We start from the raw sequence: 135,348 nt of genomic DNA, 5'->3' as shown, positions 1-135,348 counted from the left end.
CAAGTTTCACAACATCCTTCTGATAGGAAGGAGATCAGAACTGCATGCAATATTGCAACAGTGGCCTAACCAATGTCCTGTACAGCCGCAACATGACCTCCCAACTCCTGTACTCAATACTCTGACCAATAAAAGAAAGCATACCAAATGCCATCTTCACTATCCTACCTACCTGCGGCACTATTTACAAGGAGCTATGAACCTGCACTCCAAGGTCTCTTTGTTCAGCAACACTCCCTAGGATCTTACTATGAAGTGTATAAGTCCTGCCAAGATTTCCTTTCCCAAAATGCAGCACTTCACATTTATCTAAATTAAACTCCATCTGCCACTCCTCAACCCATTGGCCCACCTGATTAAGATCCCGTTGTAGTCTCATGTAATTTTCTTTGCTGTCCACTATACCTCCAATTTTGGTGTCAGCTGCAAACTTACTAACTATACCTCTATTCTTTTTTTGAGAAATTCAGTTTTCAGTTTTTTTCTTTCCTAACCTTCCTTGGAAGAGACATTAATTTCATTCCCACTTCCATGTTGACTGATTTTAGACTCAGTCATACAGCAAGGAAACAGATCTGTTCATCCAACTAGTCCACGCCAACCATGTTCCCAAACTAAATTAATCCACCTGCCTGCATTTGGTTCATATCCTTCCAAACCTTTCCTATTCATGTATTTATCCAAATGTCTTTTAAATATAACTGCACCCTAAAAATATGCCCCTTAGTTTTGGAGTAGGGAAAAGAATATTGCTATTCACCTCACCCTTGCCCCTCATGATTTTATAAACCTCAATAAGGTTGCCACTCAACTTTCTACGGTCCAGTGAAACAACTCCCAACATTGCCAGACTATTTTTATAGCTCAAAACCTCCACTCCTGGCAACATCCTGGTTAATCTTTTCTGAACCCTCTCCAATTTAATATCCTTCCTATAACAGCATGACTTGAACACAATTCTTCAGAAGAGGCCTCACCAATGTCCTAGGAGAAAGTGAGGACTGCAGATGCTGGAGATCAAAGTCAAAAAGTGTGGTGCTGGAAAAGCACAGCCGGTCAGGCAGCATCCGAGGAGCAAGAGAGTCAACATTTTGAGCATTACCTCTTCATCAGGAATGTGGGGGAGGCCCAACGGGCTGAGAGATAAACGGGAGGGGAGTGGGGCTAGGGCAAAGGTAGTTGGGAATGAGATAGGTAGATGAGGGTGGGTGAGGGGTGATGGTGATACCCTACCTGTTCATCTTCTTGCCCACCTATCCACTCCACCCTCTGCTCCGACCTATCATCATTTATCTACATTACATTTACCTCAGATTTTTCCAAATTAAACTCCATCTGCGACTCCTCAGCACAATGACCTAATTGATCAATATCTCTTTGTAATCTTAGAAAACCTTCTTCATTGTCCACTGTACCACCAATTTTAGTGTCATCCACAAACCTACTAACCACACCACCTATATTCTTAGCCAAATTGTTTTGACAAACAAAAGTGGACCCAGTACCAATCTCTGTGGAACACCAATGTTCTGTGGGCAATCTCTGTGGACCTTCAATACAAAAAAACAACCTGCCACCACCCTCCTCTGTCTCCTACCATCAAGCCAATTTTGTATCCAACGGCAAGCTCACCCGGAATTCCATGTGATCTAACTTTAATTTACTTTAAATTAGCTTACAAAACCATGCCGACTCTCCAAGTGTATATAAATTCTACTTTTCGGAATCACCTCTAAAACGTACCTACCACTAATGTCAGGCCTAACAGGCCTGTGGTTCCCAGGCTTCTCCTTACAGCCTTTCTTAAATAAAAGCACAACATTAGTCACCTTCCAGCTCTGCTTATACAAATATTTCTGCTAGGGGTCCCGCAATTTCTTCCTTAACTTCCCAAAATGTCCTGGGGATTTATTCATCATTATTTTTCCTAAGTCCTCCAGAACTTCCTCTTCTGTAATGTGAACTGTTTTCAAAACATCAATGTGTATTTCCCCGAATTCTCTAGCCTCCATTTCTTTCTCCACAGTAAAAGATGCCACGAAATATTCATTTAATATCTCTCCAATCTCCTGAGGTTCAACACATGGACAACCTTGTTGATCTTAAAGGGACCCTATTCTCTCTCTAGTTGCTCTTTGGCTCTTAATGTATTTGTAAAATCTGTGTAGAATTATTCTTAATCTTATTTGCCATATTCCCTTGTTGCTCTCCTGATTTTCTTCTTAACAATGCCCCTACACTCTTCAAGAGATTTAGTTGATCCCAGTTGTTTATATCGAAAATGGGATTTTTTCTTATTCTTGACTAGAACCCCAATATCTTTATTCATTCATTACTCCCCCCCTCTTACCAGCCTTACCCTTCACTCTAACAGGAACATAATGTCACTGAACTTTTGTTATCACACTTTTGAAAGTCTCTCACTTGTCAATCATCCCTATATCTGTGATCGGTCTACTCTAATTAACTTTTGAAAGTTCTTGATTAGTACCGTTAAAACTTGCCTTAATCCAATGAAGCACTTTAACGTAAATGGAAGACTTATCCTTTTTCGTAACTATTCTAAAACTATTAGAATTATGATCACTAGTCCCAAAGTGTTCCCCGGCTTACACTTCAGTCACTTGCTCTGCCTTATTCCCCAAGGTCAACATGTTAATATTTGCTTTAAAAAACGAATAACACTTCAACATGAACAGGGGGGATTTAATTTCTACTTCTAACTTTTCTTACTCCAAGCCTTATTCCCAAAGTACATCTAAGAGAATGGTCAAAGCTTGTGCAGTTGCAATGGGATTCTGAATCTGCCTCAGTCATGAAATTTGTTATGACGTGTGATTGATAACATGATTATGTTTTGATCTGTTTCTTTAACCCAGGGTAAAATGGAGCAATGAAGAAATTCACATGATGTGTTGAGTTCTGCCGAACAGGCTGCATGACTTGGATACCACGGAACAGAGTTGTCAACATTTAAGTTGTTTAACTGCATGAAGTAACAAATAATTGATTTTTTTGTGTTCTTAAGAGCTTATGATTAAAATTGTGCACTTTTTAATTTCAAGAATATACTTTATTCATAAAAATCTTTGTATATATAATTAGCACAAAAGCAGTTCAGTTCTGCACAGTTGCACATCAAGCAAACAAATAAAACATTGTACTTCAACTATCCCAAAAAAAATCAAAGACCTCTCTTACACATACAATACTAATATTTGTGTATACATGAGGTGCAAGGAGGGTCCAATAACTAAACAGACCCCCATTTAACTTCAGCAGAAAAACCTTAGACTGTGGTCTTTCCCCACTGTGCCTTGGTGACAGCTGCTCCAAGCTTTAATGCATCCCTCAGCACATCATCCTGGACCTTGGAATGTGCCAGTCTGCAACACTCAGTTGGGGTTAACTCCTTGGTCTGGAAGACCAACAGGTTTCAGACAGACCAAAGAATCTCTTTCACCGAGTTAATGGTCCTTCGGGCACGGTCAATGTTTGTTGCAGTATACGTTCTGGGGAACGGACCGTACAGTACAGAGTCCCACGTCATGGAGCTGCTCAGGGCAAACCTCGTCAAAAACCCACTGCATCTCTATCTAGACTTCCTTTGCAAAGACACATTTCAGAGATGTGTGACAGCCTCAACCATCCCCTACACCCATGCAGTGGCGCAAACTGACCACGTGAACATGACGGATCTCACGGGTAGTGACCTTCTCACCACCAGCCAAGTGGTGTCTTGGTGTTTGTTGGAAAGTTCTGGTCATGGGGCATTCTGCCAAATGACTTTGACAGCCTGCTCAGGGAACCACACACAGGATCCACCCTCACATTTTCCCTCAGGTTCTCGAGGACACCTGTTTTTCCTGTCCAGGAGCGGCCAGAGACAGAGCGGAGGTGACGTGGAGACCAGGAGGGTGCCAAGAAGGTAAGGACTTTGTATATTTGGGCAGTGGTTAAACCCAAGATACTACGCATGTAGTATCTCCCTCCCACTCTCCCCTCCCCCTCCTCTAACCAGAAGAAAAAGTCTCTATAAGGTAAGATTTTTTATTTTTTCCTCTTTATTTTCTTTCATATATTTAAGTGCATTGTTTACAATGGCAGGGGACCTCACACCTGTGGAATGTGCCTCTTTTTTGATGTGGGAGCTCAGGGAAGTGGCTGACATTCCTGACTCTTACACTTGCAAGAAATGTGTCCAGCTGCAACTCTTGTTTGACCGCATGACGGCTCTGGAGCTGTGGATGAACTCAGTGTAGAGCATCCGCGATGCTGAGGAGGTCGTGGATAGCATGTTTAGTGAACTGGTCACACCGCAGGTTAGAATTGCTAAGGGAGACAGTGAATGGGTGATCAAAGGGCAGAGAAAGAGTAGGAAGGCAGTGCAAGTATCCCCTGCGGTCATCGCCATCCAAAACAGGTATACTGTTTAGGATCCTGTTGAGGGAGATGGCTCACCAGGGGAGGGCAGTAGCCGCCAAGATCATGGCACTGTGGCAGGTACTGCTGTTCAGAAGGGCGGGAAAAAGACTTCTAGGGCCATAGTCATAGAGGATTCTAATGTAAAGGGAGTAAATAGGTGGTTCTGTGGCTGAAAACGAGATTTTCGGATGGTATGTTGCCTCCCAGGTGCTCAGGTCAGGGATGTCACCAATGGCAGCAGAGCATTCTAAAAGGGGAGGGCGAACAGCCAGTTGTCTTGGTGCATATAGGCACCAAAAATATAAATAAAAAACAAGATGAGGTCCTGAAAGCAGAATGCAGGGAGCTAGGAGAGAAGTTAAAGAGGAGGACCTCAAAAGGTAGTGATCTCGGGATGCTACCTGTGCCACGTGCTAGCCAGCGTAGAAATGAGACAATAGGCAGGATGAACATGTGGCTTGAGGCATTGTGTAGGAGGGAGGGGTTCAGATTTGGGGAAGGTGGGATTATGACAAATTGGACAGTCTACACCTGAACCAGACTAGAACTAATGTCTTTGCGGGGATTTTGCTATTACTGTTGGGGCGGTTTTAAACAAATGTGGCAGGGGACTGGGAACTAGAAGCAAAGACAAGTAGACAGCAAGATGGAAACTGGAGACTGTAAGAATCATGAAGTTAGCATTAATAAGTGGAAGAGTAGGCAGAGAGCAGATGAATGCAAAAGAACTGGTGGCCTGAAGTGCATATACTTTAATGCAAGGAGTATAGTGGGTAAGGCAGATGAACTTAGGGTTTGGATTGCTGCCAGGGAGTATGACATTATTGTGATCACAAAGACTTGGTTGAAGGAAGGGCATGATTGGCAACTAAATGTTCCAGGATACAGTGCTTCAGACAGGACAGGGAGGGAAGTTAAAAAAAAAGGGGGGGTGGGGTAGGAGTTGCATTGCTAGTCAGAGATAATATCACAGCTGTGCTAAAGGAGGACACTGTGGAGGGCTTGAGTAGTGAGGCATTATGGATGGAGCTGAGAAATAAGAAGGGTGCAGGTACATTGTTGGGACTGTATTATGGGCCTCCTAACAGTGAGCGTGAGGTAGAAGAACAAATAGGTAAACAGGTTATGGAAAGATGTAGAGACAACAGGATGGTGGTGATGGGAGATTTTAATTTTCCCAACATTGACTGGGATACACTTAGTGTCAGCATTTGTAAGAAGCATCCAGGAGAGTTTTCTAGAACAGTATGTTAACAGTCCGATGAGGGAAGGGACCATATTGGACCTGGTGTTGTGGAATGAGCCAGACCAGGTGGTAGAATTGCAGTGGGGGATTTCTTTGGGAACAGTGACCACAATTCTGTAAGGGAAGAGTATTAAACTGGGAAAGGCCAATTATATCAAAATTACCTGGGAAATGTCGAGTGGACACAGCTATTTGAATGGAAGTCCACATTTGATAGGTGGGAGGCTTTCAAAGACAAGTTAAAGATAATGCAGGATAGGCATGTCCCTTTGAAAGCAAAGGATAGGAAAGGCAAGATTCGTGAACTGTGGGTGACAGGAGAAATTATACAACTAGCCATGAGGAAAAGGGAAGCATACATAAGGTCTAGGCAGCTAAGAACAGAACGGGCCCTGGAGGAATATCAGGAGAGTAGGACCAGTCTTAAATGAGGAATCAAGCAGTCTAAAAGGGATCATGAAATAGCTTTAGCGAGCAGAATTAAAGGAGAATCCCTAAGCCTTTTATTCTTATAAAAGAAGCAAGTGGGTAACGAGAGAAAGGATTGGTCCACTAAAGGAGAAGGAAGGAAGGCCCTGTGTCGAACCTGAGAGAATGGGTGAGATTCTGAATGATTACTTTGCATCAGTGTTCACTGAGGAGTGGGACATGATGAATGTTGAGATTAGAGATAGAAGTTTGATTACTCTGGATCACGTTGACATAAGGAGGTGTGTGTTGGGTAGGTTAGAGGTTATTAAGGCGGACAAATCCCCAGGACCGGATGGGATCTATCCCAGGTTGTTGAGGGAGGCGAGAGAGGAAATAGCTGGGGCCCTGACAGATATCTTAGTAACATCCTTAAACACAGGTGAGGGGCTGGAGGACTGGAGGGTTGCACATGTTGTCCCCCTATACAAGGGCAGTAGGGATATTCCAGGTAACTACAGACCAGTGAGCCTGACATCAGTGGTGTCAAAGTTGCTGGAGAAGGTACTGAGGGATAAAATTTATTTATATTTAGAAAAGAATGGGCTTACCATTGATAGGCAACATGGTTTTGTGTGGGGGAGATCATGCCTATCTAACTTAATAGAGTTCTTTGAGGAAGTGACCAAGTTGATAGATGAAGGAAGAGCTGTAGATGTCATATACATGGACTTTAGTAAGGCGTTTGATAAGGTTTCCCATGGTAAACTAATGGAGAAAGTGAAGTCAAATGATGTGCAGGGTGTTCTAGCTAATTGAATAAGAACTGGTTGAGCAACAGGAGACAGAGAGTGGTGTTTGAAGGGAGTTTCTCAAAATGGAGAAAGATCTGGAAGAGGGCACTGTTAGTATGATCAGCAAGTTTGCAGATGACACCAAAATTGGTGGAGTAGCAGAAAGCTTAGGGGACTGTCCGAGAATACAGGAGGATATAGATAGACTGGAGAAGTAGCAGATGGAGTTCAATCTAAGCAAATGTGAGGTGATACATTTTGGGAGGTTTAATTCAAGAGTGAATTATATAGTAAATGGTAGAGTCTTGGTAAAGTTGATGAGCAGAGAGATCTGGGAGTGCAGGTCCATTGTACCCTGAAGGTTTCTGCACAGGTGGATAGAGTGGTCAAGAAGTCATATGGTATGCTTGCCTTCATTGGACAGGGTATTCAGTATAAGAGCTGGCAGGTCGAGTTAAAATTGGACAAGACATTGGATCAACCGCATTTAGAATACTGTGTACAGTTCTGGTCGCCAGATTACCAAAAGGATGTGGATGCTTTGGAGAGGGTGCAGAGAAGGTTTATGAGGATGTTGCCTGGTATGGGAGGTGCTAGGTATGTAGAGAGGTTGAATAGGTTAGGATTGCTTTCATTAGAAAAAAGGAGATTGAGGGAGGACTTGATTGAGGTCTACAAAATCATGAAGGGAATAGACAGGGTAGATAGTAATAAGCTTTTTCCCAGGGTGAAGGATTCAATAACGAGAGGTCATGCTCTCAAGGTGAGAGGTGAAAAGTTTAAGGAGGATACACGTGGCAAGTACTTTACACAGATGGTGACAGGTGCCTGGAACGCGTTGTCAGCAGAGGGAGTATAGGCAGGCATGGTAAATTCATTTAAGATGCATCTGCACAGATGCATGAGTAGGTGGGGAGCAGAGGGATACAGATGCTTAGGAATTTGGCTTCAGGTTTATACAGTGGATTTTGATAAGCTCCGGCTTGGAGGGCCGAAGGGCCTGTCCCTGGGCTGTAAATTTTCTTTATTCTTTGACACTACATGCTGACCACTTCCTGATGGACTTGTGGTCAAAGGTGTTTCTCTTTGTAAATTTCTTTACAAAGGACAGGTGATATGGTATGGTCTAACTACTTGGAGCATTCCACAGCAGCCAGTCCAATCCCATCTTTTGCAACATCAGGGATTGGAGAACCTCAGTACATAGTGACACTTGGTGTTTATTTATCGAGGGTCTATGCACAGCTCGATGCAGCCACACAAAAAGGTGGCTGTCAGGAGAGCGACATTGGGTACATTCGTGCCCCACTTTTCCAGAGTTTTGTCATGGAATCCCTACAGATCTGGTCTATCTTAGGCTTCCAAATGAAACGGAAGATGACTAAGGTGACTGAAAGAGCAGTTTTGGGGAATGGGCCAGACTTGTGCTACGTACAACAACAGAGAGAGCACTTCACACCTGATGACCAGCTTTTTACCTGCAATGGAGAGAGTGTGGTGCTCCCAAAGGGGACCAGTTGCTGATTCACTTTGACAATGCACTCCTCCCAAGATTTTGTGCAGGTCCCAGCCCCTTCGAATCATGTTCCCAGCACCTTCAGGTAATCTGTCCTGATGGTAAAGGTAATGAAGGATGAGTCAACCCAGTTCCCAAAGAACATGGTCTCGCTCTTGTCTCGATTTACCTGAGGCCAGTTGGAACTGATTGCAGATGCTCACGAGTCTGCGCACTGACAGTGGATCTGAACAGAAAATGGCGACATCATCGAAGTACAGGGAGGCTTTGACCTGCTGGCCTCCGCCACCTAGAATAGTCACCCCCAGCATACTAACAGACTCTTGGGTCCAACTGACTAGATATCCTAAATAAATCTGGTCCCATTTGCCAGCATCTGACCCATAACCCTCTAAGCCCTTCCTATTCATATTCCCATCTAGGTGCCTTTTAAATGTTGTAAATTGTACCAGCCTCCACCATTTCCTCTGGCAGCACATTCCATACACATACCACCCTCTGCGTGAAAAGGTTGCCTCTTAGGTCCCTTTTAAATCTTTCCTCTCTCACCCTAAACATGTGCCCTCTAGTTTTGGACTCCCCTACCCCGGGGAAAAGGCCTTTCTATTTACTGGATTAGTGGTGCTGGAAGAGCACAGCAGTTCAGGCAGCATCCGAGCTTGTCTATTTACCCTATCCATGCACCTGATGATTTTAAGTCCATTCTATGGTAATTAGGAAGGAGAGCAGATGGCAGGGGCAAATCAAATCCACTTAATTGGCATTGCTATTACAGAGGATGGTGACATGGATACTTCTGTGATGACAGACCATTTGAGCCAACAAAGTACATAATGTTGAAAGATCAGAAATTGATGCTCTGTTTTTCTGGAGCTCACGTTCTGTGAATAAACACAAATGGTAAAAGAAGTGCTTAAAAAAAAAGGTTACATTCCTCATTCTACAAACAACCCAGCTGCATAAAAGGTGCTGGAAGAAAGTGAGGACTGCAGATGCTGGAGATTAGAGTCGAGAATGTGATGCTGGAAAAGCGCAGCAGGTCAGGCAGCATCTGAGGAGCAGAAGAGTCAACGTTTCAGGCATAAGCCCTTCATCAGGAGTGTGGGGGGGCACCCAAGTAGGCTGAGAGGTAAGTATTGAGCTGAGCTGTTGGTGTTGTGCTGGGGCGGGAGGCAAGGGAAGTTAGCTAGGAAGGTGGTAAGTGGGTGCAGGTGGGGGTTGATGGTGATAGGTCAGAGTGGAAGGTGGAGCGGATAGGTGGGAAGGAAGAATATCAGAAGTTCAAGAGGGTGGTGCCGAGTTGGAGTGTTGAATCTGGGATACAGTGGAGGGGAGGGGAGATGAAGAAACTGGTGAAGTCGATGTTGATGCCATGTGTTGGAGGGTCCCTAGGTGGAAGGTGAGGTGTTCTTACTCCAGGTGTCAGGTGGGTTGGATTTGACAGTGGAGGAGGCCCAGGACGTGCATGTCCCTGGTGGATTGGGAGGGGGGAGTTGAAGTGGTAGATTTGTCTCTCAGACCACTTCTGATAAAAGGGCATAAAAAGATGCTGCAGAGACGGTACTAATTCTGGTGTCTTCAAAATCAGCCATCAGGTCTTTTGACATTGAACATAAAATCATAGAGTCATAGAGATGTACATCATGGAAATATGCCGACCAGATATCCCAACCCAATCTAGTCCCACCTGCCAGCACCCGGCCCATATCCCTCCAAACCTTTCCTATTCATATACCCATCCGAATGCCTCTTAAATGTTGCAATTGTACCAGCCTCCACCACATCCTCTGGCAGCTCATTCCATACACGTACCACCCTCTGCGTGAAAAGGTTGCCCCGTTGGTCTCTTTTATATCTTTCCCCTCTCACCCTAAACCTATGCCCTCTAGTTCTGGAGTCCCCGACCCCAGGGAAAAGACTTTGTCTATTTATCCTATCCATACCCCTTAATTTTGTACACCTCTATAAGGTCACCCCTCAGCCTCCAACACTCCAGGGAAAACAGCCCCAGCCTGTTCAGTCTCTCCCTGTAGCTCAAATCCTTCAATCCTGGCAACATCCTTGTAAATCTTTTCTGAACTCTTTCAAGTTTCACATCTTTCCAATAGGAAGGAGACCAGAATTGCACGCAATATTCCAACAGTGGCCTAACCAATGTCCAGTACAGCCGCAGCATGACCTCCCAACTCCTGTACTCAATACTCTGACCAATAAAGGAAAGAATACCAAACGCCTTCTTCACTATCCTATCTACCTGTGACTCCACTTTCAAGGAGCTATGAACCTGCACTCCAAGGTCTCTTTGTTCAGCAACACTCCCTAGGACCTTACCATTAAGTGTATAAGTCCTGCTAAGATTTGCTTTCCCAAAATGCAGCACCTCACATTTATCTGAATTAAACTCCATCTGCCAGTTAGCCCATTGGCCCATCTGGTCAAGATCCTGTTGTAATCTGAGGTAACCCTCTTTGCTGTCCACTATACCTCCAATTTTGGTGTCATCTGCAAACTTACTAACTGTACCTCTTATGCTCACATCCAAATCATTTATGTAAATGACAAAAAGTAAAGGACCAAACATTGATTCTTGTGGCACTCCACTGGTCACAGGCCTCCAGTCTGAAAAACAACCCTCCACCACCACCCTCTGTCTTCTACCTTTGAGCCAGTTCTGTATCCAAATGGCTATTTCTCCCTGTATTCCATGAGATCTAACCTTGCTAATCAGTCTCCCATGGGGAACCTTGTCGAACGCCTTACTAAAGTCCATATAGATCACATCTACTGCTCTGCCCTCATTAATCTTCTTTGTTACTTCTTCAAAAAACTCAATCAAGTTTGTGAGACATGATTTCCCATGCACAAAGCCATGTTGATTATCCCTAATCAGTCCTTGCCTTTCCAAATACATGTACATCCTGTGCCTCAGGATTCCCTCCAACAACTTGCCCACCACTGAGGTCAGGCTCACCGATCTATAGTTCCCTGGCTTGTCTTTACCGCCCTTCTTAAAAACAGTGGCACCACGTTTGCCAACCTCCAGTCTTCTGGCACCTCACCTGTGACTATCGATGATGCAAATATCTCAGCAAGAGGCCCAGCAATCACTTCTCTAGTTTCCCACAGAGTTCTCGGGTACACGATCAGGTCCTGGGAATTTAGCCACCTTTAACTGTTTCAAGACATCCAGCACTTCCTCCTCTGTAATATGGACATTTTGCAAGATGTCACCATCTATTTCCCTCCAGTCTGTCTATATCTTCCATATCCTTTTCCACAGTAAATACTGATGTAAAAAATTCATTTAGTGTCTCCCCCATTTTCTGTGGCTCCACACAAAGGCCGCCTTGCTGATCTTTGAGGGGCTGTATTCTCTCCCTAGTTACCCTTTTTTCCTTATTATATTTGTAAAAACCCTTTGGATTCTCCTTAATTCTATTTGCCAAAGTTATCTCATGTCCCCATTTTGCCCTCCTGATTTCCCTCTGAAGTATACCCCTACTTTCTTTATACTCTAAGGATTCACTCGATCTCTCCTGTCTATACCTGACATATACTTCCTTCTTTTTCTTAACTAAACCCTCAATTTCTTTAGTCATCCGGCACTTCCTGTACCTATCAGCCTTCCCTTTCACCCTGACAGGAATATACTTTCTCTGGATTCTTGCTATCTCATTTCTGAAGGCTTCCCATTTTCCAGCTGTCCCTTTACCTGCGAACCTCTGCCTCCAATGAGCTTTCTAAAGTTCTTGCCTAATACCGTCAAAATTGGCCTTTCTCCAATTTAGAACTTCAACTTTTAAATATGATCTATCCTTTTCCATTACTATCTTAAAACGAATAGAATTATGGTCGCTGACACCTCAGTCACCTGCCCTGCCTTATTTCCCGAGAGTAGGTCAAGTTTTGCAACTTCTCTAGTAGGTACATCCACATACTGAATCAGAAAATTGTCTTGTACACACTTAAGAAACTCCTCTCCATCTAAACCTTTAACACCATGGCAGTCCCAGTCGATGTTTGGAAAGTTAAAATCCCCTACCATAACTACTCTATTATTCTTACAGATAGCTGAGATCTCCTTACAAGTTTGTTTCTCAATTTGCCTCTTACTATTGGAGGGTCTATAATGCAATCACAATAAGGTGATCATCCCTTTCTTATTTCTCAGTTCCACCCAAATAGCTTCCCTGGATGTATTTCCGGGAATATCCTCCCTCAGCACAGCTGTAATGCTATCCCTTATCAAAAATCCCACTCCCCCTCCTCTTTTGCCTCCCTTTCTATCCTTCCTGTAGCATTTGTATCCTGGGAGAAACTGAGGACTACAGATGCTGGAGATCAGAGCTGAAAAATGTGTTGCTGGAAAAGTGCAGCAGGTCAGGCAGCATCCAAGGAGCAGGAGAATCGACGTTTTGGGCATAAGCCCTTTTTCAGGAATGAGGAAGATGTGCCAAGCAGGCTAAGATAAAAGGTAGGGAGGAGCGCAAAATCCCTACCTTTTATCTTAGTCTGCTTGGCACACCTTCCTCATTCCTGAAGAAGGGCTTACGCCCGAAACGTCGATTCTCCTGCTCCTTGGATGCTGCCTGACCTGCTGCGCTTTTCCAGCAACACATTTTTCAGCATTTGTATCCTGGCCATCCCTGAGCCATGTTTCTGTAATTGCTATGATATCCCAGTCCGATGTTCCTAACCATGCCGAGTTAACCTGCCTTTCCTGTTAGGCCCCTTGCATTGAAATAAATGCAGTTTATTAGTCCTACCTTGTCCCTGCCTGCTCTGACTGTTTGGCTTACTTCTGTTCTCAGCTGTACCCATCTCAGATCGATCTCTTTCCTCACTATCTCCCTGGGTCCCACCCCCCCCAACTTACTAGTTTAAATCCTCCCAAGCAGTTCTAGCAAATTTCCCTGCCAGTATATTAGTCCCCTTCCAATTTAGGTGCAATCCGTCCTTCTTGTACAGGTCACTTCTACCCCAAAAGAGATTCCAATGATCCAAAAAATGTGAACCCTTCTCCCATACACCAGCTCCTCAGCCATGCATTCATCTGCTCTATCCTCCTATTCCTGCCCTCACTAGCTCGTAGCACTGGGAATAATCCAGATATTACCACCCTTGAGGACCTCATTTTTAAACTTCTGCCTAACTCTCTGTAGTCTCCCTTCAGAATCTCAACCTTTTCCCTTCCTATGTCGTTGCTTCCAATGTGGACAATGACCTCCTGATGGCCCCTCTTCCTCGTGAGAACATTCTGCATCCTCTCTGAGACATCCTTGATCCTGGCACCAGGGAAACAACACACCATTCTGCTTTTTCTCTGCTGGCCACAGAAGTGTCTGACTGTACCTTGGACTAAGGAATCCCCTAACACAATTGATCTCTTGGAAGCCGACGTACCCCTCATTGCATTAGAGCCAGTCTCAATACGAGAAACTTAGCTGTTTGTGTTACGTTCCCCTGAGAATCCATCACCCCCTGCATTTTCCAAACCAGCATACCTGTTTGAAATGGGTAGATCCACAAAAGACTCTTGCACTAGCTGCCTACCTTTCTTGGAGTTAACGCATTATGTGACTGTATCGGAGACTTCCCCCCTCCTATAACTGCCATCCATCACATACTGTTGCTGCTGCAAATTCCTCATCGCTTCTATCTGACTCTCCAACCGATCTGCTAAGATTCGCATGCAACAGCATTTATGGCAGATAGAATCTGCAGTAACCCTTAAACTCTCTTTAAACTCCCACATCTGACAAGAAGTACATATCTCTGCAAAGGCAATTTTTGCTCCTTCACAATCTACAGACCCAGAAAATAACACCATCTTATTCCTCTACAAACACTGTACCAGGTTAAATTAATATCTATGGCTTATATTTTAAGTTTAATCAAGAGACTTATCTCCAAAAACATATAATCAAGAAAGAATCCACTATACTCACTACTGCAGCCTTTCTCTTGGACAGACTTAAAACAACAATTGACTTATCTGATTCTGTGCTGTGAACTTCGCCCAAACCGGTTCCTCCAAGATTAGTTGTGAATTTCACTGTTTGTTAATTTTCCCAGATGCACTCCGATGTCCAGCGATACATGAATTCTGTTGAGCAATTATCTCAAAGTATAAGGAATGGTTGATTTAACTATTTTCCGTCTCAGGACCCTTCAACCCCAGGGCATCAATGTGGACTTCAACAGTTTCCTCATTTCTCCTTTCCCCACCTTACCACAGTCCCAACCTTCCAGCTTAGCAGTGCCCTCATGACCTGTCCCACCTGTCAATCTTCCTTCTTACCTATCTGCTCCACCCTCAAGTTTACCTGCACTTAAATCCACCTATTGCACTCTCAGCTACCTTCTGCCCAGCCCCACCCTACCCCTCTCCCATTTATCTCTTCACCCCCGAGGCTCCTAGCCTCATTCCAGAAGACGGGCTCTGGCCCGAAATGTCGATTCTCCTATTCCTCAGATGCTGCCTGGCCTGCTGTGCTTTTTCAGCAATACACTCTCAACTCTGATCTCCAGCATCTGCAGAACTCACTGTCTCCTAGAATAAAACTGTGCACAATACTTCATATGTGGTCTCACCGAGATCCTGTATAATTACTGTAAGGTATCCCTACTTCTGAACTCAAATCCTTTTGCAATAAAGGCCAATATATCATTTGCCTCCTAATTATTTATAAAACCTGCCTGTTTACTTTCAAAGACTGGCATACAAAGACATCCAGATCCCTTTGTACATCCACACTTCCCAAAATATCAGCATTTAAATAATATGCTTCCTTTCTGTTTTTTTTTCACATAAGTGTATAACCTTATATTTAGCCATATTGTACTGTATCTGTATATGTTTGACAATGCACTCAATTTGTCCCAATCACCTTGATACCTCCTTGCATCCTCCTCAAGACCTCCCCCCGTTTTGTCATCAGCAAAATTGGCAATATTTCATTTGATTTATAAAATCATGAGGGAAATGGTTGGAGGGAATAGCCAAGGTCTTTTTCCCAGAGTAGGGGAATCCAAAAATAGAGGGCATAGGTTTAAGGGAAAGATTGAAGAGGGACCGAAGGGCAACTTTTTCATACAGAGGGTGGTGTGTGTATGGAACGAGCTGCCAGAGGTGGTGGTGGAGGCTGGAACAATTACAACATTTAAAAGGCATCTGGATGAATACATGACTAGGAAGGATTTAGAGGGATATGGGCCAAATGCTGGCAAATGGGACTAGATTAATTTAGGATATCCAGTCGGCATGGATGTGTTGGACCAAAAGGTCTGTACGTGTTTATGACTATATGGTTCCTCATCTAGGTCAGAGTCAGAGTCAGAGAGATGTACAGCATGGAAACAGACCCTTCGGTTCTTAGTCCCACCTGCCAGCACCTGGCCCACATCCCTCTAAACTCTTCCTATTCATACACCCATTCTGATGCCTTTTTAATGCTGCAATTGTACTATCTTTTATATATATGTTGTAAATAGCTGGGCCTAAGCACTGATACTTGCAACACCGCATTAGTCACATCCAGGACACAGCCACGTTGATTGGGGTTTATTTTCTGTTGATCTTTATAAATTCCAGCCTAGTTATAGGCGTTAATAAAGGAATAAAAGGTACAACTCATCAGATTTGGGAAAAAATACCAATTTATTGCTAACCTGTGTCCTGTCTGTCAACAAATTCTTGATCCATGTCAATATATTATCTTCCTCTCCCATGTGCTTTGACTTTTCCACTAACCTATTACAAGAGAGATAACAAACATCTTCTGAAAATCCAAATTCACCACATCTACTGCTTCTCCCTATCTGTTCTACTGGTTACATCCTCAAAAATGTCCAGTAGATTTGTTAAGCATGATTTACCTCTTGCTGGCCTTGTCCAATCCCAAATTTTCAAATGATCTATCATCATGTCTTTTATAATAGAGTCTATCATTTTGCCAACTAATAATGTTGGGCTAACTGATCTGTAATTCTGTTCTTTTCTCCTTCCTTTTTTAAATAGAGGGGTTACATTTGCCATCCTCCAATATATAGAAACAGCTCCAAAGTCAATACAGTTTTGAAAGATGACCATCAATGCATCCAATATTTCCAGGGCCACTTGCTTTATTACTCTCTTTAATGGGTCAATTTCTGCACCTCCAGCACAAATGATATCAAACATATCTTCCCCTCATCACAGCATTATCTCTGAGATATCCTAGTCCACTCCTCAGCCAACAGCAACACCATGTCCTCTTCCTATGGCATCTTTCTATACAAAAGCAAGACATGCAACACTGCTCATTTACCTCTTCTCTCACCATCCAAGGCCCAAACACTCATTCTTGGTGTATTCGATTTAAGTGTACTTTAAACTTTATCTACTGTATTCACTACTCACTATGCGATCTCTACTCTGGGGACACCGTATGGAGATTTGGTGACCACTTCATGGAATACCTCCGTTCAGTCTGTCAGCACAACCCTGAGTTTCCAGTGGCCTGTCATTTGACATCCACCTCTCACACATCTCTGAACTTTGCTAGCTGCAGTGTTCCACTGAAGCTAAATACAACCCGAGGAACAACACTTCGCCTTTGGACTCAGCCTTCCAGTCTCAATGCTGGGCTCAGACTCTAATCTCTTTCCCAATTTAACTTTATTTGCTTCTTTCATTTTTTTTCCAGTCAGCATCACATCTATTCTAGGCACATCTTCAGTTCTTTGTTTCTTTTCTTGCACCATCACCAATTTCTTTGACCATGGAAGACTTTCATACTCTGCGGTCTCAGAACTACCTTTTGTCTTTATCCCGCCCAAGCCTTGCTGAGAGCTTATTACATCTGTAATTTCTCCTAGTTCGGATCAAAGATCACAGACCTGAATGCCGATTTCACTTCTCTCCGCAAAAGCTCTCACAAACTTCAAAGTATTTCCAGCAGTTCCTGCTGCTATCTCTATTTACAAGCAGAGAACTATAATTAGAAGGATCTACATCATTTATTTCAAACGCAGAAGATTGGTGTGGAATGGTGAAGGTAAAAACGCTGGGAGTCTTTTCAAAACAGGGTTGAGGGCATGTCCTTGATGAGTAAATGAGAAATTGGGTCGACTCACAGAATTGTTACAGTACAGAAGGGAACTTATTCAGTCCACAGTGTCTTTGTCTGATCATTTAAATCATTGCCATTTTCCAGCCTTCTCTTCTTAATCATGAAGTCTTCCTTTTGAGGTAACAGGCAAACTCTCTTTTGAATATACTGTTATGGATCAGACCAAATCCCCTCAAAATATATTAAGAAGGTAGCCTTGGTTCTAACCGCTTCTTAATTTAAAGGTAAATGTCAGGTGTTGTGTTCCAGATGCAATTTGATTGGTCAGACTATTCAAAGTTAAGCAATATAAATTTATTCAAGCACTATTGTCAAAATACAACAAAAGAAAGAAGAACTTGCAATAACCTAATACTGTTGGAAAACTTAATAGAATAATAGATACAGTAATAGTTAACTGTTTCAATATAGTAACATCTCATGAACACACCCTTGGCAATTGGGCAAATTCAGAAACCAGACCATTCGAAACATTCTTAAGCAGGTAGCCCAGACGATAACTTTGCAATTTGTTTCATTAAGTGTACAGCGAAAATTACCTGGATTAAATTAGCAAGGTTGACTACCAGGTTTAAAACAGACAAAAACATTTATTCACTAAATTACACAATCGAACACGAAGAACAGAATAAAGAACCCCGATAGAACTCAGTCTATCCAAACTAGACTTAAGTAGGCTGTTCCAAATATATGTAACAGTCCCAATAAGCAAACCCCCTTTAAAACACAGTAAGAATAAGGGTCAAATGCTTACAGGTTGAAGTTAGAAGGACAGGAAGAGAGAGAGAGAGAGAGACTGTACACACAGTCCACTGCTAAACTTCCCAACCAGTTCTGGACTGAACTAAACTGTTCAGTCAGACAGCTGACCACTCCCTTTTCATTCTACAGGTCACTTCTAAAACATGACCACTTTGACCTGAAGTCTCATCTATTTACAGATAAACAAAAGGCCTCTCAAAATCCTTTTCATCTCTGTACCAAACCAGTCTGATCACAGCCTGACCTGATTTATTACCCCCTGAAAAGAAAATCAAGGACAGAGTATCCTTAAGCCAAGGAACAGCTTTTAGAATAAAAAAAAGTCTAGCCTTGTGACAGTAGTTATCAAAAGACAATTCTGAGAGATGGTGCAGCAGCTGGGAGAGATTCACTGCCTTCCAACCCTGCTAAAGCCTAACAAAAAATCCTGCATTTGTGAGAGCTTGACTATACCCACTCAGGCTGCTCCTACTGTTCCAACTTAAAAAAAACCCCAAGGCTTCACAAGTTGTTTATCTTCTCATAGACTGCTTGCCACCTATCCCCTATTATCTCTCTAAAAGAAACCAGGACTAAACACATCTCTTAAAGCCACATTATCATCACAATACAAATCAGAACCTGCCTCCGTCACAGTTTCGGGCAGCATATTCCAGATCCTGACTATTCACTTATTTCCTTTGTCAATTACTTTAAATCTGTGTCCTATCATTCTTGATGCTTTCAAGAATGGGTACAGTTATTCCCTGTCTACTCTGTTCAGACCTCTCACAATCTTGGACACGACAGATCTCGTTTCAACCTTCTCTTTGACAAGGCAGTCTGAATATCCTAATGTAATTCTCAGAAAGTCATCGCACTTCATTCCCTACTCTACTCCCTTAAATTAAGATCAGTAGTGGGATGCTGTTGAACATGGTCATTCTCCATCTCTTGGGAACACACTGTCGTCTTAAGACATGAACAGTGAAATTCATCATTGTCCCCAATATGCTAGCTTGGTTCTTCAACAGACTGAAAAGAAGAATATTTGAGAACCTGGTTTCTCAAACCAATGACTGAAGTCAGGGTCTACCAGACAGCAATGATTCCTGTATGCTTGTTTAAGTTAGATATTTGACTCTGAGTGGGCTGCATGTATTTTTCCTAATCAATCTGATCAAAGATGGCATGACACACCTCTCAAGCACGTGCAACCTGGACCCAGACCTTCTGGCTAAGGGTGAGGACATTACCACAACACCATGAGAACCATAATTCAGACTTTTGAACAGACCTCTCATATAATAAAGTTGACTTTTCCCTGTGCTTATCAGTAGTTTTCATACAATATTTAGCACGCTGTTCTTTTACCTGGATTTACTTATTTAAGGTGTGATTTGCCTGGATAGCACACAGATAAATACTTTTCACTGAAAACAATAAATACTGGAGATCACAGTGAGTCAGGCAGCATCAGAACAGAGAGAGAACAATCTAATGTTTCGAGTCTAGATGGCTCTTCATCAGATTCACTGTATCTTGATACATGGCAGTAATAAATCAAATCAAAAGATATTTTTCTAATCAGCCCGTCATGACATAGCTCTCGAGCAGGTGGGGCTTGAAACCAAGCCTCCTTGACCAGACGTAAGGATATTACCACAGCACAAGAATTATTTTTCAATATTTTTTCCTGATGCTATTACACACTTCTGACGCAGCTGGGACTTGAACCAACCTAGGCCTCCTTGTTCAGAGATAGGGACATTACCACTGCATAAGAGCTATTATCCGTTTTTTTCTGATGTATTACACACATCTGGAGCGGATGGGCCTTTAATCAACCTATGTCTCCTGGATAAGAGTCAGGGACATTACCACTGCACAAGAAGACCGATTATTTGTTTTTTTTCTGATGTTATTAGACACTTATGCAGCAGATAGGTCTGTAACCGGCCTAGACTCCTTGTTCAGAGATAGATACATTACCAGTGCACTACAAAGACCCCTGCTGCAGAACAAAAGAAAGTAGCTTCACCAGCATGCCTTGGAAAAGCGCATGCGCGGCCACACCTATGCTGATTGGGGCGCATGCGCGTCCCTCTCCCTGACGGGACAGGAACGCATGCGCGAGTCCTCCAGGAGGCGAGGATTTCAAGGCGCCCCGGCTCTCCCGAGGCGGGACTTGACGTCATCCCGCAGCCGGTCCTTGACATCGATTGGCTGGAATGCCGACCCATGAGAAGGCACCTTACTGCGGCCTGGTCCGTGCCTCGGCTGGTGCCGGCCCAATGGGTGCGCGGCTGTTTGGGGGGTCGGCGAGTGGGTAGTTCTCTCTCTGGATGCTGGTCTCTGTGTTGACGGGACCTGTAGGGGGGGTGGGAGGGAAGGAGGAGATCGCGGATCCTGTTCAGCATCAATCGATGAAATTTATGGCTGTGTGAAATTAACGTTGCGGCAGTGACCCGCGGGATGAGAGCGGTTGGGCCGGCGGCCTGACGGAGGCCGGTAAGGTGTGTGTCAGAGTGCGGGGCCCTACGAGCCTCGGGCTACCCTCAGGGGGCAGAGGGAGCCTTGGCATCATCCCCGGGCCCGGTGCCACTCTATAACCCGCTGTCATTCATTGTGCCGCGGTGTTTCGAGCTTTACCTTCCCCTCCCCGCCTCTTTACAGGGTGTTTGGTTGACACCCAAACCTCTCTGTTTGCTCAGTTATTGTACCGTCGATTAAACGAAATACAAACCAGCTATGCATATGTTTTTGAGAATTTTCTCACACGGCGCGTCTGAAATCGATCTGTCAATTCAGATCACAGCGTTTCTACCCAAGTGTCACATTCCCTTGTTCGGTGTTAAACACAGCTGTAGTATCTTTAATTTCTCTAATAATCCGGAAGGAGACCTTCTGACCTATTATGCCTCTGAAACAAAATCCCCAGTAAGTCCTTAACCCTCCTCTCTTTTCTCATTACCCCTGCCGGAGTCACGTTTTTCAAATATTTATCCAATTCATTTTTGAAAGGTACCTTTGGATGGGCTTCCATCATTCTTTTGTACGAGTACGAATGTCAGTTTTCCTTACTTGTGATCGATATGATTATAATCAAGTTATTTGCTTTGTTCTGTTCGAAGAATGCAACGATGCTAATTCGTCTGTCATGTTAACTACAGTTTAAATTTACTTCAATAAATCTTATATTGCATTTTCTGTTGAATTCAATAGTTAAAGCACATAAATGTTTCTCTATGCAATTGCACAAATGGGGTTACTTCATCTTTTGTTAAATACGTTGTTACAGAAGTTATGTTTAGTATGATTGTGTACTATATATTACCTGATATAATTCTATTTTTCATCAAATTATTTATCCTTTATAAAATGAGTTATTTAATGTTCTGTTTTTAGTAAATCAGTCTTTCTGGTGGGATGGATTTAAACCTATAGAAAATAAATTGAATGTGACAGATGTGTTTCCAGTTGCTCCCAGAAACATGCTTCAAGGGTGAAATAAACTGTTTCACTACAAACCAGTTTGATTTTTAAATTGTGCATTGAAAATTTTAGTTAAGAGGCTCAGTGATTGCTATGCATGAGATCCATTTAAACAGCTTTTCTATCTGAAAAGATGAGTATAGAAACTAGTTATTGAGCATGTAATAACTTACTGTTTTTACAAAGCATATGCTTCAATGTAAACTCTGTCAAGTATTGGATGTAGATCTCTCAAGTTGATTTTTCAAAAATAATTCTTGTGGGAAAATTTTATTTTCCTGTGACACTAGCTGAGAAATGTGTTGGTGTGCAAATAGGCCCTTTTCAATGGTGTTGATTTTTACTTTTACTTTGACACTGACACTGACCCATTACACCCAGCTTGCAGTGTCACTACATTTTTATATGTAAGCAGTTGAACCTTGTTAAGATAGTTGACAAGTTCTTCTGAAGTTCAATCAGGAGTATTTCTTAAAATTTTCTTTCATGTTGTGATTTATTCTGCCTTATTAATTGTGCTAATGCAGAAGTTGCTGGTGTATTAATCAGTAACCAATGCCACACGAATGCAGGATAAAATGCAAGATTTTAGGACAAAGTTCTTCACATTGTCTTGGTTCACACTGATTTATTGGGGCGTAGGTCCTTCCGCTGATACAGTGAGATGCTGTATTGGACTAGAGTCATAGAGTTACAGCGTCATAGAGATGTACAGCACGGAAACAGACACTATGGTCCAACTTGTCCATGCCGACCAGCTATCCTAACCTAATCTAGTCCCATTTTCCAGACTTGGCTGATATCACTCAAAATCCTTCCTATTCATATACACATCCAGATGCCTTTTAAATGTTGTAAATGTACCAGCCTCCAGCACTTCCTCTGGCAACTTGTCCTATACATGCACCACGCTCTGCATGAAAAAATTGCCCCTTCAGTCTCTCTCAAATTTTTTCCCCTCCCTCCTAAATCTATGCCCTCTAGTTCTGGACTCCCCCACCCCAGGGAAAATTGTCTATATTCCCTATCCATGCCCTTCATGATTTTATAAACCTCTACAAATGAACAGAAACATACTAAAATGGTGGCTTCTCACTGGCACAGAATATTTGTGTGTATCCCTCATTACACATTTGTAATTCTTAGATCTTGAGATTCTGTATTTTCAGAATATTATACACAGTACATAATTTTATCAGGTTGTAAGTTTGCTTGCTGAGCTGGTAGATTTGTTCTTGGATGTTTCGTCACCATGCTAAATAATGTCATCATTGAGCCTCCAGTGAAGCATTGGTGTTCTATTTATCTGTTTGCTATTTATCTGTCTCAGTTTGTTGTGGTAGTTGATATTACTTCCGGTTCTGTTTCTGAGAGGTTGGTAAATGGGGTCCAAATCTATATTTAGATTAGATTACTTACAGTGTGGAAACAGGCCCTTCGGCCCAACAAGTCCACACCGACCCACCGAAGCGCAGTCCACCCATTACCCTACATTTACCCCTTTACCTAACACTACGGGCAATTTAGCATGGCCAATTCACTTGACCTGCACATCTTTGGACTGTTGGAGGAAACCGGAGCACCCCCACGCAGACACTGGGAGAATGTGCAAACTCCACACAGTCAGTCGCCTGAGTCGGGAATTGAACCCGGGTCTCTGGCGCTGTGAGGCAGCAGTGCTAACCACTGTGCCACCGTGCCGCCCAATATGTTTGGTGGAGTTCTGGTTGAATGTCAGGTCATAGAGATGTACAGCATGGAAACAGACCCTTTGGTATAAACCGGTCAATGCCGACCAGGTATTCCAACTCTATCTAGTCCCACCTGCCAGCACCTGGCCCATATCCCTCCAAACCCTTCCTATTCATATATCCATCTGAATGCCTCTTAAATGTTGCAATTGTACCAGCCTCCACCACATCCTCTGGCAGCTCATTCCATACACCTACCACCCTCTGCATGAAGAGGTTGCCCCGTTGGTCTCTTTTATATCTTTCCCCTCTCACCCTAAACCTATGCCCCCTAGTTCTGGACTTCCCTACCCCAGGGAAAAGACTTTACCTATTTATTCTATCCATGCCCCTCATAATTGTGTAAACCTCTATAAGGTCACCCCTCAGCCTCCGACGCTCCAGGGAAAACAGCCCCAGCCTGTTCAGCCTCTCCCTGTAGCTCAGATCCTCCAACCCTGGCAACATCCTTGTATATCTTTTCTGAACCCTTTCAAATTTCACAACATCTTTCCGATAGGAAGGAGACCAGAATTGAATGCAATATTCCAACAGTGGCCTAAACAATGTCCAGTACAGCCGCAACATGACCTCCCAACTTCTTTACTCAATACTCTGACCAATAAAGGAAAGCATACCAAACGCCACCTTCACTATCCTATCTACCTGCAACTCCACTTTCTAGGAGTGAATAGTTTGCAAGGGTTATTTAAAGAACATATAGTTGAAAAGAAAATACACACTTTCAACATTAAAAGTGTTGTTGTTGGGTTTTAATAATGTCTACTTATGAGCATGTGAGATTATTGACAGTATAGTGAAAGAGAAAAAGTAAGGATTGCAGATGCTGGAGATCAGAGTTGAGAGTTTGGTGCTGGAAAAGCACAGCCAGTCAGGCAGCAACTGAGGAGCAGGAGAGTCTATGTTTCGGGCATTAGCCTTACATTAATACAGCAAATTATACTTGTTTTCCTCCAATTTAGTGATAATAAGAGACATTCATTTGTTAGGTAAAAACAAGGACTGCAGATGCTGGAAACTAGAGTCTAGATTAGAGTGGCGCTGGCAAAGCACAGCAGTCAGGCAGCATCCAAGGAGCAGGGAAATCAACGTTTTGGGCAAAAGCCCTTCATCAAGAATAGAGGCAGGGAGCCACATTCATTTATTACGCAGTTGAATTGTCCTTTAGTACAGCTTCATCTGGTTGATTTGATGTTTAATATTATGTTATTTAAAAATCCATAAATCAATCTCTGTAAGCCAGAGACTGATGGAAGCATTCTATTGCATATGGGTATTAAGTGAATATCCGTTTATATTTCAGTAAGTTGTCACATTCAGTAAAGCAGTTGCGAAAATTATGGGAGATACATCTCATTGATGTGAACATTTTAGTTCTCTCACTTTGATACTTGCAACTTCGGAAGTAGTAACTTGTCTCATGATAAAGTCAGTGTTGTAAAGTCATAACCTGAACCTGAACTTGATACAGAAGTAGGTGTGAGAGTTGATACTAAGAGATACAACACTAAATTGTGGAGTTGTTACCAATTCTTAAGCTTCTTATTTATACAAGGCCAAGAATGAAACAAAAAATAAACCAGTGTTGTTTCACTATTTACAGTTAATTACTTTCACTCATCAGCCAGATCTTCGACATAATGGTCTATAATCCCTCTAATGTGGGGGAATAATCATCTCAGCAGCAGGTTACTTTGAAGAACAGGTTCATTTGTTTTTCCATATGCACAAACTTTTTTCAGGCAGACTGTTATTTATCATTTTCTGATAAGTATTAAGTTAATGATTTTCATAGAATTCCATGCTTCTAATTCTAAAACACTAGTTTCTAAACTTATGAAACAGATTTAGAATTTGATTTATTTAATTAATTTATTTAAGTCAGAGGCAAGGAAATATTGGATTGAGAGAGAGAAAGGAATAAAAATGACAAAGGAGAAGTAAGAAAAACTGGCTTCCCCTTAAGTTTATTTATGATATTTTACTCAACTACTCCACGTGTTAATAAGTTCCACATACTAACCGTTCTCTGGGGAAATAAGATTTTGTTTTCCTGAGTTCCTTTTTGGATTTCTGTGAATATCATTGCACTTAAATTCTCTAGATTTAGATTTCTTACAAGTTGAAATGTCTCCATATCCACCTGAAGGAAGTTTTTAGAATATGTACGGTCTCAGAATTCAGAATGAAGAGTCATTGGACTTGAAACGTCTTCCCTGTTTTATCTCCACATGCTGCCTATCTAGTACTTTACTGCTTCATTCAGAACTTAAAGGCTCAATGAGCATAAAGACAAGGCAAGGCAGAGATGCTGTATGCATTAAAGTAGGTGCAAAGTGAATGAGTACTGAGAAAGCAAGCTAAGAGCCCTGAGATACAGCCTATGCCAATGCATGAGATTGGAGCCTTTCCCTCTGTGCAAAGCAGTCTGGCAGCAGAATTAAAACGTTAGATGTCGATGAGTTCCAAAGTGTAGTCCTGAAGTCAGTGAGTCTAGGATATACTAAGATGATATGCTGCGGCTTGTGCTTGGCTGTTGCAAACCTCTGTCTGTGCAGGGTCCAGGCTCTAACTGTCCATGTAGGTGTTGTGGAATGCTGGTCAAGATAGAATCCTAGAGAAGACACCAGGAAGTTGCAACTGCTAGGTATCCTCTCTGACTTCTATGTTGGGAATTGCCACCAGCTAGTTTCTCTTCACTCCTGTGGAAAATAGCAACCTGCATATAGATGGGACGGAATTAGGTTACAATGATCTGATATCAATGCATGCAAGTAGATCCCTCAATGCTCATGTGAGACTCTTATCTAGCCATTGAAACCCCCTGCACTAAATTGCATGTTTTTTTGTCACCAGGCATCCAAAACCATACTGTTTTCATTCTCTCTGCATTTTCCTAGTTACCTCTCCATTGCCCACAGTGTTCAGGATATAGCAGAATTCAGCCCTGCATTAGTTGGGAATTTAACACAAATTGTGGTTATTCCATTGTATTTTGAGAGATCCATCAACAGGTCAAGCAGCATCTGTAGAGAGTAGCAGTGTTAAGATTTCAAGTCTGTTGAATATAGCCAGCATTTTTTTGTTGTTTTTAATGTCCTATTTCAAGCTTCTGCAACATATTGCTTTGGTAATAGCGATGTCATTTCTTTTTAACTCTAGGCATATATCTTAATGATAAGTCCTCAAGAAACCTAAAGAAGATAAATATATAATAAAATGTTGAATTTTAACTTACCTTCCTTCACAATATTTAGAATCTATCTATATAGTTAGTTGTGTGCTATTCTCTAATTATAGGGTGATACAGCATGGAGACAGACCCTTGAATCCAACTAATTCACACCAACCATGTTCCCAAAGTAAACTAATTCCATCTGCCTGTGTTTTGCCCATACCCCTCCAAATGCCTTTTAAACGTAACTGTAGCTGTATCCACTGCTTCCTGTGACAGTTCTTTCCACACACTAACCACTCCCTGTGTAAAAAAAAACAAAAAGGTTGCCCCTCATGTTTTTTTTAAACTTTCACCTCTCACCTTAAAAATATGCCCCTTAGTTTTGAATTCTGTCCCTTTCTCTCCCCAGGGAAAAGACCTTAGCTATTCCCTTTATCTATGCCCCTCATGATTTTATAAACCCCTATCAGGTCATCCCTTAACCTCATATGTTCCAGTGAAAAAGGTCCCAGCCTATTTTTATAACTCAGACCACCCATTCCCAACAACATCCTGGTAAATCTTTTCTTTTCTGAACCTTCTCCAATATAGCAATACCTTTCCTATAACAAGGCGACCAGAACTGCACACAGTACTTCAGAAGAGGTCTCTCCAACGTCCTTTACTACCGCACATGACATCCAACCTCCTATACTCAAAAGATCTGAGCTATGAATGCAAGCATGCTAAATACCTTCTTAACCATCCTGTCAACATGTAATGCAAATTTCAAAGAATTACGTACCTGGACCCCTAGGTGTCTCTGTTCTATAACACTACCAGAGCCCTACCATTAATTGTATTAGTCCTGCCTTTGTTTGTTTTACCAAAATGCAATACCTCACATTTATCCAAATTAAACTCCATCTGCTGCTCCTGAGCCCATTGACCCAATTGATCAAGATCCTGTTACACCCTTAAATAACCTTCTTCACTGTCCACTATACCACCAGTTTTGGTGTCATCTGCAAACTTACTAACTGTGCCTTTATATTCTCATCTAATCATTTATATAAATGACAAACAAAAGTGGACCCAGTATTGATCCCTGTGTAACACCACTGGCTTCCAGTCTATAAAAAACCTGCCACCACCCCACCTCTGTCTCCTACCATCAAGCCAATTTTGTATCCAATTTGCAAACTCATTCTGAATCCCATGTGATCCAACTTTACTAGTTAGTCTACTGCGCCGAACCTTATCAAAGGCTTTACTAAAGTACAAGTAGACAACATCTCCACTGTGCTCTCATCAATCTTCTCGGTTACTTACTCAAAAAAACAAATCAAGCTTGTGACCCAAGATTTCCCTCGCACAAAGCCATGCTGACTATCCTGAATCGGTCCTTGCCTCTTAAAATGTATGTTAATCCTACAGTTCAGAATCACCTCCAACAACTTACCCACCACTGACGTCAAACCCAGGTCTACAGTTGCCAGGATTCTCCTTACAGCCTTTCTTACATAACGGCACAACATTAGCCACCCTCCAGTCCTCCAGCACCTCACCCATGATTATAGATGATACAGATATTTCTGCTAGACCCCTGCGATTTCACCCTCAACTTCCCATGATGTCCTGGGATACAATTGATCAGGCCTAGAGCTTTACCCACCTTTATTTTTCTAAGCCTTCCAGCAATTTATCTTCTGTAATGTGAACTGTTTTTGAGACCACAGTTGTTAAATTACTTGCATAAAAACCAAAAAGAGACATTTTACTCAGAACTCTGTAAATGTGATATTTTCACTAGTTCCATTCCTGTGACATGAGATATATAGTGAACATATCACTGCAATGTTAGCATTATGTTTTATTCCTGGCTGTAATTAGCTACATAAAAATGCATAAAGACAAGATATCGCCAAACAATTTGTACTTTCTCTCCTTCCTGCATTCAGTATTAAGCTTATGAGTTTAAAAGTTGTAGTTAAGAAATCAGCAAGTTTCACCATGCTGTCAAATGCAGGTACAATCACAACATTTAAAAGACATTTGGACATGTTAATGAATAAGAAGAGTTTAGAGGAATATGGGCCAGACTCCATCAAGTAGTTTAGTCTGGGAAACTTGGTTGGGATGGACAAAATCGACCAAATAGTCATACAGCATGGAGACAGACACTATGACTACGACTTTCCAGCAATTTCTGTTTTTATTTCACAAAGGTAGGTGGGTGTTGTGTGTGTTGGTGGTTGTTCAGTTGTATAGTTAGACATTAATGGGAAAAAAATGGCTTTACATTTTCTCAAGTATTCAGATATGCAAAGTTTCTGACTTTACCTCAGAATCACCAGATTTTTTCAGAAGGTATTGGGGAGCAGGGGAATTGCCTGGAGGAGGTTCAAACTTCTTGAGCATTTCTAGCACGGCCAGTGTAGTAGGGCTCACCTGGGATCCTGATACACAACTCTAGTCATTCTGTAGTATCCAGCTTTAAGATCTGGGCCAACATCTTTGGATATTAAATGCTAATTCAAGAGAATCGCATAGCCTTGTTTATAAAGTAATTTCCCCTTGTGTTTTGTCATCCACTGACCCAGAACAGATAAATGCTCTGCTCCCACAATTTTTCTATTCTTAAGTGGTCCACTGTTTACTAGGTCAGGTTAAGTGTGACATAACTTTGCTCCAAGCCACCACCTTCACTAGTTTTCACCCCCAAAGAACTAAGCATGCTAACACCCTTAAGTGAGAGATTTTATTTTTCTGGCTAGAGCAAAAGAGCTCAATTGTAAAATCATGCAACGTTTAGAATGCATTCAGAATGTTATTTTGTGAAGTATGTTTTAGAACTAACCATGGAAAAGACCACTGTGGGTTTAGTGATGAGCAACAAACCAGAATTAGTTAGCAATCTAATTCGTGACTAAGTGATTGAATTTGTTGTTAGATTTGAGAGGGATGCGAAATGGTCATGAACTGTGAGGAAACTTCAACGAGATGAGAAGTGAATTAATTGCATTAAACTCAGATGAACTATTAACGGTGAAACTATAGACAAGCAGTAACGAGAATCTTTGGAATTCTCAACTCCAGAAGCCTGTGGATGTTCAGCTGTTGAATATATTCAAGAGTATTCACTAGGTTTGTTTTTAAACTGAGGGAATAAAATGATATGGTGATTTGGCAGAAAGGAGGAACTGAAATCAGATCAGCAATGTTGGAAGAATGTTGAGAGGTGAAGGGCTGTATGGTCTACTTTTGTTTCTTTTTGTTCTTATACTAAATTATTGCTTTGAATGCATGAAACAAAATCCATGCATACTCAGAAAAAGCAAAGGTTCTATTCAAGTAGTTAATTAATCACAGTCAGCAAATGCAGTAAGGACTTGAGTGAAGGCTTAACAAATGCCACAAAATCTAGAAGACCAGAAGAGATATAAGAAGCAACCAAGAGACATTTTTTTTACACAGGGTGGTTTGTGTGTGGAATGAACTTCCCTGAGGAAGTGATATTTGGATAGATACATGAATTTGGGAAAGGTTTGGAGGGATATTAGCCGGGGTAGGCAGGTAGGACTAGTTGAGTTTAGGATTGTGTTTGGCATGGACTAGTTGGGTCTGAAGGATCTGTTTTCATGCTGTATGATTCAATGACTGTATAAGCAACTAAGAGAAATGAAAGTAATTTGATGTGAAGAGAAAACATGAAAAGAATTTGCCAGATAACAGCAAAATACATTAGGAGTATATTGAGAAGTGTGGTAATGAGAATTGTGGGCCCATTCAGGACAGATACAGGCAAAACTCCAATGGATAGTAAAGAAATGACATTCTAACATAATAGGTATTTCTTGTGTGTTCACAGGGAAGGAAGGCAGTACAATACTAATGCTACAAGGAAATGTAAAAATAAGTCAAGGGGAGGAACTAAGTGGATTTACATTCAAACTGGTAGTGGAGAAAATAATGGGGCATAAGAAAAGAGAATTAGTCTAATTGCTCAAATTGCAGATTTGTTAGTCATAACTTCAGCTTCAGAAATTATGCTTTTTTTTTGACAGTTGCAGAACTCAAACATTTGAGAGGGAGACACCAGTAACTTTAGACCTGTCAGTTTAATATCAGAAAGTTTCTCAATGAATGGCAAGACAGGAAGCTCAGAGGAATGGAGGGTTTGCAGGGTGCTTGTCCACAATCCTTGAAGGTGGCAGGACAGGTTAATAAGGTGTTTAAGAAGATATACAGTTCACAGAATCCAGACAACACAGTTTCTGCACTAATCCTCCAAAGAGTAACCCACCCAGACCCAGCCCGTAATCCTCCAATTCATCATGGCTAAGCCACCTACCCTGCACTTCCCTAAACACACCGGGGCAATTTTAGCATGGCCAATTCACCTCCCCTGCGCATCTTTGGGAGGAAACCGGAGCACCAGAGGAAACCCTTGTAGACACTGGGTGAATGTACAAACTCCACATAGACAGCCTCCCAAGGCTGGAATTAAACCCAGGTATCTGGTGATGTGAGGAAGTAGTGGCTTAATCACTGTGCCACCATACTGCCTACTTGGCCTTATCGTTCGAGGCATAATTCAAAAGAGCAAGGATGTCATGTTGGAGCTGTACAGAACTTTGGTTAGGCCACAGCTGGAGTATTGTGTACATTTCTGGTCACTGCATTATGGGGGGAATGTGATTGCACTTGAGGTGCAAAGGAAATTTACCAGGATGTTGCCTGGGATAGAGGACTTCAGCAATGAAGGGAGGCTGAATAAGTTCAGGTTGTTTTCTTTGGAGCAGAAAAGGTTATGTAGAGGTATATAAGATTGAGGGGAAAGAACTGGTTGAATAGAATGTAGCTGTTCACCTTAATTGAAGGGTCATTAACAAGGGAGCATAATTTTAAAATGAAAGGTAGGGGATTTAGAGGGAATTTAAGCAAAATACTTTTTCACCCAATGGGAGTCTGGAATGCACTGTCCAGCTGGATAGTTGAGGTGGGAAACCTCACAGAATTTGTAGGGCTAAAGTGGAAGGTGAGCCACCTCCAGAGACCTGTGTTAATTTATTTTGATCAGTTCAGTACTCAGACTATTACTCAAAAAAGGCAAAGTTGGTATAGAATTAATTCAAAATTCTGAACAATGATTTGCTGTCTGATTTGAATGCATTTTTCAGCACCTTCAATGTTAAGGGCTCATACAGGCAGTTGAACCTTTTGAACATTATATTTTTCAGCATCAACAATTTGGCTCATATATCAAAATTAAAGGGACAAAACTCAATTTTAACAAGAACTCAAATGCTTTTCATAGTGCCTGCCAACTAAATCATATCAAAGCAAAATACTGCAGATGCTGGAAATCTGAAATGAACACTGAGAATGCTGGAGAAACAGAACAAGTCTGGCAGCATCTGTGGAGAGAAAAAGGGTTAACATTTGAGTCTGGTATGACTTTCTCAAAACTGACTCTTCTGGTAGACCTGCTGAGTTTCTCCAGCATTCTCTTTTGTTTTTGTACGAAATGAGATACTTGGTCTCAAATCCACTCACCCTCTAACTTGTGTAAAATGTGTATTTTCTGTTAGGATTTTTTTTCAACTGTTTGGTATAGTTTTATTTAATTGTTCTTGTGATATAGTAACATTGGCAAGACTGTATTTATTGCTCATCCCAGTTTCACTGGTAAGATGGTAATTGAATGACACTTAAGCCATTGCAGTCCAGGTAATGATGGGTGACCTCCAAGTAATATTATTTAAATAATGCAATTGTCAAATGAAGGATCAGGTCTGCATCATGATTTTTATCTGTATGTAAAGGATACAGTTCTGTGATTTTTCTTTTCCTTATTTTCCTCTTTTCTTTAAGAGGTATTCTCTACATCCTAAGGTGAGAATGATCCTAGGCAACAATGTTATTTATAGAAAAACTTTCAAGACTTACTTTGACAACTGGGATTGCTGTCTGTACATAATGTTTAGCACAGTTTTTTTCCCCTGGAGTAAGATTTCATAGGCTAGTGCTGCTCACGTTTCTGAAGAATCATCAAAGCCATGTTAGTGAACAAAGATCCAGGTTTATCTTCCCATTCGTAAAAGACAAAAACAAGAGGGAACAGTTTTGAAGTCATTTGTAAAAGAAAGCAATTGTATTATGAGATAAAATGTTTGCGTAGCAAGTATTTGGATCCCGAATTAACCTGGTTCACAGGTTCAATGAAGACATTCAAGCGGGCATTAGGTGATTGTTTCTATTCAAACAATATGCAGTGTTATGGGGAAAAGGTAGGAGAATGACACTAATTCATGATGTTCATAGAGCTATTGCAAATGAATGGGCTGAGTGACCTCCGTTAGCACAATGGCAATATTAGAATTCTGAAATATCAATCACAATGACCATGTAAGTGTGGGATTGTTGTAAAATTTTATCTGGCTCACTAATATCCTTTAGGACCACCATCACCTGGTCTGATTTCAGGCCCACAGTTTGACTCTCAACTGCACTCTGGTTTGCTAGGCTTTTTTCATTCAGCTAAGGGCAATTAGGGTTGAGCAATAAATACTGGCCTTGCCTGACTACTATAAGCATTTGAACAAGTTTTTAAATGTAAGACATGAATCTGGAGCTGTAGGCCGAAGAGTTAACCTTTTACAGAGCTTTCGAGCTTGTATTTGGAGTTCATGCAGCTGGGCGCATCATGTGAATTTCTGCTACTTGATGTGTGGCTTGTGTGTATTTACTTGTTCTCATTTTTCACGCAGCTTGTTCTGTGGCTCACCATTTGACATCACTCTGAAACATTGAAAGAATAAATCCAGATGACTTCTCAAAACTAGAAGACATGCTTGTCTCTATGTGGTCTACAACTATTGAGGAAATGGAACTGGAATTGGAGTTGGGGAAGGATCGTCTGGAAAACTGGGAGGACGATTTTACAGTTTGGATAGCTTTCAAAGGGAGCATGAAGGATGATGATTTTGTGAATAAGCTAAACACAATCATTGATAATATGTCATGCCTTCTGGAGATGGGTAAGAACTCTATTCAAAGGATTAATGTTTTCAAATTATGCAGTCAGAATTAATTGCATAGGAAAGTACATAGATTTTGAATGTTACTTCTTCCCACCATTTTTAACTTGTTTCTCTTTATTATTATGGCCTAGACCAAACTCCCTCAAAATATATTCAGAAAGCCTAAACCCTACTTTTTTTTTATTTTAAGGGTAAATGGAAGGCTTTGCGTTCCAGCTGCAATGTGATTCGTCAAGCTACTCTATTTTTAAGCAAAACACTATTTTAACAATAGTGTAAAAATAGACAAAATTAATATAAAATAATTAGCTTAACAGTAACTCTATCAAAATGCTAAACAAAATAATGTACATGTTAAATATTACCAATTAACTGTTCCAATATAATAACATCCCATAAACATGCCCTTGAGAAAGGCAAATTCAATAAAATAGATTGTCTCACATGCAGTTCTAGCAACTGGAAGAGAGCCCTAACTTTAGCTTTAACAGCGAGGACAAAGAGCTTCCACATCCAGCCTTAAGACCCCAGCAACGATAGAAAGCTAAAACTAAAAATCCTGATTGGGTGGGGTCAAGCTCCCATACATTCAGGTTGCTTCTATTGTGGCAACATTTTTGAAAAAACAAGGCCTCACAAGCTGTTTACTCTATTGGCTTTGAGCAGACTGCTCGTCGCCTCTGAACCTTTCTTCACAAAACAAAACGAACAATATAGACATCTTAAAGCCATAGTATCATCAAATTACCTTTTTAAGGTTTAAATATGTTCATTACTGTTTCCAGTCATTTTTATTTCAACGTGTTCTAATTAATCCTTTATTCTGATATGAGCTCCTTCATCTGGTCAGTCAACGAATGAAGAAGATACCAGTGTAGAGATGTTTGATCTAGCCTGTCCTGCAATAAAGAAAATTTTGTAGTAGTCAGTCTCTTGAAGGCTCAAAAGTTGGATTGAAAAGACTACAAGTACACATTGTGTTCAGACTGAGCTGTGATTTGCTAGCTTTGAATACCAAAAACTCTGCTTCTGAGATGCATCTAAAAAGGCCACTTTTTAATTTTTCAAGTCCCGTATTAAACCATTAACCTCTGATCAGACCCTCTTTTTTTTAATTAACCATGGTTAATGGCTTTAATAGGGCATAATCTCCACCTTTCTGAAATGGCATTAAATTAAATCATGATACTTGCAAATATTTCTTTTAATATCTTGAATAGTACTTTGGGAAGCAAGTACCAAATATCAAATATTTACTAACATTTCAACCAGATTCAGAGAAACTAAGGCCAGAGAAAGTGGAACCATGGAACAGTGTCCGTGTAACGTTTAATATTCCCCGTGAAGCTGCAGAGCGATTACGACTGATGGCTCAGAATAATAATCAACAGCTCCGAGATTTGGGCATTCTTTCTGTTCAGATTGAAGGTATTCCATCTATTTCTGACATTTTAATGAATGCTTCATTGGATGAGTGGACATTCTAGTTGAGTTGTGCACAATTTCATCTAGATACTACAAATGGGTGAGAAGTCATCAAGTGCAACGGTTAATGTACTGCGCAAACTCTGTGGATAAATTCAGTTTCTACAATGTTAGCAGTGATACTTGATTATCAAAAATGTTTGCTTTTTTATGGAAATTAAGATGAACAATTATTAATCCATATCAAACTTTTATCAATAAACCTGTGACAGGTTGAACTGAGAGCTGGAGGAGGAGGTACTTCAATGTGGTTTGAGCAAGTTGAGTAAGTGGCTAAATGCATAGCAGATAAAGTATAATATGGATAAATGTGATGTTATCAACTTTAGCAAAAACTGGAAGGCAGATTATTGTCTGGTAGGATGGTGCATCAAGACCTGGGTGTCTTTATACACCAAATGCTGAAAGTAAGCATGCAGGTGCAACAGGCAATGAAAAAAAAATGTTAGCCTTCATAGTGAGAAGATTCGAATATAGGAGTCGATGTATCTTGCTGCCTTGGTGAGACCATACCTTGGAGTATTGTATGCAATTTTGGTCGTCTTATCTGAGGAAGGATATTCTGACAACAAAGGGAGGGAGTGCAACAAAGTTTACCAGACTGATTCCTGGGATGACAGGACTGACGTGGAATTAGAAACTGAATCAATGAATGCTACATTCACTGGAGTTTAGAAGAAACCGATGAATTTCTAACAGGACTTGTCAGGGTAAACTCAAGAAGGATGTGCCTAATGACTGGGGAATCCAAGATCAAGGGTCACCACGTAAGGATATGTATAGGCCATTTAGGATTAAGTTGAGGAGAAATGTCTTCAGTGGTGAGCCTGCAAAATTCTATACCATAGAAGGAGATTGAGGCCACGACATTGAATTTTTACAAGAAAGAGTTATTGTTCTTTGACTGAAGAGTTGAAAGGGTATGGGGAGAAAGTGGGGCAGGATTCTGAGGTGGAAGATCAGCCATGTCATATTGATTGATGGAGCAGGCCGAATGGCCTACTCCTATTTTCTGTTTCTATGTAGCAAACTTCAAAAGTCTGCAAGTTTTTTTTTAAATATGTTCTATTCCATTTCAGGTGAAGGAGTCATTAACTTGGCTCTGGGGCAGCAAAGAGGCCAAGAGATCAGAGTAAATGGCCCAGTGAATCAGATTAGAATGGAATCAGGATTTTCTTTACAAGGAGGCCAAGGTACGGAAAATATTCTACCTCTATGCACTTCTTGCAATGAGGTGATTGTATTGTTGCATTTTGAAAGAAATGGCAAATTAGATTCTGAGAAGTGCATTGTTGCTTTCTATTTATGAAGTGAGACATATTTCCATAGGAGGTGGGCTGGGCAGAGTCTATAATACAGTCTGTACAGAGGAGTGATTATATAAGATGTAAAATCACAGTTATGATGAGAAAAAACATCTTTACTCACCTGTTCAAATCCCTTAAGCATCAATTGTTTATTAATTTATTTCTGGGGTTTGTATTCAGTAATTACACTGGATGTTGATCCCTCTTCTCCACTCTTGCACATAAGTAACATTGTAAAGTGCACTATTTAATTAAAAAGTCTTCTGAATTAACATAAATAAGCAGTGTGACTGTTGTATCTAGATCCCAATACATGATCAGTCTTAAGAGAGTTGTAGTTCAAATGTAAAGTGTAATCAAAGAAAGAGATTGTCGCTTGGTTAAAGGACTAGACTAGGTAATAAGAGAGAGAGTAATGTTACTCTTTTTCTTAGACTACAGGATGCACCAGGATCTTAACAAAAAATATTTAGGCATGACCTTTGGATCATAAGGCATTTGGTAATTTTAAATGTCTTACTCCAAAAACAGTGAGTCTTTTGGTCAAGCAAATAACTAGGTGGATTTTAACTTTTCTCAACAAGGATAGTTCTTGGCTGTATTTATACATCTTGATATAAGAATACTGAGTTTTAATCTGAGGACCACATGGTATGACAAAGTGAAATTCTGCATAAAGAAGAAAATTCAGAGGCTTGCAAAATTGAATGCCTATTTGGCTATGTTAATAACCATGCATTAATGCTCATTAGTATTCAAAGTTATAAAATTTAGTATGGATCAGGATAATAATGTAGCAGAAGTGGGTGATGCCAATTGCAATTATTAATGAAACAATTATAATTCCATGTTTTGTTTTGGAACAAGGTTTGATTAGAGTGAACAACCCATCGGCTTCCATGGTTCCTTCAAGTAGCAACATAGCAGGTTCCTTAGTTAGTAGTGGAGCAAGTTCAGAGCTACTACAAAACCGAATACCACATTCCTCAACTCGAACCACCACCCAGCCTGGTAAGGAGGGGATTAAGCATGTTAAAAACTTATTTCTTACAGAGGCAATACATGACGGAGAGCTTTCTGAAGGATGTGCATCTTTCCCCATCCTAGGCTAGTTCAGCAGTGGATTTGTTTTGTACATGTATTCGAATTAATGTACATATTCCATAAAATACATTACATTTTTTCTAGCTCTTAACTTTGCTGTTACTATGCACTAACAATTTGAGTGGTTTTTGCCACTAATAGGATGCTGCTGTCAAGACACAAAGGTATTTTGCCTATCACACAAATGAATCATGTGGTATGTGAACTTCATTGCCCATGTGTGCCAGGTATGTAGGCTATACGTCACACAAACTGGCAGATTGTGTCAAACAGCATATCCCTTCAGTGTTCGCTACGGGCCAGTACCTAACCAAATTGAACTTGCAAAGCTTTCAACCCAGAGCATTAGCTGTGGTTCTTCAGTTGGACAACATCAGCTGGATATCTTGTATGTGAAGAATTATGCTGACTGACAATTTAGAATTGTCAGTCAGGCTCACACTGGCACACCTGTGTATACTGGAAGCTGCATACATTAATGCATAGGGTGCTGTTCTTTGCAGACAGGCATGTGCAATGAGACTATTTCAACCCAATAAAATTGGTGACAGCCATTTGCTAGTTCATTTCTCTGGCAATGCCATGATTAAACAGTCAGTTTTCCTGGTTTAAAATGTAAATAAAGCCTATCAATTAATCATCAATCATTATTAATTGGTCCATACCATGGTGTCACCTCTACAAATCTGAGTTTACTTGCTTACAATCAGTATTCTCCTCATACAGTATCAATGTAGGCTTTCCTATTTAATTGCAGAGTTTGCAAATTATCCTGATGAATACAAGATGAAAAGTTTCAAAGAAATCCTTTGTTTTTAGCAATTGTCTTCAGTTTGTAAATATACACATAACGTTGCCTGAATATAATGTCATAGAGATGTACAGCATGGAAACAGACCCTTCGGTCCAAACCATCCATGCTGACCAGATATCCCAATCCAATCTAGTCCCACCTGGCCCATATCCCTCCAAACCCTTCTTATTCATATACCCATCCAAATGCCTCTTAAATGTTGCAATTGTACCAGCCTCCACCACTTTCTCTGGCAGCTCATTCCATACCCTTTGTGTGAAAACGTTGCCCCTTTGGTCTCTTTTATATCTTTCTCCTCTCACCCTAAATCTATGCCCTCTAGTTCTGGACTCCCCGACCCCAGGGAAAAGCCTTTGTCTATTTACCCTATCCATGCCCCGACGCTCCAGGGAAAACAGCCCCAGCCTGTTCAGCCTCTCCCTATAGCTCAAATCCTCCAACCCTGGCAACATCCTTGTAAATCTTTTCTGAACCCTTTCAAGTTTCACAACATCTTTCCGAATTGCACGCAGTATTCCAACAGTGGCCTAACCAATGTCCTGTACAGCCGCAACATGACCTCCCAACTCCTGTACTCAATACTCTGACCAATAAATGAAAGCATACCAAACGCCGCCTTCACTATCCTATCTACCTGCGACTCCACTGTCAGGGAGCTATGAACCTGCACTCCAAGGTCTCTTTGTTCAGCAACACTCCCTCGGACTTTACCATTAAGTGTAAAATTCCTGCTAAGATTTGCTTTCCCAAAATGCAGCACCTCACATTTATCTGAATTAAACTCCATCTGCCATTTTGCTAATTGGCTCATCTGGTCCAGATCCTGTTGTAATCTGAGGTAACCTTCTTCGCTGTCCACTACACTTCGAATTTTTGTGTCATCTGCAAACTTACTAACTGTGTCTCTTATGCTCACATCCAAATCATTTATGTAAATGACAAAAAGTAGAGGACCCAGCACCGATCCTTGTGGCACTCCACTGGTCACAGGCCTCCAGTCTGAAAAACAACCCTCCACCACCACCCTCTGTCTTCTACCTTTGAGCCAGTTCTGTATCCAAATGGCGCTTTCTCCCTGTATTCTGTGCGATCTAACTTTGCTAATCAGTCTCCCGTGGGGAACCCTGCCGTACGCCTTACTGAAGTCCATATTGATCACATCTACTGCCCTGCCCTCATCAATCTTCTTTGTTACTTCTTCAAAAAACTCAATCACGTTTGTGAGACATGATTTCCCATGCACAAAACCATGTTGACTATCCCTAATCTTTCCTTGCCTTTCCAAATACATGTACATCCTGTCCCTCAGGATTCCCTCCAACAACATGCCCACCACTGACATCAGGCTCACTGGTCTATAGTTCCCTGGCTTGTCCCTACCACCCTTCTTAAACTGTGGCACCATGTTAGCCGACCTCCAGTCTTCCGGCACCTCACCTGTGACTATCGATGATACAAAATGTCCTTGAGTTTTAGATCATTTCTCAAATTAACTTGAACTCTGGTCTTCCAGCTGTTCAGCAGAGAAGTTTTCTACTTTTAATTATTACGTAAAGAGTTTTGAGCAAAGTACTGAACAGTTGTCATCGAATAGTTCATAATTCATGTTAACATAGTGGATTATTTAAACTGACACTACACCTGCAGGTTTCTTGTGGAGCATATTCATGTATTTATTTAAGTTGTTCATACTAGCATAATGTGCTGTGGCATAATAGGATGCACATTCATGTTTGCATATCCAAAAATATAAGGTCTCATTTTGTTGTTGTGTGAAAGAGAGGTGCTTTACAGAAGTGGCAGAATGCACATTTTTCTGGCCCAAATAGGAAATCATATGGAAGGATGTAAGACACATCTAATGCAAATTAATAACCTTTCATATTTTGAATAGTGAATTTGCAAAGCTGAATGCATTAATGCCAGCCAGGAACTATTTTGCATGAGACGTGTGTTTCTTGTTATTTTTTCTACTGATTACAGGCATTTTCATTTTCAGTCATATTGTCACACTGGAATTATTGGATATGTTCCAAATTTGTGGATTAGATATTTTCATGGGATCAGTTCACTGGTCATTCCCATAAGTAGAATACCTATCCATTATGAGGAGGGCATCTTATTCCAAGATATAGTTAAATGATGTGAGCTGGTAAATGGAATGTCAACTGTTTCATCCATTGTCTAAGGTCATGTTGCACTATTTAAATTCTTCTCCGCATGAAAGATTGATAGTAAAGCATTCAAGCTAACTGATGCTGTATTTTCACATCAGCCTGGTGTCAGAGGGTAAGTGAGCTCAAGCCCTCTGATCGTTACTTGTTCCTGGGAGTTTGACCTCCAAGCTGTCAACAACCAAGGGCACTAAATTAAATTAACCATGAGAAATAATGTACAGTGAATGAATGTTGGCTAATTGTTCAATTTACAACTGGTGATGCAGTGATATTGTCTCTACCTCTAAGCCAGGAGACCAGAATTCAAGTCCCACTTGCTGCAGAGATATCTAAAAATATCTTTGAAAAGGTTGATTAGAAAATATGTGCAATTGATGACTCAAAACTTTGGAACCTGAATAAATGCGGATGGCAAATCTTTTTCAAAGAGCTAAAAGCCATAGAAATTGTAGTTTCTTCCTGCAATTCTAGGTTAATATTGGGTCAAAATGTGCTGTATTTCATTGGAGTTGCACTGTAAAAGCTGAACCTAATTGTTCCAGCAACATCAAATTTAAAACTGTAGCCGGGTAATACAAATAAACCACAAAACTCTACAGAATCTTAAGAGGAGTCATACTACATCTGAATTGTTAATAATATTTATCCCTGCAGATGCTACCAGACCTACTGAGTTCCTGCAGCATTCACTATGTTTGTTATATATCTACAGGTGTTAATTTCAGTATTGAAAGTATTGTACTACTTATCATATTATAATGTTTGAAATTAAATGCATTTTCTTCTTTTTAAACAAGATATGGATTCTGTTTTGTCAACGCTAAACATTCAAGCATCAAGCCATCCCTCTGGATCGTTGCCTTCACAGACTAATATTGTGCAAACGATGTCAACCAACAGGCAGATTGTCCCAGCCAACCTTCAGCCTCATCAACTGCAGGGGGTGCGGCCTCCATTTAACCGGGCTCAAATTTCCATAGCTGCCACATGGAACCAAGTCCCAGCTGCAGCAATCCAGTCATCTACACAGGGGGCCTTAGGAACCCTCGCAAATCAGATCTGGAAGAAGGCTCCAATGCCTGGACAAATGCAGCCCCAGCAACTTCAGGTCAGACCATCCCTAGCAACTGTGCAGACACCAGCTCACCCTCCTCCTCCATACCCATTTGGAAGTCAACAAACATCACAAAGCCTTCAAACCTTTTGTCAACCTTGCAGCTCCCCCCAGTTTGCATCACCACCCCCTAAGAACCATCAGGGAGGACCTTCTCGAGTACCTACGCCCTTGCAACAGCCTCACCTAACCAACAAGTCTCCAGTCTCGTCTCCTTCCTCTTTCCAGCAAAGCTCACCTTCTTCTTCTCCAACGGTGAACCAGCCACAGCAGCACATAGGACCCAGGACGCCTCAGAGCAGCTCCCTCCCTCAAACGTTCCAGCCAGCTGTGTGCCAGAGTTCTCCAAGTCGTGGTCCTGTAGTTCAGCAAGGAAATGTGCCTGCTGGGTTTATGATGCAAGCAAATCAGGTGGCACAGAGTTCCCATTCTGGTATAGGAAGTAAGTGTTGACATATTTGGAAATAAATTGCCAGTAAATAAATAATAATGCATTTTTATTTTGAGGGATCAAGTCAAATGCTACGGGGAACAGAAATCTGAGGAAGTGTGAACTGTCCTGTGCATTGTGCACTCAATCACTATGAAATACTTGAGTGTGCATATCTTCCAATTAACCCCAAAGCTAATTAAAATAGTTAGTTTTGCTTCCCTCATGGTTAACTTTTTAAATAAAAGATTCTATCCCAATGCCCATTTTTAACATAAAACCAACATAATGCCTTTAGTCTTCATACTTTTTTATTACTACTGCCATTGTCTTTGTTTTGCAAGTATTTGTTTTAGTTCATAAAATAAATGTTATCGTTACTCAGAATATAATTCTTCCCCCCCCACTTCTGGCTGCTAGTTTCAGAATTGATAGCTTTATACAATGATCCTTTACCCACAAAACAAACTGATTGGAAAAGCCCAAATTCATCTGCCAGGCTGTTTTAAGCTTTGTTTTACTTACAGCCTTGTAGCCAAGTGATCAGTTACACTTCCCTCCCATTCTTCCGGTGATAAAATTTTCAATTGGAACAGATCAGAAACTTTACAGAAGAGTTATATGCACTTCACCCTATTCAGAAAAGCACTGATATCGTTTAGTGTATGTGTTCACTGTTTGAGTGGAAGTATTGTATTAGTTCTGTTTTGGTGGAAACTAGACTGATTTGTGTGAATGATTTATCATTCTATTGTACCTTCATCAAATGTTTAATACCAAGATTTGATCAGAATTAGTCAGGTAATCTTATTTCTTTAAGGCTCCTTTCTCAAATGTAAATATTGTGAAATGGGAATTACTAGCGTTTAAAATTTGCCATGGAAAGGCAGGGTATCGAAGGTGATGCAGAGTGCATCTACTTTTAATGTTGTTGGTTATTATTGGAAAGAATTTATTTATTATTGGTTCTGATTATTTAGTGTTAATTTTCATTTAATTGATCAGCCATATGATCTCCTGTATTTTAAAAATACACTCACTAAATTCTGATAGCTATTCAGAGGTGACAGAAATATTAACTGTGTACAGTCTGGATTGAAATCTTAATTCTCAAAGATGAAAAGAAAATGATTTTATTTTACATCGCATACCTGTTAGGCGATCGTGTTTTAATTGTCAACCAAGGAGCAGTAAATTCCCCCAAGATTGCAATATGCCATTTCAGAGTTCTGAGCTCATAATCTACTTGGGCAATTCATTGCTCCACTGAAGTAATACTGCACTTTGATGTGTTTTTTTTTTGGGTACAATATGGTGAATGAGCTGGATGTAAAAGATCCAGCGATAATACTTGAAAAGCAAGGGAGTTTTCTGTGGTGTTTTGACCAGTATTTATCCTGCAATCGACATCAAAAAAAGAAGATAATCTGGTTAATTTTTGCTTGTGACCTCTTGCTGTGAACAAACTGTCCCATTTGCAATTTTGCAAAGGTCACGGTCCTTCAAAAGAATTTCGTTCTCTGTGAAATGCTTTAGAACATCCTGAGATCATTAGCACCATATAAATGTAAGTTACTTTCTCCATGCAAGGGTTGTTTTATGAAATGGCATTAAATTAGCAGCAGTGCTGAAATGAAAACTCAACTGTCGCTTTTTTCCTTTAGGCATGCCAAAGCGTCTTCCACCAACCTTTCCTCCAAGTCAGCCTAATCAGATCTTTACTCAAGCGCAGATAAACCAAGCCGTTGCATCGGGCACCTCAATGAACAGTGGAATTCTGCAGGCACAGCCCAACCAGAATGTACAGCATACAGGTTGTTTTATTTTCTCTCTCCCAGAAGATAGATTAGTATTTGAGCATCATCCATTGAAGGAATTGACACAGGATGAGAGTGGTGGGGGCAGCTGCACTCCATGTGAGAAATGATTAAATCCCATTTTGCTGTGGTAATGGAATCAAACACATGATCCGTGACATTATTGAACTAGAAATTTCACCTATGCTGATGTTGGAGTGAGCCATTGCTTTTAATCATAAGCATGTTTTAATGATGAACAGAACTTAATTTTTTGAGTTCTGAAATGGAGGAACATTTTCTCCTTAAATGAATAAAGACAGGATTGGTTTGAAAAAAAAAATTAATGTTGGTTTTCTTTTTGTTTCTAGGTGGTCAAAATAGTGCTACTTCCCAAAATCCAATGAATGTACAGTCTCATGGGCCCCCTAATGTAATGCAGGCAAATCTCGTTGGACTTCACGGAAACCTGAACAACCAACAATCTATCAGTGCTCCTCAGGTGAATGTGGGTAATGTGCAAGGACAGCAGGGCCCTCAATCACAGTTTGTTGGGATGCACCAACAGATTGCACCTACACAGGGACAGATGATGAATGTTCAATCCCAAGGTCTACATCCTCCAAACCAGATGATTATTTCTCGTCCTCAGCTCATCCAGAATCAAATGATGATGGCGGCATCTCAAGGCCATAATATAATTCCATCTGGACAGAGAATGACTCCACCCAAGCAGTTGCATTCACAGCAGGGTCAGCAAATCATGACTACGCATGGACAAATAATAGGAGCTCCAGGTCAAGTCATATTACAGCAAAGCCAGATGATGGGACGTCCTGAGCAAGTTGTAGTCAGTCAGGTGCAGGGAAACAAATCAGCCTTCAATAATCAGAACCAGCAAAATACAATTGCAGGGCCAAGTCAAATGATGAGGGGACCTGCCGCAAACACTCAAGGTAATATGGTTCAATTTTCCACACCGATGATCCAGCAGAATCCTCTGAATGGGAATTCTTCTCAAGGGATTGGAATGCAAGGACAAGTACTTAGACCTTCAGTATCTCACCTATCTCAGCAACATGGTGGTGATCTTACAACATCAGCTAGTGATGTCAATCTAACACAGATGCTCCCTGATGTACAAATGCAGCAAAGTGTAGTTGCTTCTCACATGCAGACAATGCAGGCAGGTAGCTCTGCTGGGCCTCATTTTTCAGGGCATAGCATGCCTTTCAATGCTCCTTATAGCACCACTGCAAGTGGGAGTCCAATGACATTAGCCACTGCCTCTGGTTTTCCAAACAACAAAGATGTCACTCTGACCAGTCCATTGCTTGTCAATCTGCTGCAGAGTGATATCACATCTGCACAGTTTGCAATGACCAACAAGCAAAACAACCAGAATGCCAACAAACCGAAAAAGAAAAAACCTTCACGATCGCAGAAGAAAAAGAACAGTGGAGTTCAGCAGCCAGAAGAGCAAATGCAGCATGTGTAAGTTTCTTTTTAAAAGAATGGTGCTCTTCCCTGGAGCATACTAGGCATTTTTTTAAAAAGTGTTTATGCAAGAAGTTTTGGCTGGTGATATTACAAATTGCTTGAAATCGAAGGAGTCCCTTGTGTTTGAAATGCACACCACCTTGTTGCATCTTAACTCTGTTGTGTTAGTATTGAGCTTGGTCTAAATTTTATTTTTTTTAAATATAATAGTTTTCTTTATTTTCCTTTTCCTGTCAATTTTCTCCCCTGTCTTCCCCACCTTCCAAAAACATTGACCCTTTGCAGGGATCTAGCTCCACAGGTGCCAAGAGTCTTCTGGCCATTCCTCATGCGTGAGCCAAGACAGTGAGTATCAACACGCTATTCTATAGTGTGGTCATTGTAACCAAGCCCAACCCTATCCTTACCCAACATTTTAATAAGGATCGTTGGAATGAAATGTTCCCTATTTTCTCCAGTCAGAGGCCAGTTGCACCTTCCTGTTTGTTCTTTCCTGGAACATCACACAGATAAGTGATCAAACCCATAACCTTCTTGATTCTACCCTTCAGGCCATCATTAACTTAACTGACTCTTCAAGGAAAGTATCACTTTATATCTTTAAGCAAACTGGATTATGATTCAATCTATTCCTCCTGTTCCCCTTTCTTCTCTAATGGACAGGAACCTAAGTATTTGCTTCTGGTCAGAGTATGGAAATCCAAATGAAAATACTTAGTGAGCTCAACTTCACTCTTACTCCCTCAGTCTAATACTGAGTGTTAAAGGTGGACAAATGGGTCAGATGCTTGATGATCTTCAGCTCTAAGTTCAGAAAAAAATCCCTCGCTATAGCAATGGGACATTCACAGTTTCCACCCTATGTATCCTGATGACATTGATGAAAGAAGCTATTAAAGTACACACTTATTTCAAATTAGATAGTCTTTAAAAATAAACATGTTCTTTTGCTATGGGCTAGGTGTATATTTAACAGTCTGTTTTCACATTGTACTCCAGCAACAGTAATACAGCATTGGGATAAAGGATTCAAACTGAATGACACTTCAGGCTTGAAGGGCTGAATGGCCTAATCTTCCCAGTTTCTATATTTAGCAGGGACAGAATCAGGAAAAATTAAATTCTTTGCAAGTGTCAATATTTTAACATTTTCTCTGTGTAAAATACTCTTTCTTTTTACAGGTGAAGTATCTCTGTAGTGGAATCACTGTTGTAATATAATAAAATGTGGTACCTAATTTATATGCAACAAGGCTCCAAAAGCAATCTGATAAATAATCTGATAAATGATTAGATAATTCAATTTGCTGGTGTTGACTGAAAGGTGAATGTACCATATAATCTTTCAAATCCACCCAAGAGGATAAGCAGCTCATTGGAAGGAGAACACATCCCACAGTTCACTCCTGTTTAGGACAACATTGATATGAGCCCAGAATATTTGTGCAATTTTCTGGAGTCTGGATGGGCTCCAGATTTAGTTGAAGATGCTGCTATTGAACAAATTCAAACTTTTCTTCCGGTCTGCTTTTACAAATCAAGCTGCTTGTTGAGCAATTTACGGTTTGTTCACTGATATTCTGTTGATAAGTCTGAATATTAATGGAACAACAATTATTATTTTTCAGTTTTTACCATCTTTTTGGGAAAACGTCAGACTTCAGTCCTCTGCTTTCTAAGTTTGTTTAGCTAATTGGTGCCATTGACTTCTGGGGAAAGTTAAGAGTTACAGTTTAATGTACAATTCACTTGTGTAATAATTCTAATTTAGCATTTTAATTGCTTCTACCATTAATTCCAGATCTGTGACGCACCATTTATTTGACAGTATATTTAGTTTCAGTGCTTGCAAGGATAAAATATAGAACTGCACTACTGGATTTTATTGGCTGTTCAAGTGACTAATTTTACATACTTGTCCAAGATTACACTTTACCATTTTGTTCTTGCTGTCTCAGGCTATTTAGCTGATGCTTTCAGTTATTCTATAATATCTAATGTTTTTGTTTATATGTTCTTCATAATTGGTCTTCTATATTGAAAGGATATCTGTACATCTATATTTCACGGATAGACTAAATATCAAGTATTGAGGCTTAAAGTCTGTGCAGCCACCTTCAGCCAAATGGCCTGCATTCTACAGGTCAGCTTTTAAAGTGCACCTGTGTTATGTATCTCCCACACTTGACAAACACAAGGAACTGTGGGTAATTATTCCATGAAGCAGCCTTGGAAAAAGATTCATACAATTACTCTGTATCTGAATCATCAGAAGCACTCCAAAATAGTTTTGCTTGCAGTGAAATATTCTGTGTAGGCAAATGTATTATGTATCTTTCCCCTCATCTCCCACCTCCCCAAAATCCTTAGTTTGCTGTTGCATTTCTCATTGGCCCTGATCCAGTTAGCCTTACAGTTGTCATTCGGGGCAGCAGGGATCAATGGAGCTCAGACTGCCTGGTTTAGTTTCAGAATATGACTGCATGGACTAATTCTCCTGAGTTGCCACCAGCAGGACTGAGAAGACAAATCCTGCATTCCAGTAGACTCCAGCTGAAAAGTTGGAATCCATACTTTCAAGCATATGTACCCTCTGCGACCTTCTAGTTTTGGCCGAAGTTTTAGTCCCAAATTCTGTATTGTGACTACTTCAATTTGGTTCCCAAATTCCTACTGTTGGCCTTAAAAACATATCACAAAGTATGAAAGATAAACTTTTCTGTGAGGGGTAAAAGCCACGAGCATCCAAATGAAAGTTTTTTTTTGGTATCTTTGCCAATATAACCACTTCCTTTTGCATGCCTGCTCAAGCTTAAGGCCAGCTTTTTAAAAATTGACACAAATGAAATTTTTGTATTTTTTTCTGTCTTATTGCTTATTCTGACCAGTAATGATGTAAAATTGAACATTGAAGTTGTATTTTACTAATTTGGACAAAAGAATGCACACTAGCCAGATAATTAACATCCACATTTTCAATCTAAAACAAACTTTGGGCCAGTAACAAGATGATGGAATAAAAGAGTATCATTTTAAGCAAGTAAAAGCTTGACGTGGAAGAGGAGATTTAAATATAACAAATGAAAATTATTTTTACACTTCCAGGTCTCTGAAAAATCTGTTCCTTTCCTTAAGTTTCAAATCACTGATTCATTTCTATAATTCAACCTTTCCATTTCTTTGTAGATGCTGATTTTATTATCTACTATCCTTTTACCTTTCATTTCTAATTTACTGAAAGCAACATATTTTTTTTTGGTGGCTGGTGGAAGTTACTTGCACTGAATCTTTTCTCTCTCCAACTTTCCTGCTCTCTGTCCTCTAAAACGATAAATGTACCTGGCAGAGATTGCCTGTATTTGATGGCCTCTGGTAAATAATTTTGGTGAGTTGCTGTTTTGATTTCATTTGTGATTTGAGTTCTTGAAATTTTTTCAAATCACAGTATGTTTCTTCCTCATTACTTTTCCCTCAAACTTCTGTGGTGCTGTTCAACTCTCTCTCTGCAGGTTTTCTGGCATGGTGTGAAATAATTTCATATGTGCATAGTATGGTAAAACCTTGTCACTTGCTTTAGGATTTCAGATGCCCGTCAGATGCAACCAGGTCTGGATGATGCTGACCAGCAGCAAATGACAGGAGAGCAAGGGGTAGGACTTGATCCAACAGCCAACAAACTGTCTGAATTTGCGAATCGACCTGCAGGTGAATACTCTTTGTAAGAAGGGCTTGGGTTTGTTTATTTTTCAAACAACAGTCTATGTATAAAATACATGTATGCAATGATTTTAAAAAATTCTAATTTTAATAAATCACAAAAGAAGTGAATATGCACAAGTCTGAAGCATCTGAATGAAATAATTTTAATATTTTAAATGGAATTCTTACAGGTTGTTTTATTGATGTAGCAGTTGTGGTTTATATATCAATCAGAAGTTATTTAGTTTCCGTTTTCAGAATTGGAATTCATGTTTGTCAGATTCAGGAAAAACCTTAGACTTTTTTTTCCAGAATAATCTTTTTAATCTAAGTATTATCCACAGTTTTGATTTTGTTTTAAGTGGAATAGGTGCTATTTTCAATAGAAATGTGCAGAGTAATTCCCTTTTCCCGTCCTCTTCCTGCCCCCATTTCAATCATTCTCCATAGTTTTAGATGGTTTTAGATAAGGTTTAAAGAACCTGACTTCACAGAATTAATGGGATAGTGATGATTCAAAGGATATCAATGTTTTCTAAAATAATTAAGTTTTTGTTTTTAAATTATCTTATGGAAATATGTTTCTGATCCATGTTTCATGTTCCATACAGGATTTCATATGCAGACAGTCGATCAAAGACCTCTACAACAGACAACTATTCAACCTATGCAGCAGTCACAGCAATTACAACCCCAGCAGCAGCAAATGATGATGATGTTGATGATGAAGCATCAGCAGCAGCAGCAACAACAACAACAACAACAACAACAACAACAGGACTCAAAGGCAATTAAAATTCCAATGACACCAAGTACGCATCCGTCAAAAACTGCCTTAACTCCTGATGCCTCAAGGATGCCAATGGCCCCAACTGGTAATATGCCAGTCATGGTAACCTTGCCTGGGCAGAGTGGAGTGCCACCCTCACCAGATAAATCAAGAATGCCTTTGTTAGTTGGCCATCAACCTGTCAGCACTCTGAGGAAGATGTCCTTTCAGGAAACTCTGCAAAACGTCCCATCGTCCGTACCTGAGGAAGTAAATCCAGTTACACATCATCCAGATGCAGTTGGAGCTGAGCTTCCACTTTCTGTTGGAACCCAAGTTAACTCTGGGCAACAAGCTGTTCCTCCACCAAATCAAGTACTTATTACTGGGCCTAAGCCAGGTCATTCTCAAGTCCCAACACCACAAGGTGGAAATTCACAGCAGCAGGGAACTATTCCAGTGCAAGGCACTCATAATCTTCATTTTCCTAATGCTACCACTAACACCCAGACCTCAAGACCAAAAACACCAAATCGAGCAAGCCCCAGACCCTACTTTCCTCATACACCCACCAATCGACCACCCAGTACAGAACCTTCTGAGATAAGCTTATCTCCTGAAAGATTGAATGCTTCAATTGCAGGTCTCTTTCCTCCTCAAATCAATATCCTTTTACCTCCTAGGCAGCCACCTTTAAATAGAGGGTTTGATCAACAGGGTCTAAACCCAACAACTTTGAAAGCAATTGGGCAGGCCCCAACAAACATGCCTCCACTCTCAAATAACCCATCTGTTTCTGCTGCGTCACAAATTAATAAACTGGATTCTGTTATAGTCAGTTCAGGAAAACAGGCAACTGGAAAACGAGCAAGTCCTAGTATCAGCAGGAGAGCAAGCACTAGCTCCAGTAGAAAAACTGGTCAAAATCCAAGTAGACAAAGTGGAAAAGCCTTGAAGTCATCACTGGTCCCTCAGCAGAACCCAGCCCTTTTACCAACCATTGATGTACAAAAGAATATTCTAGCAAACTCTGCACAAATGTTGTCAAATCCCCCTCCTGGAATTTTGAATGACCCTATCAACATAGTTTCAGGTGCACAAAATCCAACCATTCCTGTCAGGATATTGGGTAACAATCCAGAAGAAAACAAGGAAGGACCAACATTGTGTGGAAATGATAGTGTGTTGAAACAAATCCCCATTAATAAAGAACAGATGACCTTTGAATGCAATCCTCAGAGCACGACCAAGTTGGAGAAGAAAAATGTCCCTCAAGTTCAAATAGCTATGGGAAATAAACCTTTGGAACCCAGTAAACCTAGCGGAGGTTGCGATGACAAAAGCTTGACCCTGCTACCATTAAGAGAAACTCCAATTTCACTTAATCAGCTTCTGGACACTTCTTGTAGTCCTGGTGTTACTAATAAGGCCACTAATTCCAATCAACTAGAACAGTTGATACCTCCTGGGGATAAAGCAAAAACAGTAATATCAGATGTTTCTACTATTAAGGAAACACCTAGTGTGCCAATTCCACCACAGATTGTTTGTGAGAGTAGTAAGGCTATATTACGACCAGACACAGGTGAATTAGTTAACAATGTGACTCAAAGTGGCCTGACAATGGTGCCTACACCAGTCGTGTCTGCATCCATTTCTGTCTCAAATCAGATCACAGTGTTTGTAAGTTCTAGTCCCATTAAATCTACAACCAATGTTACGGCATCTGCACAGATCCAATCCCAACCTACTGTTGTTTCTTCCGTAGTCACAATGCCATCCCCAAGCAACAAAGTGGTGTCTGAGGTACAACCAGCAGTGCAGTCTGGTTCACAACCAGCATTTATCACCACACCTGTGTTTATAAATACATCTGTATTTCAGGTTGTTAAAGAACCTTTGATACCACAGTCAACCACTGTGCCTAAAGTAACTGTGCCTTCAACTTCTACCTCGGCATCTCAGTCAGTTACTGTAATCCAGATACCACAATCGGCTCAGAGTTCATCGTGCCCAGCAGTTTCACCCACCCCATCTGTTAGTAGCTCTATTAACTCCACTTATTCGCCAACGAATAGAACTGCGATCCAGAGGTCATCACCAGTTCAACCACCATCCAGCTCTCCAGCTCCTCCAAACATCTCCTCAGCATCTCCTCATAGACCAGCAGCGGACTTCAGCCTCAATGAATCTCTTCAGAATAATGGCATTGTTGACCAAAGTTCTTCAGCTTCATCCCATGCAACAGTAGTTGCAACGTCACCTACATCTACTAGCCCAGGTAGCTCTTCTAGTAGTAGGCGAAGTCCAATATCATCCAACAAAGGAAGAGGGAAGGTAGATAAGATTGGTCAGTTTCTTATGACCAAGGCATGTCAGAAGGCCTCCCCAGATAAAAAAGATGACCCAATAGCAACTGAATTGGCTTCCCCAGGTGTTGATGATCAGGCACAAAAGGCAGCACTTCCTGGTAGTCCTGAAGGAGGAGTTCCTCCTACAGAAACCAAGCAGATTATTCTTCCAGCTAGTCAATCAGACATAGGCACTTCTGTTAATGTCACACTTGGCTCATCTAGCAGCTCTGCTTCTACTGTCTCTGTTTCCTCACCTGGGAGTACATTGAATAGCACTGCTCAAAACAATTTGACGTCAGCCATCACTCCCCAGAACCCTGAGCCTGAATCTGTAGTACCTGTTGGTGATAGCAGTCTTGCAGTCTCACAATCTGAGGGAAGTTGTTCGTCAGGAGAGAAAGTGGGAGCAAATAACGATCACCTACCAAATACAGGTATCTAACTGGTACTATGCATGTGTTTAAGGATTCTGTGTAAACTAAGCATCAATACAGAGCCTTACTCATTTTATTTTTAAGCAGACTTTAGCTCAGCCACCTTGTCTACATCTTTGAGTTTTATTTTCTAAAATCATTCTGATCCAATCATCCCTGGATACTAGATGAATCATAATCTACCACTGCTATGCTTGAGACTAACAGTTTTGTTTTTGAGGAGAAAGTGAGGACTGCAGATGCTGGAGATCAGAGTTGAAAAGTGTGTTGCTGGGAAAGCACAGCTGGTCAGGCAGCATCCGAGGAGCAGGAGAATCGATGTTTCGGGCATAAGCTCTTAAGGAATTCCTGATGAAGAGCTTCTGCTAGAAATGTCGATTCTCCTGTTCCTTGGATGCCGTCTGATTGGCTCTACTTTTCTAGCACCACACTCTGCGAGTTTTGTTTTTGAGCCAATGTTTTAATGCAGATCTTTGAATATGGAATTACAAAATTTAATGTTAATCTTTGGATCAAATTTATCTTGATATAATCTATAAGCTGCTGTTACTTATTGATAACAGTGGTTTGATATCTAAATTGTGTGAATATCTTTGAAACTTAGGCATGTCAGTCACTGCTTGAAACTTAAACTAGAGTACTGCTTTCACCTTTGCAAAATTGATTGTGTTACATACTATTGATTTGGGGTGAGTGGAAAAATTTGGAATATTTCTGTAATGTGCTACCTAATCTGAAATGAAAGTTGTTGGTTATGATTTCAAATGTGGCAGAGTTGGTACAACTTCACTTCTGAGTCAGATGATGATAGGTTCAATTTCCTTTCCAGAACTTGAGCACAAAAATCAAGGCTGATCCTCCATTTCATTAATGAAGTAATGTACTTTCCGGATAAGGTGCTAAACCAAGATCAGATCCACCTGTCAAGTGAACTTAAAAAGTCTTTAAGGAACTGCAAGGGAATTAGCCCCTGTGTTTATATTTATTTCTCAATTAATGTCACAGAAGCAGTTCATTGGCTCACATTGTAATTTATGGGACTGTGTTGTGTGCAAATTGACTGTAATATTTTCTGCATTATGACAGTAATTTGCACTTAAAGTGCTTCTTTGGTTGTAATAGCACTATGAGAAGCCTTTATCCATGGAGGGAACTGTACAAATGTATATAGAGTTGTCATCTTTAATTTGATTTTTTTTCTCTCTTCGTTTACTACTTGGATGAAAAAATTGATTTGTCTTGTGTTTGCAAAAGAACATTGAAAAAATATTGAGAACTTTATTTATCTAATTTAATTTTACTGCGCCATTTTTCAATGCAGAGGAATACAAAGCATTTTAAAATAAAGTGAAAGCTCAGTAACTGATTCGAATGGCAAAACATCCTTTCATTGTTCTGCTACTTCTAATTTAAAAAGTAATTTTTTTAGGGATCTATTGATCCTCTCGTCCTTTCTTCCTAAATTTAGAATTTACTGGAACTTTCACATTGAGAACTGTTCCAAATGAAGTGTTTGACACTCAGAAAAGGAGGTAATTGATTTACATTCCAACCTGATCTTTGTGAAATCCAATCAAAGAACTGCGCGATTTTATTAAAGTGAGCTTCTTAACAAAATGAAAATCAATTGTTCATTTGTTTTTGTCGCATACATTTTCCCCAAATGGCTAAAAAATGTCCTTATCATGCCCATAGACCAAAGTACTGACTGATAATAACTTCTGTGGTGTCACTGTCATTTTGTAACAAAACATAACTGTCAATTTGCCAACAGCAAAGTCCCATAGATTACAGTTAGATGTAACAATAACCAATTAGTTAATGGTGTTGCTTGAGGAATGTGTGTTAACTCTGATACTGGAGAAGCTTCCTGCTCTTTGTACAGTGGCATAAGTCTTTTGCAGCTAATGTTTACACAAGAACCTTTGCCTTGCAGGTGCACATCTGTTGCGCAATGTTTTACAACTAAGCATACAGTCATAGAGATGTACAGCAAAGAAACAGATCATTCGGTCCAACTCATCCATGCCGACCAGATACCCTAACCTAGCCTAGTCCCATTTGCTAGCAGTTGGCCCAAATGCCTCTAAACCTTTCCTGTTCATGTGACCCATCCAGATGCATTTTAAATGTTGTAGCTGTACCAATATCCACCACTTCCTCTGGCAGCTCATTCCATGCACCACCCTCTGCGTGAAAAAGTTGCCCCTTAGGTCCCTTTTATATCTTCCCCTCTCACCGTAAACCTATGCCCTGTTGTTCTGCCTCTGGCGCCCCCACCCACCCAACTCGAGGGAAATGTTCTTGTCTTTTTATCCTATCCATGCCCTTCTTGATTTTATAAACCTCTATAAAGTCACCCCACAGCCTCCAACACTCTCGGGAAAACAGCCCCAGCCTATTCTGTCTGTTCCTATAACTCAAATCCTCCAACCCTGGCAACATCTTTGTAAATCTTTTCTGAATCCTTTCAAGTTTCACAACATCCTTCTGATAGGAAGGAGACTAGAATTGCATGCAATATTCCAAAAGTGGCCTGACCAATGTTTTGTACAGCCACAACATGACCTCCTAACTCTGATAATCCATGCCCCGACCAAAAAAGGAAAGCATGACCAAATACTGCCTTCACTATCCAATCTACCTGCAACTCCACTTTCATGGAACAATGAACCTGCACTCCAAGATCTCTTTTTGTTCAACAACACTCCCCAGGACCCTACCATGAAGTGCAGAAGTCCTGCAAAGATTTGCTTTCCCAAAGTGCAGCACCTCACATTTATCTAAATTAAACTCCATCTGCCACTCCTCAGCCCAGTGGCACATCTGATCAAGATCCTGTTGTATTCTGAGGTAACCCTCTTTGCTGTCCTTTACACCTCTGATTTTGGTATCATCTGCAAACTTTATTAATAATATCTCCTATGTTCGCATCCAAATCATTCCTAAAAATGATGAAAAGCAGTGGACCCAGCACCAATCTTTGTGGCGCATCACTGGTCACAGGCCTCCAGTCTGAAAAGCAAACATCCATCACCACCCCCTATCTTCTACCTTTGAGCCAGTTCTGCATCCAAATGGCTAGTTCTTCCTATATCCCATGAGATCTAACCTTACTAACCAGTCTCCCATGAGGAACCTTGTTGAATGCCTAACAAGTTCATATAGATCATGTCTACTGCTGTGCCCTCATCAATCCTCTTTGTTACTTCTTCAGAAAGCTCAATCAAGTTTGAGCTTTGAGATATGATTTCCCACACATAAAGCCATGCTGACTATCCCTGATTAGTCCTTGCCTTTCCAAATACATGTAAATCCTGTCCCACAGGATTCCCTCCAACAATGTGTCCACCACTGATGTCAGGCTCCCTGGTCTATAGTTCCCTGGCTTGTCCTTACCACCTTTCTTAAATAGTGACACCATGGTAGCTAACCTGCAATCTTCCTGCACATCACCTGTGACAATCGATGATACAAATATCTCAGCAAGGGACCCAGCAATCACTTCTCTAGCTTCCCACAGAGTTCTAAGGTACACCTGATCAGGACCTGGGGATTTATCTACTTTTGTGTTTCAAGACATGCAGCACCTCTTCCTGTATAATATGGACATTTTACAAGATTGTCATCATCTATTTTGCCACATTCTATATCTTTCGTGTCCTTTTCCACGGTAAACACTGATGCAAAATAATCATTTAGTATCTCCCCGTTTTTTGCGGCTCCACACAAAAGCCGACCTGCTGATCTTTGAGGGGCCCTATTGTTTCCCTAGTTACCCTTTTGTTCTTAATGTATTTGTAAAAACCCTTTGGATTCTCCTTAATTCTATTTGCCAAAGCTATCTCATGCCCCCTTTTAGCCTTCCTTATTTCCCTCTTGCGTATACTCTTGAGGTTTTCCTTAACCAAAACCTCAATTTCTTTAGTCGTCCAGCTTTCCCTACACCTACTAGCCTTTCCTTTCACCCTACCAGGAATATACTATCTCTGGACTCTTGTAATCTCATGTTTGAAGGCTTCCCATTTTCCACCTGTCCCTTTATTGTGAACATCTGCCCCCAATCACCTGTTGGAAGTTCCAACCTCACCATTAAACCAGCGGATAAAGGGGGCACAGTGGTAGTCTGGCGCTCTGACCTCTACACCGCTGAAGCCAAATGCCAACTCGAGGGCACCTCTTCCTACTGCCCCCTCGACCATGACCCCACACCCCCATCACCAAACCATCATCTCCCAGACCATACAGAACCTTATCACCTCAGGAGATCTCCCACCCACAGCTTCCAACCTCATACTCCGGGAACCCCCGATTCTACCTCCTTCCCGAGATCCTCAAGCCTGACCACCCTGGCCGACCCATTGTCTCAACATGCTCCTGCCCCACTGAACTCATCTCTACCTACTTTGAGACTGTCCTATCCCCCCTAGTCCAGGAACTCCCCACATACGTTCGAGACACCACCCACGCCCTCCACCTCCTCCAAGACTTCCGTTTCCCTGGCCCCCAACGCCTCATCTTCACCATGGATATCCAATCCCTCTACACCTCCATCCGCCATGACCAGGGCCTCCAAGCCCTCCGTTTTCTCCTCTCCGGACGTCCCCAACAGTACCCTTCCACTGACACACTCATTCGTTTGGCCGAACTGGTCTTCACCCTTAACAATTTCGCCTTTTGAATCCTCCACTTCCTCCAGACCAAAGGAGTAGCCATGGGCACACGTATGGGCCCCAGCTATGCCTGTCTCTTTGTTAGCTACATAGAGCAGTTGATCTTCCGTAATTACACCGGCACCACTCCCCACCTCTTCCTCCGCTACATTGATGACTGCATTGGCGCCACCTCGTGCTCCTGCGAGGAGGTTGAGCAATTCATCAACTTCACCAACACATTCCACCCTGACCTTAAATTTACCTGGACCATCTTTAACACCTCCCTCCCCTTCCTGGACCCCTCTATCTCCATTAATGACGACCGATTTGACACTGACATTTTTTATAAACCCACCGACTTCCACAGCTACCTGGATTACACCTCTTTCCACCCTGCCTCTTGCAAAAATGCCATCCCGTATTCCCAATTCCTCCACCTCCACCGTATCTGCTCCCAGGAGGACCAATTCCACCACAGAACACACCAGATGGCGTCCTTCTTTAGAGACCGCAATTTCCCTTCCCACATGGTTTAAGATGCCCTCCAATGCATCTCGTCCACATCCTACACCTCTGCCCTCAGACCCCACCCCTCCAACCGTAATAAGGACAGAACGCCCCTGGTGCTCACCTTCCACCCTACCAACCTTTGCATAAACCAAATCATCCGTCGACATTTCCGCCACCTCCAAAAAGACCCCACCACCAGAGATATATTTCCCTCCCCACCCCTTTCCGCCTTCTGCAAAGACCGTTCCCTCTGTGACTGCCTGGTCAGGTCCACGCCCCCTCCCCCCTACAACCCACCCTCCCATCCTGGCACTTTCTCCTGCCACCGCAGGAACTGTAAAACCTGCCCCCACACCACCACCTCCCTCACCTCTATCCAAGGCCCTAAAGGAGCCTTCCACATCCATCAGAGTTTTACTTGCACATCCACTAATATCATTTATTGTATCCGTTGCTCCCGATGCGGTCTCCTCTACATTGGGGAGACTGGGCGCCTCCTAGCAGAGCGCTTTAGGGAACATCTCCGGGACACCCGTACCAATCAACCACACCGCCCTGTGGCCCAACATTCCCCCTCCCACTCTGTCGAGGACATGGAGGTCCTGGGCCTCCTTCACCGCCGCTCCCTCACCACCAGACGCCTGGAGGAAGAATGCCTCATCTTCCACCTCGGAACACTTCAACCCCAGAGCATCAATGTGGATTTCAACAGTTTCCTCATTTCCCCTTCCCCCACCTCGCCCTAGTTCCAAACTTCCAGCTCAGCAGTGTCCCCATGACTTGTCCTACCTGCCTGTCTCCCTTTCCACCTATCCACGCCACCGTCTCCTCCCTGACCTATCATCTTCACCCCCTCCCCCACTCACCCATTGTACTCTATGCTACTTTCTCCCCACCCCCACTCTCCTCTAGCTTATCTCTCCACGCTTCAGGCTCACTGCCTTTATTTCTGATGAAGGGCTTTTGCCCGAAACGTCGATTGCGCTGCTCCTTGGATGCTGCCTGAACTGCTGTGCTCTTCCAGCACCACTAATCCAGAATGTTGGAAGGTCTTGCCTAGTACTGTCAAAATTGGCCTTTCTCCAATTTAGAACTTCAACTTTAGATCCGGTCTATCCTTATCCATCCCTATTTTAAAATTAAAAGAATTATGGTCACCTGCCCAGCCTTATTTCCCAAGTGTAGGTCAGGTTTTGCACTTACACTAGTAGGTACATCCACATACTGAATCAGAAAATTGTCTTGTACACACTTAACAAATCCCTCTCCAATTGAACCCTTAACACTTTGGCAGTCCCAGTCTATGTTTGGAAAGTTAAAATCCCCTACCGTAACCACCCAATTATTCTTACAGATAACTGAGATCTCCTTACAAATTTGTTTCTAAATTTCCCACTGACTATTAGGGCATCTATAATATAATCCGAATAAGATGGACAACCCTGTCTTATTTCTCTTGGTTCCACCCAAATAACTTTCCAGGATGCATTCCCAGGAATATCATCCCTAAGTACAGCAGTAATGCTATCCCTTATAAAAAAGAAGCCACTCCACCTCTCTTGCTGCCACCTCTTCCTCTGTCCCCCCGCCCCCCCACCAATCCTTCCTGTCGCATTTTAGTCCTGGATCCCAGTCCCATGCTCCTAACCATGCCCTGAGTTCATCTGCCTTCCCCGCTAGGCCTCTTGCATTGAAGTAAATGCGGTTTAATTATTCAGCCTCCCATTTATCTGACTTTCCATTAATGCAACTGTGCTGTTTGTGCAAATAACTCAACGAGGGCAAGTGGATAGTTAAAGAAGATTCTTTTCACTTCCTTCTAGCATATAACAGCCACCATATATTTTAGAGAATGGGGCAATGGTAATGTCACTGAACCAGTAATCCAGAGGCCTAGCCTAATGCTTTAGGGGACATGGGTGCAAATTCCACTACAACAGTGATGGAATTTAAATTTAATCAGTAAATAATATGTAGAGTATCAAAGCTGGACTCTGTAATGGTGCCGTGAAAGCACCATTGATTACTGTGGTGATGAAATCTGTCAGGCTTAAATAGAACAAAGAATTGTGGATGCTGGACATCTCAAACAAAAACAGGAATTGCTGGAGAGACTCAGCAGGTCTGGCAGGATTTGTGAAGAGAAAACAGTTAATGGTTCGAGTCTAGTGACCCTTCTTCAGAATCTGCAAGCTTACATTATCTGACACATGACTCCAGAACCACAATAATCTGGTTGATTCTGAACTGCCCTCAGGAGTGGCCTCAGAAGCCAATCAGTTCAAGGGCAATTAGGAATTGGCAACAAATGCTGGTCCATATTTCTTGAAAGAATAAAAATACTGTCTTTTTTTTGTGTCCTCCAGAGACCTCTTGTTTTTTTTTGTGTATTTTTAAAAATTTTCTTTTAATTCTTTCTCTGATCCAGTCTTTCTGCAGAGCCATTAGTTAAGCTCTACCTTCAGCTCATGTTATTGCAACTTTCTATTAAATTATAGAGACAAAAAGAAATCTGCAGATGCTGGAACCCAAAGTGGACAGGCAGGAGTCTGGAAGAACTCAGCAAGCCAGGCAACATCAGGAAGTAGAGAAGTCGAGGTTTCGGGTGAAACCCTTATTCAGGACTGGATGTGGGGGGGAGCTGCAGATAAAGAGGGTATTGGGGGCAGGGTGGTGAAGTGGGGATAGGTGAAGACAGGCAGAGTGTATGACCTGGTTGGTCAATGGGAGGAATGAATCCAGAAATTTGCGCTGTCCTGACTGTACAATTCTGTGATATTGTGGCATTGCTTCCTGGTTGGAGTGTTCTGGGAGAATCTATTTTTCCTTCTCTATCCGTCAAACTCAGAATCTCCCTATGTTTGTTGCAGTGACTATGTGGACAATGACTCGCTTTTTGGAGAACAATTAAGTACGTGTTTCAGGAGAGGTTGGAATTTTTAGGCTGGTTTCTTCATATGGATAGTAATCACGTCAAATGAAATTGTACTCCTATTGAACTGTTTCACAATTTTGTTTGGTTGCTCAATACAACTTTTGGTCATAACACACACTCCCAACTAAGTGAATCTGAATGTTCTGCATAAATATTGAAAAATGCTGATTATATAAAGGTTTGACTAAAGTGTTTTAGCAAGGGTGTGAGGGTGCTACGTGTTTAACCATAGTTCTTTATATGAAAAGCTATTTTCGTAAATGAAAGAGGTTCTTGATACTGTTTTGAATAGAAATATTATCTTTTGAGACCAATCCTGATCTGAAGACCTTTTTTATGTTTGAAAAGCTTGGTTGAAATGAAGGCATAAGCACCACCCCAAATATTTATTTGTATGTGGTACATTAATTTTAAAGTTCACTACTCCCATCTGGGAGTCTCTGATTTGAAATCTAGCCTCTGTCAGCAAGTGTGCTCAGGCTTTCCGAATCAATTAAATTATGGTAAGAGCTGAACAGAGCACTATGTAAAAGTTAAGGAAATGTTTTCCTCACAGTCATACCCCCTTGCAGCAGTACCAATACACTTTTGTAAAGGTGGACCAGTCACTGCAAGACTAACTCTTGTTTAATGGCACAATTCAGAACAAAATTGCAGCAGTGTAAGAAATGTATAGCAATTATTTCATTAAATATTGCCATTACCAGGTTGATCAGCCATTTTGTTTACAGTGATAATCTAGTATTTTAAGAGTACAGATCTCTAACTTTGTTTTCCAGATGCAACAAAGCAATAATTGTTTACAGTTTCATTAAGCTTCTGTAAACTCTACAAATTGATGAGTAATTTGAAAAAAATTGTTCCACGTTCATGTAATGTTGGTTGAAGAAGAGGAGAGGAAAGGGACGTTTGAAACATAGATTTATGTTCAGTGCACCTTTTATGATTATAGTACACTGTTAAAGAAAGTTTTGTAAATGTGTAAATACTGAAAAATGATTCTTCTTATTGGATTTCATTTCTAATAATTTAGAAAACTCTTCTAGCTTTAAGTTACAAAATTTAGAAATCTAATTTGGCCTCACACTTCTCATGAAATCCTACAACACAGGAGCTATCATCCCTGAGTTGCAGCCTCGAGCAATTGAATTAGTCTGACTCTCCTGCTCCTTCTCCACAACTCTCAAAAGGTTTTCCTTTGCAAGTCTGAATTTCAGTTCTGTTTTGAAAGTTTTAGTGACTCTGATTTCTTCATCCTTGAGACCATGAATTCCACCTCATAATTTACTGCAAAAAAATAAAATTTCATACTGCCTTTGTTCTTCTGCCAATTCGCATAGATAGGTGTTCTCTAGTTAAAGATGTTCTTGCCAGCAGAAAGAATTTCTTCCTAATTGCGCTTTTCAGAACATCTTCTGATTTGAACACTTCTGTCAAATCACCCTTTCACCTTCACTTTTTCTGTTCTGAAGAGAACACTCCTCACTCCTCCAGTCTTTCCATAAAACTGAAGTCACATTGAGTCATAGAGTCAGATGGCACGGAAACAGACCATTCGGTCCAAGTTGTCTATGCCAACCAGATATCCCAATCTATCCTAGTCCCATTTATGAGCCAAATGCTGGCATCCTTCTAATCCTTTCCTATTCATGTATCCACCCAGATGCCTTTTTAAATGTTGTAATTGTACCCAGCTCTGACAGTTTGTTCCATACACACACACCACCCTCTGTGTGGAAAAAGTTACCCCTCAGGTCCTTTTCTGCCATCTCAATCCAGATGTTGTTGATCCACTAGAACGGACAGAGGTAACTTGCCTCTTGCTCTCTCTTTGTGCGCTTCAAATGTTTTGTTCTCTTCTCCCTGTTGCTGTTACTGAAAATTGGGAATTTCAATAGGGAATTGTGGGTTTGAACAGCTGGTATAATTCATGAATTAGTGTTTGATAACCAAAACAATGTTATTAAGTATTTTTATGCATTTTAGTCTTTTTTTTGAAAGAACTGATTCTGATTTGTTTACTTATTGTAACACTTGTCATTGGCTTAAAAAGATTGCTTCCCTATCTACTATTTTTATATACTCGTCTCTTGGTAGGTGAGCAGAATACAGAGAAAAAAGAGGCTTTGGAACTTTCAGATACAGGACCACTGCCTACAAGTAAGTCACTTCAGTGTTGTATGAAGATACTGTTTTTAGTTTCTTCCGCAATAGTTAGGAGTATTTCAGTTGAAGATGCCTGAACTGAACCTGAGCTCTATTTGGATTCACGACTTTCAAATAGAAGTTGAAATGCACTACAAAAATATTGTTTTCTGTAATATTCTGAAACCAAATTTCTCTTGGTTATCTATTGTTGGCTTTTATGACTTTCCCAATCCTCTGATTTACCACTAATCCTTGCCACATCTGTTTGTTTTTAATTTCATTTTGATGCTATCCTTACCTTCACTGGTTAACCACGGTCAGTTTGTCCCCATCCTAGAATCCTCCTTCCTTACTGGATATATCTTTGTTGTGAGTCATGAATGGAGTCTGGTTTAGCTCAATTGGCTCGACATTTACGTTGTGAAGCAGTGTGATGCCAACAGTGTGAGGTCAAGCCCCACACAGGCTGAGGTTACCATGAAGGACTCTCCTTCTGAATCTCTTCCTGCCTGAGATATGGTGGCCCTCAGGTTAAATGTCACCAATCATCTCTGTCTAATGAGAGAACTGCGCTACGGTCTGACATGGTGACCTTATTTGATCATCTTAAATGTTTGCTATTGTCTCTCATTTTCTGCTAAACTCCTTTCAGGGTCTGTTCCAGCCAACTCTGTCCTCATTTGGATGCAATGATGTTTAGTGCAGTTTTTCCCAAGTTTCTCCCCCTGAAATGGAATGCTAAATTCTGCATTTTTCATTGTTCACTAGGGTTTTTTTCAACTCTGAGATCATTCATTAAGCCTGCCTTATTACACATTACCAGATCCAAAATAGCATGATCCCCGGTTGGATCCACAATGTGCTATTCTCAGCAACTATCTGCAAAAGGCTGTATGGAAAAAAAGTTTCTAGTATCTCTCTCCACTTTTTTCTGTTCGTTTACAAGCAAAGAACAGTAGTTTAAGACAGATTTTAGGTAGCTTTATCACCAGTTTTCTTAGAATTTCAGCATGTTCATACCCTCGAGGTGAAAGGTAAGAGAGTAAACACCCTTGCTCCTCATTTCCATACTTTAAAAGTTCTGGCTGTTCTGGCTATAAGTATTTGGGATTGTCTGCCATTTTGAAGTAAGCTACATTTTATACAGTGTTCTCTTTTCTCCTAGTTTGTCCCGAGTCTCCATCAATTGTTTTTTTTTCCTGAATCCAGGCTAGTTAAGTATTGGGACAGTATCTCTGCTGTCCCCTGTGCATTGATTCGGCAAATATTGAACTACTTTAGCTTTGTCCTCCTTGAAGCAGCATAAAGATGTGGCTTTATGTCTTTATTATTTATATTGTTATTCCCTTGAAAGAAAACACTAGAAATCGAGATTAAAATTGTGCATTTGGAGACATGCTTTGGTATACTGTTAGGGGGAGCAAGCAGCAATACTGTTTCAGCAACTAGCTTCACTGCTGATACTAGCAGGTTCCTGTTGAGGAAAAACCTTCTGACACCTTTTCCATCCAGGTATTGTTTTGGTTGAGTAATTAATAACTGTATTTGGTCGTGCAGACCCCATCTTCCTGCCTCCTGCATTAAGCAGGGTGGGCAGGCAGCAGAGGTTAGGAACTGGTTATTTTTAATGTTTGAGACCCATTGGAATGACTCCTTGATCCCCCTCCTACAATCCTTGCCACCTATGCTGGGGCCATTGTCCTGCTGACTTGAATAACTAGGGCTGTAGCGAGGGGTTTAAACTAATTAGAGGGTTTTTTGTATGGTTTGGGAAGGAGTTTTACATCATAAAAAGGAAATGGCAGCATTGCAGACCAGCTATTTTGATTTAGAAAAAGCAATGAATAAGGTCAAAGTGGCAACAAAAGTTTAAAAAGGCATGTTTATTTAAATATGTGTAGTATTCAGATCAAAATAAATGAATTAACAGCACAAATAGAGGTCAGTGGGTATGTTCTTGTAATTATTATGGAGACGTGATTACAAGGAGATTAAATCGGGGAACTAAATATTCAGGGGTATGTGACTTCAAAAGGGCAGGCAGGAAGGAAGGAAAGGGTGGTAGGTTACTTTTGGCAGTACTAGACAGAATTATACACTAGCAAGAAATTATCTTGTATCAAATTATGTAAAATCCATATGGTTGGAGGCTAAAATTAACAAAGGGAAGAAGACACCAATGAGAGTAGTCTACATATCCACTAACAATAACAATTCTGTAGGACAGAATAAATCAGGAGATATTCTGGGCATGTAAAAAAAAGACATTACATTAATTGTCTTAGATCTTTATTTAGATTGGGAAAATTAAATAGGCAGTGGTAGCCATGATGAAGAATTGGTAGAATTAATTTGGGATAATTTCCGAGAACAAAGCATTGTGGATTCAACCAGGGATCAGGCTATTTGTATCTGAGAATATATAATGAGGCAGCGTTAATTAATGATCTCTGAGTGAAAAATCCCATTGGAAACACTCTCCATAAAATTGTAGAGATTTGGTACGAGGAGGGCATTTCAGGATGGCAACCTGTAACTAACTATGTGTCACAGAGATCGGTGCTGGGGAACAATAATTGTAACGTATATTAATGATTTAAGAGTCATGGGGAAGTATAGCACGGAAACAGACCTTTCAGTCCAACTCATCCATGTCAACTAGATATCCCAACCTAATCTAGTCCCATTTGCCAGCACTTGGCCCATATTCCACTAAATCCGTTCTATTCATATACCCATCCAGACGCCTTTTTAAATGTTGCAATTATACCAGCCTCCACCACTTCCTCTGGCAGCTCGTCCCATACACACACCACTCTCTGCATGAAAACGTTGCCCCTTAGGTCCCTTTTAAATTTTTCTCATCTCACCCGAAACCTATGCCCTCTAGTTCTGGACTCCCCCACCCCAAGGAAAAGACCTTGTCTATTTTTCCTATCCATGCTCCTCATGATTTTCTAAACCTCTATAAGGTTACCCCTCAGTCTCTGACGCTCCAGGCAAAACAGCCTCTGCCTGTAGCTCAAACCTTCCAACCTTGGCAACATCCTTGTAAACCTTATCTGAACCCTTTCAAGTTTCACGACATCCTTCCAGTAGAAGGGAGACCAGAACTGCACGCAATACTCCAAATAGTGGCCTAACCAATGCTCTGTACATCAACAACATGACCTCCCAATTCCAGTGCTCAATGCTCTGACCAGTAAAGAAAAGCATACCAAATGTTGCCTTAACAATCCTATCTACCTGCAACTCCACTTTCAAGGAACTATGAACTTGCACTCCAAGTCTCTCTGTTCACTTTATTGGAGTACTCATTGGAGTTTAGAGGAATGAGAGGAGACCTTACGTGAAATCTGTATGAGTCTTCGGGAGCTTGACAGACTAGATGTGGAAAAGTTGTTTCCCCTTCTGTATATCCAGGACTAGAGAGCATAAATCTTAGAGTAAGAGGTCACCCATTTAATACAAAGATAAGATATTTCTTTTGAGTCATCAATCTATGGAACTCTTTACTACATGGAAACTGGGCTGTTAAGTATATTCAAGACTGATTGATAGATTTTTCGAGAATCAAGAGTCATGGGGTAAAGGCAGGAAAAAGTAGGGTTGAGGGTTATTAGATCAATCGTGATCTTATTGAATGCAGAGTAGACTTGTTGGGCCAAATAGTCTATTTCTGCTTCTATATCTTGTGGTCCATTCAAAGATTGAGAATGGGCCACAATAAAATTAATACTTCCTACCAAACTCTGCAACAATCTTCTTTTAGCGCACTTATCCATTTCTCAGAAAATTAGTTTATCAGATAATCTGATTTATTGCAAGATTTGCTAATACAGTTTAGTCTTGAGCAATTATCTAGCTGTAATCGGCTGCTACTTCTGTAATCATAATTTGAGAAATATGGACTGATTGTAAGGTGAACTTCAATCCTTCACTTGACTATCTTCCTCATTGCTGCCATCGTAGCTGAGTTCATAATGGTGCAATGTTCAAAAGGACTATATATATTTTTTAAAAAGTACATATACAACTGATTTTACACAGTAACTTATATTCTGCACATAACTGGAGCTCATTGCCAAAGCTGAAACTTCTGTACGTTACTGACAAAGTGCTCCATTTGCATTAGGTTCCATCTTTCAGAAGAGGGTTTAAGCCAAAGTCAACATTATTTGTTCAACTAACAATTCATTCTTCCACCGCCACAAATCAACTAACTGGTCATTAATATCTTCAGTATTTATTGAGCAAATGTCTTCGCATAACTCTGTCAGCCAGGAACCGGGTGGGATTTAATAGTGGGACTTATACTCTTTGAATCCAAGTTGCATCAATGGAATCAATCCCATCCACTTCATGGTGTAGTCTCTGGGTTGATTGGATAATTCTCCTTATCAGCTGTCTCCATTCTGAACAGGAATAGTTGGTATCATTCAGGTTGTAAGTTTGTTCGCTGGGCTGCAGTCATTGGTATCATTATATGCAGTTGTTTGTAGGGCTACACTTTATGCTTATTAGCTAAAGTTTTAGTCAGCCATTATAGTGGCATCACTTCAAGAGTACATGAATGACAGTGAGGCACTTCTGAGGAGTATGACAACTGACATATAAATACAAGTGCATTTGTTTGATTGTTTATGCACCTCATTCTCTACTGTTATAAATATTGTAGTGTATGATTATTGCTGTTTTTCCATATCTTCTCTAAGCATATTATTTTATTCTTAGCACTTCAAATTGTCCCAGAGCAAGTGTCAGCCAGTACAGTACGACAAGGGACCATTGTGAAAAACGGTAAGATAATCGCAACTGAAATATTAAAATCTCCAATATTTTTCTCACAGGAAGGCATTGGTAATGTCACTAAACTAGTAAACCAGGGACCTAGGTAAATGTTCTGGGGTCATGAGTTTGAATCTCACCATGGAAGGACATTAAAAAAAATCTGCAATTACTGTATATACTAGTGTAAAAATCGACCTCATGTAAAGGTCAACCCATTAGTTTTGGCCTAAAAATCTTGTATTTTCCATTTATATTGTGGAGACGTTGACCCTACTATATCGCATTATAAACTTACAAAGGACACTGCATGTTCCCATTAACTCACTTAAACAAAATTGCAGTTATTCATTCATACTAGTGACTCTACTGATCACTGTTTGTTTACTATATTGCATCTCTATTCATTCATTTACTCTTAACTCTATTTAGACTATTTGGTTTACTACAGCACGTTTTGATTTATTCATTCATTCAGACTGGTCCTAAGTCTATCAGTACTTATTGCACTTTGTTCACTATACATCTAAAAGCTAATATCGTTAAAAAGGTAATCATTTTAATTGTGTTGTATCTGAATAAAAGTGAGGTATATTAGCTACATATATATTTAATTCTTTGACAAATTTGTTAATGTTGCTGAGGTTCATTACATATGAGAGTAAATGGGAGGGAAATGGAAGAATTTGGCAGGAAGGTTAAAGACACAAACACATTCAGAATTTAATAAATGTTTCATTTTAAGTGTACCATTATACCAGGCCATGACAACATTGAACAGCGTGATTTTGTAGGATTTCAATGAATCTTTGACACGTTAAACTTTTGTGCCAGTATGTATAAATAAAATTTACTACCAGTAATTCACTCTGGTTTCTCTTGCTTTTACTTGGTAATCACCTTTACTGTAATTCGTTGTGTATTTCTTCTTTACCTGGGATTAGTTGAGCAAACAAATAGACTTCTGCTAATACGGTATTTCATACTGCAGCATGAATTTCAGCTTCTCAAAACTAGTGCCTATGTAATACTCAACCATATAAATTGAACATTTAAATATAGTCTAAAAAGTTCAACTTTTATACGAGTTTATGTGGTTAAAGCTATTCTAATAGTGGTAACCATAATCAATCATTGTTTTTAAAAGGAGGTCTGGTTCATTAATATCCTTTAGAACAAAGAAAATTGCAGCACAGAAACAGGCCCTTCGGCCCTCCAACCCTGCCCCGATCCAGATCCTCTATCTAAACCTGTCTCCTATTTTCTAAGGATCTGTATCCCTCTGCTCCCTGCCCATTCACATATCTGTCTGGATACATCTTAAATGATGCTGTAGTGCCTGCCTCTACCACTTCAGCTGGCAACACGTTCCAGGCACCCACCACACTCTGTGTAAAGAACTTTCCACTCATGTCTCTCTCAAACTTTTCCCCTCTCATCTTGAGCTCATGACCCCTAGTAATTGAGTCCCCCATTCTGGGAAAAAGTTTCTTGCTGTCCACCCTGTCTATACCTAACATAATTTTGTAGATCTCAATCAGGTGCTCCCCTCAACCTCTGTCTTTCTAATGAAAATAATCCTAAACTACTCAACCTCTCTTCATAGTTTGCACTCTCGTTACCAGGAACATCTTGGTGAACTTCCTCTATACCCTCTCCAAAACATCCACATCCTTTTGATAATGTGGCAACCAGAATTGTACATAGTATTCCAAATATGACCAAACCAAAGTCCTATCAACTGTAACATGACCTGCCAAGTCTTGTACTCAATACCACAATGAAGGAAAGCATGCCGTACGCCGCCTTGACCACTCTATCGACTTGCGTTGCCACCTTCAGGGTACAATGGACCTGAATACCCAGATCTCTCTGTCCATCAATTTTCCCCAGGGCTTTTCCATTTACTGCAAGTTCGCGCTTGAATTGGATCTTCCAAAATGCATAACCTCTCATTTGCCCGGATTGAACACCATCTGCCATTCCTATGCCCAACTCTCCAATCTAACTATATTCTGCTGCATTCTCTGACGGTCTTCTTCACAATCTGCTACTCCACCAATCTTAGTGTCATCTGCAAACTTGCTAATCAGACCACCTATACCTTTATGTATATTACAAACAACAGTGGTCCCAGCACGGATCCCTGTGGAACACAATTGATCACAGTTCTCCATTTTGAGAAATTCTCTTCCACTACTACCCTCTATGTCCTGCTGCCCAGTCAGTTCCATATCCATCTAGCTAGTACACCCTGAACTCCATGTGACTTCACTTTCTCCATCAGCCTATCATGCAGAACCTTATCAAACACCTTACTGAAGTTCATGTATATGACATCTACAGCCCTTCCCTCATCAATCAACTTTGTCACTTCCTCAAATAATTCTATTAAGTTGGTAAGACATGACCTTGCCTGCACAAAACAAAAGTTTAAAGAAGGAAATTTGTCATCCTAACCTGCTGTGGCTTACATTTTACTGCAGACTCCTAGCAATGTGGCTGACTTGTTACTGCCCTCTGTAATGGCTAAGCAAGCCACTCAGCTCACAGGCAATTGGGAATGGGCAACAAATGCTGGATCTGCCAAGGAGACCTCCATATCTCACACAAAAATAGAAAACTGGATTACATTCACTTAATTCTAACAATGATGCAATCTTAGCAGCTAGCCATTTCATTGTACTATTTATGTTAATCAACAGAACTGATGTAGTGATTTATTTTACAGTGATGAACAGGTGCCTCCAAAGACACAAAAGTGACAATTTCTCTGAAAGCCTAGTGATATGGTCACCTTCTCTGAGCTATGTAAATACATAAAATACTAGGATTAATCCCTGTTCAGGATTAATTTAGTTAATCCTAGCTAAGACATTAGTAGGGCACTGGAATTATATTATTGGTCATCTCCATAGCCAAAAGCAAAACAATTACATATACAAAGTGCACGTTATCAAATTGCTAAGTGAGAATGTAAAACTTCAGTTTTGTTATAACATTTTATCAAAGCTTTTCACCTTGCTTGCAAAAGATCAATTGATAAAACTAATTAGAACTCTCCTTTTATACAGTATATACTGTTTTATGTAAAATCTGGCAGTGAATAGATGACTTGTTCTAACTATCATCTCCTGAGCATTTTCTCTTTACTGCTGTCCTTTTTATTATGTCAGGGGTGTTAGTATTGAATCAGAGATAGCAGTCTAACCTCCGTCAGTATGTCATTGTTTCCAATCTTCCTCTAAAGAATTGAGTGCACAACATTATGCAACACATCCATATAGGTCTGAAGGAGAATTTCACTATTGAAGGCCCTGTCTTTGAAATGAGAAATTAAGCTAGTGTTGCACTTACCTTTTTTGGTATACCTAAAAGCTTCTGTGGCATACCTCGAAGGTGAGCAGTTATTTTCTAGTGACCTAGAAAATATTTATTCCCCGCTCAATATCGCTAAAAGTAATTTTTGGATAATTTACTTCATTGATTATGGGTCTGTAGTTGTCTCTGTCTATACTTCCAGCATATTGATGTGACCTGAGCTTGTGCAATGTAAATTTGTTGGTTCATTCTCGTGTGTCTTTCCTCGTGAGCAGAATAAGTAGGTCTCAGCTACAAATGTATCATGCACCTTTACCTTGTTTTTGCTAATTAATTTATGGGCTTTCTTGTGCAGGAGAAGACTTTAATATTGGAAGTGAAACAGGTCAGAGGTAGGTTTTTACTGTCAGTATTAGTCATTTCATTTTTTATCAAGGGCAGAGGTACCATTATCCTTTGTTAACTCTCAATTTGTAGTTTCTCTTTAACTTGGTGATTAAAAGATTTTATTGTTGAGAGAGATGATTTAAATTTCCCCCATGAATTACCAGCACTAATTTTGGTGTAGATTAAGCCAGGGCTTTCCTAGATTAATTGGCTTCCAAGTTTTTGCACATAACTTTTATGCAACATTATTAGGGGGAAACTTAAGGTGAGAATCACAGGTATGAACAGTTCATTACCATTTTACTGTATTGAGTTGGCATGTCAGTTTGATTTGGTGGAATGCACATCATCTTCAAATTTGTGTTTTACTTTAATTTTTTTTTCAAGATGATCTTTTTGTGGGTCTGATGATAATTGATGCAACCCTACCTAAAATATCAAGCTCCACACTTACTGTTATGTTTATGCATCATCTTGGAATCTCTGTCAGAGAGTTCAGCTTTTGATTCTTCGAAAAGATCTTAATTTCAAAATCAAAATTTGTTTGTATTGGCTAAAATTGTTGAAGGGATCTTGACTTAAATTAGCCCTGAGATTGCAAGGCGATTTTTAATTGTTTTTAAGACTGATGGGAAGCAGCAGTAAATTAGAAGTGTATTTTAATAAAAGGCGGAAATAATGCTCACTTATATTTTATTGACAGTGAAGCAAAGAACAATCTAGAAAAATCAAAAAGTCCCAGTAGAAGAAATATAAAGGCTGAAAAGGAGAGTGAGGAATCTTCATCCCTTCAGGAGTCTTCTGAAAACGGACAACGGAAAAGACCTTCTCGACCAGGCTCTTCAACAGGGACAACAAAAGGTGGAGCTCAGGTTCTTTTGGTGGTTCATCTGGTGGCTACTCTAACTGACTGTCATTTCATAAAATTAAGACAGATGGTATCTTCCCTTTTTATTTCAACAGATTTCTTAGAAAAATTAACAAATTTTGTCAGGGCTTTGCCAATGAATATGCAGGCTTAGGGGATGGCCTTTGTACCACTAGATGGTTACACCAGATGCAGTTTAATGTGCATAAATGTATGGTTATCCACTTTGGTGGCAAGAACAGGAAGGCAGATTAATACCTAAATGGAATCAATTTAGGTAAAGGAGCAGTACAGAGAGATCTGGGTGTTCTTGTACACCAGTCAATTAAGGTAAGCATGCAGGTACAGCAGGTAGTGAAGAAGGCTAATAGCATGCTGGCCTTCATAACAAGAGGGATTGAGTATAGAAGCAAAGAGCTTCTTCTGCAGCTGTACGGGGCCCTGGTGAGACCACACCTGGAGTACTGTGTGCAGTTCTGGTCTCCAAATTTGAGGAAAGACATTCTGGCTATTGAGGGAGTGCAGCGTAGGTTCACGAGGTCAATTCCTGGAATGGCAGGATTACCTTACACTGAAAGACTGGAGCAACTGGGCTTATATACCCTTGAGTTTAGAAGACTGAGAGAGGATCTGATTGAGACATATAAAATTTTTAAAGGATTGGACACTCTGGAGGCAGGAAACATGTTTCCGCTGATGGGTGAGTGCTGAACCAGAGGACACAGCTTAAAAATACGGGGTAGACCATTTAGGACCGAGATGAGGAGAAACTTCTTCACCCAGAGAGTGGTGGCTGTGTGGAATGCTCTGCCCCAGAGGGCAGTGGAGGCCCAGTCTCTGGATTCATTTAAGAAAGAGTTGGATAGAGCTCTCAAGGATTGTGGAATCAAGGGTTATGGAAATAAGGCAGGAATAGGATATTGATTAAGGATGATCAGCCATGATCATATTGAATGGTGGTGCAGGCTCGAAGGGCAGAATGGCCTACTCCTGCACCTATTGTCTGTCTATTGTCTATTGTTACAGGTTCTCTTGCTGTCTTATGGCATACTTGACCACACAGTCAATTAAGTCCTAGTTCAAGTTTTAGTCTCTAAGTCACTAGTTGGAGCTCTGCAATTGACCTTAATCCCTCATAACCTCACCCAGTTCTGGGGTTGGGGGGGAGGGGGGAGGAAGGATCAGCTGGGATCCTCTGTAACCAGTGACCTTTTCAAGAAATTCATGTGTGTAAATATTATGATGATTTATTAGGTATAGAGCCTTCTCTAGTTGGCCACTAATGTCTTCCTCTATTTAGGTTCTCAATTAAGTACTAGTTTTTGTAGAGATATTGAATAGCACCTTTCACAACCAGTGGATGCCCCACAGCACCTTACAGCAGATGAAGGGCATTTTGAAATTGTAAACTTCTCAGGTGACTCGGTTCCATCTTGTGTCAGCATGGCTTGGAGAGGAAGGAAAGTGAAGAAACTGGGTCTTGAGTACCAAGCTTTCATTTAATTCCCTGAAGCATTCTCTGGTGAAAGTTTTCATCATGCAAAACCAAAACTGGATAGGAAGACAGGACATCAAGACACTTTGGAGTCATGTTAGTTCAACTTCGAACGGAGTATTCAGTGAGAGTATACAATTTTCGTATCAGTGAAGTGTTAAAACACTCTGATGTGAGGAACAGGGCGTTGTATCCTGTGGAGAAGTGTTTACCATATAAATGTTAATAGTTACACATGTAAATGTAGATGTTTATTTCTTTCACGTGAGTGCAGCTCGAAAACAGGTCCTTGGCACTCTGTTGATTATGTTGGTGGGCTTTCAATACTCTGTACCCTGGACAAAGTGAGGAGACAGGCCCAAAGTCTGCCTCCATAATTGAGGAATGGAGATTGGTGCCAGCTGGGTGAGTTCAATCTGAACCACATGTTGACCAGTTTGTCTAACCAGTCTCCATATGTATGTAAATACACTCTGCACTTGTTAAAGTTCTCACCAGGAAGTTATACAATGAAAAGTGGAATGGGATACGAGAGCATCTTTTGAGGCAGAGTACTGAGTGGAGGAACTTTAGTATTTAGTCAATTATTGACTCATAATGGTTACAGAAAAGCAATCCTGAACTATTCTCATTTATGAAAGCTGTGCCCTACTGCTTTAGAACTTGTAAATAAAACAAAAATGGTCTCTTCATGGTGCCAAATGGACCAAAAGAAAGAATTCTGTGCTACATTTTATGGCAGTTAGCAAAGGGCATAATCCTATTGCTCAGTGTTTCTTGAACTCTGATGGGAATATGATTTTTGGGATACCTTCGGCAGGTAGCCACTTCTTTTGTGCAAAATTGAGTAATTGTGTTGGCAAGTACTTTGACAATGGGGATATTCCTAATTTAAAGACAGCAATTTCTCCTCCCACGTGGCTGAAGATGCCCTCCAACACATCTCATCCGCAACAAGGACAGAACTCCCGGTCCTCACCTTCCACCTCCCCAACCTCCGCATAAATTGCATCATCCACCGACATTTCAGCCACTTCCAAACGGACCCCAACACCAGGGATATATTTCCCTCCCCACCACTCTCCCCTTTCCGCAAAGACTGTGTTCCCTCCGCCACTACCCGGTCAGGTCCATGCCCCCCAATAATCCACCCTCTCCTCCTGGCACCTTCCCCTGCCACTACAGGAATTGCAAAACCTGTGCCCACCTCCATCCAAGGCCCCAAAGGAGCCTTCCACATCCATCAAAGTTTCACCTGCACTTCCATACGTCATTTATCGTATCCATTGCTCCTGATGTGGTCTCCTATAGTGGGAAGACCGGACGCCTTCTCGCAGTGCGCTTCAGAGAACATCCCGTTGCCCCGTGGCCAAACATTACAACTCCCCATCCTACTCTGCCGAGGACATGCAGGTCCTTGGCTGCCACTCTTTCACCACCTGACGCCTGGAGAAAGAAAGTTCCATCTTCTGCCAAGGTATCAGTGTGGACGTCACCAGTTTCCTCATTTCCCCATATCCCACCTTACCCTAGTTCCAACCTTTCAGCTTAGCATTGACCTCATGACCTGTCCCACCTTTCAATCTACCTTCCTGGCTATCTACTCCACCCTCTTCTCTGACCTATCACCTTTACCCCCACCTGCATCCACCTATCGCACTCTGTTACCTTCCATGCACCCCCACCCCCCTATTTATCTCCATTCCTGAGGCTCCTAGCCTCATTCCTGATGATGGGCTTTTGCCTGAAATGTTGATTTTCCTGTTCCTCAGATGCTACCTGACCTGCTGTGCTCTTCCAGCACCACTCTAATCTGAACTCATATTCCATCTTCACCCATTATATGCATAGTGTGTGTTCTAGCAGGTCTTGCAAACCCTGTGGGTCTTCCTTTTAGGCAAATCATCATTTTCGATCCAGCCAGGGGAGAGGCCAGTTATTACAATAGTCATACTTATGAGCATCATGTGAAATAGTTTGAGATTTCAGTGTTTTGTGCCTTGTGTGGAGCTCCTCTTGGAGTAATGTAACTCTCATATTTAACCTGTTTCCACCTTGGACTAAAATGTGGATATACATTGGAAAAAAGTAGTGCAGATATTCTGAGATTGTTTAATTAGTAAAGGCAGTACCCAAAGAAACATATTTATCTTTTTTCACTCCTCTTTCTCCTAGATACCAGCACAGGCACCAGCCCAACACAAACAAAACGAAGAAAATCCAAATGAAATCTCTTAATTGTAAACGTGTGAAGTGTAAATGTTTGTGAATTTAATTAATTTTTTCCAGGCTACTTTTCTAGCATGAACTTGTGTATAGAAAACTGTTTTAATATTTGTCCCACTGAAATGTGACTTTAAAAAAAATTTCTTTATATTCTTAAACTGTTTGTTTAACAAGGTAAAAACCTGTCGTACAGCCAGTTAAAAAAAACCTTCCAGAATGTAAGTGTACTGGTAATTTCTGTTGCAAAGCTAAAGTAAATTGCCAGTTTTTGTCACTGTCACAAATCTTGTTAGAATGTAGTATATTGTTTTTATTGGTATTTCTGACTGTTGAAGTGAGTGTTTAAGTCTTAAGTACTGTATGTGAGTATTTGTACCAGGGTGCAATGAACCCCATCTCCACTGGATAGTTAAGTCCAAAGTTATATCCCTTTCCAGTTAGTCTGTGCAGTTATTTCACTTCAAATGAAAGCAAAATACTGTAGATGTTGAAAACCTGAAACAAACAACACTGGAGAAACTCAGCAAGTCTGGCAGCATCTGTGGAGAGGAAAAAACCCAACATTTCAAGTTTGGTGTGACTTTTCTTCATTCCAACCTTGAAACATTAACTCTGTTTATCTCTCCCAAAGACTTGCTGAGTTTCTGCAGTACTTGTACTTATTTCACTTCCGTTACATGCTCATGTACATTAGTACTCAATCTGTATCTATTCAGGGAGGGGAGAAAAGTGTAAAATAGTGAATGCTGAAAATCTGAAATAAAACAGAAAATGCAGGAAAAATACCCATCTGGGTTTTAGAAAATGTCTCAATACAATATATTAACTGCCTCCCTCTCTGCAAACATTGCCTGACTATTTCCAGTGTTTTCTGTCTTTATTTAAAGACGCAAACAGCGTGGCTGGACTGCAATCTGGTGTTGAAGAGCCTCTTTGTCACAGGCATTAAGGTTGAAGTGGCATTGCAGACTGAGCTTTATGTGGAAATAGGTAGTATGAGTAATCACTCCTGCAATGTCTGCCATTGAGCATTACGTTATGATCTAACGCTAGGCGCAAAAAGCAATTAAAATGAATTCAATAGCCATTAGTTCTGGTGGTGACTAAGTAAGAAAACAAATAATTTAGACTCCAACAATTCAACAGCAGTACAGTGTTTCCATGTGGTCATGGAACGTGGGAATTCTGCACCAAATAACTCTGCTGCTTATCCATTTTCAACAAGACAAGCTAGGAGTGTAGTGGAATACCATCCACAAATGCACAATATCTGCCTGATTGACATCTTAAATATTCACTAACAAACATATTCTACTACTATACATAGAGTGTTAATGTACTGCAGTAAATCAGCCAAGTTCCTTGGTGCTAGCTGTAACTCCAACCAGGAGTGTGCTTTCCCCTCCTTAGCCTTAAATTTTATTAGGATCGCATATCGCTATTCAAGAGTGATCTGTCAGTTTTTGTATCCTTGCTTGGGCCAAAACAGCAAATGAAGGCTGGAGCGAAGTACAATAAGGAATCGGAGTACAGAGGACACCCTTCAGCTAATGAAAACTACTCAAATCTACACCAGTCCCACACAGTTGAATGTTATGACATTAAGTGCTCATCTTTTTAAAGGTTGAGAGATTTCCTGCCTTTCCTGCCCTCACAGGCAGTGCATTCCAGATTCCCACAACCCTCAGTGAAAAGAAATTCAAGTTGCCTCCGAAACCTGTCTTTCACCTTTATTTTTGATCTTTCAAAAGGGAACAGCTGCTGTCTATACATGATAGATGAACACCAACTAGCCACAAAAAGACATGACCCCCTCTCCCTAGTATCCTCACACCCAGCTGAGGAAGGACACCACTGCGACTGGGACAACACATCCATCCTAGAACAAGCCAAACAAAGGCACACATGAGAATTCATAGAAGCAAGGCATTCCAACTGGAACTAATCAACAAACACATCAAGTTAGACCCATCTACCACCCCCTGCGAATAGGAACAGGAAGTAACCACCACAGGAAATGACATCACCAACCCAAATAAATAGAAAGCAGGAATTTTCAGCATTGCTTCGCTTGAGGTCCACTGAAGATGTTACCTAGTAAGGTAACGACACATCTGGAAATGAACCCTTTCAGCTCAGCAAGCAAACCTACATCCAAAACCTCAACTGGAGCTACAAATTTTCTCAAAACCTGCTGTCTATCCACTCCATCTATGACCCTCTTAATTTAAGTCAATTCAATTAGGTCAATACTCTGCTTTTAAAAAAAAAAACAAGCTTTCCCTGCTTCTTCATAGTTAAGGCACTTTATCCTAGTCAACATCCTCCTTTGCCTCCCCTCCATTGCAATCACATCCTTCCACTCGTGTGCTGACTAGACTGTACATAGTACAGTAAGTTCTGATAAGATTGCACGACAATGGAACTACATCATGTGGTAAGAAAATTGTGCAATAGCCACACCATTTAAACTAATGAGGCCAGAATCTCATTATAACCAGTACAGGTAAGAAAAGTTGGTGTTCTACAAATAACTATCCAAATTCTTTAATTGCATTAAAGCCAATTAATGTTGAAGAAAGACACATTGTAGGGATTCTATGCTGCAGTGTAGAAAAAGGCCCTTCAGTCCAACAAGTCCACATTGACCCTCGGAAGAGTGTCCCACCCAAACACACTTCTCCACACTTACCCCATTCCTCATACTGCCACCACCACCCCCCCCCCCTCTTTTTTTTTCCTTCTATATCACTCATAGAAGAGACCAAACACAAAAAATTGCAAAAAGAAAATGCAGGTTAGGCAGCAGCTATGTAGACTATTTCAGATCTGCTAGGATGTCTTGGCTCCAAACTGACCATTGATGAGCAAGATAATAACTTTTAAGCACGGAGTAGGTGGAATCAGATCTGTGAAAGGATGGAAGATGGAGATTGAATGACAGCAGAGTTAGTCCTCCAGCAGTGTGTATCTCTGCATCAGTGCTGCCAAACTTGAGCTTTTCCAGCATTTCATCTATTTCAGATTTCCATAGCAGCAGTATGCTCCTGTTTGATTGGGTTTTGCTAGGATGTCTTGGCTCCAAACTGACCATTGATGAGCAAGATAATCGGTGAACATGTTGCTTAGTATAGACTGATATGGTGGACGTTCGGTTACGATGGAAGGTTTGAAAGATCAGAGTTTAGAGGATTAGGAAATTATTCAAATATTAGTGAGCAGCCAGAGGTAGAGAGCTTTTAAGAGAAGTTAAACCACTCTCGCTACAGGAGGCAGTTGGCCCCATTGTGACTATCAGAAGCTATAGAACAAAAAGGAGAGAGAGCCTATTCTGCAAAGAAATAAGGCATAAGAACAGAGGGATGAAAATGTGCTTGAGGTCTAGGATTACTCCATCAGGAAGGGATATTTCATCATAGAAGCCCTACAGTGTGGAAGCAGGCCATTTGCCCCAATAAGTCCACACACCCTCCAAAGAGTATCCCATCCAGATCCATTCCCCTACCCTATTACTCTACATTTCCCATGACTAATGCACCTAGCTTACACATCCCTGAATACTATGGGCAATTTAGCATGGCCAGTTCACCTAACCCGCACATTTTTGGACAGGGGGAGGAAACCCATACAGACACTGGGAGAATGTGTAAACTCCACACAGACAGTTGCCAGAGGCTGGAATTGAACCAGAGTTCCTGGTGCTGCGAGGCAGCAGTGCTAACCACCATGCTGCCCATTTGGACCAGGTATAAGAGGCATAAGTAGCAAGAGCCTTTTGGGGATAACAGTGCTGCCCTGGATATTCACCACCACCAGGGATTACAGTTTATTAGGCTGATAGTAACCCAGTCAGGATCTGATCATTTCTGCTTCTATGTCATAACATGTGGCAGCCCTCCAAAGTCTTTTAACCTAGACTAGGAAACTGTTTTGCATTGTAAAGCGTAAATATTAAACCCCAAATTAACTTAAACGGTCAGGAAAAAGGTATCCCTATTGCAACCTGTAAAAGAAAAAGCCATATTGTCAATTGGTATGAGCAAGAATTCGCGTATCATTTATATGATTTCTTGTAGCCAGTGTTGGGAACACTGTTTTAATGCAAGTATCTTGAATCAGCCTATTCAGGCAGGTTATGGCACACTTCTGGAACAGTTCTAACTTGAATTCAGACCTCCTAGCTCAGGAGGTAGGGAGTGTACCATAGGAGTACATAATGTGCACAGTATGCTAAATGGCCTCCTCTAATATAAAGTAACAAGTATACATCTGGTGATTCAAGGAGAGAGTCTTGTATGACTACAGCTGAATCATTTTTTAAAAATGATCGTATGTACAATTGAGCTGCACTTGGCCAAATTTCACAAATTATTTCCATTAATATTCAATACGATACTGACTAAAATAATGTTACTTACGGGACTTTAGTGTGTGTTGGGGGTGTGGAGAATTATAAGACTGTCAAACAATGCTACAAAATGAATCATGAAAGTGAAAGACTCAGGACAACACTTTTGGAAAAAAGTGAACTTTTATGAAAATAATGAAATTCCCACAGTCAAGTAGCTACAACAGTATTAATGTAAGCACTAATACCACACCCATCATCCAATTATAGATTTCATACTTCCAAGAATTAAAAAATTAATGAAAGACTAAAAGGAAAACAAGCTGCCTCTTTTTGCATAGGACTTTACTGTTGCTACTCAAGTCTCCGTTTCTTTTTAAAGATATATGTACACAATTTAAAAACCCAAACCATCTCCAAAGTGGAAGGCACATACAGTCAACTCAATACATGATGAGGGGTAAGTTACTCATGAAAACAAGTTTTCTAATTTTAAATATGTTGTACATTATCTGGTAACACACTACAGTATACACCAGGAATTGTAATTAGAACAAGAAATCAGTTATCATCTGGTGTTATTTTAAAAATGTGGCCTGATCACTATAGCTGCTCAGTAGAATATGCAAAATCATTTATAATACAACTACAAAAATTATTTTTAAAAAACACCATTTTGTACTAGGTTTCACCCTAATATGCAGTGTGTAACCTGGCAATGTCCAGCAGGTGGTGCATGGAACAAAATTGCAACTAGATTTAGAATTGTATTTACTAATACTGTAGCTGTGCAACATTAATGAGAGAAACAAAGAGGAAAAATGTTAAGCAGATTTCCTTGGGAAAAATATTGATCTTATAGAAAGCAAGCAAGAGACTGGAACTAAACTAGGTAGCCCATCTGGCAAAAATATTAAATAAGCGTGATGGATTAAAATGTCCCATTTCCATGCTGTAATCTCAGATTTAGAAATTACACTCTGCTTCTGAAAGTCAGCATTTTTTTGTTTTTAAAATTGAATAGTCTAACTATTTGCAGACCCACAAATTTGGAGAGGGCGGGGTGGGAACATAGCAGGGAATGCCATTTGTACGTTCACTGAACTTCACCAGAAGAGTATTGCTTTAGAAGTCCAGGCTAAGAATATTTTTCAAATGTGACACACAAAGCACTTAACGTTGTACATCAAGACATATTCAAACACACATTAATTCCTTAAATGAGAAGGAGTCTGGGGATCAGACTAAGTTCCCAGAAAGATTACAATTCAAGAATTTGTGAAAAGATTGATTCTTAAGTAGATGAAACAGCTGCAGGATACACAAAAGTATTTTCAAAAATTAGACCAGGCCCTGCATTAAATTAAAAATGTATCAATGTAAAACAAAAGATAGAAGCTTGTCTGTTGAAAATGTTCAAGTACTAAAGAAATCATTACATTTCCATACGACAGAGTGGATAAAATTATCTTGTGTGAATTCTCAAAACACCATAGATGAAGAATTCCAATATTATAGTAGACTAAGTTGCTTCATTTGAAAGAAAGCAGTCTTCATGCAGAGAGTAATGACTTTTTTTTTGTAAAAGTTACTTTATTATCCACCCTGAAATTGTAATGAACAGAAAACAGAAAAAGATCAAAGTAGGCACCAAAGCCTCAGAAGCTTTATCTTGTTTTTGAATTAAAAAAAAACACGCACTGCATTGTGACGTATTGTCCCTGAGAGAGTCTGCACTGTCCAGAAAGGAAAATTGTGGCTCACATATCACATATATCCTTAAATAAATCAAACAAAACATACATCAGCAGAACACTCTCATTCCAGTCACTGACAAGCAATTCTACTTCAGAATACTGATTTCAATAGCACAGCATATACTTCAAAATATTCTTTTCTATTTAACATATAACACTGTCCACAAACCTGTGTGTTTTCAGTTACAAAATAAAGTTATTTTTGTCAGTCAGCACCACACTTGTTGATCCAGAAGTTAGACTATAGTGTCATGACTTTCTTTTATAGAAAGGCATTCAGTACAAGTTAGTCACTAGATATAAATTGCAGTTGAAAGCCCCAGTTACACTAGTGCAAGTACAGTGCAGTGTGTATATTTATCAAAGCATCTTACAAAAGAACTTATACAATTAGTAACAAGCATTTTTCCAAATTGGCAAATAGACTTTTCTGTGCACTTTCTCCCTCCTCTTCCCCACTCCCCAGTCATCTATTAACTCAAAACTGGAAGTAAGTAACCCTTGAGGTGGAAAGGAATTGTGGGCTGCATCACTAGTTGCTCAGAGAGACAATGATAGGTTGAACAACTTCCTTCTGCATCTTTACAATTCTGCAATTAGTACGATAGGAGCTTCAAAGTGAATTAAGATGGATCTAGTTGTTAAGTAGCTACAGTAGTGTGATTAAAGAGGGACTAAAGACTGGTCAAGTTAGTTAGGAAAGGGAGATACAGTTGTTCACAAAAAAAACACTAATTCCTGAAAGTGCACAGCAATTTGATCAGCACCCTAAAGAGGCAAAAGGGTTCAGTACACGATGAGTGAGATGTTACTGCAGTAGTAATGTCACTAGACTAGTAATCTGGAGTCTTGAGCTAATGTTTTGGAGACAGAGGCTCAAATCCTAACATAGAAGCTTGAGGCATTTGAATTCAATTAATAAATCTGGAGTTAAAAGCTAGTCTCGGTACACATGACCATGACATGTTTCACAAATGTCTTACAAATGTCTTTTAGAGAAGGACGTTTGCCATCCTTAACCAGTCTGGCGTGAATCTAGACCCACAACAATGTGGGAGACTCTGAACTGCTCTAGCAAGTCAATTAGTTCACAGGCATAGAGTCATAGAGATGTACAGCATGGAAACAGACCCTTTGGTCCAACTCGTCCATGCTGACCAGATATCCTAACCTAATCTAGTCCCATTTGGCCCATATCCCTCTAAACATTTAACAGGCACCTGGATAGGTATATGAATAGGAAGAGTTGTAATTGTACCAGCCACCACCACCTCCCTCTGGCAATTAAGGATAAGCAAAAATGTTTGCCTAGACAGTGACATGAACACTGCACCCCCCCCCCCCCCCCAAAATCCCATGGAAGAATAAAGAAAAATCTCCCATATTTTAAGTTAACTTCAAATGTTACATACTCACTTTTTGTACAAAATTTACATAAATTTGAGAGGAATCACAGCAAACGTAGAGTTTAAAATAATTCTTTTTTCAGTGCATTCTTTCTTGGAACCAAGCTCTGTTTTAAGAAAGTGTGGGTTACATTTTCCAGTGAATATGACTGGAAATAAATCCATTGTAAAAGCTATGTCGCTCAGCGATTAAAAGTAAAAACACATTTGTTTGCAAATAACAGTGGCAAAATATGCTGTATGATCCACTGTTGCAGTGCGAACATTACTAGCCAAGTCCAGGCAATTTCTCACATGGAAAGCTCCATGTCACAGCAGATTAAAAAGTATAAAAACAAGGACAGGTTAATAGTTCACACTTCTGAGCATGAGCAAGAGCCAGAGAATTTTCCCCAGGGCAGGATTGACTGGTACGAGAAGTCATAGTTTGAAGATATTAGGAGGAAGGTATAAAAGGAGACGTCAGAGGTAGGTTCTTTATGCAGAGAGTTGTGAATGCATGGAATGTGTTGCCAGCTGTGGTGGTGGAAGCAGAGTCATTGGGGACATTTAAGTGACTGCTGGACATGCACATGGAGAGCAGTGAGTTGAGGGGTGTGTAGGTTAAGTGACTATATTTTACATTAGGATTAAATCTTGGCACAACATCGTGGGCCAAAGGGCCTGTTCTGTGCTGTACTTTTCTATGTTCTTCTGTAAAAGTGAATTAACTGATTTTTGCATGAAAAGGTCAGTTGAACACAAATCAGAGGGGCAACAGGACAGGAGAGATGAAATGCACTCAAAAGATGAGGAATGGAGGATAGAAATCATTAATCCATTCTCTCCCATTTAAAGACAAATGCAAAATCAGTTTGAACACGAGTGCCTCGCATTTTCAACCTGGAGAAAGAGGAAATCAGTGAATCAAAATTAGTCCTACTGAAAATTCTCATTTTTATAAAGGAAGAAAGTACATAAAGTAATCACTTTCCAGTACTAATGCAACTTTTGGAAAAAACTTTTCGCATTTATACATTATTGGCAAGGCTGTTTTTGGTGTCCTTATGGCTTGACGTGGTGGTGGTAATGGACCACTTGGAAGCACTGGAAGGTTCTGAGTTGGAATTCTACTATAGACAATTATCTGGCGTGTTGGATGGCAATTGAGAAATCAGGGTCATCAAGAGTCATTACTGGTTGCTCAGTTCAGTCCAGTCCGTCTGTCTCACCAGACAGACAGTCACCAACTGCCTCCTCCCAAATTCCCTGTAGCCCTGACAGACTATTTCCCTCAATTGTCTGTTCAATTTCATTTTGAAATAATTTACCTCCAATACAGACCTGACCAGGTAAAAATAGCAGAGTTTCTTCCCGAAAAGAACATTAAGTGAACTAATTGGGTTTCTAAAACAATAATGACAATTTTAAGCTCAATTTTACAGGTACCAGTTTTTCATTTGCAAGTTTTTATTTTAATAAAGTGAATTCAAAATCTTGTAAGGCTATGATTGAACAGTAACAAACCACTGCACCATTGTCTTATAAAATTAATTACCTGGAGACATTCTTAAAAATTAAAAGTCAATATCTAACATTTTCTTTGTTTAACAGTTACTTTTAGTATGTGATTTTCCTGCATTTTAAAACAGGATAAATACACAAATGCCTCTCAAATTTATGCAGATGGAATAAAGCTTTCCAAATATTGATTTAAAATGAACTAGATTTTAAGAAGCAATAAAATCTCTCTGCTGCTTCCCTCCTTAATTAATTAATTTAACCAAGTCTGACCCTACTCTAACCTGACATTTGGAGTAAGCAGGAAAGCGGAAAGGGAAGCATCAAATAGAGGTTCACAAACTGTACAGGCACTTGCTACAGCTCTCCCTCTTCCTTCCCAAAAATCTGGCAAATTCACTAAACCCACACTAACCTCCTTCAGATTAAAACCCTTCCAATGAAAACATTACATGGTTGAAACAAAGTCAACGCCTTACCCTAAGGTCACCTTGACCCCAGGGTCATCACTTCAGCCAAACCCCAGCTGTGACCGAAACCAGATTGGTCATCAAGGCCAAGACAGTGAAATATGCAAAGGAGTCTTGGTGACCAGTGTAAACAAGATTAGAGCACTTGGCACCAAAGGCCAGTGCCAACAGTAAACAAGGGATCAAGAGTAAAGTTAGTTGTACCATTTTGGATATGACAGCGTCAAGAACCAGGAATTCAGCAGGTATTTCAAAAAAATAACAATTGCCTGATCTGGCAAGAAAGCTGATACTACCCAGTGAGATGATCTCTCAAACAAATAGTTCTTTACACACTAGTGTAATATACAAAGTAAGGACTACAGCATCTATTCAATCCTGAGGGCTCTTGTGACAGTGATAGTGTCCCTACCCCTGAGGCAGGTGACCCAGGAACAAGTCCCATCTACTTGCAGCAGTGTATTAACATCTCTGAAGCAATGGATTAGAAAAAGGAATCTATAATCCCAAGGATTCTTCAAAATGATGATTGTGACGTTGAATGGGACTGAAAATTATTGACTCCTATGGCCTTGAGAAGTTTTTTTCTGACCCAAACTTTTCCAACTTTGCCAGGCAAATGCAGTCGCATCTTCATTATGGACTGATGCAAATTGTTAACAGGTTAATATGTTAGCAGCGTCATTGCTTCCTTCCATTCCCCCACCACATCATTCAATTACTAAAACGCAAACACTGCACCACAATGACCCACAAAATGAGTGTAACTGAGGCTTAAATAGAAAGGACCCGATACATCTAAAACAAAGCAATGAAGACACAGGAAAGGAGGAATAAAAATAAAAGGAAAAAAAAGGTCCCAGATGATGTGTCCCAGTCGCAGAACGAAACGACTTTTATTTTGGAAAGCTACTCTTAGAAGCCAGCTCAAGTTCAAAACCTGTGCAGCGAGTTGCACAGTGCGTCCAAACCCATTGCTAAGTGTTGTCTATCTGACCCCTTCCTTCTGCCGTTGATGTTTGTTTCACTCTCTCCCGCTGCCCCCGGATGGTTTAGTGGTTATATTGGCGACGGCATGGCTGGTACACAAAGCTGCTGTGGCGTTTGGCTCGGTGGAAGCGGCTCTCCTTGACCAGGTTCTGCCTCTGTATGTGGTTACGGCTCAGCTGGCGTCGCTCCACCCGCTGCTTGGCTCGCTGGATCCGACGGATCTGACTCGCCTTCCCCAGGATACCGCCAGCTCGACCCGCAACGGCTGCAGGAGCTGGAGCAGCCCATCGTTCCACCCTGTGCTGAGCAGTGTTCCTACAAAAGATGGAAAAGAACATGGATTTTACCCTCTCGGAAACACTCCCGACAACCAATGAACGTCCCAGCAAAGATAGTGGGCATTTAAACCATTTACAAATCAGCGACAATATAACCAAGCTCAACTGGAGAGCACCTCATTTTCCACCTAGACATTTTACAGCATCTAGGACACAATGTGGATATTAACATCAAGAGGGTGACCTCTGTCCTCCAATTTGCCTATGGCCCAGCCATGTTTTGGTGCCCCAATTGGCTTTGCTCTCTGGAAAATACCCATTTGGTTCACTAATATCCTTTAGGGAAGGAAACTGCTGTCCTTGCCCAGTTACTTGCGCACATGACCCCAGAGCAATGTGGTGGACTTTTAACTGCTCTCTGGGCAGTCAGGAGTGGGCCATAAATGCTGGCCTGATCAGAAACACACACATTCTGTGAAGGTTGGGAAAAAAAAGCACATATTTCCCTCCTCACCCCTATCCACTTTCTGTAAAGAATGTTCCCTCTGCAACACCCCCTAACAACCCACCCTCCCCTCCCAGCACCTTCCCCTGCCACCGCAGGAATTGCAAAACCTGCGCCCACACCTCCCCACCTCACCTCCGTCCAAGGCCCCAAAGGAGCCTTCTACATCCAAAGTTTCACCGGCACTTCCACACACACGTCATTTACTGTATCCGTTGCTCCCAGTGCGGTCTCCTGTACACTGGGGAGACAGGACGCCTACTCGCAGAGCGCTTCAGAAAACATCTCTGGGACAGCCACACCAATCAACTCCACCACCCCATGGACAAACATTTCAACTCTCTTCTGCCCCTCTCTTCTTTCTCCCCCCCCCCCCCCCCCCCCACCCAATTCTCACTCTCGATACCCTATTGTTATTTTTGTATTTGTAAAAACTCTTTGGATTTTCCTTAACTATTTGCCAAAGCTCTCTCATGTCCCCTTTTTGCCCTTCTGATTTCCCTCTTAAGTATACTACTACTTCCTTTATACTCTAAAGGATTCACTCAATCTATCCTGACATATGTTTCCTTCTTTTTCTTAACCAAACCCTCAATTCCTTTAGTCATCCAGCATTCCCTATACCTACCAGCCTTTCCTTTCACCCTGACAGGAATATACTTTCTCTGGATTCTTGTTACCTCATTTCTGAAGGCTTCCCATTCTCCAGCCGTCCCTTTACCTGCGAACATTTGCCCCCAATCAGCTTTCGAAAGTTCTTGTCTAATCCTGTCAAAATTGGCCTTTTTCCAATTTAGAATTTCAACTTTTGGATCTGGTCTATCCTGTTCCATCACTATTTTAAATCTAATAGAATTATGGTCACTGGCCTCAAAGTGCTCCCCCACTGACACCTCAGTCACCTGCCCTGCCTTATTTCCAAGAGTAGGTCAAGTTTGCACCTTCTCTAGTAGGTACATCCACATACTGAATCAAAAAATTGTCTTGTACACACTTAATAAATCCCTCTCTATCTAAACCTTTAACACTATGGCAGTCTCAGTCGATGTTTGGAAAGTTAAAATCCCCTACCATAACTACCCTATTATTCTTACAGATAGCTGAGATCTCCTTACAAGTTTGTTTCTCAATTTCCCTATGACTATTAGGGGGTCTATAACACAATCCCAATAAGGTGATCATCCCTTTCTTATTTCTCAGTTCCACCCAAATATTTCCCTGGATGTACTTCCGGGAATATCCTCCCTCAGCACAACTGTAATGCTATCCCTTATCAAAAATGCCACCCTCCTCCTCTCTCGCCTCCCTTTCTATCCTGGAACATTAAGCTGCCAGTCTTGCCCACCCCTGAGCCATGTTTCTGTAATTGCTATGATATCTCAGTCCCATGTTCCTAACCATGCCCTGAGTTCATCTGCCTTCCCTGTTAGGCCCTTTACATTGAAATAAATGCAATTTAATTAATTAGTCCTACCTTCTCCCTGACTGTTTGACTCGCTTCTGTTCTCAGCTGTACCCGTCTCAGATTGATCTCTTTCCTCACCCTCCCACTTTACTAGTTTAAATCCTCCCGAGCAGTTCTAGCAAATTTCCATGCCAGTATGTTAGTCCCCTTCCAATTTAGGTGCAATCCGTCCTTTTTGTACAGGTCACTTCTACCCCAAAAGAGATTCCAATGATCCAAAAATGTGAATCTTTCTCCCATATACCAGCTCCTCAGCCATGCATTCATCTGCTCTATCCTCATTTTCCAGCCCTCATTAGCTCGTAGCACTGGGAGTAATCCAGATATTACTACTCCCAAGGACCTACTTTTAAAATTTCTGTCTAACTCTAATCTCCCTTCAGAATCTCAACCTTTTCCCTTCCTATATCGTTGATTCCAATGTGGACAATTACCTCTTGCTGGCCCCTCTCCCCCGTGAGAACATTCTGCACCCTCTCAGAGACATCCTTGATCATGGCACCAGGGAAGCAACACACCTCTGCTTTTTTGCTGCTGGCCATAGAAACGTCTGTCTGTACCTCGAACTAGAGAATCCCTTACCACAATTGATCTCTTGGAACCTGACATACTCCTCATTGCATTAGAGCCAGTCTCAATACCAGAAACTTGGCTGTTCGTGCTACGCTCCCCTGAGTGTCCAACACCCCCTACATTTTCCAAAATAGCATATCGGTTTGAAGTGGGTATATCCACAAAAGACTCCTGCACTAGGTGGCCTACCTCTCTTATCCTTCCTGGAGTTAACCCATTTATGTAACTGTATCTGAGACATCCGCCCCCCCCCTTTCCTAAAACTGCCATCCATCACATACTGTAGCTGTTGCAAATTCCTCATCACTTCTGTCTCTCCAACTGATCCATTCGATCTGATAAGATTCGCAGCCAACAGCATTTCTGGTAGATGTAATCCGCAGTAACCCTTAAACTCTTTGGGAAGTACTGGCCCACAATGTCACAAAACATCCAGAGACACTTCATAGCAGCATGATCGAACACAATTTAGTACCTAGCCACATAGATCACCACAAACTTGGACAGAGAGGTAAGTTTTAATAAGGATCATAAAAAAGGGGAAGTGGGGTAGAGAAGGTATTCCAGAGGGCATTGGCAGCTGAATGCACAGCTGCCATTGGTGAAGTGACTGAAATTAGAGTGTTCAAAGAGGCCAGAATTACACGATCACACACCTTAGGTAAGGGTCATAGGGCTGGAGGCAATTATGGAGAGTCAAATACTGAAGTGGACTTGAAAACAAAGATTTGAAAAATGTGATGCTGGAAAAACACAGCAGGCCAGGCAGCATCTGAGGAGCAGGAGAATCAGCCCTGAAGAAGGGCTTATGCCCGAAATGTCGATTCTCCTGCTCCTCAGATGCTGCCTGGCCCGCTGTGTTTTTCCAGCACCACATTTTTCAACTCTGGTCTCCAGCATCTGCAGTCCTCGCTTTCTCCTAGTTGAAAACAAAGATGATAATGTTAAAGTTGAGATGTTGATTGACCTGTACGTCAGCTAGAAAAGCACAGCAGGTCAGGCAGCATCAAGGAAGGGTCTGATGAAGGGCTTATGCCCGAAATGTCGATTCTCCAGATCCTTGGATGCTGCCTGACCTGCTGTGCTTCTCCAGCGCCACACTCTCAACTCTGGTCTCCAGCATCTGCAGTCCTCACTTGCTCCCTGTCGGTCAGCAAGCAGAGTTATGGGCTAGCAAGACATTGCAAATCAGGACACCAGCAGAGTTTGGATAATCTAAACTTTACAAATGATAGAACGATGTCAGGAGTGCATTGGAAAAGCTCGTCTAAAAGGTAGCAGAGGCATGGGTGAGGGTTTAGACGACAGACAAATTGAGACAGAGCTGAAGTTACAGAGGGATCAATGATAATTGTAACCTTTAAAAGGGTTGTTAGTTTAAGTCTCAGCTGTGCAAAGTTTGAAGGGTTTTTAATCATCCCCTAAATGTTGAGTAAAGGTTAATCACAGCAATGAGTTTTTTTTAGATCTTTCATAGGATGTGGTTGCTGACAAGGTCAGCATTTATTGCATGCCCCTGGAGTGAGCTGCCTACTTGAACCAATGCAGTGTTGTATGTATAGTTACACAACAAGTTCCAGGAAGGTGATTCCACCACAGTGAATAATGGAAAGTTCCTAACTCAGGTGGTATGTGGCTTGGGAGGGGAAACTTGCAGATGGCAGTGTTCCCATGCGTCTGCTGCTCTTGTCCTTCTGGATGATAGAGGTTATGGGTTTGGAAGGTGTTGTTGAAAGAACCTTTGTGAGTTGCTGAATTACTGCTTGTAGACAGTACACATTGCTACCACTGAGAGCTGGTCGTTGAGAGAGAGTGAATATCTACAGGGTGAATGGGGTATGAAACAAGCCACTTCGGTCTCAGTGGAGTCAAATTTCAATGGATTGGGATACAGTACAAGACATTAATCTATTAAAGGATCGATAATTTATTAATTAGATGTGCAATGTCAAGGCATACAAGGCTCTGTGCCAAGTGCTGGCAAACAGGAGGAGAATAGCTAGATTTAGCCAATGCATCAATTTAAATAAGTCAGGAATGGGTGGTAATTTTCTAGAAACCTGCAACCATGTTTTATATAACACATGGAACTTAGGGTTAACTGTTTTAGGCCATTTAAATTCATAGAACCTTAGGGATATACAGATCGGAAACAGATCCTTCAGTCCAACTCGTCCATGCTAATCAGATATCTGAAATTAATCTAGTCCCATTTGCCAGCATTCGGCCCCATATCCCTCCACAACCTCCCTATTCAAATACCCATCCAGAAGCCTTTTAAATGTTATAATTGTACCAACCCCCACCACTTCCTCTGGCAGCTCATTTCATACACGCACCATTATCTGCGTGAAAACATTGCCCCTAGGTCTCTTTTATATCTTTCCCCACTTATCTTAAACCCATGCCCTCTAGTTTTTGACTCCCTACCCCAGGGAAAGGACCTTGTCTATTTACCCTATCCACGCCCTTCATGATTTTATAAACCTCTGTATGTTACCCCTCAGCCTCTGACGCTCCAGGGAAAAACAGCCCCAGCTTATTGAGCCTCTCCCTATAGCTCAAACCATCCGGTCCTGGCAACGTCCTTGTAAGTCTTTTCTGAACCCTTTCATGTTTCACAACATCTTTCCAATAGCAGGAAGACCAGAACTGCATACAGTATTACAAAAGTGGCTTAACCCAAGTGCTGTACAGCCACAACATGACATCCCAATTCCTGTACTCAATGTCCTGACCAATAAAAGCATACCAAACGCCTTCTTCACTATCCTAATGCCTGCAACATGACTTTCAAGGAGCTATGAACCTGCACTCCAAGGTCTTTGTTCAGCATCACTCCCCAGGACCTTACCATTAAGTGTATGAGTCCTGCTAAGATTTGCTTTCCCAAAATGCAGCACCTCACATTTAGCTAAATTAAACTACATCTTCCATTCCTCAGCCCATTGGCACATCTGATCAAGATCCCATTGTAATCTGAGGTAACCTTCTTTGCTGTCCACTACACCTCCAATTTTGGAGTCATCTGCAAATTTACTAACCATACAGCCTATGTTCATATCCAAATCATTGATATATGAAAAAAAGTAGTGGTCTCAGCACCAATCCTTGTGACGCATCACTGGTCACAGGCCTCTAGTCTGAAAAGCAATCCTCTGCCAGTTCTGTATCCAAATGGCTAGCCCTGCCTGTATTCCATGTGATCCAACCTGACTAACCAGTCTACCATGAGGAATCTTGTTGAAAATCTTACCGAAGTCTATATAGATCACAACCACCACTCTACCCTTATCAATCCGAGTCATTACTTCTTTAAAAGACTCAACTAAGTTAGTGAGACATGATTTCTCATGCATAAAGCCATGTTGACTATCCTTAATCAATCTGTGCTAAATAAGTGGTAAATTAACTTGGAATTACAATGAGGTGGTACAGACAGGTGAATGTAACTAATTATCACATAAAAACAGCTTTGGAGAAACAATTTCCAAAGAAGGGTCATATTGGACTTGAAACATTGTTTCGCTCTTCACAGTTGCTATCAGACCTGTTCACTATCTTCAGCATTTTCTGTTTTTATTTCAGGCCTCCATCGTCCAAGGTAGTTTGCTTTCAATTAAATTTCAGTTTGGAATAATTCAAGGCCACGAGAAAATTCCAACATTCTAATAGAGGAAGGGATCAATGATTCAAAATGAGCCTCACACAAAGTCTTATCCAACACTGAGTCTACAGGTTTCTCAACATCCTCAGCGCGTCATGGTAAAGAGGCTTTTTTTTAAAAAAAGAAAAAGGAAAACTGATTCTTGTTGGTACAATCTGGAACACATGAAGATGTCTACTTTCTCAATATCCGGTTTGGAATGACGTCTTGAGGTTGTGAAAGATGTAACATAATTGCAAGTTGTTTTTCAGGCCAATGGTACATTCTAGGAAATTGTAGGCACCCCTCCCTATTATTCAGTTGCCAATGTGGGAAGTAACCCTTGATTTGTGGTGCAGGCTAGAGGGTTTGTATTTAGTTAATTGAGCTTGTATAGGATGTCCTGCACACAGAGTCAACAGGCACTCTAATTCAATTATCATGGAATGGTCAATGTTCATGGATCTGAACTAAAAAGGTTGATTTACCACTTTTGGTAAAGATTAAAAATGGTCTCCATGGAGGAATACTAGTGGAGATAAGACCACAATATCATACCATATAGGAGCAGAAGTAGGCCATTCGACCCATCAAATCTGCTTCATGATTCAATGAGGTCATCATGGTTGATCTGATAATCCTCAACTCCACTTTCCTGCTTTTGCTCCATAACCTTGAATTCCCTGATTACCTTTTTGGTAAGGCAAACCAATCTATCCGGCCTCGCCCTATAGCTCAAACCCTTCAATCCTGGCTACATCCTTGTAAATCTTTTCTGCACCCTTTCAAGTTTAACATCTTTCCTACAGCAGGGAGACCAGAATTGAAAGCAGTACTCCAAATGTGGCCTAACCAATGTCCTGTACAGCTACAACATGACCTCCCACTTCTATACTCAATACACTAGACAAATGAAGAAACGGTAAAGATGGATGGGAAGTGAAAGAGGGGTAAAGGCAGCATTATCAAAATTAACATAATAACAAGTAATTGTATTATCACTGCTCAAATCAGTCACCTATTCCAGGTGAATGTTAGAGACTCATGATGCATAGTGTCACTTTCTCTGAACCCAGGAGGCACAGGTTCAAGACCCACATGGACCAGAAAGGCATAATAGCATCTCTGATTAGTTAATATTTGTTCTTATTGGCTGCACTTTTATTTTTCTAATAATACCTGTGCTAGAATCAAAATAGATCCTTATTTGCTAAAAGGGTCCTCTTTTAAAAAATTTGTTAGAAACACCACACAGATTGAAATGAGGAGCAACATCCAGCCAAGAATGTTCTCTGGTGATAATCAACGTGTCTTTACATTAACTCGATCAGGTTTACATTTGAAAAGTTCTCGGTGGGGAAATACCAGAGCAGATTATAAGACCATAAGATGGAGGAGCAGAATTGGCTATTCAGGCCATCACATCTGCTTCATCATTCAATGAGATCAAGGCTGATTTGACAATCCTCACCTCCACTTTCCTGCTTTTACTCCATAACACACTATTCTCTTACTGAGTAAAAACCAGTCTGTGTCAACCTTGAAGTTTGAACCAGCTTCAACAGCCTTCTACAATAACAAATTCCACAGATTCGCGATGCTCCGAAAAGAAACTTCCCCATATCTTTGTAGGAACTGGACAACCCCTTAGTAAGATTGTCCCCTCTAGTCCTAGAGTCTCCCACAACCTCTGCACCTCTATCCTGTCAAGCCCCCAAAGAATCTTATGTTTCAATAAGGTCTCCTCATTCTTCTAAACCACAAGTCCCAACCTACTCAACCTCCCTCTAGACCCAGGATCAACCTAGTGACACTTCTTTGGGCTGCCCCTGATGCCAGTATATCTTTTTATAAAAGGGAGATTATATGTTTGGATTAGCCAAAGAGAGACAAAACTTCTGTGCAGAAGAAAACCAGTTGTCCTATTTGTGTTGTTAATTTGTGTGTGCTGCATTGAGTTAAGGGATTAAAGCGAAGAACTGCAGATGCTGGAGATCGGAAATAAAACCAGAAAGCGCTGGAGAAACTCAGGTGGTGTGAGGAGAGCACAGAGTTAATATTTTGAGTCCAGTGGCTCTTTGTCAGAAACTTTGTTATGTCAATGGCTTCAACATAATGTCCTTTGAAACTTTTATTAAGTATTCCAAAATAAAGCTAAAGAAAGGACTGAATTCAGGGATTAATTTCTGGATGGGCAGAAATGAAAGGCAGAGATGTACCTTCAACTTGTAGAGAATCCTGGTCTCTTTTAAAAAGGACATCATAAAGGCATTGGGAAAAGTTCAAACTAAATGGCCAGTACTAAAAGATTATATCTACAGAAAAGGTGAATGGACTGAGCTCCTTTACTCTTGAAACTCTCAGGTCACCATCAGTCTTGGGATTCTAAGGCAATGTAAAAGTTTGATTTAGAGATTATGTCTCCACTTGTGAGCACTTGTAGAATTTCCTGGTCAGGAAATTTAGGAGAAGCTTCTTTACCCAGGATCTGGTCATAAATGTAAAAGCTACTGCGTCATGGAACATTTGAGACATTTAGTGTTGTGCTGTTACATGGGAAACAAGACAAGCCACGAGTGAGGAAGAAACAGAAGGACGTGTTGATTGAGTTACATAAAGACTGGGTACGAGGTTGACATGTCAAAGCAGTGTAATCCTGTCAGACAAATTACATATTTTTGCATTGGAAGTGCTTGGTAACATGGAACAATGGAGGAAAGTATTATTCAAGCAGAAATATTATTTAAGAACAAGAAAAAAATAGGCTAGCAGGAAGGAGTAGGAGCTGGAACTAGAGAACAGGTCGAATGAGCACTTTTAATCCTTCAAAGCACAGCAGAACTGATGAAGTATGGATCTCAATCCAAACCAAAAATGATATAACTAAAAAAGTGAAGATTATTCACACTTATTCACTGAAAAGATCAGATTTACAGTCTATGTGCTTTATTAATTGCACATTTTTAACATTCAGGTATTTAAGCTTTTTGGTTAACAACAAAAGTAAAATTTAGGTAGAATGGAAGGTCAATTATGCAAACTTACTTTGGGGTGGCACAGCAGCTCAGTGATTAGCACAGCTTCTTCACAGCACCAGGGACCTGGGTTCAATTCCAGCCTCAGGCGACTGTCTGTGTGGAGTTTGCACAATCGCCCCATGTCTACATGAGTTTCTTCCCTTGGCCCAAAGATGTGCTACTTAGGTAAATCGGCCACGTTAAATTGTCTGTAGTGTCCAGGGTTAGGTAGGTTAGCTAGAGGAAATGCAGTGTTACAGGGAAAAGGAGAAGGGCTGTGGGGTCTGGGTCAGGTGTTCTTTGGGAGGATCAGTGTGGACTCAAATGTGCTAAATGGCTTCCACACTTTAGGGATTTTATGATTCTGTTCTATTGTACTGATAAATTTGATGCACAATAGATTACTTAATAAAATTGAGAGACTCTATTGTTTCCAGTCACAAACAGGACAAGTAATTGTTATTTTATACTGAGGGGGAGAGAACAGAGAGAATGCATTTCCTCAAACATCCAGTTAGGGCCCTCCCCCCTCTCTATCTTACCCATCATTGATTTCGTCATTGGCATCTTCCTCCAGTGTGATATTGGTGTTGCTGGCAGCATAGACGGACATGCTCGGATGCTCAATGAGCAGGTTCTCCAGGGGGCTGCTCTCCACTTGGACTTCATCCTGGCCTTCTGCAGTAAAACAGGGGGGAGGGGTGACAAACCAACTCTCTTCCAAAGTGCAGGGTAAAGACTGTGGAGGACTGGAGCCACTTCCACAGTGGCAGAGACTCTCAAGAGAAGAGGAGGCTGATGGAGGGGATGCATCGGAAAGGGGAGAACTAGGCCCGGCAGCATTTGCCTTCACTTCCACATCTTCACTTGAGGGGGGAGTGCAATCATCTAAATTTGGGCGAGGTGGGGGGTATGGGTCAGGGGTACATGCGACCATCCAGTGACACGAACAGTAGTCATAACAATTTGTGTGAGAATCAAAGGAAAACCAAATCAAAAGAATCAGGTTGAAAGGGGTGGGGCAGGGGGCGGTGGTTTGGTGGGAACAGAGGGAGGGAGTGGGGAAGAAAGCAAAAAAAAACAAAAAGACTGATTAGTCATTTTTTCAGAATGACAGGCCTAGTCCAACATTTTCAAAAGTTGATCCTCCTTAAGAGCAAGTTGCTGAAGAGCAATTTCCTCTAAAGAGCAATTTTTCATTTGTAGCAACGTCAGGGTATTTTACCACAGCCTCAGTGAGAGGCAGAACAAGTTTTTTAAATGGGCGAGGGGGAAGAAAAAGGGCAACAATGTGGAGATCCTATTGGGTTGCCAGAAAAGCTGAACCGAGTTGAAAATAGGGTCAAAAGAAACAAAAACAAAAAAGCAACCAACCTGGATGTGCATGAATTACTTGTAGGGGAAAAAATACCCCCCACCTCCCCCCAATTCCAGTCAATCTCTTACTGAAGACATTATCACCATTAGAACAAATCAAACATTAACTCTATTTTACAGAATTATTACTTTTTTAAAACTATTTAGTTCATTTTCTTTTTTCCAAATTAATGCAATATTCCAAATTACCACCTTTTTGATGTTCCCTTGAACCATGTTTCTACATAATTAATGATTCACATTCCTCAGAGTTCAAAGCTCTACACCACCATGATTGTTGGCATCATTAATTAATTAATTACAGAGAATAAAATTAGGGGTTACGTTAAACTTCTAACAGCCATTTAATGAAGGGAGGGGATCAGAGTCAATTTGTACTCCGTTTAAATTTGTTCATGGAGTGAAACTACTCCTCCACCCCCGTGTCAATTTTTATACTTTCAAAATCACTGTTATGACAAACCTCTGGAACAGGTTGGGCTTGCATCCAGGCCTCCTGACTCAGAGGTTGGGTCTCTGCCACTGTGCCACAACAGCTCCTCACCCCAGAGTCAATAAGTGTCTCAAACAGGTGCTCAAATAATGAACACCTCCCATCTGTTTATTCTTGCCTTTAATTTGCACAATATCGATGGCACTCCCTAGAATTTCCTCTTCCAAAAAGGGAAAACCTAGACTACACTTTCTTGTTTTGCTTTCTCATTACTAGACCAATAAAAAGGTAAAGTTGTTTATAGCCCTACCTGACCTTCAGTGTGGTCTCTCATGAGAGATGACTGGCAGGGGTTTAATCAGAGGGTCACTGTGCCTCAGGTGAGGGGAGAGATTGAGAAGAAGAAGGAGAGTCTTTCATCATGACCTCAGCTAGTGCTGGGATTTGAACCCACGCTATCAGCATCACTCCAGATCACAAACCAGCTGTCCAGCCAACTGAATTACCTGACCACCCCCCACACAGTAATACTGCATTTAAGAATAAAAAGGCCATCTCCTTTTTCTCCTAGTAGAAAGGACACTTGGTGAAACACTCCCTCTCCCTTTCTGTAGAATGGTTTGGAAAGGATTACTTTATAGGCAAAAGTGAGGACTACAGATGCTGGAAACCAGACTTTAGATCAGAGTGGTGCTGGAAAAGCACAGCAGGTCAGGCAGCATCAGAGGAGCAAGAAAATAGACGTTTCGGGCAAAAGCCCTTCATCAGGAATAGAGGATGTACATCTTGTGAGGAAAATTAATGTGAAGCTACTCCATCAGCTAGGAGAAAGTGAGAATTGCAGATGCTGGAGATCAGAGCTGAAAATGTGTTGCTGGAAAGCGCAGGTCAGGCAGCATCGGAGGAGCTGCCAACTCCATCAGCTGCCAGCCTTTAATATTCCAGAGTAAACAAAAAAATAAACTAAGCAATATTTTCAAACCAAAAAGCGAGAAACCATATGCATCTATCCTTCACCTTCTTTTCCAGCAAATACTCAGATGTACTGCAAACAAACAGACCCTTCAGTTCAATTCATCCATGCCAACCAGATATCCTAAACTAATCTTGTCCCATTTGCCAGTACTTGGCCCATATCCCTCTAAACCCTTCCTATTCATATACCCATCCAGATACCTTTTAAATGTTGTAATTTTACTAGCCTCCACCACTTCCTCTGGCAGTTGAATCCATACATGCACTACCTTCTGTGTGAAAAACATGCCTCTTAGGTCCCTTTTAAATCTTTCCCCTCTCGCTCTAAACCTATGCCCTCTAGTTCTGGACTCTCATTCCAGGGAAAAGACCTCGTCTATTTATCCTATCCACACATGATACTTTACATTCTCAAGGTATGGCGATCAATGGCAAAAGGCTACATTTGTATCTGAGGGAACTCCCACAGAACCATTAGGTAAGTCAGATATTTCGACCTGGTAAATGCAGGATGTTCCCAGTGACTGAGTCCTGAGTCAGGGGTCCACAGTCGAAAGGATACACAGCAGTCCATTTAGGACAGAGATGAGAAGATATTTCTTCACCCAGAGTGGTGAGCCTGTGGAATTCACTGCCTCCGAATGGGATTGCAGCCAAAACATTGAATGCTTTCAAGAAGGAGATAGATATAATTCTTGGGGTTGAAGGGAACACAGTGGGGCAGAAGTGGGACAGGATACAGAGTTGATCAGCCATGATCTCACTGAACAGTACAGCAGGCTTAAAGGGCAGAATGACCTATTCCAGCTGCTCTTTTCTATGATCCAGTCTCAGTGAAGGAATGGCAAGGTATATCTAAGTCACAATGACGAGAGACTTGGAGGGAATGGTGTTGCCATGTGTCTCAGGTGCTGCTGGAGACTAATGTTTGATACATGGGAACTAGATTAGGAGGAGAAATGTAACAGTAAAACCAGGACTGCTTCGCCCCATGACAGAGAATTAGCATATGGAGCTTATGATAACATATCCTGGCACTATTTATTTTCCCCAAGTCTTTGAATAGCGTACATTTATGAGGTGGGGAATGGAAATGGAATCAGTGAGCTCACAAAAGGGGAGAAAAATAAAACAATTAAAATGATGAGGTTACAGCAACATGCTCCACCCTTGATGTTAGTTAAACTCACTCACCCACTAAATCAGTGTTAGCACAAGCAATTTTTAATCATAAAGCTAAATTTGTCTGAGTTTCAACATAACACCTACACTTGGAAATGGACATTTGTAAACAAAAACAAATCACGAAGACAATGTATGTTAATTTTAATGGAAGAAGAGGCTATTAAAGAGAGGGATTTATGCATGGGGAGATGCAAAAGGTCAGAGGTAAGATTTGACATTTCGCCTTGGCTCATTCTTCCTTACAATATCCAACCAACATTTGTTTTTTTAAAAAAAGGTCCTGTTCCTCTATACATAACCTTGAGTTATTACTGGTCAAGAGAAATGGAGTACATGGCACTTTTAAAATCAGCTAAACCACATGTCAATGTCGGCTTTTATTTGCAAAATGCGGAATATTTTGTGCGGTTTTTTTTGACAAGAGATGGGAGGAGAAACATTTTATTCTTAAAAAGTGCATTGTGTGGTAATGACTTTGAATCACAATGTGTTTGGACAGCAAGTCATAGAATCCCTACAGTGTGGAAAGAGGCCATTCAGCCCATATGGTCTGCACTGACCCTCCGAAGAATGTTTAAAAATAAGGGGCTACCCATTTAAAGCAGAGGAGGACTTTTTCCCCCCCTCAGATGATTAGGAGTCTTTGGAACTCTTCCTTTGAAAAATAGTGGAAGCAGAGTCTTAAACTTATTCTAAGACATGGATAGATACAGTCATTGAAAACTAGGGGTAAAAAGTTATGGGGTCAACAAAAACATGAGTAATCAACTTGGCAAGGATTTATAGAATTGAAGACTGGACTTGAGGGGCAGAGTGGCCTATTCCTGCTCCAAGTTAATTGTTGGTACAATCCAATGGGTTTGATTCCAGCTGGTTGGCACTCACCTACACCCCCTAGTACTAACCCACTACTGAATACCTTCAAGAGCAGGACATTTTGTAATAACCTCGAAGAGCTGTACTACAAGGGAGATAATCAGCAGCCATTCACTCATACCATCAGATCTCACAAACAGAAAGAAGTAATTCAATTGGTTTGAGGGAGAGAGGGGAATGTGGTCAACAGCACAAACAGCATTCCCACCAGCTTTTCAAATACACAAATGCAATTCTTCAATATATAGAACTGGCAGATAGTTGCAGGTTACACAAATGTCTCATCTCAAGAATGGCCAAGAAATCCAAACTGGCTTTTTAAATTTGACAATACCAGTTAAATCCATTGCTGAGGGCTTTCCAGCTGGTTACTTGGGCTGGGTGGGATGTGACTGTCTCCTGCAGGGTATATTACCTGATGCAACAATGCTTATGTTAGCCAATGCAAACAAAACTGGATATTGTTATTGAAGAATCCACCAAGAGATTTGTTACACCTAACTATTGTATACAGAGATATTATATCCACAAAACAATGTCTGGGCTAACATGAAGTAGTCAAACAGAGTAACATGCTTCTTGTAGTGCATCGTGCTTCAAGTAATCAGAGTTAAGATGGAGTGTGAGATCTTTATACACTTACATCAAGTGCTATGATATATAGTGATTGTGCTATGGGTATGTCTCTTAAGGGAAAGAGATACTGACTGTGAGACATAACATAACTGAGGGGAGAGGTGCAGGAATGGGAAAGAAACAGAGATATAGGACGAATAGTACAGTCACAATGGACTGAATGGTCTGCTGGATTCGTGGTGCTGGAGAGCACAGCAGTTCAGGCAGCATCCAAGGAGCAGCGAAATCTGTACTGTAAATATTTATAACTATGCACAATTCTTACCAGCTAACAGACAGCTGGGGGGAGAATCCTCAAACAAGTTTCAAACAAATTAGTATGCATACTAATGACCTTGGGGGCAGTTACAGGTTGTTCCAAACATTTAGTTTGGAAGCACAAAACTAGAAAAGTAACAACAATGCAGGAATGTCTAATCAGAATGGCAAGTACACTTCTGAAAGGCTGGTTCGGACACTTGCAGTTCTCCAGAAGGGAAATTCCTGATCTCAGCACCAGCACCAGAGGTAATATATTTTGAGAATTCAGATAACTAGTAACAGCATGGTCACAGGTGATACTGAACAGGGATGAAGTGGATAAAGGGCTGCTTCAGCCCATTGGTGTTTGCTTTGCCAATTATGGATGCTGGGATTCTCTGCTTTGGTAGCAGCATGGGTATAGGCCATCCTGCTATACTGGCTGCTCCCCACACAATTCTGCTTTTGTTTTAAGTAGTATCTGACTTTAACATGATCCTTAACAACAACTTGTGCTTACCTAGCATCTTTAACATTATATATCCCAAGGCAGTGCGGAAAGTAAAGTTATCTTGAGCTACATAAGGAGCTACCAGCTAGAAATGAACAGTCTTTTGGTCAAAGATGCAGGCTTCAAAGGAACATCTTAAGACCATAAGAACAGAAGTAGGCCATTCAGCCCATCGAGTATACTCCATCATTCAGTGAGATCATGGCTGATCTGATAACCCTCAACTCCACTTCCTGCCTTTTCCCCCATAAACCCTTGATCCCTTACCGATTAAAAATCTGTCGATCTCAACATTGAATATACTTAATAATCCAGCCTCTACGGTAGTAAAATTTCCAGATTCACAACCTTCAGAAAAGAATACCCCACCTCGGTCTTGAATGAGACTCCCTCTTATGAGAGTATTCCCTCAGTCTGAAACTCGCCCTCAAGGGGAGACAACCTTTCAGCACCTACCCTATCAAGTCCTCTTAGAATTTATTGCTTCACTAAGCTCACTGAAAGACAGTGACAGAGAGGAATAGGGAAAGAATTCCAGGGCTTTAGCCCTATACAGCTGAAGGCATGACCATCTCATTGTAGATGGTGGAAATTGGTGATGCACAAGAAATAGAGGACTGAGTTGCAGAACTGATATCACTGAGTTTTGGAGTTGATTGTAATTACAAAGTTAGGGAAAAGGAGGGGCCCTTGGAAGAACATTAAAATGAGGACGAGAATTCTAAAACAGAGACATTGCTTAATTGGAGGTTAACTTGGGTCAATACTGGTCACGTTAAAAACATTCATAGCCAAAGAAATCTTCACTGTTCAATGGAGACACTCACAAACAGTACAATGTTCTCTGGCTTGAAATGCTTAAAAAAAGGATCAAAATAGATGAAAGTTTAAAGACTTGGCATGGAACAAAAGAGGCTGTTTGGCAAACTGCGATATAAAAACTCTGACTGTATTTTTGTACCATATGTCAAGACTTGAAGTCCTGAGACATGCCAAGGTCCAGGAGATGTAGAAATGGGACAGAATATCAATCTGTCTGATTAGATGAAATTCAGTCAGCAAAACAAATTGACAAAAGAGCCAATAACACTACGTAATTATTCTCAATGACGTGATTGCATCATTCCGAGATATCAACAACATGTGTCATGTAACTTGAATTTGACTCAGTGGGGCCTTATTTCAAAAGAAATATAAAGCTTGGACTTGTATGAAAGTTCTTCCCCTACCCATCACCTTCCTAGAAATTCACATCTCTAGCAAGTCAAGACAAAAATGAGCATAAATTCAATGTGGTCCTATTCCTTCTCTTTCTCTTGTTTCCGCACAATGGGAAGCAGAAATCTAATGGAACAAAAAACAAACTCGCAGCCTCTAGGGTTAGAAACTAATCCTCAAGGGCTACAGAATTACAAGAATTAGAAAACCAGTTTAAGGAGAAAGGGAAAAGATTTAACAGGGACCTATGGGGTAACTTTTTCACACAGTGGCCGATGTGTGTATGGAATGAGCTGCCAGAGGAAGTGGAGGAGGCTGGTACAATTACACCATTTAAAAGACATCTGGATGGGTACATGAACAGGAAAGGCCGAGGGGGATATGGGCCAACTGCTGGCAAATGGGACTAGATTAGGTTGGGTTATCTGGTTGTATGGACAAATTGGACCAAAAGGGTCTGTTTCCATGCTATACATCTCTATGACTGACTACAATATTTCTGCACTGTCAGGTGTATGACAAATAGAGCACCCGATCCTGGAAACGGACACCAAGTTGAATCTCAGACCTCCGTTGGATGATTTGGAGGTTCTTATTACATTTTTTAAAAAGTCACAAGTTTGGCCACAGTAGTTGAGGCACAGGCAGACCTGAAGTCATTGCACCAGTGATACCTTAGTACAGCTGAATGCAAGTTTAAAAAAAAAATTCACGTTTATAAAAATTACCTTGTCACATCTTTCTAAAAATGCACACACTTACATCCGCAGAGCTGGTTGCAGAAGCAACAGTCGTGACCTTTGAGAATTCATCTAAAATTTCACAATTAGTGCTGAGCAGTGTTTGACGCCAGATATTTCTACATAAAGCATTGCTTTGGTATATTCTAAATAAAACCAAGTGTTCTTTTCACAATGGCAAACTGCTCTGTACTAGATAGAACAACTTCAGAATTTAAGTTTACAACAGAGATTTGGTACACACTGCTGGCATGACATCAATTGAAGACACTTAAGAGAAAACATGGAGAGCTTTGAACTTACCTGGAAAGTCAACGATGAGCCAGCCGTCATCTTCCTTTTCAGTCAAACTGGGATCGGGACCCTGGGTGCAGACCTCCTCTGTTTCCCCATAGAAAAGGCTGGTGAGTCGGTGGAACATGGTGGTCTGGCTGTGAAGCTGGCCTGCAATTTAAATGCACAGGCAGACAACCACTCTCTTAGGGGGAGGCAAGAGGCTGGTGAGCAGACAGTGCACAATAATCCCTCAGGCGATATTCAGCTAAACAGAGACCACAATGCAAAGTGCTGTCATATGGCCGCTCACTTGGGTTTACATGTAAAGAAGGCCTAGAACAAAACATGGCAGAGAGAAACAAAAAACACATTACTACATCTTCCAGTTGTTACCCAACAAATGCTGACTAATCATGTGTTATTATGTCCCAGTGGGTTAACATAGTTATAGAGTCAGAGGTATACAGCATGGAAACAGACCTTTTGGTCCAACTCATCCATTCCGAACAGATACCCTAACTTAATCTAGTCCTCCTTGCCAGCACTTGGCCCATATCCCACTAAACCCTTCCTAATCATATACCCCCCCATCCAGATGCCTTTTAAATATTACAATTGTCCCAGCCTCCACCACTTCCTGTGGCAGCTCATTCCATACACGCACCACCCTGTGTGAAAAGTTGCCAGAGGTCCCGTTTGAATCTTTCCCCTCGCACCCTAAACCTATGCCATCCAGTTCTGGACTCCCCCACCCTGGGGAAAAGACCTTATCTGTTTATCCTAACAGTGCTCCTCATGATTTTATAAACCACTATAAAGGTCAACCCTCAGCCTCTGACACGCCAGGGAAAACAGTTGAAGAAAACAATAGCATATAAGTCTTAAAAGTGAGTCAGTGGAAACCTCATTTAATTACATAACTGATCTCTCTCGCTTTTGGCTAACACAATCAGGTTCAATAAAGCAGCAAAAAGTGCTGGAGAAACTCAGCAGGTCTGGCAGCATCTGAGGGGAGAGAGCAGAGTTAATATTTTGAGTCTAATTCTGAAGAGTCATATTGGACCGGAAAAATTAACCGTTTCTTTGTCCACAGATGCTGACAGACCTATGGGGGATTCGCCAGTGTTTTCCTGTTTTTATTTCAGGTTTCCAGCATTGGCAGTATTTTGCATTTTGTTTGATGGTCAATTTTAATGTTAATTGCTGACTCAGGTTTGATGTTGTGAGGAAGACTTATTTTCTCCTCTCAACCCACACAATACTCCAAAGCATTGAATACCCTATCATCAGTCCTCTTGTTGAATAACCCATCAGTCCTCTCAGCACACTAACTCCAATACTCGATGGGCTGAATGGCCTCTGTGCCACAATAACTATGGCCAAATGGGAAGTAGAGTTTTAACTGTTGGTCAGACAACCAACTTTCTTTCTCCATCCCCAATATTTTGACAATCAATATATTAAAATGTAAAGAATTTTTGTTTTTAAATGCAGTATTTTCAAAGCTGTGATTTTTTTTCCTCAAGCTGCTCACTGAGTTCTGGACATTAATCTTCAATTTCCATAGTCTCAGACCAACCGCAAAATTAAGCATCTCTGGTTAAGTAATCTCCCAACATCCATGTACAAAACAATCACAGAAAAGATACCAGTAGAGGTCAGTGACAAAGAGCCCTTATCCTGAGGGAGATTAAAAAACCCAACTCTTCAGGAAAAGGAGAGAAAGCAGTTCTTAAAGAATTAAGAAGTATAGGGATAGAATTTGCTTTTCAAAAAGAGAAATAAAATTTTCCAGCACTCAATTGGCTAAACATGCAAACTCGTGATATTTGGGACATTTCCTTGTGTGTTCACATTCAAGTATCACCACATCATAATAGGTGCGTCAAGTGACGTGATGGCAAGAAAATAAGGCCATCAAGCCAACAGTTTGCAATTACTCTTTAAAGTCAACCATCTTCAACACTGACTCCCTCCACCATCGATGCACAGTCACAGAAGTGTATCTGCAAGATGTACTGCATCAACTCACTAAGTCGCCTTTGACAACACCTTCTAAACCCATAATCCAGAAGGGCTAGGGCAGCAGATGCATGGGAACTACAAATCCTCAAAACTCCCCTCCAAGCATCACACCATTTTGGAATTGGACTATATCACTGTTCTTTCACTGTTACAGTAAAAATCTTGGTAATTCCATTCTAACAGTACTGCATATGTCCCTACAGCAGATGAACTGCAGCTTTGCAAAAAGACAGCTCACCACCACCTTCTCCAGAGCAATTAAGGATGGATAACAAATGCAAGTCTCGCTAGCAACCCCCAAATCCCATGAATCCCAGATTTAAAATGGGTCTCAGGGGCAACTTTTATTAAATAATTACAGTAGTATAGGAATTCCACAACAAACTGTCAAAAGGCATGTTTCCTTGCAGTTCCATTAATGTAATATTCCTCTTTTGGGCTGATTTATTCCTCTGAAAACTGTTCCACTAACTTCGGAGTTTTGCTACAAATCAAAATGTAGCATTTTGTCAAGAGAAAGCAAGTGCAGGGGTTGGGGAGTGGTGCAGTATTGAACTGCTAGTAGTGCAAATCTAGTTGTGTTCATTGATTCCACTTTTAAGTAAAAACGAGACAGAGTATCACATTAATTCCAGAAACCGTAGGGAATAACCTTATACATTTTCTCTCTCCCCAACAGAGGATGACATTTAGCAAACAAACTCTAACAGACTGTTACGTAGCTTTACTTTAATTGAAAGCAGTTCTACTAAGAGTTCACATTGAGAATTTAAAATTTAGTTTCAAAATCTGGAAAACAAAGTTGGCACCAACAAAAGTGACTATGACGCTAAATAAAAACTGAAAGGAGTGCAGATGCTGTAAATCAGAAACAGATTGCTGGAACAGCTCAACAAATCTGACAGCATCTGTGGAGAGAAATCAGGGTTAATGTTTCGGGTCAAGTAATCCTTCCTCAGAACTGTGATGCTGTCGGATGGATGCTTAAAAAAATCACAAGTCCATCAGGGAACAAAAATTGCCTTCCACCAACAATATGTTGGCTCTACCGCATATCTATGGGCTTAAGTTCTGACTGCCCTGTAAAGTTAGTTGGCAAGTCATTCAGTTATATTTAATGAAATAGCCAGCCTTGCCAGTGATATCAACCTCAATGATTTTTTTCTTAAGAATATTCTGCTAGTCGTTCCATTGTTCTAGTCTAGTGCAAACAAAGCTAATTGTCTGACTAACCACAGAGCAGATGCACAAGTATTAAACATTTAGCAGTAATTCAGAAAGAGGGAAAGATACTTGATTTTGTGTAGTGTTTCTCTCAAACACTGCTCAAGTGAAGTACTTTTGACATGTCCAGGTCATTCAGTACAATGTGCGTTTCGTCAACACGAATTGGCTGTAACACAATTGATGAATTGTGTATGACATTTGGATAACAAACTTTCTGCTGAATCGGTATAGTGATGTTTATAGTGATCTTCTACAGTGTGATTTTCTTTAGCGATTTTCCCATAGCACAGGGTTGCAGAGGAACACAACTGTCACGTTATAGAACAGCCTGGAGTTTCAGTCAAGATGGAGGATTGGAGGACTCCTGCACTGAAGCCCATCTGCTCCGAATCATTTCTTTTTCTTACCTACCCCCCTTCCTCTTTCTACTTACCTTTCATTCCTACATGGCATCAGGGGCAAGGAGTTGAGCCAGCGCAGACTTGTCTGCTTTTACATTATTTCTTCCTTTACATTTGACCTTCCCTTCTGTGGAGAGCAGCTGGCAGCTTCAACAGTGGCTGCATTGTCAAGATCGGCCTAGCCTGGTCTCATGGCGACAGCAAGATGACACTGAAGAATTGCATCATGGTTGTGTGGCAACAGGGCAGCGATGGTCTCAGCATCGAGGTGGAAGAATTGAGATCCAGACCCATAGCTAAGCACTTGGGGACTGTAATGCTAAACATTTAACTTTATTTTCTACTTTATATTCAAGATTTTGTACCTCGGTACCTTTGTACCCAAAATAGTGCTGGACAATGGTGACTTTAAAAACTGTACAATGCACTTCTGTACTTGAGCACGTGACAATAAAACCTAATTCTAATACAGGAAACATTGCAACCAATTTGCCCACAGTATGTTCACACAATGAGCAGCGTGATAACGGCCAGGAGATCTGTTTAGCTGATACTGATGAAGTCATTGCTGAGGCCACTGAGGAGAATTCAAACTTTTATACTACAGGGTCTTTTACATTGAGGCGTGGTGGAGGGGCTGGCCTAGGTTTTAACGTTTATCTAGCAGTACAGTGTGCTCTCTGTAAGTCAACCTTTGTGTGGGGAGGTTCTGGAGCGAGATTGAACCCAGAACATTGAGACACAAAGGGATAGGTGTGTTAAAGCAGAGCCCACAGCCAGTATTTAGCTCATTGCACAATCAGCAGAGCTATAATTTCCAGTTGGGAGTTAAATAGCAATTTTTTTTGTTCTTTACAGTTCATTTTCAACATCTACAGGGCGTCATCTATAAAAAAGTGGGACAAGTGCTTTGTTTTTACTCAGGTAACCTAGCTCCTATATCATTACAGTGTGTCAGCCTGAGAATCATTCCACTGCCTCAATCTATTCTCCAAGGGCAGAGAGTAAAGATATAAAAACTACCAAAATAAGAGGCTTGTGGTTTATGTTGTAGTAATTTAGGAATCATACATTATATTTTCCCAGTTAGAGAATTGTTTCCATCATTGTAATTAGGTATCGCTGCAAAATGGATGTAATAACAATACTCTAGAGAGTTACAGGTTACAACCTACTGAGGTGTCCAGATACTTTAGGTAGTTGGTAGTGAATCACAAACTGGAATTTGATAGACGGATTCAAATAGCATCATCAGCCTAGAGTTTCTAATCCAGTGCAAGATGTTGGAAAGTTGGGTTAAGGAAAAGGCTTCTACTGTATATACAGCACCTTCCAGATTATCCCAAAGCATTTTAGATTAGATTAGTTTCATTTAGATTCCCTACAGTGTGGAAACAGGCCCTTTGGCCCAACCAGTCCACACTGACCTTCCAAAGAGTAACCCACCCAGGCCCATTTCCCTCTGACTAATGCACCTAACACGATGGGTAGTTTAGCATGGCCAATTCACCTGACCTGCACATCTTTGGACTGTGGGAGGAAACCCACGCAGACACGGGGAGAATGTGCAAACTCCACCTTTAGAGTGTGGTTACAATTGTTGCATAGTTAACTGTAAAACATTTGGGGAAGGGATGGCTTAGTGGTATGAAGGCTAGACTGTTAATCCAGAGACCCAGGTAATGTTCTGGGGACCCAGGTTCAAATCCCATAAATGGCAGATGGGTGAAATTTGAATTCAATAAAAAAATCTGGAATTAAGATGACCACAAATCCATCAATTGTCAGAAAAAATACTGATTAGGTTCACCAATGCCCTTTAGGAAAGGAGTGGTTATCCTTATCCGGTCTGGTCTACATGCGACTTCAGATCCACGGCAATGTGGTTGACTCAATTGCCTTCTGGACAAATAGGGATGGGCAATAAATAATTCAGGCCACAGCTAGAGATGGGATAGGTTTCTCAGTGGGAGATTGCCCATTGGTGGGAAACGTTGCACTCGATATGCTGCTTCAAGATTTCTCTCCTGTAAGCTCTGGGAGGTCTGAAGCATCTAGAAATTGCCAAAAGGCAGCTACTGGTATTATAGCAGTCTGAAAACTATAGTGAAGACTCACCATTCATTGGAGATGTGATATCAGAAAGGTTTGTGATTGTGGAAAATAAAGTAATGCGGGCTGTGCTCTAGGGTAAATGGGAAGTGAATACATTGAAGATGATGATCCTACTGTCAGAGACCTGTGATCAGGATTTGAAGTGAAGAACTGAAATATTGTATGAGAGAGTGATTTATATAATCACATAATTCCTCTGATACAAGCATTTATAGGACCTACAGAGAGGGAGGGCAATCCTATCCATGACTCAAGAGTAAAGTTGCAGGAGCATTCTACCTCAATAATGCAGCCCCAATAGTGAAGAGGCATCACCCAACACTCAGTCAATACAGCTTTTGAAGGGAGAACCCCACAAGCTTAAGTCAGACAGTAACAGAATTTATAGAGACAACTATAGAGCATTAAAACACATTAGCATTGGTACCTATTCAAAGAATGGATGACAGGCACAACACATAAGCAACACTTAAGAATGTGTGCATGTTTGTGGAGGCAGTGGTGTGTTTATGATCATGGAACAAGAATAGGCCCTTTGGGCCTGCTCTGCCATTCGATAAGCTCATGGATGAACAGATTTTAATCTCAACTCTACATTCCTGCACACACCCAATAATCTCAGTGTAGCTGTAATGTAACTTCACCAGCAATCCAGCACCCCAGGCTCCTGTTCAGGGCACACTGTTAATTTGCACCATGGCAAGTAGTAAAATTTGATCTCTGAAAAACCTATCTGGTTCACTAATATTCTGTCAGAAAGGAAATCCACCATCCTTACCAGTTCTAGGCTACATGGGACTCCAGACTAACAGCAATGTAATTGACTCTGAACTGCCTTCTGGGCAATTTGCGATGGCCAATAAATTCTAGCTTAGCAAGCATTACCCACAACTCAGTGATTTGTTTAAATAAAAACCCTAGAAAATGGTGGATAGCTAAACACTGAGCACAATACTTTACTGCATGAGATTTAATTGCTTTTAGCCCATTCAAGTGCCTTTGAAACCCCAGAAGTGGCAATTGTAATGTGCGAGTACTTGAAAATAAGTAGTGACACACTCGTGAGTAAGGATGCTCTCTTCAGCTGTTTTCTTAGAGATGCTTGAAAGAGACTAGGCCTATACAATAGCTTTCCATATTCCTATTAGCATCTGAGGCAATATGATTGAAATTCCAGTCAAGTATCAAAAATCCAAAGGACTGTCACCATTTCTTCAGTCTCCTCTGTGTCTTGGTACTATCACCCATTCATTGTTCTTGCCTTCTATATTTGGGATTGATGACCAAAGATAATAACTAATAAATAGGGAATTCTTTACCCAGAGAAAAGTTGGAATGTGCTCCCACAGAGTAGTTTGAGGCAGATAGCATGAAATGCCTTCTGAGGGAAAGTAAGTGCATGAAAGAGAAAGCAATATTATCACATGCTGACTGGGTTAGATGGAGGATGACGTGGAGTATTAGTGATAATGACAGACTAGTTAGGTTAAAATGGTCTCTTTCTATGCAATAAATTTTATAGGCAGCCATATTCACCTTTTGTCTGTCCATAACATTAGCATCGAGGCAAAGGCAATCTGAATGAAATTCCAGTCAGGTATCAAAAATCCAAAAGGACTGTCACCATTTCTGGTGGCTGGCTGACAGAAGGCAGAGAGTGGTTGCAGATGGAAAGTATTCTGCCTGGAGGACAGCATTGAGTGGGGTCCCACAGGGCTCTGTTCTTTGGACTCTGCTCTTTGTAGTTTTCATAAATGACTTTGAGGTGGTTGAGGGGTGGGTTAGTAAATTTGCAGATGACGCAAAGGTTGGAGGTGTCGTCGATAGTATAGAGGGCTACTGCAGGCTGCATCATGACATAGACAGGATGCAGAGTTGGGCTGAGAAATGGCAGATGGAGTTCAACCTGGATCAATGTGAAGTGATGCATTTTAGAAGGTCGAACTCAAATGCTGAATATAGGATTAAAGACAGGATTCTTGGCAGTGTGGAGGAACAGAGGGATCTGGGTATGCAAGTCCATAGATCCCTCAAAGTTGCCACCCAAGTGGATAGGGTTGTTAAGAAAGCATGTGGTGTTTCGGCTTTCATGAACAGGGGGATCGAGTTTAAGAACCGCAAGGTTTTGCTGCAGCTCTACAAGTCCCTGGTGAGACCACACGTGGAATATTGCGTCCAGTTCTGGTCGCTCTATTATAGGAAAGATACAGAGGCTTTGGAGAGAGTGCAAAGAAGGTTTACCAGGATGCTTCCTGGACTGGAGGGCTTACCTAATGAAGGAAGGTTGAATAAGCTTGGACTTTTCTCTCCAGAGAGGAGGAGGAAGAGAGGTGACCTGATCGAGGTGTACAAAATAATGAGAGGAATAGATAGAGTCAATAGGCAGAGACTTTTCCCCAGGGCAGGATGGACTGGTACAAGTTGTCATAGTTTGAAGATATTATGTATAAAGGAGACGTCAGAGGTAGGTTCTTTATGCAGAGAGTTGTGAATGCATGGAATGCGTTGCCAACTGTGGTGGTGGAAGCAGAGTCATTGGGGACATTTAAGTGACTGCTGGACATGCACATGGATAGCAGTGAGTTGAGGGGTGTGTAAGTTACTGTATTTTACATTAGAATTAAACCTTGGCACAACATCGTGGGCCAAACGGCCTGTTCTGTGCTGTACTTTTCTATGTTCTACATCTACGTTCTAACATCACTGTCGCCATCTAGCTTAGCGTCCCCATACTTTATCTCAAAAAACACATCTTGTATTGGAAATCGCTCAGTTGCTTGAATGTATGCTGATATCATTGTAGGTAATGGTACTTTGCCTCCCCACATTTCTCACTTGTCCAGCGTGCCACATGTGCAGTCATTGTGCAATCAGATAACTCTAGAATTTTTTTTGTCAGATCAAATCTGTACTTTATGGGATTATGATCAATGCCTTCAGCCATTTTTCTGCTGGCTGCTCCCTGCTCTCAATTGACAGGGGTGCATAAAAACTGAATATTTTCCAGGTTGAAGTGAGCAACATCTGTGCACATCTGTCCTCGTATCCTTAGGAATGCTGTGTACTCCCAGAGAGGAGAAGCTTGGCTCCTCATGTTTGCATTACAATCAGGAGATTTTAATCTAATAGAAGATTAACAGGCTCACCAATAGTCAGCTGTACTCAAGGATAGGTACCTCCGATACTGCTCTGTAACAAGGCAATTTATACACTGCCAGGGCAGCCAATTTTATCCCGTGGAGAAAGCAATTAGATTCTACTCCTCTTCTGCCAGAAAGTATGCCCAGTTAAGAAACAACATGTTGGGAATCAAGTGCACAAAACACACAAGTTCTAATACCTTCAGAAAAATAAATTCTAGTATATGTCTGGAAGGTCATTAACGGTTTACATCAACAGTACTAGACCACACAAGCATTTCACTAAAGAATTTATGCAAACAGTTAATATAGAACATTCATTTAAGAAAATCCATCTTACTTGCCTGGAAACTCCAGACAATATCTAGATGAATGCAGAAGAAGTGGAAATTAAAACAAAGTAAGACAGAGACTATTTACAATATTTTGGACAAAGAATGATTTCAGCACAGGCTGGTTGAAGACTTGAACAAAACTAAAATCCGATAATAAGTGGCACTTTGTTTCACCACAAAGAGTTTCACATGCTGTTAAATCTGATTAACAAAGGTAATTCTTTCCAGGAGAAGGGGAGTGGTTGAATTAATATAACACTGAGAGACAGTGCCATGGTGACTGACAAATATTGAAAGGTTAAACTCAGCCCTGATCCAATAGTGCAAAAGAAACTTTGCATGGTGTGCCTTGCAAACGTTTTCTTAAAAGACACTTTTGTAAAGAACAAAAACAAAATAACACTTTATTTATTAAAAAAACGGTATCTTCTAGCTTGCTCACAGACATTTTTGAATGGCTGTGAATTGACGGGCAGCTCTATTGGTAGTCTTGGTGCCTCTGTCACCAAGTTCCAAGTTGTACTCCAGCTCTGGAGAACAACAACTAAATTGTTCCCTGGGACGAGGGGTTGTCTTATGATGAGGCTGAGTAAATTGGGTAAGCAAAAGTGAGGACTGCAGATGCTGGAAACCAGAGTTTAGATCAGAGTGGTGCTGGAAAAGCACAGGAGGTCAGGCTGCTCAGATGCTGCCTGATCTGCTGTGCTTTTCCAGCACCACTCTAATCTAAACCCCGAGTAAATTGGGTGCATATTCTCTGGAGTCTAGATGAACAAGAGCCTCTCCTATTGAAACATACAAAGGTCTGAAGGGATGAATGGGGTAGATGCTGAGAGATTATATTGAGTGATATCACCCTGCCATAGGAAAGATATTATTAAATTGGGGAGGGTGCAGAAAAGACCTACAAGGATGTTACCAGGACTAGAGGGTTTGAGTTATAAGGAGAAATTGGATAAGCCTGGACTTTTTTCCCCCCTAGGAGGTTGAGATGTGACCCTAAGAGGTTTATAAAATCATGAGATGCACAGATGAAGTGATTGGTAAAGATCTTTTCCCTCGGGTAGGGGAGCTCAAAACTGGAGGGCATTATTTTTAAGAGGAGAGGAGAAAGATTTAAAAAGGGAGCTGAGAGGCAATTTCTTCACACAAAGGGTATGTGGAATGAACTGAGAGGAAGTGATAAATGTTGTAAGTGTACCTGCATCTAAAAATTTTTGGATAGGTAATGAATAGGAAGTGTCTAGACGGATAGGGACTAAATGCAGGCAAGTGGGACGAGTGTGGTTTGGGAAATTTGGTTGGCATGGACGAGTTGGACCAAAGGGACTGCTGCCATGCTGTATGACTCAGATTCTATCACCACTGATGAAGGGCTTTTGTCCAAAGCCTAGATTTTCCTTCTCTTCAAATGCTGCCTGACCTGCTGTCCTTTTCCAGCACCACTCCAATCTTGACTCTGATCTCCAACATCTGCAGTACCCACTTCTGCCTTCTATAATCACTGGTCAGGGAATCTGAAATATGGGGGCAAAGCCTCAGGATAAGAGTGTAACCATTTGGGATGGAGATGGGGAGAAAGTACTTAATTGAAAAGGTTGTGCATCTTTGGAATTCTCCATCCCCAAGGGTAGGACCTGCTGCTCTTACTCCTTCTGTTCTCATGATCTAGGGATCCATGCTGACACTCCAGTGCAGTACTGAGGGAGTGCTGCACTGTCAACGATGGTACAAGTTGGAGAAGTCTTTAAAGAGAGCGCCCTCTCAGGTGGACTCAAATGATCAAGGGACTTGTTTGAAGGGAATTACTACTGGCATTTGTCCCTCAAATTAACATCACAGAAACTGATGATCTGGTTATTATTGCATTACTGTTCATGGGAGTTTTCTTTCTGCTTGAAAATTAGACCATGAGATGTAGGAGCAGAAGCTGGCTGTTTGGCCCAGGGCTGATCTGATAATCCTCAACTCCACACTCCTGCCTTTACCCCATAACAACTAATCCTGCCACCGATGAAACATTTGTCAATCTCCACCTTGAATAACCTCAATGGCCCAGTCTCCGCAGCCCTCTATGGAGAAGAATTCCACAGATTCACTAACCTCCGAGAACAAACTCATCTGTCTTAAATGGACCACTCCTTACTGAGTTTATACCCGGAGGCCCTAGACTGGCCTATAAGCGGAAGCAACTGCTCCCAATCTAAATTAGCTCCAATAGTGACTGGACTTCGACAGTCCTTCACTGGCTGAAAGGTGCTTCGAGACATCCAAATGGTCAAAAGAATCAAATAAATGCAAGGCTATTTTTGGCAGTTGGCAATCATACATGGTCTTTGCATAGTCATAAACAACTCATTTAAACATCCATTTACAGTGTGCTGCTACAATATAGAACGAACAGGTTTTTAATCAAAGTACTGTAGGAAAGCTACCATGCTGCTCCTTTTGCTATTTTCTTTAGCTCACTTCTAATTGCCCCCTCTTTCCTGTTGGAATACAAAATCCTCATGCTCATCTGAGGTCCGTCCATTCAATGCAAACCCAAACCATTGTGAATCAATCTGTAACGCCAACCTAAACCAACCGATTTACTGGTAGTATCACAGTTTGGAAGGCTCCGTTTACTGCCCAATGTTATGGTCTTCACAGCAAAGTCCAGCCTCTTCTGCACATAATACCTACCCATTTACTTTTGCTTCCTTCCCTTGCCCAGGTTTTTGCAGTTAATGGACTTTGCTGCCACACAGCTTATAGCTTGAGATTTCATTTTGCATAGTGAGGGCACAGATTTCCTTCTCTCTGTTGTGGTTCTGTTCGCCGAGCTGGGAATTTGTGTTGCAAACATTTTGTCCCCTGTCTAGGTGACATCCTCTGTGCTTGGGAGCCTTCTGTGATGTTTCTTCCGGCATTTATAGTGGCCTGTCTCTGCCGCTTCCGGTTGTCAGTTCCAGCTGTCCGCTGTAGTGGCCGGTATATTGGGTCCAGGTCGATGTGTTTGTTGATCGAATCTGTGGATGAGTGCCATGCCTCTAGGAATTCCCTGACTGTTCTGTTTGGCTTGCCCTGTAATAGTAGTGTTGTCCCAGTCAAATTCATGTTGCTTGTCATCTGCGTGTGTGGCTACTAAGGATAGCTGGTCATGTCGTTTCATGGCTAGTTGGTGTTCATGGATGCGGATCGGTAGCTGTCTTCCTGTTTGTCCTATGTAGTGTTTTGTGCAGTCCTTGCATGGGATTTTGTACACTACATTGGTTTTGCTCATGTTGGGTATCGGGTCCTTTGTCCTGGTGAGTTGTTGTCTGAGAGTGGCTGTTGGTTTGTGCTCTGTTATGAGTCCTAGTGGTCGCAGTAGTCTGGCTGTCAGTTCAGAAATGCTCCTGATGTATGGTAGTGTGGCTAGTCCTTTGGGTTGCGGCATGTCCTCGTGCCGTTGTCTTTCCCTTAGGCATCTGTCGATGAAATTGCGGGGTGTCCGTTTTTGGCAAATACATTGTATAGGTGTTCTTCTTCCTCTTTTTGCAGTTCTGGTGTGCTGCAGTGTGTTGTGGCCTTTTTGAATAGTGTCTTGATGTAACTTTGTTTGTGTGTGTTGGGGTGGTTGCTTTCATAGTTCAACTCCCATTCCTAGACGTGATGGTACAGAGAACACCGAACGGCGAATTCAGCACAAAGGTATACAGGAAAGCCACACACACAGACCAAGTCCAAAACGACATGACCAGCTATCCTTTGTAGCCACACACGCAGATGACAAGCAACATGAATTCGACTGGGACAACACTACTATTACAGGGCAAGCCAAACAGAGAACAGCCAGGGAATTCCTAGAGGCATGGCACTTATCCACAGATTCTATCAATAAGCACATCGACCTGGACCCAATATACCGACCACTGCAGCGGACAGCTGGAACTGACAACTGGAAGCGGCAGTGACAAGCCACTACAAATGCCAGAGGAAACATCACAGAAGCGCTTCACAGGAGGCTCCCAAGCACTGAGGATGTCACCTAGACAGGGGACGAAATGTTTGCAACACAAAATTCCCAGCTCGGCGAACAGAACCACAACAACGAGCACCCGAGCTACAAGTCTTCTCACAAACTTTGATTTCCTTCTCTCGCCTGGCAGTTTGTGGTCTGGAATGTTTGCCCTTACTCATGTGAGAGTGACTGTCAGATTCTGTTAGGTTTCTGCTAACTTTTATTTATACACAGAACGTAACGCTGTTTTCCAAGGTACACCTCTCACCGGTACAGAGGACTCCATTCTCTCTTCAGCCTCATGATATATATTATTCTTTTATCATCTTATCCATCTGCATTATACTATTGTTACAGCCAGTGTCCAAGGTTCAACCTAGGCTCTTCTTTGTAACTGTTAACAACTGCTACTCTACTCGAGTCTTTTGAACCACTGACCCTGCAGAAAAGCTTCTTACCAGCTAGCTACAGTTAAAATCTTTTCAGGAACTTTGCCATTATAAAGCTTCACTGCACTCAGTTTTAAGCACAGAGCACAGTTAAGAGTTTAAATAATTGCAAGGATCCAACTTAAAAGTTAACTGTAAAAGAATTTGTTTCAGTGTATCATTGCAGCAGTATTTGCACTAGAAAGTTCAGCTGGACCCAATGCTACACTGACTGACCACACAGTTCAACCACGTGATTTTGACAGAATTCAGGCCAAGTGCAGCACAGTTCGGATAGGAAACTGGCGCAATATATTTTTAAAAACTTGTTAGTTTTTTTTTCTGTTGTCACAAGGCATCTTTTTATGAACTAGCTTTCCCATCCTACTCAAACTCTTCCCCAGAGCTTCATTAAGTATGGATTCCAAATGTCCTTCTAGTCTTTACCATCTCCTACAATCTTCAGTCTTTAAACAGCCAGCACTAGATGTAATCCAATCACACCTTTTCAATTTACTTCCTGTGTGGTTTACCACCTTAGTCATGTCCCATACTATCAGGCTTAATCCACTGCCCAAATCTGAAAGCAAATCCAAAATGACTCATTGCACCAGTGGAAAGTTTTCACTCAAGTTCAGCTCCTAAAATAGCCTCAACCGAATACTCAGCAAATACAACATTACACAAGCTGACAAGAGGTAGTTTGTTCATTTCCATACTTGTTTTTCTAAAAAAAAAGACAGACGTTTGAGAGTTCTTACTGTTTTCACTTACATGGGTTTCATATCAGAGTCAATAGATGTGGAGCCACTTTTCCAGTTCCACATCTATTGACTCTGGCTTCCAGCAGCTGCAGTCCTTTGGTCTTATGTCTACAAAATGAAAAAAGTTCCTTTCCTCACCCCATCACTTCCACAATCAAATCTCAAAACCATACTTTCATTTCTGGTAATCGTCCCTACCAGAATGCAGAGACCTGAAGGACTGATTATTTCAGTTACAAGATCTGCCAACTGCATTAAAATGTAGGTGAGAGTAATAAATAGATAAATTCATAAAATCTTTTCAGGGTGATACACGCTATAACTGTGTTTGTTAAAATAGAAAAAACAAGGAGTTTGCAATATTTAACCAGGTACAAATACTAAACAAGTTATACATCTGCTACCCTTTCTGAATTTTTTTTGGGATTATCAAATTCAAATAAATTTTCTTTCACATTCTCTACCAAAGTAGAATGGGGAATAAACCTCACACTGGAAACTGAGATTAGATCAAACTCCACAAAATGGAACCGACTCAAAACATTCTGTTGCTGGCATGTGCAGGCAGAATTGCCAATATATGCTCCAACTAACAAGTGTTGTAGAAAATTCTTTACACCCAAACCTTCCTCTGGTCCCCAATCTTGCTTTTCCCTCCTTCACCCAGCCTACAATTCATGTACCAATTGCTGGGACGAATCCCTCTGTCTATTACGGGGTCATTCAAGAGAGCAGAGTAATCCAGTACATTAGCTGAGATCAGGATCAACAGAAAGTGAATGGTGCTTGTGCTGCGCTGATAGGGACACTATCTCTGGATCAGGAGGTCAAGGTTCAAATCCCACCTGCTCAAGAGATGTCTAAGAACATCTCTGAACAAGTTGATTCAAACCAATAGAACCGAGAGATGTTTTAAACTGGGATCGATGAAAAGTTTTTTTAAAAATGAAGATTAAATGGCTACAAAAGGGGATTTGATGAAAAGTGAAACTGGAGGAGTGAATAGAGGGGGTGGGTAAAGAAAGCAGAATATGCTGAGAGAAGAGTGCACATTAAAAAGGAGTGTGTGCAAATGAAAACACAGAGCAGGTCAAGAGGATAGACTGCCACCTGCCACACTTCCATCGTTGTAAGAGGAGTCTCAATACCCTCATTATGGCGCAAGATCCATCTGCTAGATTTAGTGATAGATATAGGACAGATGTCAGAGGTAGTTTCTTTACTCAGAGTAGTAAGGGCATGGAAAGCTTTTCCTGCAACGGTAGTAGACTCGCCAACTTTAAGTACATTTTAGTCATTGGACAAGCATATGGACGTACGCGGAATAGTGTAGGTTAGAGGCTTCAGATTGGTATGACAGGTCGGTGCAACATCAAGGGCCGAAGGGCCTGTACTGTGCTGTTATATTCTATGTTCTATGGCACTGCCACTATCCATATTCCTGGCAGGGATCCACAGGGGCCACTTGGTCTGGCTGGGCTGGAGTGCAGTAGTCGTCTCATGGAAGAGGCTCTCATCTTACATTCTTGTTTTAACCACTTGTTATCAAGCAATAAACTACAAGTTACAATAAACATAAGTTACATAGAGATTATTAGGGAAACTTCCACAAGTCTTCCTCCTTCTACATCCAATGTTGTTCATTCCCCACCTGACTCCATGTAAAATCATGCTAAGCAATTCTTAATACATTGCTCAGCATTAAGCCTTTCATGCCTTTACACACAAGGACAGTTTAGCCCGTAAGATCGAAAGACATAGGAGCAGAAATTAGGCCAATCAGCCCATCATGTCTGCTCCACCATTCAATCATGGCTGATAAGTTTCTCAACCCCAGTCTCTCACCTTTCCCCCAATAACCCTCAACAATCAAGAACTTATCTATCTCAGTCTTAAACATACTCAATGACCTGGCCTCCACAGCCTTTTGTGGCAATGAATTTCATTGATTCACTCTGCGGTTGAAGAAGTTTCTCCATATCTCAGTTCTAAAAGGTCTTCCCTTTACTCTGAGGCTGTACCGTCACGTCCTAGTCTCTCTTACCAATGGAAACACCTTCCCAGCATCTACTCTGTCCAGGCCATTCAGTATTCTGCCTGCTTCAATTAGATCTCCTGTCATCCTTCTAAACTCCATGAGTATAAACCCAGCTTTTCATTCCTCCGACCTCATTTGCTCTCCCTTAAGCCTTTGGCATCATTGACGTGGCTCCTGGATCCAGCTTCTGACATCACTTCATTCTGGCAAAAGATTCACAGGTCCATCCTGCAGCACGGAGTTCTTTATTTGACTAAAAACCCTTTCGTTTTGGGGAAAGGAAAGGGCAATCAGCACATCAGGAAGAGCAACATAGTTTTTCTGCCTTGCACGCATGAAGTACACACTTCGATCAGGATATGGGATCATTTGCAACTTTGCTGGCACCATGTAAAATTTATTTGAAATCAACATGACAAAAGCTCTGAGCATTTACAACGGTTTGCTTTAGCTGTGATGACTGCATCACATAAAAATGCAGTATTTCCTGGTACACTTGGTACTGCAGTAACTTCATCTTCAAAAACATACTAAATAAATTTAACAGTTAGGTCACTTCCTGTGTACTTTATTTGGAAAAGGCTATGAATCAATTTCAGCACCAGTAGATTTTAGCAACCACATATGAAATATTAATAGGAAGTCACAGCAGATTTCCTACACTAACAGACTGACGACACTTCAGAAGCAATTCATTATCTACAAAGTGCATTGAGACCCCCAGTGGTCATGAAAAATGTTATATTCTTTTTTAGAACTTTACGCTCAGATTCTGACCAAAGTCTGCATTTGTAAAAAGTGGCACCCCCAGCAAAACACAGGTTCATAGAGTTTGCACTTGGAGTGGTGTCCATATTAACACAGCACAGTGTGAAAGAGTTATTTTTAAGGCAATCTCTGATCTCTGGCAACTTTATAAAAGCTTTAATTGTTGTTCTCCTTAATAATGCAAACTTGCTGTCAGAACCAGGGCCCCATGCATACTCAGTGGTAGTGCTTTAATTTTATATGCAGAGTACTATTTACATACTTCAGTGTTACTGAGATCTTGCTGCCTTGTACAGTAGTCAGGCAGTGACATTCCAACTGTGGTGATGTGCAGGAACTTGGGGTGCCTGTGTTCTCACAGATCAAGGGACAGACTTTGTGTCTTTATTTTTCTGGTGGCGAGGACTCATGGAGGTGGTAGGGGAGTGATCCAAACATTGTCTTTTCTTTTGGCTGTTTCTTTTATTTCACCTTTTGTTTTTAATCCTGTCATTGGTTTACAAAGCTAGCATTGGAGAATGGCAACTTTGTACACTTTTCACTGTACTCATGTTTTTTTATACTCAATGAAATATAAATCTAAGAAGTCATCAAAATAAAAGACCATCAACATACATCCTCATGTGAATCATTCATTAGGGAGCAAAACAAATGTTTCCATTACTGATGACAATAAAGGCGAAAGTTTAATATATCCTCAAGCCTTTTTACATATTTGCACAGCTAATTGAAAGTTGCCTGCACATTTTTCTTCATAAAATTTAGCACACAAAAGAGATGTTGGAGGTTAGAGACCTTAACACTTTGTATATGAACATTTTACTGACAACTTTTGTTTATACAACTTTCAGAAACATGCACCACAATGAAGGATGTCAAACAATGCCCACTAGATGATTTTCAAAACTTGACCGAGATTCGGGTTTGTGGAATCTCAATAACAGACACAGACAGGCTAAGAAGGTTCAATGTGTGTGGGTGTGTGTGTGGGGCCAGTTCACAATGGCCTGACACATCACTGGAAAGGCTCTTAATTCTACTTATTGGCAAGAAGCTAATCTTTTAGACTTTGTATAAAGAGTTGCTGAGCATTTTGTTTTCTTGCTTGACAATACCTTAAACCCAGTAAATGGGCCCAAGTGTTTTCACAGGATAAGAAAGAAAACACCATGTAGGTAGACATTAGGACAGGCGACCAAAGTTGTATCAGAGGTAACTTTAAAAGAAATGCCTTAGAATAAGAGAGCTTATGAACTAGATAGTTATGACAATGGAAGGCTTTAGAAAAGGTCCTACGATATTTTTGTAGACTTCATAACATTTGGAAGTTTCTGTATCAAACCAGGTACCTCGGACATCATAATGATTCTTCAACATCAGCAATAAATAACGTTTGCCACCCAACCCTAGGAGGGCAACGCCTAAAGCTCTAGTGACACCAGCAGAATCCAAATATCAAAATAACAGGAAGGCAATGAAGTTTACATTCATTAATTGTTGTTCTTTGCAATTTGTCTCCAGACTCATCATCAAAATGTCACTCAGTAACATTCACTCACTTCTGGAAGAAATCATACAATGCATTAAATTGTCACAAGTAATCCAGTCAACATGTTGTAATCAAACAAAACTTTGAAAGTATGATTGAAAGTACAAAAGAATCAAGTTTTGAGAGGTCATAGTGGCACATGAATGAGGAAATAAAAAAAGTGTGGTAGGAGACAAACGGTAAGGGAGGGGAGACAAATAAAAAGAACGCACGAGAGAAAAGGGAAAAAACACGAGTGTACATTAGAAAGGACAGAGAATGAGAATGCACACAAACAAAATAAGCTGAGTGTGTGCAAGGCGATAAAGTGCAAGATTGGAAATTAATGATTAAGCGAGGGAAGACAAAAAGAATGAAGAGAATACTAGTAAAAGTAGTTTATTAAAAAAAAGTGTCATACTCATCCGCAAATGGTAACTATTTCTCTCCACAGATGCTGCCACATCTGACGACTTACCCCAGTATTCGGTTTATGTTACAAGTCTCGAGAAAGTTTGTTTTCTTATTTTCGCCAGTGAACAGTGTCAGGGGATTTTAATTTAGTAACATTTCTCATGATAGAACAGTTTATGCTTACTTTTATGGGACACAGTCATCGTGGATGCTTTGGTGTGCATAACACTAATATTAGATGATGAAAGATCTGAACCAAGTTACATGTTGTTCTGAATCACCGTATTGCTTGCAGGAAGTTGCATCATTTGGATATTGAAGGCCACAAAAGAACAAATAAAGCATTCAGTTCTCTTCCTACACGCGTATAATTCACACAAAATACACAAAGTAGGACAATAAACACTAGTGCCACAATTAATCCATCATTGAATAATATGTATTGCAATTTTGATGGCAAAACTGCCAGCTCCACCAACACTTTGTATACCAGAAGGAACAGTCAATGCACTGAGTAAAAGTGCCAATTGGGCCCGAGAGTGCTACAAATGTTGAGTTCTAACAATAGTATTCCACAACACCTATGGAATGGTGAAGGTTTTGTATTGGACTAGCAACTCAAATTTATAGATCATGCACTATATCATGGACTGCCACCAATTAAGCTGCTGTTGTTACAACAGTCAAACCAGTTCATTCAGCTCCTTTAGTGAAAGGAATTTGGTACCTTGACACAACTCCACTCCTGGATAAGGTCCCTGAAGCTATTCAGTTGTACATTTACAATGAAATAGCCCTTTGCTGCATCCTCAGAGCGCAGCCTTGCCAACTTCAACAGCATCCTGAAAATACATACTGTTTTTAAATTGGCTGGGTTATTTGGGAGGGAAGTCTAGGTGGAACAGGTGCAGGGAACAGGGTTAGGGAAATGCTGTTGTTTAATTAAAAAAAACATTTGATTCACAAGACCGGGCAGATCTCATGGGAAGAGTCTAGTTTAGAGTGGTGCTGGAAAAGCAAATCACAGCCGGTCAGGCAGCATCCGAGAAGCAGGAAAATCGACGTTTTGAGCAAAAGCCCTCCATCAGGAATGAATCTCATGGGAAACTTGTTCAGCAGACACAGGAAGACATAGCAAACTCACATGCTAGCTTTCATCCTGAACGACATTGCACCACTTACACTGAAAAGTACTGCAGTCACCATGGCATTCAACTCAATGCCCTCAGCTATTTACAATCTACATTAATGACTTACATGAAGCTGTACAAAGTATCCAAGTTTGGTGATGATACACATCTAGGTGGGAATGTAAGCTGAGAGCAGGACATGGAGACTCCAAAGAAATATTGACTAGCTAAGAGAATGGTTAACAAGGTAATAAAATGGCATAAAATGAGGAAGGAGGCAGTCATTCACTTGTAAGGATAGAGAAGCAGTGCATTTAAAATGCCAAACTTGTGAAATTTTGATGTTTTGAGAGACTTGTGCACACTTGTAGAAACATCAGAACAAGCAATTACACTTGCAAATAGAATATTGGCATTTCTTGTTTGGAGATGGGTGGTGTAGACAGGAGTGGACACCCAAGGCCCTGCTAAATGTGTCTGAAAAATCCAATGTAATTTCATCCACCATACAATAGGCCCAGTCATAAACACAAGATTACAGAATTCCTAACACACTCGTAAGATCACAACCAAATCAAAGGCAGAACTGAACTTACTTTATCAACACAGGCAACAGCAAATAGTCAGGCTAGGATTCCACTACCTTTTTTTGCACCCTGCCTCACTAGAATATCCTTTTACTGAGAAGTTCCTAAGGAAATTCCTTACTAAGTTACAAACCACTGGGTCACAATGCCAGGTTGTTGGAGGTGGGTGGGGGGTGTCAAGGGAGGATTGAGGAAGAAGCAGGAGGTTCTCAACTTGAAATTATAGAATTGTTCTTGATATTCTCTCGTTTCCCTGACATCCCCTGGTAGCTTTCATAAGTGGGCAGCACTGAATATAGATCAAGAACCCTGCTCTCTTCCTACAGTTTCTTCAAAGATATGCCACTTCAAAACATTCCAAAATAACAAACAATACTTTCCACTAAGAGCCTTGACATTGGGATTGAAATCGACTGCAGATTTTAACCCTTTCCTGGTGGTGGCGGCTTGGGTTGGAGGGGGGAGTGGATGGGATGAATTGACACTGCACAGATCTTGGTTAGTAAAACCAAAAGTGCAAAAGCTGGACATCTGAAACAAAACAAAGTGCTGAAGAAACTCAGCAGATTTGGTAGCATTTGTGGAGAGGGGAAACTGAATTAAATGTTTTGTGACCAGTGGCTGGACTTCAGTGACAGCACTGAGAGGGGGCACTGGACTTAAAATGTTCAGTTTGCTCTCTCCGCAATATTTTCCCTGGAGTGTTGGAGGCTGAGGGGTGACCTTACTGAGGTTTATAAAATTATGAGGGGCATGGATAGGATAAATAGGCAAGGTATTTTCCCTGAGTGGGGGAGTCCAGAACTAGAGGGCATATGTTTAGGGTGAAAGGGAAAACAATTTACAAGGGACCCAAGAGACAACATTTTCTCCCAGAGGGTTGGAGCGTGTATGGAATGAGCTGCCAGAGGAAGTGGGTGAAGGCTGGTACAATTGCAACATTTAAAAGGCATCTGGATGGGTATATGAATAGGAAAGGTTCAAAGGCATATGGTCCAAGTGCTGGCAATTGGGACTAGATTAGCTGAGGATATCTGGTCGGCCATGGACGAGTTAGACAGAAGGGATTGTTTCCGTGCTGCACATCGCTATGACGCTAAATGCTGCCAGAGACTTGAGTTTCTCCAGCAATGTCTGTGCTTGCTTCAAATTTCTATTGGGGGGTGGGGTGGGAGCGAAGAGAGGTTGGCATATGTTGGAATTGGGCAAACAGTTTTCCAAATTCTCCTACAAAACCGACATTTGGTGGTATGCAACAGTACAATAAATCTACATTTTTTGAAAAAAAGTATGTTAGAAAAGCTGAAATTACATCAATGTTCAAAATATAAATTTCTATAAAATTGATCCTGGTCAGGGCCTTTTAAAGACCTGGCTCCCTCCCCTCATTTAACTAACTACGGGTAAACCTACCGTTCAGATGTAAAGACAGACAAAAGCAGTTTCAGGGGCCAGTGTGATCGAGGTGGCCCCTTTAAGAAGGATGGCGTCATTGTGCTGCTGTGTTTTATGTTAATAACCTTCACGTCACCTTATTGACTAATCCCAACTATCCAATACCAACAAAATCAGCTGTTTTCACAATGGATTGACAGCAAGTCCGGTTTACAACAAACTGAGATATACAATAAGAGTAACAAATGCAATACTCTGCACAGAAGACTCACAATTATAGCGTGCAGAATCCCTCACTTTTTTCTTAAAAAAATGACAATAGTTAATCCGTTTCCGAGTTAACATCCCTCTGGGGAAAAGCAGATGGTTACATATTCAAACACACGCTTACATACATCAATGTCCATTTCAGGTCGATACTATACAAGGGACTGGCAAAACAAGGCTTACATAATACACTGAAATAGTGCTCTTATATACAATCTAAGCGGGAGTTAAGTCACAGCGATAACAGTTTAGGAGGAGGAAATGCGGTAGGTATTGTTCAGTGGGAATCATGAATATCTTTCCGCAGGAACAAATTATCTGCTCAAACTCCAAAAGGAAACAAACTGAAAGGATAATAAGGTCCAACAGCAAAAGCACTAAATACCTGACAACAACTGCAGCCTCAAGTAACAAGCGTTGTAATAAGAAAAGCTGACCTATAATACAAGGAAAGATGTCACAGTGAGGGAGGGGAAGAGATACTTACCTGCCTTCTCTCTGTCTCTGTCTCTGTTTCTGTCTCTCTCTTCCCGTGTTTGTCAAGTATTTTTTGCAGTCACTTTGTAAACAAGATGAAAACCAAAATTTTCAAAAGAAACTACACGGGCTGTTCAAGTGAGGTAGAACACATCTGCGAATACAGCAGGGAGGGGAGGAGTAGAGTACTGACTGCTTGTGTATTTTGTTTTCTTAAAAAAAGACGTTCGTTCTTCTCAGAAGAAAGCCTTCCCCCCCCCCAGCCAGTGCCGCTGTTATTTTGCACCCAGTTGGTCCCGCGGACTGTATCAGATTTTGGAATTGACTGAACAGCTGATCGGGGGCGGGGCCTCTTTGTGACGTTATCACCATCACCCCGCCAATCAGCGTCCAACTCACCCATCCCCACGTGACCTTGCAATTGCAATTTCTTTCCCTTGAAGGGAGATTATGCGTAAATCCAGGATCATGTCTGATGTCACTTTCATTGAGACCTCGCAGGTTTTTAAAATGCAAGCGTCAGTGTGGAAACAGTGCTTTTTATATATTTTTTAAAAAAATAAATTCTTTTAAAGTGTAGGAATCCTTTACATTTTCCACTCCCTCTCTTTCCCTATAAATAGAGATTGTTCTCTAGCTACCCAGCAATGTTACTCAGTGTCAGAGGTGCTCTCTGGGTGTCTCCCAGCCTCCAGATCTGTTTGTGGGCGGTGGCGTGAAGAACAGTTTGTTCAGATATCTAGGCCAATGTCGATGCGGCGTTATTAGCGAGTGACAGGACACTACAATCCTGAATATATTGCCCTGTATTTTTTTTATCAATGGGAGCTTCTAGCATTGATTCTGCGTTGAATCTTTGCAAGGGCAAACTTGAAAAGCAAAATTGTGTTGTAAAACGTTTTTTTTTGTTTGTCTTTTACACGAACACATTCTGCAGGTTTGTCAGGTCCTGTTTACTGCTGAACCGCATACAGTACGCCCCTTTTGTCAGACTTCACGTTTGATTTGGACTTGTGTGGCTGGGGCATTTTGTTTGAAACTTTCCTAATTCATTAAAAAGGACGGGGGTTGCGGGGGTGGTAAGTCTGAGACTGGAAGCCATCCTTTTCCTTACCCACTTTGTCACGGCAGGGCAAGCAAGTGACCACTTCCCAGGTATGTGCCAACGTTGAGAGAAGATGGCATATGTCAAGGTCATATCACTGCCAACTGCAAGACTTTTATGGGCATGAACATTGACACAGATTGCTAGCCCAGGTGTTGGAAACGAGTGGATCTGTTTGATGCTTTAATAAGCAGCATAAAACCATGTGGCACTTTAACATCCCTTGTTGCTTCTCCTCTTGTTCTTACTGGGTTTCCTTTGCAATGGCCTCTTTCCCACAAATCCATCTTTGACCTCATGAAGTCTGACGGCTCCCCAGACCATATCATTGGCAAAGCCATCTCTGACACAGCTCAATCTCTGAACCAGCAAACAATTTGAAATAACTGCGCACAGGCTGGTAACCCTGTCAGCAAGGCACCCTTTAATTGCAAGAGACCTTGCAGCTCAGAGCTGGCCGCTACAGGAAGCAAACCCCTCTGACACTCCTGTTTATTTTTTCTTTTTCTTGGCAGGTCTGTTTATATTTTTTAAATTAGTACACAATACAGTTCACAAAACAATTAACATTAATAGCTGTATACGGAGAAACAGCACTTTACAAAGAAAAGGAGCAGCAAAGCCAAGCCCCAAACCCCACCGTTCAACCAGTTTTCAGAGAAATGAGGACAAACTAAATCCCACTTTGTCATCACAAAACGGTAACAGTAACAAATACATACTAGACAGTCCAATAAAAAAAATAATGCATAGAATACAGACTCCCGCAGCAACCTACCCATCCCTCCCACCTTCCGGCCACTCTAAGGCAGCCCACCCTACACCCTTTCCAGCTCTCGGTCTGAACCATGCCCCTTCCAGTTCTCAGTTCGCCCTGACACACCTTCCAACCACCTGTAGGGCAGCCCGTTCTGTTTCCCCCTGCCACCCCCCAGGATAACAGCAATCAGGATGACCTAAACGTCCTTTGCACCTTCTGGCATCTCCAGGACAGCCTGCCCCAGTACCTGCCCAGGGTGACAGTGCTGAGGACGGTCTACCCGCCTTCTCGGTCTGCCCCTATGTACCATCTAGCTCTTGCCCACCCCAATGCGCCATCTGGCCTGAGGACTGCCCTGACACACCTTCCAGCCACCTCTAGGAGAGCCAATCCCCTTCCCTGGGACAACAGCATGCAGGGCAGCCCACAAGCCTTCTGAATCTCAGCCTGCCCCAACGCACCTTCTGGCTCTCGCCCGCTCTGACACACCTTCCAACCACCCCTTGGACAGCCTGTCCCGCCTACCCCGTCTCGGGGCAGCAGCGCTCAGAACAGCCTATCCATCTTCCACCTCTCGGGGCGACTGGCATCTGGTGCAGAGGACGGCGTACCCACCCTCCAACTTTCCTGTGACAGCTTTCAGGCCTCCCAGCTCACAGTGAGACTTGCCAGACCCAGGGACACAAGATAGTGCAGGTGATAAAGCCAACAAGCAACAATACAGGGTCAATTACCAACATACGGAATCCTTTCTGGTACACAGAGTTCTCTTCAAAATGCAGAGACCATTCCCAGGAACAGCATCCTCTCCAGCATGCAGAATGCAATATCAAGATCGAGTCCACAACTAAAGGCAGAGTCCACTCCTGAAGGCAGCAAATACACACCCCATAGCACATACACACACACACACACACACACACACACACACACAGGTGTTCAGTCTCCATTGAGGCCTGGTTTATCCACAGAGATCCAGGCTCACTCACAGGAACACAGTACATTGTGAAGGTGCAGTTAACTGACGGGGGGGTTTGGTCCACTCTCAAAGGCAGAGTCCATTCCCGAACCCCAGGACACAGCAAATGCTCACCTCCCAGCACACACACAGATGTTCAGTCTTTACAGAGGTCTAGTCCACCAACAAGGGCCAGGCCTACCCACAGGAACAACTCATCTCACAGGGGTTTGATCCACTCCCAGAGGCAGAGTCCACTTCCAAACTCCAGGATGCAGCAAATGACACTACTGTTTATGTCTGTCAGCCAGAGCTCCTTGATTGGACCAGGCTAACAACCCCAATCAAGGATCTCAGTCAATGAGACCACCTGGCCCACATACCAATCACTACATCCCTCCCAAGTCCAGGGGAAGCAGGCCTGTCCCTTTTGTTGAGGTTTCTCCTGTGATGTTTTCCCCCCAGGTCTGGTTCCTCTGACTCTGTGCAGGTGATAAAGCAAACAAGCAACAATACAGGGTCAATCACCAACATACGGAATCCTTTCTGGTACACAGAGTCCATTACCATAATCAGTTCTCTTCAAAATGCGGAGACCATTCCTACATTGGTGTGTTAGGACAGTAGCCCATCTCTTGCACCTAGACCGTCTCAGGAGATTTTCCTCCTATTCCTCCGATAATGGTATCAAGGCTGCATCCATCTCAGACTCTGAGGTTTCTTTGATGCGCGATGGAGGGGAAGATTCCAGGTATTCTGACAGCCGTGCTGGCTATTCTAAGGGGACAGGTAAGTTTTCCTCCAGCACTGTTTGTGAGTTAGCAGCTTTCAGGTAATCCACATGTTTGTTCAGGATCATTGAACCTTTCCAAACTTCGTGTGTCATGAGACCTGACCTTGCCTTGTATCCATGCAGGACCATTTCTGTGGTTTCAACACCAACGTTGTCCCCTGAAGTAAAACTGTCTCTCTCTCTCTCGCACATAGAGGAAGCTTGTGGCCAGCATTGGTGTTCCAGATGCCCTTTTACCCACCCCTTCAGGTCTAGGAATATCAGGCTTAACCTGATGCAGAGTCTTCTCCCCATCTGCAACTCTGCTGGAGATAGCCCTGTAGTTGCATGGGGCGGTCCTCTAATCAAACAGGGATTGGGACAGTTTGGTGTTGAGTGAAGCTGGAGGTGATTTCTTCAAGCCTGCCTTTGATGTTTGGACTGCTCTTTCAACCAGACCATTGGATGATGGATGGTATGGAACTGTTTGAACATGCTGAATGCCATTTGACTCAGGAAATATTGGAATTTTCTGCTAACAAATGACGTCCCATGACCAATACTTCCGGAAATCTGTGTATCACAAACAATGCTCGAAGCTTTTCAATCGTCATGCCTGAGTTTGCCAAATGAACTCTGTGCACCTCCAACCACTTTGAATGGGCATCCACAATGACCAAGATCATTGTGCTCATGAAAGGATGAGCATAGTTGATATGCAACTGAAGTCAGGGCATTCCTGTGATTGTGAGGGAGCTAATGGCAGTAATTGTTGTCCTTGTTGGCACTCTATGCACTGCCCCATCAACATAGCCATGTCTGCATCCAATCCTGCCCACCAGAGATAGCTTCTTGCCAGCATCTTCATTTTGGAAACCCCTGATGACCCTGGTGGAGTTCAGCCAATGTCTGGCAGTGACCATTGCATGGGACAATCATTCTTGCTCCCCGTAGTAATATGCAGTCTCCTACAGTGATCTGGTCTCACCAGGTCTGGAAAGGTTTCAATTCTGGTTCTGAGGCCCTTTGTTTACCCCATCACCACCAGCTGTTTTAGTCTTGCCAGGATGAGATCTTCACATGTCCACAGTTGTCAGCAGTGACTGGAAGGGTGTCTAGAAAGTTTAAAACCAGAATGGTCTCTTCCAGGGGAGGCACTACCAGTGGTGTATCTGCCTGTGGGAGGCAACTCAATGCATCCGCAGTTTCTACTTGGCCTCCTGGATGGTGTTTCAACCAGTGATTGTACGCACTAAGAATATTGGCCCACTGCTGAATTTGACCAGAGGCTATGGCCAACACAGCCTTGTCTTCTTTAAGTATCCTGAGCAGGGATTTATGATTCGTTACTATTACAAATTTGCTTCCATAAAGTTATTAGTGGAACTTTCTCACACCAAAGATAACCGCCAAATCTTCCTTCTCTATCTGGCAGTATTTGGGTTTGGCATCAGCCAAAGTCCAGGAAGCATAAGCTATCGGGTGTTCTGCTCCATTGGGCCACTGGTGAGCCAACACCACCCTGAAACTGAATGAGGAGGCATCACATGTCAGCAACACCTCTCGCTTTGGATCATAGTGGGCCAACATCTGAGATGACAATAGCTGCTTTTTCACTTCCCTAAAGGCTACTTCTTGGCTATGTGACCGTTTCCAAGGCTGATCCTTTTTCAATAACAGGCGTAGTGGTGCCAAGATGGAGGCCAGGTTGAGTATGAATTTCCTGTAATAATTCCCTGGTTCTCAAACTGCCTAATAAACTGGATTGTGTCTCAGTGTCTTGCAATATTCCTGAACTAGACCTGTCAATTCATGAGAAAGGTTTAAGTATCTGGTGCCTCAGAGAAAATTAGGCTCCTAATAAATGAAAATGCTTCATGTCCGCAAGCAGTCAGAAGGATTACTCATTGCTTTTCATCTGCCCCAATGTCATTTGTCTGGAAAATATAACACATTCTTTCCACATACTGGGCCCAGTCTTCAGCATCAAGATTGAATGAGTCAAGTTTCCCAAATAAAGGCATAATGCCAGAAGTGCTTAATGGAGCTCAAAGACAACTGTTGTGAGTGAATCTTCTTCAGGCACATACTGTTTTCCCTCGTCGCCACTGAAATAACTGCACAGAGGCCAGTATCCTGTCACCAAGTCACCCTTTATTTACATGTGCACTGTTCATGGGCTCTGAGCTGCCAGCTCAGAGCCAGTCCCTAGAATGATAAGACTCTCTGAATCTCTTGTTAATATCTGTCAGCCAGGGGTCCCTGCTTGGCTCAGGTTAACAACACCAATCAGGGATCTCATAGTCAATAAGATCCACCCAGCCCTCATTCCAATCACTGCACAACTATTCAAAATTACTGTAATGAATCTATGGAAATAGACAGAAAATAGCTGATCTATGGATACCTGAAGGTCCATCATGTAAAAGTGCTTATTGAGGTGGATGGTCAATGTGGGTGACCAACTAGCAGGTATGGTCAAGAGTAGGCAACTGGGCAGCAACCAGAACCAAAATTAGTGAGAGTTAGATGATGGCATTGGAGTGTAGCCACCACATGACCAGTGCAGGTTGGCCCAGCTGTCTCACTCAAGACACGAAAGTAACCTTTTCACACTAAACTGTGTTATATATTTTAATGAGGGTAGTTATCTTTCTGCAGTGAGAAGCAGGCATACCTTTATCGACATTAAGGAAATACCTGTTTTCTTAAAAGCATGTGTGCATACTGTGCACATGTGATACCTCCATGTCATGCAAATCATAATTTAGATGCAGTGGTACGTGACTACAATGTACGTGATAAAAGGTACTACCATTAAAGAATTTGAGAGCCATTAGATTGTAGTAATGGATTTTTGAAAGGGTCGTGATATCAATACTTTGTACAATTAACATTGGTCTGGCAGGCAAGTAGTTTAAGTGCTTCTGAGGCCTTGGAGCTGAGGAAGTCTCCCTAAAGAGTGTGGCTATCCCCACTGGTTTGTTCCAGTCTCATTGAAAATCCCATTAATAGGTCAACCTTCTCACTATGAAAACATAAATAATCTTGTGGATGCATTTTACCATTCAGCTTCAGTTTCTATCATGAGAGGGCACTGACCTGTGAATTATTCTCCTGAAACTTTAAAATGAAAGTATTTATAATTCATGTAAAATATTGTAATGTGTTAGTATTTTAATAAAACAATTAAATCCATCGAACAAATGGGCAACGTTAAGAACATAACAAATAAGTGTAAGAGGAATCAATTTGACCCCTTGATCACTATGGCCACATTTTTACATTCAGGATAGGTTGCAGAAGAATATTCAAGAACCAAAAAATATTTTGGCTGATTCAAAATTTTGGATTGGGCTTCTAGTGAGCACTTATATAATGCATTCCCTCCCATCCTGACCCCTTTCCCTTTCTATATTGAATTGGTATTCTGTACAAATGCATGCTATTGGGGCTCTATCTTAGCTGAAGAAGGCAATATGCTGTAGTACTGTTGTGTAAGCTACAAAATTATAGATGTCTCAAGTAGACCAAAAGAATATCCAGTTCTTTAGACCTAAGGGGTTACATTCAAGAGGAACATTTGAACATTGAAATTCATTCAGAACAGAGTTCTGAATGCAATGTCTCACTTTGGAGACATTGCAACAACAGAATACCTTAGAGTGTATTGTATCTTTAACATAACGAAACATCTGACTCACTTTGCAGAATTGTTGTACAGTAAAATTAGACATTAGGCTACATAAGGTAATACAAGGGCAGTTGACCAAAAGTTTGGTCAAAGGAGTAGTTTCATAGACTATCTTTCATTTGTATAGCACCTTTTACAACATCAGCTATCCCAAAGTGCTTTGTAATCAACAAAGTGCTTTGGAAGTTAACAGTCGTTGTTAATGTAATGCAAGAAACACCGCAGCCAATGTGCACACAGAAAATGTCAACAATCAAGTGCGTCACACAAAGAATGATTAATACATGAAACACATTTCTGGATAAAGCAGTGGAGATTAAAACCTTGGAATTATTTAAGCAATTAAAAAATATATACTGAAAGAGAGAGAGATCTTTTGGGATAGATGATCTAAATTGGACTTACTGGCCTCCTCATCTGAAATTGATTCTGTGATTTCTAGTTAGCAATAAATTCATCTCATTATGAATAGTAATGGAAAATGGCCTTAAACCTTCTCGGCTAAGCAGAATAAACAACAGTAAATTAAGACACATAGGGAGGTCATTCAGTCATTGAGTCTGTGCTGCAACTCTGTCAGAGCAATCCAAAACTGCTCAAACCTA

General features: G+C 41.2%; 2 protein-coding genes across 12 annotated transcripts; one reads left to right on the top strand and one right to left on the bottom strand.

The window, feature by feature from the left end:
* Positions 1 to 20,620: 20,620 nt before the first annotated feature.
* On the top strand, positions 20,621 to 76,793 carry ncoa6 (nuclear receptor coactivator 6). Of its 5 annotated transcripts, none has more exons than XM_072556315.1 (16): positions 20,621 to 20,754; positions 33,420 to 33,689; positions 34,965 to 35,120; positions 36,257 to 36,370; positions 37,352 to 37,495; positions 41,377 to 42,135; positions 43,788 to 43,937; positions 44,291 to 45,413; positions 45,705 to 45,764; positions 48,997 to 49,124; positions 49,730 to 52,675; positions 62,873 to 62,935; positions 67,658 to 67,723; positions 71,388 to 71,424; positions 72,123 to 72,280; positions 75,958 to 76,793. In XM_072556315.1, the coding sequence occupies exons 2-16, from the start codon at positions 33,500 to 33,502 to the stop codon at positions 76,008 to 76,010; spliced, it is 6,147 nt and encodes a 2,048-aa protein (XP_072412416.1). In that variant the 5' UTR covers positions 20,621 to 20,754; positions 33,420 to 33,499; the 3' UTR covers positions 76,011 to 76,793. The 5 variants fall into 5 exon arrangements, 4 of the variants coding, with proteins under 4 accessions (XP_072412416.1, XP_072412418.1, XP_072412415.1 ...); XM_072556317.1 differs by having other exon boundaries at positions 20,624 to 20,759; positions 49,730 to 52,168; XM_072556314.1 differs by having other exon boundaries at positions 20,624 to 20,759.
* Positions 76,794 to 80,562: 3,769 nt separating this feature from the next.
* LOC140462885 (tumor protein p53-inducible nuclear protein 2-like) lies at positions 80,563 to 127,760 on the bottom strand. Of its 7 annotated transcripts, none has more exons than XM_072556306.1 (5): positions 127,465 to 127,760; positions 126,983 to 127,059; positions 104,458 to 104,598; positions 96,506 to 96,851; positions 80,563 to 86,794 (listed from the first exon to the last, which is right to left on the bottom strand). In XM_072556306.1, exons 2-5 carry the CDS (start codon positions 127,053 to 127,055, stop codon positions 86,542 to 86,544), a joined length of 813 nt encoding a protein of 270 aa, XP_072412407.1. In that variant the 5' UTR covers positions 127,056 to 127,059; positions 127,465 to 127,760; the 3' UTR covers positions 80,563 to 86,541. The 7 variants fall into 7 exon arrangements, with proteins under 7 accessions (XP_072412407.1, XP_072412414.1, XP_072412408.1 ...); XM_072556313.1 differs by having other exon boundaries at positions 96,506 to 96,641; XM_072556307.1 differs by lacking the exon at positions 126,983 to 127,059 and having other exon boundaries at positions 104,458 to 104,763.
* Between the last annotated feature and the right edge of the window lie 7,588 nt (positions 127,761 to 135,348).

Source organism: Chiloscyllium punctatum, chromosome 37 (genome assembly GCF_047496795.1).
Source record: "Chiloscyllium punctatum isolate Juve2018m chromosome 37, sChiPun1.3, whole genome shotgun sequence".
Taxonomy (NCBI): Eukaryota; Metazoa; Chordata; class Chondrichthyes; order Orectolobiformes; family Hemiscylliidae; genus Chiloscyllium; species Chiloscyllium punctatum.
This window is presented reverse-complemented; position numbering and strand designations above follow the sequence as displayed.

Bases quoted from the DNA above. Each gene is read 5' to 3' on its own strand.
- LOC140462885 (XM_072556306.1), bottom strand. From the start codon at position 127,055: ATGTTAACTCGGAAACGGATTAACTATTGTCATTTTTTTAAGAAAAAA. The intron at 104,599-126,982 runs GTGAGTCTTCTG...TTTAAATTGCAG, and splicing joins GGATTCTGCACGCTATAATT to GCCAGCTTCACAGCCAGACC. The intron at 86,795-96,505 runs GTAAGATAGAGA...CATCTTTTGTAG, and splicing joins AATGACGAAATCAATGATGG to GAACACTGCTCAGCACAGGG.
- ncoa6 (XM_072556315.1), top strand. From the start codon at position 33,500: ATGCTTGTCTCTATGTGGTCTACAACTATTGAGGAAATGGAACTGGAA. The intron at 52,676-62,872 runs GTATCTAACTGG...GTCTCTTGGTAG, and splicing joins CGATCACCTACCAAATACAG to GTGAGCAGAATACAGAGAAA. The intron at 67,724-71,387 runs GTAAGATAATCG...TTTCTTGTGCAG, and splicing joins AGGGACCATTGTGAAAAACG to GAGAAGACTTTAATATTGGA.